General features: G+C 44.6%; 1 protein-coding gene across 1 annotated transcript; it reads left to right on the forward strand.

Annotated features, from left to right (window-relative positions):
• Positions 1 to 3,733: 3,733 nt before the first annotated feature.
• bcap31 (B cell receptor associated protein 31) lies at positions 3,734 to 67,018 on the forward strand. The gene is made up of 8 exons (XM_084332729.1): positions 3,734 to 3,854; positions 18,305 to 18,403; positions 19,213 to 19,313; positions 23,894 to 24,038; positions 30,151 to 30,286; positions 51,211 to 51,340; positions 53,531 to 53,631; positions 65,813 to 67,018. The coding sequence occupies exons 2-8, from the start codon at positions 18,312 to 18,314 to the stop codon at positions 65,846 to 65,848; spliced, it is 741 nt and encodes a 246-aa protein (XP_084188855.1). The 5' UTR covers positions 3,734 to 3,854; positions 18,305 to 18,311; the 3' UTR covers positions 65,849 to 67,018.
• The last annotated feature ends 77,161 nt before the right edge of the window (positions 67,019 to 144,179 follow it).

Here is a 144,179-nt window from a genome sequence, read left to right on the forward strand (position 1 = left end):
AACGGCAAAGCTCCGGGAATTGACGGTATCCCATCAGAAATGTACATTTCTTGCTGGGACATATTTGGACCCTTATTACTAAATATGATCTTATACTCAGTCAAAGAGGGAAGCTTCATTGAACACCAAAATACCGCACTCATTTCAGTTCTTCACAAAAAAGACAAAGACCCCACTGAGTGCGGTAGTTACCGTCCTTTAAGCCTCCTCGGAACCGATGTCAAACTGTACTCTAAGATATTAGCCATCAGATTGCAAAAGCATATGACGTCTTTAGTTCATCCGGACCAAACAGGCTTCATAAAAGGTCGCCTGATCAATGATAACATAAGGCGAATACTGCACGTACTAGATACAGACAAAGAGGACATCACACCTAAGGCGATACTATCCCTGGATGCTATGAAAGCATTTGACAGGTTGGAATGGTCGTTTCTATGGGCAGTATTGGAAAGGATGGGGTTAGGAAAAGGTTTCATTGATATGATTAAAGTACTATACAAGGACCCATCGGCCAGGATTACAACAGGCACATTCATCTCCGATATCTTTCCGGTATCACGCTCAGCCAGACAAGGTTGCCCTCTTAGTCCCGGACTATTCGATCTATCATTAGAACCTTTAGCACAATTTATAAGACAATCCCAACACATAGAACCAATAGTAATCAAGGGCACACATCATAAAATTAGTTTATATGCGGACGACGTAATATTGTTCATGCAAAACCCCAACAACACATTGCCGCTTATACTCAAGTTGATAGAGAACTTTGGTGATTTATCGGGATTTAAAATAAATTGGCCTAAGTCGGCTTTTCTTCCTCTTAACACCAGTGCAAAAAAAGAGACAACCCTCCCAGGTGCGATACCCATGGTCAAACATTTCAGATGCTTGGGTGTGGAAATATTTCCCACCATAAGACAAACGGTGAAGCACAATTACACAAAAATACAGAACAAAATCAAGGACGACCTGGACAGGTGGGCAAAACTTAAAAACTCAGTACAGGCAAGGGTATCAATAGTTAAGATGGATGTATTACCAAGAATCAATTTCTTCAGCTCAATGCTTCCGTTACCTCCTCCAGAGGGCTACTGGAAAAGATTACAAACCTCCACATACAAATTTATTTGGAATAACAAACCACCTCGCATAAAAAGATCCACCGCACAGAGAAATAAAGCAGACGGTGGCATGGCAGTCCCAGATTTTTTACAATATTTTAATGCCTTCACATTAAGACCATTGAAGAAGATATGGTTTGACCCCGAGGCTTTGGTATCTTGGAGAAAATTAGAAGAAAACATAGTAGCCCCACAGAGATTGAAAGACATAGCATACACTAAACTTTCAATCAAGCATTATGAGCGAGAATTTGGCCCAATAATAACCCATGCAATCAGGACATGGCGGGAAACACAAAGGAAATTTCCTAACCCTCAAGTATGGCATAATCACACTCCCATATTCAATAACAATGCTCTCTTAATGGGAAAACGACCTATAAGATTCCCTATATGGGAAGAAAGAGGCATACACTCATTAGGGGATATTTTTAATAACAAGGGCCTCTGTAGTTATGTCGAAATATGCATAAAGTTTAACCTCACCGAGTCCACATGGCTTTTTTACATACAGTTACGACTTTGTATGAGATCTCACGGTGTTCCATTACACATACCAATTGAACACCACAGATACCACAAATTTTTCTATGAAAGAGATACATTGGGAGGTTTTGTATCAGGTTTTTATTATCAATTACTAACGTCCTCGTATGAAACCCTTCAACTAGACAATGTCTGGAGGAGGGATATACCAGACCTGGAAAATGACTTTGATTGGCAAGGAGCCTGGGCAAATGTCCGACTTACATCAAGGAACCCGGATCATCAACAAATCAATCTGAACTATATTCACAGGACATACTTGACTCCTATAAGGCTGTGCAAAATGGGGCTTATACAAGACTCCAAATGCTCCCAATGTACAAATGGGGACGAAGGAACATTTATGCACATGTATTGGGACTGCCCACCAGTTAAGGCATTCTGGAAAGATGTGTCCCAACAATTATCAATACTCGTATTTTGGAATATACCTGTACACCCCGCGGTATTGCTATTGAATGATGTTTTTGAGTTTGCAGTGAATCCACAACTAAAAAGATTGGTTTTATCGGGTATCACAGTAGCTAAAAAACTGATCGCATCACGTTGGTTTCAACCGGAAAAAATGTGCCGGAAAGTGTGGTTTCTTACATATCTCGATGTGATATATCAAGAAATATCTACAGCAAGAATTCTGGGGCTCAATGAATCCAAAATGTCAATGTGGTTAGAAGTGGTGGAGAGAATAAAAGCTAGCCTATAATGGTGATGTCTGGTTAGGAGTGAGGGATAATGGAGGTACTATCCAAGAGGGGGTCCGGGAGGGGGGGGTTTGAGCTGGAGCATATGTGTGTAGGGTTTTAGAAAATAGGTATTAGGGGTATATTATATACTAACATTTATATAATTGTAACTTCGCTGGATATACACTGTATACGGTTAAAATGTTATTATTGACTATTTTTGTTTTATCCTGTTTCTGTACTTGCATATATTTAACCACCTTTACTGAAAGTTTCATTATACATTGTGTGTTGAGTACTGACTTTTAATAAGTTTTGTTTTGCAATAATAAAAAAAAATTAAAAAAAAAAAAGTTAGCAGAGTCCAGAGAAAAAACAATACAGTATCTTCAGTGTTAATCTAACACAAAACTTAGGTGAGTCCAGTACAAACAAAAACGGGATCTCTTCGGTGTTCACCAAACACACAAAAAACTGATAATCCAAAAGACAGTTTCCAAAAACTCACCAGAGCGCAACGCGAGAAGCGGGCAGATTATGAGGCGTAGCTCCGAACGGGGAACCAGGTTCTCCACAGCAGTTCTCCACAAAAGATCCTGGAGAGCATAAAGACAGCAACAGCAACGGGGAGGGCAGGTATATGCAGGTGTAATTCAAAACGACCCAACATCGATAGTAAGGGGGTCTGAGCATATAAAGCCTTCAGGGGCGCTAATTACAAGCTGTGACAGCTGTGGGATGAGATTGATACTTGCTCCAAAAGCGTGTGGCGGGGAAAGCACCAATCAAACACGGCACCTTAAAGGAACGGAGTGCGTGGCGGGGAATGCATTAATCACATAGTACCTTAAAGGAACGGAGCGTGTGGCAGGGAGCGGACCAAAACCTCACAGTCCCCCCCCCCCACCCCACCTACCCAACCCCCCCCCCCCCCCCCCCCCACCTCCTACAATGTACAGTTTCTTCGTCAAATGTATATACTCTTCTTCTTTTTTTTACTATTTTTGTATCACAAACAGTACTGTATTTGTAAATCTGGTATGTCATAAATGTATAGATGTAGCAGTACTGTCTATCTGTATGTCATGTATGTCATGTTATGATGAATTGAAAATGGGGGACCCTGATGTAAACAAGACGAAAGTCTTTCTCTGGTCTGCATACCCTTAACAATTGTGTGTATTGAGCTGTACTGTATTGTACCCATTCTGCAATCTGCTAATACAATTTTCAATCTGCTAATTACAATCAATCAACAGAGACGCTCTAATGATGATGGCAAATACGTCTTTCTCGGCCCCTCCCACTTCCTCCTCCTGCTGTCCAATCATATTATTGGATGAGCTGGCATTAAAGAACGGAAGCCGGTAGCGTTTTGTTACACAACAGGAAGAAGAAGGAGAAGCTAAGCTAAGCTAACTGTTAACCACTAGCAGCCAGTCTCTCGCAACGTCTTTTAACTTCTCCGCCGGGCTCGTCGTCGTGGCTGTTATCACAGGTGAGTCTAACGGACAGATATATCTCAACTGTATAACAACTGTGATATTGTGTGTACCGCGCCCACGAACAAGCTTAATCTAACACGCGCCAACTATCGTAACAGGAATGGAACTTCCAATGTGGGAGGAATCTCTTGTCTGTACAAATAGGACGCGCGGCGAAGTTTAGAGCGCGGCGCGCGTGCATACGAAGTCAATGAGAGACGCGGCGAGGAGGCGGAACAGGCGCCGCTGCGCTCCTCTAGGCGGCGACCAACGCGGTGTTGAAAATATGTTTAACTCTAAGGGAGACATTCGCGTGGAGAGATGGAGCAAATATATAGGTGTATATCTTAACGGTTGTGAAATTACCTGCTCTGTGACGTGTGTGTATATATATATATTCAATATGCTACATTTGGAAATAGTCTGGGTTTAGTCAAATGTCAACAACGCCACTGAGACAAGCTGACTAGCATGTCTTCATACCAGTTTAGCTGGTTATTAACTGTCAAACTGACTCAAGTAAAAGATGTATCTTGTCTGGGCCTTAGTTGGCTAGCGTTAAATGGGCCACACAATCCACACAAACATCCCAAACGGAACTGTTTTGCACACTTTCATTTAGTTTGACAGTTATTGAGAGTAAATGAGTTTGAATTTAGGTCACCAGTTTTGTCATTTTGGACATTGAAGCCCTGTGTTGTGGTAATTACAGCTCCATGACATGATATGGCAGCAGAGTCCCTACAAACATAATTTCATGCAGCTGTAATTAACACAACACAGGGATTCAATGTCCCTGATGATGATGATGACATCACCGGTGGCTGTAATTCAAACTCTTAACTGTCAAACTAAATTAATTTGTGTACAACTGTTCCTTTTTTTGCACGTGTGCGTCGTGAGATAAATGATGTGAATTTGAAATACATATTGTTTTTTGGTGACGTGCCCCTTTAACTAGAACCAGCTGTCAACTGTTTTCTCATTTGCAAGTTTACCTTCTTATCCGAGCCACAATCAGTTCTCATGCAGTAAACCTGTCCTCTGTATGATGGCATGTACAATAATGCTGTATATATGTATATTCTTACCATATCTATCCACCTGCCTATACATATCTGTTTACATATCTGTAGATAGATACTATACATCTGTACATATCCCTTACCTATTCTTACTAGTTATGCTGCTGGCCAGAATGACTACGACCATACTGTCTACTATGCAATGTTAGGCAGGGACTACAGATGAACTAGCTCATTAGCTAACTCTAGCACATTTATACATTGATGTGGAAACTGAAGATGCTGATTAATGTGCACTGTCCCTGGGTAAAATAATAAATGCTACAACCAAAATATGGCATTAGGGGGCGACAGTGGCTCAGGAGGTAGAGTGGTTGTCGGGTACCTTCCATCGGCTCAGCCCAGGGTTAGAAATTAACATTTTTTTTCAAGGCCTTTTTTTGCCCCCTTAATTGATTTTCGGGGGCTTTTTTTTGTATTTCGGGGGCACTGAATTTGTATGATAAACGGTAGGGGTGGGACGGTTCACAAAATGGACGGTTTGGTTCGTATCACGATTTTGGGGTCACGGTTTTCAGTTCGATATACGTAAATTTTTATTACTCAAATCTAAACATGCTTCTCATTTATTAAAAATAAAATAAAAGGTTCACAGTGTTTACAGCCTTAAATAATGTTTGGCACACAAAGACCGAACTGACTGAAAAATATAGGCTACATTTGTCAAAGTATTAATTAACTTAGTGCAAACAAACAATATGCTCAGCCAGCAGCACTAGACTTTCCTTTCTTTAATTAATATAAACATACAAAAACAATGTCAACCATGTTTAAATTCCGTTGTTAATGGAAAGATTAGTTTTCTGCTTGAAATTATTATGTTTCTGTCTACATTTATTTAGACTAACATTATTTAAATATTGAGTGCAACTGTGGTGGATCCAATGTACAGTTTCTACGCCAAATGTATATACACTCTTTTTCTGGACACTTTTGTATCACAAACGGTACTGTATTTGCAAATCTTATATGTCATAAATGTATAGATGTAGCAGTACTTGAAATTGGAGCTTGATGTAAATGTTTTATCTGTATTTTATTGTGATGTTCTTTTTTATGTTGAAACTTTCTGCTGCCTTGCTTGGCCAGATCGCTCTTGAAAAAGATTTTAATCTCAATGATGCTTATCTGGTTAAATAAAGGATTTGATTGATTGATTGAGTACTGTCTATCTGTATGTCATGTATGTCATTATGTTATGATGAATTGAAAATGGGGGACCCTGATGTAAACAAGACGAAAGTCTTTCTCTGGTCTGCATCCCCTTAACAATTGTATGTATTGAGCTGTACTGTACCCATTCTGCAATCTGTTAATAAACTTGTCAATCAATCGATTACGTAATTCTGTGAGTTGGAACTATCTATGGGTTGGCGCTGGGTCCCCACAGACATTTTAGCGTGTGGCACCTTCAGCTCGGTCACGTTAGGACATCAACAAGCAGGAGTTAGTAAAACACAGTTGTATGTTAGTCTTCTTGGATGTTGAATAAACGCCTATCGTTGTCTTTAAACACCCCGCCTCTCCGACACCCATTTCCTCCTATGCTAGCTAGTAGCTACGGTAACATTTCATTGACTGTACAGTAGTAGCTTGCGGGCTGCGTCGGGCTACTATAGTTAAAACGTGCGTTGTGTTTACAAACTGCTAACGATATGGCAAGATGTGTGTAGGCCTATGTAATGTTAATGGCTATGTTTTTAAAGTCGTAATGAAGATTGATTTATATTGTGCGTGCCATTTTTACACAAACTGACTAGCAACGGGCTGCAGTGCTGCTGCTGCTGCTACCTGCAGCCAGTGCAGAACACCGGCTCCCCGGGCTCCGCCAAATTAATTTTTTTATTTGCGCGTCATCTGAACCGTACACAGACGATCCATTACCGGATAAATATATATAATTAGTCAACTGTCGGGGGCATTAAGTGCCCCCCTTAACTGATTTTCGAGGGCATTTTGTCCATTTTCAAGGGCATTATGCCCCAAGCCCCCGTTAATTTCGAACCCTGGCTCAGCCCCTCCCTTCCAGCTGGAGTTGACGTGATATCAAATGCAGTTTCGCTCACTGCAGAGTCCTGGCTCTAGGCAGAATCACGAATAGTGGTTTAAGATAAGTTATTTATATATATATATATAATTTATCAAATTTTTCTCCTGTTTTCTCCCATCCCAATTTAGTCGTGCCAATTCCCCCCTCTCCTGTCTTGATCGTTGCTCGCATGTGCCCCCACTGGTCGGTCGTAGGGAGGGTTGAAGAATCTTATCGCATGTCCCCTCCATTGCATGCAGAGTCAGCCAGCCACTTCTTTTTTCACCTGCCAGGCGCCAGCGCGGACTCTCATTGGCGAGGTGTAACGTGTGGGAGGCTCACACTACCCTCGACATCTCCTGTCCTTGCTGTGCAGTGTGCAGGCGCCCTGACCGACCTGTAGGAGTCGCTGTTAACAACGACCAGATTACCACCCATTGACTCCCCTCCCGCTGACTGCCAATTGAGTCAGTATGACGGCCGGCCCAAGCCGGAGGCAACGCTGACAGCGGATTCGATACCGGTGTCTCACGTGTTGGTGACGAGCGTTTAGACCGCTGCGCCACCCAGCCGCCTAGTTGTTTATATTTTGAAAGTGATTCGTTCCGCACTAGTTAGATAATTTTAGATTACATGTTGCGGCTGGGTAGCGCAGTGGAGAATGCACTCTCCTACCACCGCAGAGACTCTGGGATCGAATCCAGCTGTCAGCGGTACCTCCGGCTTGGTCAGTCGTCCCTACTAACACAATTGGCAGTGTTAGCGGGGTGGGAAGCCGGCGGGGTATGTGTCCTGGTCGTTGTAAACTGCGGTTCCTACTAGGGATGCACCGATATGAAAATTGGCCGCCGATACCGATTGTTCAACTAACACTATCGGCCGATACCGATATTTGTATATAAGTATTTGTAAATTTTTTTTAATTTTTTTTAATGAAACTACTGTATATTTGTATGTGTGTTTGTATTTGTAGGCCTCTTTACTTACTTAAAAAAAGGAAACATCAAGAAATATGTTTATGGTATCACTATCTCTCTCCCAGTATCGTCTTGCGGCCTGCAGAGGGATACTATTTTCTCAACCAGAGCTTTCAACCAATGCGATGGAACCATTCTTGCGGCCTGCAGCGGGATACTATTCTCTCAACCAGAGCTTTCAACCAATGCAATGGAACCATTTTGAGTGACAGTCGATTCGGCCAATTACGCCACACCGCTAGCACCCACCTCCTGCTGTCCTTACCACCAATCGGCAAGCGTTTATAAATTGTTCTACTTCCGGGCATGCCGCCATTGTTCTGTTTGCGAGAGCAGAACACACTTAACGTAGCTACGTTAGCTGCCCGGCCCGCCGACCGGCGCTCCACGCATGACCAAATGAGACATAATGATTTTACTGCAACAAATGTTATAATAAAACAAAGCCTTTCTATACATTTGTCTGGTTGAAAACTTTATTAACAGATTGCAGAATGTGTAGTTGGGTACGGAATGAGCAACGGAATGGAACCGAGCTATGAACGGACTAACGGAGTAATGCCTTGTTTACTGCTATCTTCGGGTAAATAATATGCTTGTTATTGAACGTGTAACACTTCATTTTAACAGCAGATACTTTCTTTAATGCCATCTTCCCGGAGTGTGTTGACGGGGAGTTGTGTTATTAATAGCATTGAACAGCTAACCGAAAGCTAGCGTTAACTATTGTTAAAGGTTTAGCCATAACGTTACCTTGGCTAAAGTTGGGGCTAATAATGCAGCAATAATGGCTGCAGACCTGCAAGCAAAGTACAGCAAGTTGACAAAGGAGTATTCCAACGCAAATCACATTTTCACCAGTAACGTTAGTCTTGCACGGTAGTTCATGAACGGACTCGGAGTAATGCTTTGCTGCTATGTGTAATAATAATATGCTGATGTTATTGTCCGTGTAACACTAACTATATAACGCTAATGCCACAAAACGAATGCCTTGTTAATCATAAGTAGTTACTTTGATGCAATAGCTTGTGTGTGTGGGGGACGGCGGGCGTTGTGCAGGTAGCCAGGTCGCGAGTGAACTTTTTTTTTTTTGCCTTTTGACGCTACACAAATTGATGGGTATTTATCGGCGACTGCTATCGGCACATTTGAGCTTATAGGCCGATAGCCGACCGATATATCGGTGCACCCCTAGTTCCTACTGGTCGGTCGGGGCGCCTGTTCAGCAGGGAGGGGATTGGGGGGAAATGGCGTGAACCTCTGCACACGTTACATTCCCCCAGTGAGAGTCCTCGCTGTCGGGTGAAAAGAAGCGGCTGGCTGACTCCACATGTATCGGAGGAGGCATGTGGTAGTTCTACACCCTCCCTCCCTAGGCCGACAGTGGGGCAATGCGCGCAATGACCAGGAAGTGAATTGGCATAACGACTAAATTGGGATGGGAGCAAAATGCAGAAATATTGAGAAAAAAATAAAAATTACGCGTTGCGCATGTTATGCCTTTGAACGTCTGCCAAATGCCACATACAAGTAACCATACGCTATGTCGATCATGAATATGCAAATCGACAACATTTCATGGATGACTAATTGCAGCCCTACTGTGTACATGCATTTGATTAGCACTCAGTCAGTAGTAGTAATTTATATATTTTATATCTAGTTTAATCACCTATGCATTGTGTATTATCACAATTAGCATTCATCAGCAAGATACTTGAACAAATTGTCTCGATACAAATAAACTCCTTTCTCAAAGAAAACAACATCATGGAGGAATTTCAATCAGGCTTCAGAACGCACCATAGCACTGAAACTGCTCTTACAAAAATAATTAGTGACCTCAGAATAAACTCTGATGCAAACAAAGTGTCAATTCTCATCCTATTAGATCTAAGCGCAGCGTTTAACACGATCGACCATGATATCCTAATAAATCGTCTAGCAAAGTTAGTTGGTCTTTCTGACTGTATTATACTGGTTCAGAACATATATCAAAGGGAGAAAATAATCTCAATTTGGTCAGTATTGTCATTTGGACAAGCAAAGCCATTACTGAAGTTGCAGGCAAGAAAGACAAGTCTGTCCACTGTCTCTGGTTTTAAAACTGCCCTGTTGCAGGTCACACAATTTTTTTTTTTTTTTTTTTATTATCGATCGATATCGATTATTAAAATATATTGCGATTTTTATCGCCCACCCCTAGTCTTGGGTGCTCTCAACTCTGTTGTCGGCGACATATAATGTTACATGCTCGGCCAGTTTGGCTATAGTATTTTTATGATTTACCAGAAGTGCTGAGTCCAATGTAGTCTGGTGAAAATGCACCTTATCATCCATAAGTGTGACCGTTTTGTCTTCATAATAATCTCCAATAGTTCGCTCGCCATTGCATAGGCAGTCCGCAGGCTTAGGCTAGTGGCTACTATTATGCCCAGCAGTGAGTGAGCCCCCCCCCCCCCACAGTAAACTAGCACAGTTCAAAAGGTTCGATCGGGATTCGATTGTCATTTCAATTCGAATTCATTCAGAGCTACCAGGATCACACAAGAAGGTCTTGTTTAGTATAAAAATAAATTTAAAAACCTGCTCCCTAGCATCCTATTCATTCTGTTTGTACCATTTAATTTTGTTCTGTTCTGTTTTTGTAATGTTGTTTCTCAGTTTAGGCCACCATTATTCCCCCCCCCCCCCTTATTGTAAAGCGCCTTGGGTATGTAATAAAAATAATAAACATTTTATTTATAAAGCGTTTTTCAAGAACCCAAAGACGCTGACAATGAGCAAGACAAATTAACAGAAACAAAGAACCACAGGGAATAAGCAACGGTATGAAAACGCAAGACATAAAACCACAGGTAACGAATACAAAGTCCAGTAGGGGAACGGTAAGGAAACCGGGGGGGACAGGATACTGAGAAAGTAGGGGAGGTGGTAGTTTGGAGGAGGGTGGTTATGCGTAGGGAAGGTTGTAGGCTTGGGAGAACAGGTAGCTTTTGAGTCGGGATTTAAAGGTGGAGGGTGTTCCAAAGTCTGGGTGCAGCTCGTGAAAATGCCCAGTCACAAACGTTTGAGTTTGGATGACTGGACAGTGAGGGAAGCAGTGGAAGAGGACCGGGGGTGGGCGGTAAGGGAGAAGGAGGTCTGGTAGCGGGGGGCCAGGCTATGGAGGGCTTTGAAGGTGAGGAGTAGTGGTTTGAAGTTTATGTGTGATGTGCATGTGGTCATGGGACCGGGTGTTGGTGAGGAGGCGGGCAGCTGAATTTTGGACCATCTGAAGTTCATGGAGGGAGCGAGAGGTGATGCCAGTGAGGAGGGAGTTGCAGTAGTCGAGGCGGGAGCAGATGAAGGCGTGTATGAGGGATTAAAAAGGCGCTATATAAATCCAAGCCATTATTATAATTGTGATGAATACAACTTTGCTGTAAACCATGAATAAAGCCAGTTTGTTGTGGAGCTGTTGCACACTGATTGCAGCAGAGCATGACACGGCTGTCTGAGGCTACCAGGCCTGCTCCTCCTCCCTCCATGTGGAGAGGGCAGTCCTGTGAACTCTGTGCTACAGGGACTGTAGAGTCAGGAAGGGGTTGACTTACTATTAAAAAAAATCACTTAATCTGTTCTAATCTTAAAAAAAACTCACCATGGACTAGGGTTGCCAGTGCCACGGTGATGTGAAATTTCTCGTGATTAATACATTCATGACGACACCACCAGTATTACCGGTGACACCAGACATCTTACAAAATGACGCTCAATATTTTTAGAACGCTCACTTTGATCTTTAACGTTATGCGGCTACATTGATCCGCTGTGTCTGTCCGTTTACATCTGTTTTTAATACATTTCCAATGACTAGTATCCATTAGTTTGACAGACGGTTGACGCTATGTTCTAATTTAAAAACAAACCAGCGGACAGGGACAGTAATACCTTCAATAAAATGTCTATCCTTTCATTGGCTGTTCAATGTAGCTGCAGCCTTATTTAATGCATCATGCAAACATACTGTTGCTGGTCCTGACTGGTTCTCAGCTCCTCTCCAGTCGAGCTGCTGCAGGATTTAATCAGAAATATTTCCAAATCCTCTCATCTGTCATCGTTGTATAACCTGTCTCGTCTCTAGAGCCTCCTTCTCTCCTTGATGCAAAGTTAAATCTACTCTCAGTGAAACTTAAGCTACTCTGTACTGCGACTCTGCGCATAAACCTTTACTTTATAATGTTATAATAATATAATTGTTAGATAGAAGTCTTTATTTGTCATGCAGTTTTAAAACACACGCGAGATGGGCGACCCACAGGAACACACACATGCACTGAGTCGCAGATGAAATGACTGCACTTTTCCCATCCCGTTGTCCCCCCCCCCATGGGCAGCCGGGAGCAGATAGGGCGTCAACGCGTGCCGCGCCCCGGGGACCAATCTAAGTGTCCCCCGGAATTTTTTTTTTTGTGTACATTTTAAAGTTAAATCAATCTGGTGCACTTTGAGAGCAAAATAAAGAGTAAGTAAGTAAGAGGCTAGATCTATGATGAACTTTGTGCTCAAAACACAAAATCGACTAGACTAGTGCTTCCCAATGCTCTCCTCGAAGCACCCCGGCCAGCCGTTAATGTATTTACTATTTGTTAAATTCCACCATCAGCACACCTGATTCAACTTAACAAGCCCTTTATTAGTTGAATCAAGGTGTGCTGGTGGTGGAATTTAACAAATGCATGGAACGGCTGGGGTGTCTCGATGAGAGGTTTGGGAACCACTGGACTAGAGCATACATTTGAGCCATCAAAGAAATGGAAGCAAAAGTGGTTACCTGTGTTGAACTGGTTTATTTTTTAGGAAATAAAAATATATAGTGGATTACTATTACTACTACTACCACTGCCAATACTACTGATACATCCCTATTGGCAAACTTTATATTAATTAAAAAAAATGGCCTGTCTCAGACTGACAGCATGGTCCCGATTCCATCAGTCCAAAAACACTGGTATGTAGAGGTACTGGTGTGCCAGCTTTGCCAGCCTGATTCCCTAGGTGCTGAATTTATGACCCCACCAGTAGGTGAAGGGTATTTCCCTGCCCTGGTTGAGTAGAAGGAACAGATTTATTAAGAATAAACAATATGGTGCAGGGTCACAGCTCATTGGCCATAGTTGTCATTTAAGAATATTCACCTGCTATTTGATCACAATGTCTGCTATACAGTAGCCACAATTACCCATGTAAGGCTCACTAGAGCCATTGATTGATTCTTTGATTCTATCTTATCAATGACTTGTAGGCCAGCTCTCATTTCAGACATGATGGTTGCATCATTTATGACCTCTCACCCTGAATACGTCTACAGTGTCCACTCATACTGAAATAGATGGGGAAATATGTTATTGATTCTGTGTACTAGTAGCACATTGGGTTTTCTTCTCTTAGTCTATTAACACTAATCTTGATTTACCGCTTTAATGCCGACCATCCACTTCAATGTTAGCGTTAATAACGCCTAATCTATGTTTTAAATTATGGCTATGTGTCTAATCTGCCCGTCGCTTATCAATGACTCGTTTTCCAGTCAACATTGTCGAAGCGGATTGTTTTTTTATCTGTTAATTTTCGTTTTATAGCATTTTGAAAAGCCCTCGTTTTCAAGGAAAATATAAATATTCCATGATCGCCCTTTACCGGAATATTCTAGAATATACAAAAACGTTTTTGGCCTATTTATGAATCGTTTTCAAATAAACGCTAGATTATCGATAGTATATGTGCACGCTATATAGGCGATGTGAAAAATCGATTCTCTGATTTCCTCAAAGCGATCGCGCACAAACAGCCACATCACACATAGGGCGAACACTGAGATCTCAGCGAATACAACTCTGATTATCCCAAGACTTGTAAAATAGATTCCTTACCTCAGATCAGATGTTATTCCATGCAAATGTCAACCTCACCATGAAAAAATTCAAATAACATGATCATAACCAAACTAATTTCAAATGTATCATCAAGGTCTATATTTTGAAGTACAAAATAGATTTGATCGTAATATTTATGAGAATGCATGTTTTTTCACACTACAGGAGGAGACACAATGATGTAAACATTTATTTTTCGATTAACCTAATTGTATGACTTTCTCAATGGCCAGAATGGCAAAAAAAATCAACAGATATTTTTCTAACCTCACCTTTGGTCATGAAGGGCTGTTGTATCAATATGTGAATCAATTATGTACTTTGTGTCTTTCCATTGGCAGGTGAAGCATGCTGTTATAATGCCCCTTTATGGGACAGCGAATGTAACATCCATAACGTTTTCCACAAAGTTGTCATAAAACATGCATCTGGAATGCAATGTCAACCAAACTTCCTAAGCAAAGCTAACTTTTATAAAGATGACATATTAGCAACTGTTAAGTACGTGTCATAAGCCTAGGTCAGATTGATTATCCCATAACTCATCGGTCCGCATCACAGCTTCAAGCAGCGTCCTGCGACGTCTGGGGTGTCTAGGACTCAATGCGTCTATGAAAATTCAGGGCTTAAACCCAGCCGACCCAGGCTCACACACATTTGCACCCCCCCGTCCCCCCCAGTCATACGGTTGATTGATTGGAGTTGCGGAGTATATTTACTTTATTCTATTTTGCTTTAATCTACTCGGTTGGCCGTATTACCACTGTATGGCATTACTTGATAATAACAGTTATACGGAACCCACCTTTAGTATACATATACATTTTTCTCCTCAGGCCTCCGTAGGGATAAAGCCACTTATTCTATTTTGCTTTAATCTACTCGGTTGGCCGTATTACCACTGTATGGCATTACTTGATAATAACAGTTATACAGAACCCACCGTTAGTCCTTAATGCATAATCATATTTCTCCTTTTACTCCGTATGGATAAAGCCCCACTTCTAAAGTTTTTTACATCATTAATCAAAACGCAAAGGGTGAAGTTACAATGCAAAACACATTTCAATGCTTACCCGGCCGTCTGGTCAGAAGAAAGGATACAAAGGATATATTTATAAAGAGGTATTTTTAATTAGAAAAGGCAAGTTACAAAAAGAGACTGAATTGGAAAATTTCCAACAGTTAAAATAAGCATAAAACAAAACATCTCATCTGGCACGGCTTGTGCCCGGTGTCTGCAGGCAACATCTTCAAATCTCTCCAAAAAGTCATGCTCTTGAATGGGCAACAGTCCTTTTTATATTGATATTGTACCCTATTTCCGATTGGTCTAAACACAGTGATGTCACAGGGATGTCATTTTCGTTTAGCAAACCAAAATACAATACATAATTCGTATGGACTCCTCCTTCTTTGTACTAGCGTTACTTTTAGTTACCTAGTGGTTCTTTTAAGTAAGAGAAAGTCCCTTATTTCTTCAGAACAGACAACTGCTTTGTCTGTGGTGACCACGTGATATGGTACCAGGCACGAGGCCATCCATAGGATTTCTTATCAAGACTCCTTAAAGATGCCCTCCAGAAAACAGTTTTACACATCATTCTTTAGTATTATTCTTTACTGACAGTTAATTATAAGCATGCCATTTATGAAAACTTTTACTGTACACATTAAACATTTAATTGTTATATAGTTTTTAAGATTCCCTCTATAGTTTCAGGACTCCCTGTTTCTCAACCCTCAACCTTTTAATTCCCTTCCCGTCTGTAAGGGTTAACATTTACAGCTCTCTCTCCTCTGCTGAGGGCCACATTCCCCAGGTTGACTCCCCATTGCGGGCCTGTTCTTCACAGACAACGGGCACCTTTTCTGCAGATATTAAAGGCTCATTTCCATTTTTATAAGTAGAGCCATCATAGAGCTATCCTCCAGAGTTCAGTTTAAAGATTATACTGGTCATATAGGAATGAATCAGGATGTCAATTTCCAAAAGTGTCACTTGTTGTTCTGTGGCACTTCACACCCACTCCGTCATCCTGGGAGGTCATTGTCTATCGTCAATTGAATAATTGAATAATGAAGCATATAATTACATGTGAAAAATAGGTATATACGGCTATATTGGAACGAATCAGGATGTCAATTTCCAAAAGTGTCACTTGTTCTGTGGCACTTCACAGCAACAATTAGTCATTCTGGTCTTATTTTTTGTATTCTTTACAAGTGTTATGGATGTTGCATGTCACATTGCAAGTGATGTTACATTGCGAATGTGTGTAGTTAAGTCCGATTATGACCCCTTTGTTTGAAGTATAATTTACACTTATTGAGATAAAGATGAGCCTGCAATAAGAAATGTTTTGACCTTTTGGATTTTGAGATGGGTGACAAAATACACGGCGTTATGGATGTTAGGAAATTGACAAGCTTTTCGGACTCACTGAACACATGATGAAACTCTGTGAATATCTTTTTCAAAGAATAACATGTTTACTATCACTTTGTAGGGAAGGGTTTGAGGTACCCAAAAAGCACATTCAGGAAAACCTGGCATTTCCTCTCAAGGAATGAATCACTAAAAAGTGCTGTTATGGATGTTACACGTCTGAAATAGACAAACACTATCAAAAATGTGTGTAAGTCCGATTATGACCCCTTTGTTTGATTTAAAATCGGAAGTATTTTATGACTCCTTGTTTGATTAAAATCCAACATATTTCCAGACACAACTTTTTCACACTGTTCGTCTAGGCAGAGCAGTGTCCACGTTAGCCTACTGCTAATCGGCTGCTGTCGGCCATTTCCCCCTCGCGTCTGCTCAGCCTACATGTGTATTTGTTATTGTTTTGCCGAGTATCGTGACAAGAAACTCACCCCAAAAAACACAGAAACCCCAAAACAGAAAGTAAATGAGTATTATTCCAGGGACGACATTTCAAGACGGTCCCCAGGAATGAAGGATGCAGTGACCATAAGAGGAGTCAAGCAGAGGGTTCAGAAACGCCACATGTCTATGTCCCTTATGGAGGCTTACCACTGCACTTCCAACCAAAGAGGACAAGTCCTGGGTCAGTTTTGATCAGATTCGTGAACACCTCAATCCTCACATGGATAACAGAGGGAGATACCATTTATCTGAACCAGTCCAGGCAGAGTGAATTGGACTTGATTTTTTTTATAACTTTCTTTTTCATGGTGAGGTTGACATTTTCATGGAATTGCTCAAACTCATTTTCTGATTTAACCGATATTAATATTGCTGTACTCTGTATAGAAATAAAGAGCTATTTTCCAAAAACGTTTTGTAATTTATTTTCAGAAGTGACTGATATTCTGAAACTATTTAAGACTAAAAAAAGGAGGATTTTTTTTTGTGATGTCACAATAGTACATTCTAGAACATTTGTGATGTCACAGTATGATGTCATAATCGAACATTCTAGAACATTTGTGTTCTATATATTTTCAACAATTCTCTCAGCATTTCCTGGCATTTCTTCAGACTAAAACATAAATCCAGACTGGTTTGACCCTCAAAATGGTCTACCGAAGTCAAACACATGTGGGTAAAGCCCTATTTTTCATAGTTTTTTGTCTATTTCGGACGTAACATCCATAATGCAAAATTTTGACATCCATAACGGCACTTTTTTTTCATTCCTTGAGAGGAAATGCCAGGTTTTCCTGAATGTGCTTTTTGCGTACCTCAAAGCCTTCCCTACAAAGTGATAGTAAACATGTTATTCTTTGAAAAAGATATTCACAGAGTTTTCATCATGTGTTCAGTGAGTCCGAAAAGCTTGTCAATTTCCGTAACATCCATAACGCTGTGTATTTTGTCAACAATCTCAAAATCCAAAAGGTCAAAACATTTCTTACTGCAGGCTCATCTTTATCTCAAGTAACTAAAATGTGTAAATTATACTTCCAATTCAAATCGATGCCTTGTCAATGTTAAGTTTCTAATGTTCTCTTTGAATGTAACATCCATAACGCTGGAATTGCCCTCTAGATCCAAAAAGATCATTCCAATTCCTGATCGCCATTCCAAAAATCGATCGATTTTAATGATCCAACGCTACATACTGTACATATGTATTCCACGCTGTTCTGAGGCTCCACAATGAATCTGATCGGCTCGGGTTACATGCCTGAGAAGTAAAATGTGGATTCCGGATTTTTCTTTTCTCATCCATTTTCATTGAGTCTATTCCAAAAGGGTGCATTACCATCTGGGAGACGATAGGGGGTGGTTTTTTCACATCTGAGCTCCTACAGGGGCTGCATACCAACGGGAGACTCGGTTGATGAAATATGAATTCAGATCGCTAATAAAAAAATAAAACGCTAATTGTCGTCGTGGGCATTCAGGCATTGGGCTGATAAAAGTCTTATCACGTTTTGGGCATTGAAAGTGTTAACTAGTAGAACATTATCTTTTCTTCTCAGAGTCGTCATGAGTCTTCAGTGGACGGCCGTAGCCACCTTCCTCTATGCCGAGGTCTTCTGTGTTTTACTGCTCTGCATTCCCTTCATCTCTCCTAAGAGGTCAGTATCATTCCCTTCATCGATTAGATAGATCTGCGTTTATTCAGGATGAGGGTAACCTGTCAACATTTAGAATAGACTATGGTGACTGAGGACTTTTAGGTAAACGGCAGGGTGCAGGAGAGTTATAGTACAGAGCTCCAAACCAACTTTCACCACCTTCTCAACACTGTCCCCAAGCATTTTGTTGTAGAGGTGACAACAATGTGATGAAATGGAGATTCTGTCCTGCGACTCCACCATCTCCTGACACATGCAGAGGGAGAGAGACAAACGAGCACATGATTACATAAACATGTTGGCTAGAAGCCCATAAACTGTTTGTTGGCAAGTTGACAAACACACAATCAATACACGTATAGTAAGAGCAGACACACACCAATGGGAGAGGTTGGTTTGTAAACACTGAGGTGTTTGTAATGTTAAGGTTATTAATGCTTTTTAAGATGTCTTAAGTGAAGGGAATTTTAAGTGCTTTTATTGATGGGACAGATGGAAATTGGGAGAGAGATGGGGAGGACCTGCAACACATGTCCCTGGCCCGGATTCGAACCTAGGACGTTGCGATTACACTGCAAGCGTAGTTACGTGGTGTGCCACTGGGGCGCCCAGGTTATTCATTCTAATGTGACTCTGTTCTGTTGCTGTACTTTGTGTGTTTTGCCACTAGATGGAGTCAGAGCTCTAGTGTGTCTGCACAGAACTCTACTGTGTTTTTAATGAGATTGTAATATGTGTTGTGTTTAATCCGTAAATGGGAGTAAATCGGTCATATTTGTGTCTGTTGTGTTCTACTGTTTGACCACTAGGTGGAGTAAGTTCTTCAAGTCTCGTCTGGTCCAGACCATCGCGCTCTATGGAAATACCTGGTTCATGGTGGCTCTCGCTATACTAGTCTTCCTGCTCATTGGTCAGTATGTGTGTCAATCTGTGTTGGGTGAGAGAGGAGGAAAAACAGGAAGATTTCAATGGGAGAAATTCCAGTCAAATATGATCAGTTTATTGAGCTTATTCTAATGGCATTATACCTAATGCTTAATGTTGCTTATTGTAATAACATTATACCCAATGCTTAATGTTGCTTATTGTAATAATTTTATACCCAATGCTTAACTTAATGTTGCTTATTGTCAGTTACCATTTGGAATAATCAATGTTACATGACTAACTTTGGCTACGTTCAGACTGCAGACAAAAGTGACCCAAATCAGATTTCTTTGCTCATATCTGACTCGATCAGATTTTTTTTCAGTGTGAACAGCACAAATCACATTTGGGGTGTTTTTGTATGTGATCCTAAATCGGATACAGGTCTGCTTTTTTGCAATGCAACCTCAGTCTGAACAGTCATGTGACTTTCATGCAACTTTTGCGACCTTTTTTACATCAATCTTTTGCACATGCAGGTCAGTTCAGGAGCGTGACCAGTTCACACTGGAATCTGATATTGGCCACACTTAAATAAATAAAAAAAATAATAATAATAAAGAGAATGAACAGCCAAATAAAATCAGAATTGAGCACTATGGTTTGCAGTGTGAATGTAGCCTCTGTCTGCACTGCAGCAGCTCTCTCCACTCATGGAACGGCAGATTTCTTGACAAAAGTGTTTCGGTAAAGCCATGAGTGTTGGGGTCCATCAGCGTGTCCGTCTGTATCAAGTCGGTGACGTTGTTGGCACAATTTGGAAATGTACAAACGCAAATCATTGTTTCCTGTACAGGAATAGATCTAGTTTCCCAATGATGTGTAGAAAGAGGGTTATTGAAGCACTCTTTCTATTTGTCTTGGATTATGGAGATGTGATTTACAGAAATGCTGCCCCCTTGACTGTTAAACCACTAGATTCTGCTGATCATTCTGCTCTTAGATTTATCACTGGTGACCGATACACACCACTGCATCTTATATGAGAAAGTGGGTTAGTCTTCTCTGGCAGATAGGCGAAATCAACACTGGTATTTATTTAAGCATTACATCACGCGCAGGAGTCGTTTGTGAACAATAAACCATGCCTAGGGGTGGTCGTTAGGCCCGAGGCGTAGCCGAGGGTGGTTAGACCCCCCCTAGGCATGGTTTATTGTTCACAAATCACGACTGCAAGTGGTGTAATGCTTTTATACAACTGCCACATTCATCCAACCTTATTGCTATACAATAAACACACATTAATCGAAGATTTATTGAGAACCATCCGCCAGAAAAAGTAGTTCCCACAACAACAAAAAAGACAATTTGCCTCCATGTGGAAGCAGCTCGGAAGTGCATCCAACCAACTAACACATCCAACTGTGTTATTGGAATGATTGAGAGAAGTTGCCTCATGTGGAAGCAGCTCGGAAGTGCATCCAACGGATCCAACAAACTCGTCAAACTGTGTGTTATTGGAAGGATTGATTGAACATTTTATTACCAGATGCAGAATGGGTACAATACAGTACGGCTCAATACCCACAATTGTTAAGGGTATGCAGACCTACTTTCTATAGAACTTCATTCTTAAATGCTTCTATAGAAAGTAGGCAAATTAAAAAGTTTTTTGCCCAATTTTTTTTTTTTTTAAACCAGGCGTACAGTAATAAAATTAGCAATCAACTAATCAATTCAATAGACCATGCTCACTTAAAACAGCGCAGCACTCAGCTGCTTCTCTGTCAGTCTGACTCTCCCCCGCCGTTTCAGACAGGAGTGTTTGTGGGTGGGTACGCCAGCGTCGGACAGTGAGAGTGAGTGCTCAGCGCTGCAGTCAGGGGGAAGGAAGAAGAAATTTATTTGCAAATAATCAATCAATCAATCCGCGATTTTTCTTTTGTTCCACAATGATTCATGACCCATAGATTACACAATCCAACATTGTGTAAGAGACTAAGACATTCGCCGTGACAGAATCTGTTTATATTTAGTCGTTATGATGCTATCAACATATCCATTTGTAGAGATTATTGTCCCCTCTCGTCTCCTCTGTCCTCCCCTCTCCGCTCCGAACAGCGGGAGTGATGTGATTCGGTTGTGGGCGGGTCCTGGGACCAGGAGCGTGGAATTGTAAAGAAATATATAGATTCCGTGATAAAAGGCATTTACTGGAATATTCTAGCATACACAAACACGTTGTAATTTTTTCGGCCTATTTATGAATCAGTTTCAAATAAACGCTAGATTATCGATAGTATATGTGTACTTATGCACGCTATAGAGGTGGGCTGAAAACTCATTTCCTCATCAGCGATCACAGCCACACACACGCATAGGGCAAACGCTGAGATATAGGTGAAAACAGCTCTGATTATCCTAAGACTGGTAAAATAAATTCCTTACCTGAGATCAAATGTTATCCAAAAAGATTATTCCAATTCCTGATCGCCATTCCAAATATTGATCACGCTTATTGATTACAGTGTTGGGTCCTGTAAATACATAATCCACGCGTTTTTTGGGCCGGCGAGCACAATCGATCCTTCAGTTGGCTTGATGGAAAAGTAAAATGAGCAAACTGGCCCGCCTCAAGTGCGTATTGAACCATAGATGGCGTACCATATGGTACAACATTATATTGAGAATCGTAGCATCCCTAACGCACAGGATTTCAGAGATACTTTTGTTTTGAGTAAGATTTCCGTTTCAGTGGCAAAAACAAGCACTTTTAGTGGGCATACCTGTGCATTACTTGGTGGTAATAATAATACACTAATTATTTCATAAAAGTCCAGCCCAAAGTGCTTCGCGGCAGTAAAATGGACATACAAATGAGTTGACAGAACAAAAGCAATGCAGAGGCAGAGACTAAAAAATGGTAAAAGCAATGCAGGTAATAACAATGTCTGGTTCATTTATTAACGGAATATCATTACACCTGTGTACTAGAGTAGCCGATCTTCAATAAAATAAGAGGGAATTATGAGATTTAAATATCTGGGACTTCAACAGATTATCTTTAACTCATTGAGATACAACATGTAAATACATTTGTAAGAAACGATGAGAGTAGAATTAAAATCGTTAAGACAACAATCCATATAAAGCACAGGGAAATGAGTGCGGACATTCTTCCTGCATGGCAACACTGTTTTTAAACTCCTGGAGAGAAGGTAATATGTCTCGTTTAATGAGGTCTTGTGAAGCATTCCAGGCTCAGGGTGCCTGATGGAAGGTCTGTGTAAACCCTGACGTTAGGACAAGGAGACATTTTCTCTTTGTCAACACGGCCTACCAAAAGACCAAAGCCAACAATGCATTTCGTCTCCTTTTACAAGTCCAACGCCAGAGCATGGCTCATATCCAGAAGTCGTAGAACTCCATTGTTGTCCAAAAACGTTAAAACAAGTCACTGAGCCGTTCTGTTTAGTACTGAGCCGTTCTGCTTGGTACAAGTTGTCTAAACCACAAACTAAATGTGTGGTTTTTGGTAATCGAAAAGAAATGGAGGGGAATATTGAGTTAAAAATATTTGATGTAAAAAAACTAAAAATAGAAAGTTTCTGAGATAAAATGTTTAGGGGTACTGGGTAGTTATTGACCAGAAATTAACATGGTAACAACATGTTAACTATATTCAAGGGAAAATATCTGTCTGTAGCAATATTGTATAAATGTAAGGATATATTAAACTACAAAGCTTTGTACATCATTTACTGCTCACTTATACTTCCTTACATATCTTACTGTGTGGAAGTATGGGGTCAACTGGATTTACAAATACTGTAAATCCAATAGTCTTACTGCAAAAGCGGGCCATTCGGAACCTTTTTAAGGCTGGTTACTATGACTACACAAATCCATTGTTTATAAAGTCTCATGTTATGAAATGTAATGATTTGCTTTATTATAAAATTATGCAAATGTATGAGCTAAAGCAAAGTTACTCCTGGACGGGGTGCAAAGGTTTTTTTTCAATACATGAAAGAAAATATTATTTGAGATTTGTAAATGTACTGTTCAAAAAGCTAAGAAAGGGATTAAAAGGTGTATTTCTATTATTGGGGTTAACTTGTGGAACAATGCTGATACAGTTAAGAATGAGTAATTTGCTTTTGGTTTTTAAGTGTTTGTAAAGCTATTTTTGAAAACGACAAAGGTGAATAATACTGTTTTTTGCTATTTTCTTTTAGAATACTGTTTTGGAGTCTTAATTTTGTTAAGAATATAGAACGGGCATGTATAAGCATTATGCTTCAGTCTGTACCTTTTCAGTCACTGTAAAATCAAATATTGTCAAATGATTGTGCATATTGTATTGTGAGATGATGACTGAATAAACGATTACGATGTTAAAACAAGTCACAGAGCTGCTCTGTTTAGTCATCATTGAGCATCGTAGTTTTCCCCTAGAACTACTTTATCAAGTGATGGCGCTCATCTTGGAATTAGTTCTGGTTCATGCACACCGGAGGAGAGTGCCGTCACTTAAAGAGTTCTGGGAGAAAAACTTAATCTCTACTGTGTCTTCTCTTTGTATCTGTTTTTGTTTATACATGCATCTCTGTCTGTGTGTAGATGCATTCCGTGAGGTGCGCAAGTACAGCGTAACAGACAAGGTAGACGTGTCCAGCAACCCGGTGGCCATCGAACACATTCACATGAAGCTGTTCAGAGCTCAGAGGAACGAGTACATCGCTGGCTTCGCCCTGCTGCTGTGTCTGTAAGTCACACACACACTACATACTCTACACACACACACACACATTCCATATGTAAGTTAACGCACACATTCCATAATATGCAAGTCACACTACACACACATACACATTCCATATGCAAGTCACACTACACACACATACACATTCCATGAGTTGCTTATATATTGTCTTGGTCTTATATTCATGATCCAGAATAGGAAAATAAAGTCTTATATTCATGATCTAGAATCAGAAAATGGGCCATATATTCATTATCTAGAATCAAGCTCTTCCCTGGAACAGAGCAACTTGAAGAAAGAGCTGGTTTTCTCTGACTTGTTACATTTGGATTCAGCTGGATCTATATAGAGGAGACAGTTACTGAAGGAATGCAGAGCTGGACAGCTGGCTGGGAGGGAGGTGTGTGTGTGTGTTGGCCATGGAGGGTTTATACATGTTTGTGTGACCATGTAAGAGCGTGTTTTTGTATACGAAGACATTTTCCAACAAATGCCTGTCATTTACAAGTCCTCTGGCGATTGAACGTGATTGGGCCGACGTTGAAAGGTGAGTCCATCTCATCTGTGATTGGCTGAGCTTTTTTTAGGGGGCCAGACTCTGGAATGAAGATGTGATTGGCTGAGAATGCTCTAGCCTGGCATCTTTATCCATAAGTCAGCGTCTAGCCATGGGTATTTAGGTCTGTGATGTCATCAGGCTGCTAGGAGAGACTGCCCCTCCGCTATGAGGGTTGGGGAGCTGGTTGGTGGTTCCGTTTCATGTTGAGGTTATTGGATGAGAAGCGGCATCTATATGACAAGCAATGTCACTAACTCTCTTTCAGTAACTCATGGTGAGCCGCTCTAGTGGTGGCTCATAGGAAATGCACCGTGTTCTTGTTGTAGTACGTCTAGGAGGAGACACTAGTCTGGAGACTGTGGGCATTGGCCGACTATTTCAGGTGGAATTATCTTCCCCTTCCGCTATCTGCAACACTACTTATTTGTGAGCTTTCTGTATTTTTCACCCATCCCAATTTAGTCGTTATGCCAATTCCCTTCCTGGTCGTTGCGTGCATTGCCCCACTGTCGGCCTGGGCAGGGTGTATAACTATCACATCCCTCCTCCAATACATGTGGAGTCGCCAGCCGCTTCTTTTCACCTGACAGCGAGGAGTTTCACTGGGGCAACTTAACGCATGGGGAGGTTCACGCTATTTCCCCCAGATCCCCTCTCTGCTAAACGGGCAGGAGTCGCAGTTTACAACGACCAGGACTCATACCCCACCGGCTTCCCACTCGCTAACACTGCCATTGCGTTAGTAGGGACGACTAACCAAGCCGGAGGTACCGCTGACAGCTGGATTCGATCCCAGAGTCTCTGCGGTGGTAGGCGAGTGCTTAGTCCATGGCGCTACCTAGCCGCCCACTATTTTACACTATGGATGGGTTCAGCCACACCTCTCTGGGTGGCACAGTGCTAACATTGGATGAAGAGGGGGATGGCTACTGTACGTGAGACCAAGTAAGATGCTGCTCTTCAGAGTGACTTAGTTAGATTAAATTAAGATGTGCATGTTAATATTATGAAACAATATTTTATATATACAGAGAGACTGTCAAGGGAGGCAGATTGCAAGCGTCTCTGCACTCTGGTTAGATGCTAACCGCTGAGATGGAGAACAGCGAGAGGACTGAGATGTGAACATCTTGGTTGAGATGGAGAGAACAGTCAGGCTGAGATGGAGAACATGGGGAGAATGGAGAGAACGGTGAGGGAACAGCCAGCTGAGATGGAGATCGGAGGGAGAGAAAGAACGGAGCTAACATTATGAGAGTCTACGTTCTGACCCTGTATATAACATTACCTCATGTAGCCTACGTTCTGACCCTGTATATAACATTACCTCATGTAGCCTACGTTCTGACCCTGTATATAACATTACCTCATGTAGCCTACGTTCTGACCCTGTATATAACATTACCTCATGTAGTCTACGTTCTGACCCTGTATATAACATTACCTCATGTAGTCTATGTTCTGACCCTGTATATAACATTACCTCATGTAGTCTACGTTCTGACCCTGTATATAACATTACCTCATGTAGCCTACGTTCTGACCCTGTATATAACATTACCTCATGTAGTCTACGTTCTGACCCTGTATATAACATTACCTCATGTAGCCTACGTTCTGACCCTGTATATAACATTACCTCATGTAGCCTACGTTCTGACCCTGTATATAACATTACCTCATGTAGTCTACGTTCTGACCCTGTATATAACATTACCTCATGTAGTCTACGTTCTGACCCTGTATATAACATTACCTCATGTAGCCTATGTTCTGACCCTGTATATAACATTACCTCATGTAGTCTAAAATATATATAAAAAATCTAACCCTAACTAACCTTACACTGCACTTGTCCTAATAAACTAACCTACACTGTAGCACTCAACACTTTGATGAACATTGTTACTCAGCTGATAGAGTTGTACCCTTCCTGATGACTTGTCGTACAGAACTTTTAAGTCTCTTTGGATAAAAGCATCGGCTAAATGTATTGAGATTCCCACAAATAGCCGTGTCCAGTTAGCACACATGGATACGTGTAGCACTCCAGCAATTGAACAGCTAGCTTAATTTAACAGAAAAAAATCAAATAAACATAAGGCCAGCTTAGCCTGTCACGACTCACGATAGCACAGTGTCACTCCACTCACTTGTTGTCTATTCGTTCATATGTCCAGTTAGCTTGAATGTGCACGTGTAGCAATTGTCCAGCTAGCTTGGCTAAACAAACCAAGGTTAACCTGTTACGATAACTGTCATTCCACGTATTTGTGAGTACATGTCAGCTAGTCACACGAGCATGAGTCCAGTTTGTTAGAGTGGTAATCCAGGCAAATGTTAAATTAGTTTGAAGGACCTCGAGCAGCAGTCACTCTGTGCCATTTCCAGGGTCAATCCCCTCTTTTTTCACATACTCCTCCGCCCTTATTAGCGACCATACCTGCCTGTTCTTCTCCCTTCATTTCACTGAAAGTCTGGCTGGAAATGGCAAAGTTGGGCGGAGGTCCATCTTCCACAGAAGGGACATGACCTCTCGATATTTCCCTCTGAGCTAGAACATCGGGCGTGAAGTCCTCAAAGATGGCCACTTTACAGTCACCCAAGCGCAATTGCCCCCTCCTGGAGCGGGCCGCCCGCATGATCAGCTCTTTTGTGCGCAGACTGTGGAGCCTCGCAATGATTAGTCTAGGCGCCCGCCTCCCGTCGGACCTTGCCGGTACTGTAGGCCGTCTCTCACACTGGAGGGGTGGTAAGAACTTCGAGGCCCAAAATCTGCGAGGCCTCTGCCTATGATGTCAGTATAATGGAGGCAGACATCTTGTGAATTTGACCCTTGCTGACCTCTGATCCCGGCCCGGCCTGGCATCTAACCGGGCACTGACCTCCCTGCTGGTGCTGCCAAATACATCTTGTAGGCACTTCTGAAATGTCCGGGCTAACTATGGGTGGGCGCGTGTGTGTCTGCGCTTCATTCTATATTTGGCTGTGAATGGAAGTGTTGAATGCTGGCTTCCATAAAGGCATGACATGATATAGGCTAGAGCCTGTGTATTATATAACCAAGTTAGTATAAATCTACATTATCACTCATGCAGATTGTGTGCTTGTGTGGTATCTACAATAGCAGCTGCATTTAGCCATGCATGTTTGTGGCTGATTTCTCAAAGGCAAGGATACTAAATTGTATTCTCAGGAGGGCCAAATGTATTGTATGTCGGGGGGGCCAGAGCATGGTGACGCAGGGGTATGTATGTTAAGAGCCAGAGAATAGTGACACGGAGGTCTGTATACATGCTTGTTTATGTGCAGAAAAATTATTTTAGACTCAAATTGTGACTTATGTTGATTCTGTGGTTCAGACATGATAAATTATAAATATAATATAATTTATCACACTGTATATATAATATATCATTCACTGTAATAATTCACTAATATATAAATTATAATAAGTAATAATTCACTAACATACTATTAAAGTAATACATAGTGCTTTTCTAGATTTTGCATGAGAATACAACTACAGAGTTTTATAAGATTACCGGTATTATAAAATCATCATTCAAATTATAAAAGCTGCAATGTTATCGGACATGCAAATATTAAAACACGAATACTAAGAGAAACGATAGGATAAAATAAGGAAAGACTAGAATTACAAGGGACATAATACAAAATTTAAAAAACGATTACTAGGTATACTATTACTTATGTAATACTGTATTTTCTTCCGTTTCTGATTGTTCAATGTCCCCCAGTTAAAGGCGGGGGGATTCAACTTCAGACGGTTAATAACTTAGTTTAGAGAGCGAGCACAAGTACATGAAAATGACTGTACATGAGGTCAGCTGTCAGTCAATTAAATAGTTGGAATCGGGAGGCTTCTGTAAGACGAGTGACGAGTTAATATTAGCTAGATGCCATGTTGGAAGTAATATCAGCCAGTATTGGAAGCCAAACTGTGGCATGAAACTGCTGTCAGTTTCCTGGAAGTGCTGTCTTTGTCTAAATCAAAGGGTTAATATACCCATGCTGGAGCCTGATTTATTAAAGGCGACATATTCTATATATTTTCAAAAATGTTATGCAACTTCCTTGAATCTTTGCAATGGTTATCTTTTGGTTATCTTATTTCCCAGCAACTTTCTTCCATTTTACTGAACAGTTTTTGGTGGGTGTAGCAACGTGCCACATTTTGTACATTCCTTCCCTGCCTGGTTACCCCACACCCAAGAGTAAACAACTCTTACAAATGGCAGTACATTAGGTAAGCAGCGTTGGCTCCAAAAAGCACAGCTAACTGATTAATCAAAGCTAATTCATTGCTTGTGAAATCACAAAGGGCAAAAAAATTATTCTGAACCAATGGCATGAGAGTACCTAAATAACATTAGACTGCCAAATCCATAGAAAAACCAGCCATTTTCCATAATATGTCCCCTAGTTGTCATCTATACCGCCACGGTATTAGTGTAGTTGTAGCGTTGGTCAACAGTTAAAGTGAATTCTGTCGTTTCCTAGAAGTCCCATTAGGACCACTGACGTATATATATTTCTGTTGGGACTTCCAGTTAATATTAGCTGTGTTGTGGTATTTGCCACCACAGCCTAGTTAATGGTCTCCATGGTGCAACTCGATCGGTTGAATTGATGCCAATATGTATTCTAATATATATTCTAATAAGTGTAGTAGCAGCTTTTATGGACGGATCTCAGACCAGCAACCTTTTTTAACCTTTCGTAATAAAGTACTAGAACAAGATTTATCCTGCACCTGGTCTTCTGTAGTACTTTATCCCGCACCTGGTCTCCTGTAGGGCTGTCAAAATTGGCCAAAAATGACATTTGAATATTTTTTCAAAAAAAGAAAAAGGGATGATATTCGAATATCTATTGTTGTGCATATTTATAAAAATAATTTGTATTTTTTTGTGTTATTTCCATTGTCATTATTGTTGTTACTATGTCGTGTTTATTGTTATGACTGTATTGTGTTTTGTTTAATGAAGAGTACATTTTTACAATCTAATGTGTGTTTTAACAATTAGAATATTCGTTGACCCCTATGTCTCCTGTAGTACTTTAACTTGCACATACTCACAAACGGGGCTTATAGTATATTGTTGATCTTCTCTGCTCCTGAATTGCAATGGGCATTAGCAACATTTTAAATACTTAACCTGCACACACTTCCCCTGCTTAGTTTAGGCATTAGCTACATTTTAAATACTTAACCTGCACACACTTCCCCTGCTTAGTTTAGGCATTAGCTACATTTTAAATACTTAACCTGCACACACTTCCCCTGCTTAGTTTAAACAATATTGTAGTAACTAACATTTGCATGAGAAATATATTTTTGTGCATAGATCACTAGATTTATGAGCTTATAATATGCATTTCACATTTCCTAGTTGAAAGCTGATGACACTGGCGAAATGGATGTTAAATGTCGGTGGAAATGGGAGTTCCTCAAAAGGTCCCTCGTTCCCGTGTTGGAAAAGGGTCATATGTGTCTGTTTATGCATTATCGTCTGTCTGTCTTTCTGTCAGTTTGCTGCGTCGCCTGGCCACTCTCCTCTCCCAGCAGGCCACTCTGATGGCGTCCAACGAGGCCTTTAAGAAGCAGGCTGAGGGAGCCAGCGACGCTGCCAGGAAATACATGGAGGCAAATGAGGAACTGCAGCAGGTACACACTAGGGTTGCCACAGTGATGCACAATTTCCCATGACTAATAAACTCAGCAAAATTTCTGTAGAGCTTACTTTTGCCTTATGCAGCTACATTGATCCGCTCCGTCTAAATCTCTTTAATTCATTTTTAATGATTAGTATCCATTTGTTGGACAGACTGAGTTGACATTAGGTTCTAATTAAAAATCTAATTAACTGACAGTAATGCCTTCCGTCACTTTTCTATCTGTTCCTTTGCAGACGGACCTATGTAGCTGCAGCCTTATTTAGTGCATCGTGCAAGCATACTTCTGCTGCTCTAGACTGGTCCTCTGATCTCCTCCAGTCTTGGCTTTCGCTGGGTTTAATCCAAAATATTCTGCATCCTCCGCTATTGTTCTAATAACATGTCTTGTCGCCTCTAGAGCCTCCTTTCTCTCCTTCACGTGAAGTTAAAGCCAAGTGAAAATTAAACCTAAAAATAGCTGCTGTCCGCACGTTCAGTTTATAATGTTGTCTGGTGATTTACACGCTTGATAAACACGTTTAGCACCATTGGTTGTGCCACTGAAACGGTAAAGGAAAGGGGGATAATGGAGGTTTATGAAGTACTTGGAAAGAAGAAAGGGAGCAGAGAATGTGTTGTGTGTGTCAGTCGATGACCGAGCCGCAGTGTGGACACTGATATGTGAGAATTTACTAAATGGTTTTTATTTCTAATTAAAGGGGGGGGGGGGGGGGGGGCATACACCGGTGGGCAAGTAATGTACCTGGTGGATGACTTAACACTGGTATCGAACTACTGTGGCAAGCCTACTACTACACACAAATATATATATATACACTAATGCACAAAGGTTATATCCACTCAAAATGCAATGTGATGACAAAATGTGATCGACAGTCATTGTTTATTGATTAACAGTTTTGTGATTCCAGAAACAAAGACTGACATGTGTCTGAGGCTCTCGAATATAGTGAACAGAGGCTCCATATAGTCTACAGCGCTGTGGTATGAGGTGCAGATGCATGTCTACAGGGCTGTGGGGACTGGGGTAGGAGGCACAGGTAGACATTTGACTTGTAGTTCAGTGTCAGTTATTTGAAATAGCCATGCTGTACCTCTGGCAGCCACAGGAGGGCATTGCTCCCTTGTTTTCCTCCTCCAGTATGGCCACCCACACACGCGCACAGTCCGCACACACATTATGACCTGGAGACACGGAGGCTGTTTCCAGGTTTTTTTTCTGTGGTGGATGTGCTTAATTTCCATGTGCTGTTTAGAATATGTTTACTATTTATTATATTAGAGATTAGATTAAAATGTATTGTCATTATGTAACGGTTGTGACATCGTCGCCTTAAACTTCAATGCCCCGAGGGAGTTTTGAACCCGGGTCTCCCATGCCGCGGGCAACGGCACAGAACTCACTTCTTTGTAACGTGTCTGTCTTTTGAGGATGAAAGTGAGTTTTTTTTTATTCAACAAATATGACCATGTTCACGTCATACTGAGGCCTTAGTTTTGGTTTTAAATTGCATATCATTTATTTATTGTCACGCAGAGCAGAAGAATTTTGCCAAAACAAACCAATAGTATCCAGCTGCAGAACGGCAGACCAGCCACACTCTCAGACCCAAACGCATTTCCTTTGATTTAATTATACATTATATCAAAGCAGGGTAGCCGGACCAGCACTCACAGGTTCAATGTTTTTTATTGGCAGCCTGAATCAAAAGCAGACATGTTTCGGACAATGTCCTTCATCAGTGGTATGGCTAGCACTGGAAATGCATTCAAGGTGATGGTTAAATACACCTGGCAGGTAAATGACACGGCAGGAAATGACATCACAACGCAGGTGTGCCTATGCAATATGACTAAATGAATGACCTATCAAATAGAGTCCAATCATAATTTATACATATGTATAGATATATCTATCATCAATACATATTTATAAACAATACAAAACAAAATTACCAGAAACTTGATAACATATAGCATGCCCTTTAATTTATAGGGCTAATTGAGCCACTTTACTTAATTGAATTAATTAATTTCAAATTATCCATTGGGCATCTTTGTGAATCATGCCTCTAGTTTGGCAACAAACAACATCTTTAATCAGACCAGAAACCAGCAGCTTGTGTCTGTCTCCACCTCGCGCTGGCCTGAGTACTAACTCTAGTCCCATATATTTGAGGTCGTTGACGGTATGCTTACACTTGACATCTAAATTCCTCACAGCACATTTGTGTTCACTTATTCTTGATTTAAAGGCTCTCGTTGTTTTGCCCACATAGGAAAAATTACAAGGACATTTTAGCAAATGCACCAGATTGGACGAATTACACGTAATCCGTCCTTTGACTGGGATATTTTTCCCCGTTTTTGGATGTGCGAAAAATTTATCTTTAATCATACCCTGGCACTGAACACAGGATTGGCAGGGAAAATTTCCATCTGGGATGTTGGACATAAAATGAGAAGGTTTCTTTAAGGGCAAATCAGTTTTGACTAGGAGATTAGATAAATTCGCTTGTCTCTTGTAAAAATAGTTAGGCGAATGCTGAAACGCTGTCCCTATGAGAGGGTCGGACTGCAGAATATGCCATGTTTATTGACAATACTCCGTGTGTGAGTGCTGGTCCGGCTACCCTGCTTTGATATACTGAACTTTATGGGATTACAGCACCCAGTGTGAGAACTTGTGAGCGCGGTCTAACTTTACTATATTTAATTATACATCAAATGATTTATGTCAAGGATTGCAATGCCTCGCGTGAATGAAGTTAACTTTTCACCTGGATAACGTCAACATTCAGGGTGAATGTAATGTGAGAAATTGGGATAAAAAATAAATATATATATAATTTATTTTTATTTGTTTGTGATCAGATCGGGAAATATCGGTATCTGTAGATACTAAAAATCACATGATCGGGAGCAAAAAAAAAATTATCGGGACATCCCTAACGGTAACCTGTTGCGTGTGACGTTACCAAGAGAAGCCCCGCTTTCAGTGCTTTGTGGGCAGCGCTACTGCACGCTCACAGACACGCACAACTGATGAGGAAGTGGACAGATCCAACCAGCATTGCTGGCTCCTCACAATGCAAACGCGAAAATGTAGATTAACTGCAGAGAGAATTTCCAATTTATCATCCCGGTCGAGACTAATTGGAAGCGGAGTGCAACGCGTGCAAAGCTTGACCATATGTTTTATGTGTCTAATAAAGGTGCTGGCGATCTCAAAGCTCACATGGACACAGCAAAACATTACAAACAAGCAGTGCGAGGCGAGAGTTTGATGGCAAAGTTGACTGAATTGATTGAAGAATGCAGCTATACAGAGGGAGAAAGAAAATAATTAAACTATTTTGATGCCTCAAAATGATGTTTTGGTTTGATAAGATGCTTATTAAATGGATTATGTGTGTAATTTAGTTTAGTACACTAATTGCAACATCTGAAACTGCATAGTGCACTTTTTAATTAGTATCTTTGAGGTTACTGTTTTATAATTTACATTACATTGAAAAGATAAAGATATATTTTTTAAAGCTGGATTTTCTAATACAGAAGAGGTATTATTTAGAACATTACATCATATTTTTCTTATTTATTTTGTCCAGTAAGACTTGAAAATATATATTTGTCTTAGGTTGATTTAGTTATTTTCTTGAGATTTGTCAGATTACTTTAGGCATAATACAGCATGTTGAGTAACTTTGGTTATAGAGAGATATTATTTTGTTATATAAAATAATATAAACTAATTTTATATCTATACAGAGGAGGTATAATTTAAATATATTATAATGATAAGGCATCTTTGAGTAAACTTTGATTAAGTATCTTGAGGCTGAAGGCAGAGTGTCCTCTTTAAAAAAAATCACTAGTCACCCTTGAAGTCTCATTATAATTCACTTAATAAAATAATGACTAGTCAGCCTCCTAAAAAGATAAAATTGACACGACTGACGCCACCAACCCAGCCAAAGTAAGGACTATGCTCTGTATCGTCAATCAATGGTCAAATAAATATTTGATTAAGGAATATAATATGCCTTTTTGTATTATTTCTCTGTATCAGCAAAATGTATATATTATGTTAGACATTAAGGGAAATTAAGATTCTCAGATTTTTTTACGAACCGCCGCTTATCAACTAACCGGTTAATCGGCAATTGCCATATGTTGCTCGGTAGTTGCTGATGTCTGCTCAGGAGGTTTCTGTTTTCTCAGACCAAAAATTAATTAGAGGGAACATTGGAGGGAGTTTCGAACCCGGGTTTCGACTCTCACGCTGCGGGCAACAATGCAGACCGCTATACCATGAGAAGTGAACTCACTTCTTTGTAATGTGTCTTTTGAGGATGAGAGTGAGTTTAACCCATAGTACCGCTACTCACCCCAGTCACTTCACACCATAAGGGCAAATGTTACAGCATGCGTCTCCAATGTTAAGTTACGGTATGTGGCCTGGGGCACGGCTAGCATATGTGTGCATCTTGCCTACAAGGTCAGCCACGTACGCCTGGATAAGGTCAAGGAGTGAACACATAGCTGCGCTTGCAGCGTACTCTCAACGTCCTGGGTTCGAATCCGGCCCAGGACTTGTGTTGCATCTTCTCCCCATCTCTTCACCCAACTTTCCTCTCCGACTGTCCTATCCACAATAAAGTGCCGAAATGCCAAAAACATATCTCAAAAAAGAAAATGGGAAAAAAAAGTGAACACATGGCTCTCGTACCCGCCCTGCTGGAATAAACGGTTAGCTCTCAGTCTGATGGTAATCTAGCCACCCACCTACAGCCACAACACCCTGGTCCAGATCTCATCACAAGAGTAAAAAAAAAACTTGTTTGTCTCCTGTGGAGACTGCTTGCTCGACCCCGTTTTATTAGGAAAAGGGATGTCCTTAGGCTAAGAGTAGTTGGTCAAGAGTAGTTATGCAGTAGGCTAGGGACAATGGTAGATATGCAGAAGGCTATGGGGATCCTTAACACTTTCCGTGCCGGCCGTGCCAGTCCTATATACCCCGTTGAGTGCCAACGCTCTATTGAACGCATAAACTATATCTTAAATTATGGCTGTCTAATACGACCGTCGCTTATCAATGACTTGTTTGCAGTCAACATTGTCGAAACGGATTGTTTTTTAATCTGTTAATTTCCGTTTTATACCATTTTGAAAAACCCTCGTTTTTTGAAACTTTCAGAAAAAAAAAGATTTTGCAGGAATCGCGCTTTACTGTAATACACAAAACATGTTGTAATTTTTCTGCCTATTTATGAATCGTTTTCAAATAAACGCTAGATTATCGATAGTATATGTGTACTTATGCACGCTATAGAAGCGTGCTGAAAATAAATGTATCTTATTTCCTGATCAGCTACACACACTCACAGCACATATGGGACACGTTGATATATAGGTGAAAACGGCTCTGATTATCCCAATACTGGTAAAATAGATTCCTTACCTCAGATCAGATGTTCTCCAAAAAGATTATTCCAATTCCTGATCGCGATCGCGTTTATTGATCCAACGCTGGGTGGTCGAAAGACACGCTGTTCTGATGGTGGGCGATGACTGGGATCGTCTCCGGTTACTTGCCTGACAAGTAAAATGTGGATTCCGGACAATTCCCCCTGCAAAGTGTGGGATTTATCAATATGAACGTGTGCTTGAGATTGTCCGTACATCTACGCACAGTTCCGATCGTGCGTACATGGCACCAATCGGTAGAATAGGAAAACTGCAACAGACGGAATAAGCTTTCATGCATTAGAGCAGGGGTCTCAAACTCGTGGGCCAATTGCGGCCCGCTGGATGATATTTTGCGGCCCCCTACTTGAAATATTTTTTTAATTTATGTTGTGGGACTTGTACAGCACTTTGTTCAACCTTGTCAGTGCTGTAAAGTTTAAATCTTAGACAAACAACACTTTGCTTTCATCAAATATTGTAAGCCGTCATTTGAAGCTTTATAAAAGGAGCACAATGAACACAATTCTGTCTGTGCCGAGTCTTGCCTCATCTCAAACGGCATTGCTTGTTGTAGTTAACAAAGAGGCAGAGTTTATTTTGCAAAAATAAAAATCATATATATAATATTTGATGCGGCCCAGACTCCACCTCCAGCGGCCCCCAGGTAAATTGAGTTTGAGACCCCTGCATTAGAGTTTCAAAACCGACATGTTCGGTATGACTCATGTCTATTTTACAATTAACTGAGTGTAATTATTGTCAAACCCTATAAATAGCATTTGGAGTAGGTCTTTCCAAATTAATGCACCATGGTTTATCTTATCGGAAGACTTGTCACAAGGTGTGCTCCGCAGGGAGCGTGTTTTCAGAGATCAGATGGGGCAGTCTATTCTGCCCAGATCTCTTCTCCATGCAATGGAACACCCTCCCCTAAGACATTAGAGACTGTCCCCCTCAGTTTTCTAATCCTGCTTACAAACCAGTCTTCTCCACTGCCTTCTCTTAGCCCCGCCATCCATCCTTGTGTTTGTTACGCTCGTCTGTTGTTTTTCTCACTACCTCTGCCCCTTAGTGTAAAGCCACTTTGATGGAATTCTTTATTTTTTTATAATATTTTCATAGATGTAATATGAAAGTACCCCTTTCTTCACATTTTAAAAGGAAATGCTCTTTCTCATTGGATTGAGATGAAAGTGACTTTAACCCATCCAGCCTGGCTACTGATATTGATGTGTAATGTCTGATTTATTTATTATGGGCTAGTGCAGGGGTAGGCAATTAAGTTTGGCCTCGGACCAAATTTTGTCCAAGCCATTGTATGGTGGGCCAGAACCAAAAACGATGGCTAATTTATTGATAGTGAAAATGTTTTAACTCTGACGGACCACCTTATAACTAAGACATTTGTGGCGGAGGCAGAGAATGGATAAAAATAAACGAGCTGCATAGGTGGCATAATAAAACCAGAGACGAGCGCCTCTCTATCTGTCTATCCTACATTATGTGCAACCAATGCGTCTATCTGACGGCCCGTTCTGTGGAGCGCACTGGACTTGAGACATTTATTTTTATTTTCAATTGGCTATAGTGACAGACATAGATATATGATAAATGGATAGATACAGCGGCTTAGATGCAGTCCAGAGAAAACAACCAATCTAGATATTTCAAGATTCTATGCTTTACATCCGCGCAATCTCGGGAGAGATGCACAACATTTTGAGATGACAATCGATACAATAAAGCGACTGCGATTCTTTATCACAAACGGATCCAACTATATTTAATGTTTTACAAAACATGTCTAGTGTTGTGCCCGGCTTTAGAGGGTTAAAAACCAAATTGTATTTAGTTAATGAATGTCTTGTTGTAATTCCTTATACCTAATGTAGTGCATCTTCTTGAAGCGGATTCAGCTTTTTTGCTCAGATTTGACGTCAGTTTAATTGCATTGTTACTGTTCACATGTGTGGTGCCGTCAGTCATATACAAGTAAAGATAAAGTTTGAATGACTTACTGAACTGGTGTTTTAATTTCACACCACACTGCTCGTTTGTTATTTCAGCACCGTCACTGTCCACCGACTTTTTTTATGTTGCGCAAGCGCTACATTGCACCTCGCTGCCTACCTGTTATTCACTCTCAACATGGATAAAACAAAGTATAATAAGCATTCTTTAGGTGGTGGTGGTTTCTGTTTGGACATTATAGCTTAATGTATAGCCCTAGCCTAGTCGTCTGATTTAAAAAAAAAAAATTATTTTTTTATAATCAAAATAATCGGACTGGCCAGGTATTATTGCTGGCGGGCCAATTTCCTATTGCCGACCACTGGGCTAGTGTAATGTCATGTATTGATTATGGGCTAGTGTAATATCTGATATATTGATTATGGTCTAGTCAGTGTGTCCATTGTGGCCCTGTACAGATATTTATTGTATCTTAACCTCTGACTCCCGGCCTCACTACAGCAATGACCTAATAGAGGGACAATTGAACCTACATTTAAAACATGCTACCCTGGCTGCCTGTACTGTATGATGTGCACATTATAAAACATGGTTTTATGCTGTAGTTTGTCAAAGTCTAGCTGGTTTCTATGGAATAGGTTGGTGCAATGTTTAAGGAACACCTACGGCTACAGGTGACTTCCTTTTGTGTTGTGTGTGTGTGTGTTAATGTCCTCTTAACCCAGGGCTTTACGCTAACCTTTTTCCCAAGGAGCACATGTGCTCCTGAATGAAAAAATTTAGGAGCACACAAAGAAATTTAGGAGCGCAGTGAAAAAAGTACCAGAGTTTATTAACAAACTTTTATTACATGCATATTATACTGTGTGTGCATACTAAGGGACAAACATCTGTGCAATAGCGCCACCAAAATCACACATTGGTCCATGCCTACTAGACAAAGGATATAGGTTGTCCAGCTGATTTTGTATGTTGTAGTGTTGTCACGATACCAACATTTTGACTTCGATACAGATAGGAAAGGTAATTGAATATATTATTAGATGACAGACATGGAAAGTTCTTTATACAATTCATTATAATTTAAATTAATATTTTGACACTGTTGAAATGTAAATAATTAAATGATTGTTACAGCTGCTGAGCTATATATACTATAGCTAATGTCCATCAATATATTTTTGAATGAAATAGGATGAGGAATCAGGAGAGGGGATGCAAAGCTTGCAGAGTTTTCGAGAGACAGACGGAGAGTTTTACCGCGACGAGGTGCGTTTAGACCATTGCTCGCGGACTTTTCCTTACACATAGAAACTGCGGCGGGAGAGGTTTTTACCGCCAAGAGGTGCGTTTAGACCATTGCTCGCAGAGTTTTCCTTACACATAACAGCGTAACTCGTGAGAAGTTGTCACAGAGCTGTCAAACGCAGGGCTGAATAGTTAGATGTCATACCTGTAGCTTCTAAAATTGAAGGTCCGCACTGCTCGGTGTATATTATGTAATGACAATTCCGCTTTGACACGCCCACTACCCAAAACCATTACTCGCACACCGTGCTCCTAAATGATTTGTCCGGTTCGCACAAATCTATTTTTTAAGGGGCAAATGCGAGTGAAATGCTCGCACTGTAGAGCCCTGTCTTAACCTCTTAAGCCCTAGCCCTATTTTCATACCTAAGTAAATGGAAGATTGCTCCACTTCTACAAGGACCATTTGCATATTCTTGGTATCTAGGAACATCTATGGATCTCAGGGAATGTATTCCCAGTGTCAGAAATAGGCTTGAGTAAATTGTGATGAAACAAAGGAGAATATAAATTATGATTTATTTGACTGTGAATAACACCATGCTACAAATGACCAGACATGAAAACCTGCCACTGAGCTCGTTGAGCACCTTCTTGAGATCACTTGTACAAAAAATCTAAGCAAATGAATAAAGGGAAATTAATAAACGGAAGGTTTTGTAGATACAGTACTGAATTCTGCCATCCGGACACATGCAATTTGAAATATTATTATAGAATATCAGGCCTATAAATTACCTTTATTATAGCAGTCACAAATCTATGGATCGGGCCAAATCTTCTCTTTCCAATGGCAGAGTTCAATTAGGATTTACCATCACCAGGCGTGCAGCAAGAACCGTGAATGAAATCTACTGTTCTACAGTTTTTATTATGGAAACTGCTCTGCCATTTTGAATTGGATTGCAACAGAGATTTTTGCTAAATGTTCACAGAAAGGTAGATAAACTAACTGCGTTCTAATTTATGCCAATAACGTTCAGTGTTGTGGTAGATAATCCCGAAAAGTAATTTGATTGATGGCAGCTGGCTTGGGCTGGGTAGTGTCATTTTTCAAAATTTCAACGCTCATTGAAAGCCCCTTCTGTCCTTCATCATAATGACTACAAACAAAATGGCGGCTCGCATTTATTTAGATATTTGCTCGTTTATCAATGCATTTCCTAAACTGATATTTCACTAATAACACTTTAACCTACCGGTATGTATTGGTAAACAAACGTATTGTTGAAAATATACACTATGACTGCTGTTTTGACAGGATTAGGGTCTTTACTATTAAAAAAAAAAAAAAAACATTAATCCATACAGTCTGGAGAGATGGATTTATGGCTTGGGTCCGGTACCGGACCCGTCAGGCTTGAGGTTACAGGAACACTCATTATGTGCAACATTATGTGATATGCGCTTACCGGCTTCTCCAGAGTCAGACAAAAAGATGGATACCTATTTCCTCTTTGTGCGTTCAGTAGAAAGCTATCTGGCTGCTAGCTAGCCTAGCCACTCCCAGAGTTTTAAGCTAGGCTAGTGTCGGCCATGTTTGAGCCAGTCATGGCGGTGTATCTACTCTGGTGTGTCTGCCATCATAGGATGGAACAATACAGTTGATGATTGCCATCTGACATTGTTCAGATGCTGCTGCTGCTATGACTCAGGGGGTCATAATGACCTAGATTGGCTAGATCAGCTCTCCAGGGGATAACCACACCCTGCTTAGATATAATGGACTCACTTCCACACGCACACGGTCCTTGTGTCTGTCTCTGTGAATCGGTGTCTCAGCTGTTCCTCCATCCAGCCTCATGTAAGATGAGCCGTCGGCTGTCCTTGAAATGCCTGAAAACCCCTTCATACTTAATCTATATGACCCCTACAGTCTGTAGAGTCCAGGGTTTGTCCAGGCCAGTAGGGCCTAAAAGAAGAGAAATTGTTTCCGGTTGCCGACCGACTCTGCCGATTTACGTGCGACCCAATTTATTTGATGTTTAAAAATATATATATATATATACATTTTTACAATAAAGTTTCATAGAAATCTTAGTCGAACCTTTAATATTATGGATATTAAACATGCTGGCAGAGTACATGCATCCATGTTGTTGTGAACATTTTAATTAAATAAAGAAATTCCCTATCCATAGTCGCTGTGGGAAAGAATAAAATAAAATAAATTCCCTACCTACCCATGGCCTTAACTGACATTATGCCTAGGTAGAGTCCAGGGTTTCCCCAGGCCAGTAGGTAGGGTCCAGGGTTTGTCCCAGGTCAGTAGGTATAGTCCAGGGTTTGTCCCAGGTCAGTGGGTAGAGTCCTAGATTCAGCTCTCCAGGGGATAACGACACCCTGCTTAGACAACATGCAGACGGACTGTCCTGGTGTCTCAGCTGTTCCTCCATCCAGCCTCATGTAACATGAGCCATCAGCTGCCCTGGATATGCCTGGAAACCCCCTTTATACTTCATCTATACGACCCCTTCTGCTTTTCTAGTCTGTAGAATCCAGGGTTTGTCCAGGTCCCAGGTCAGTGGGTAGAGTCCAGGGTTCTCCCAGGTCAGTAGGTTGAGTCTAGATATTCTACTGTACAAGTGTCTGATAGATATAATCTACTGTACATATGTATGACAGGTATATATTTTACTGTTAATGTGTCGGATAGAAAGATATATTCTACTGTATGAGGCTGGAGATTAGTTCACCTCTACTACCTGTGTGATGGTAGTGGGCACTGTGGCTTACCTTAAGCCCCCCAGTCTAGCCATATGGACAGGTGCTTATTGCTAAGCTGAACTATATCTACTGTCCGTCTATTTAAGTCTCTAGCCTTGTGTTCTATTAGATTAGATTCAATGTATTGTCACTTCACAAGTACACATACAGAGTACAACTAAATGTAGTTGGCATCCAACAAGAGTGCAGAGGAGCAGTAAAGTGCATTGTAGTATTCAGTATAACAAGTATAGATGGAGTATATATGCTAAGCTAGTCAAGTCAAGTCAAGAGTTATTTGTCACGGCATACAAGTATACAATGAAATGCAGGTGGTCTTGCCCTCAACGATGTGCAATTCAGTAGTACAACATATAATAGAATCCAATAAAACAACATTGTGCAATAAACAGGTAACATAGTGGGGCATCTCTGTATTTGTACATAAGTTATTTACAGAGCATGGAGGACATGCTAGGTCCTTTGGTAGTGCAATACACTGTTACTGTTGCTATACTATTTTTAAAGTGACCTTTCCTTTGTGGCCATAAGTGTGGGCGTGTGCAGCATGAGTGTGTGCTTGCTCATGTTAAAGTGGCTGCTAGTGTGCGAGCGTGTACAGCGTGCGTGTCGTGTGTGCTTGTGTGTGGAGAGTTCAGTGTTCTGTGGCACTCGGTGTTCAAGGCTCTGATGGCCTGGGGGAAGAAGCTGAGCCGATGCCTCTCTGTCCTAGTAGCTGGAACAGGCTGTTATTGGGTTGGTGAGGGTCTTTCATTATTATGCAGGCTCTGGATTTGCACCTCTTGTTGTATAGAACCTGCAGGGGAGGTAGTGCAATACCCGTTGTACGCTCGGCTGAGTGCACCACTCTCTGTAGGGCCTTCTTGCGCCAAGATGCTCTCTACAGCTCCGGAGTAGAAGGACTGGAGTATCTTCCCAGATACTCTGAACTTCCTTAACTGTCTCAGGTGGTAGAGGCGCTGCTTCGCCTTTTTTACGACTGTCTGTGTGTTGACCATGTCAGATCCTCTGAGATGTGGACCCCCAGGTACTTAAAGCTGCTCACCCTGTCCACGGTAGCCCCGTTTATCCTCTGTGGTGTGTGTCTCCTGCTGTCCTCTCCTATAATCCACGATCAGCTCCTTGGTTTTACCAATGTTCAGGAGCAGGCTGTTGTCCTGGCACCAGTGTTCCAGTACCTCAACCTCCTCCCGGTAGGCCTTCTCGTCGCCCGAGATCAGCCCCACCACCGTGTCGTCTGCAAACTTCACTATGGAGTTGGAGCTGAACTTGGCCACACAATCGTGTGTGTAGAGTGAGTACAGCAGGGGGCTCGGAACACAGCCCTGGGGGGACCCGATGCTCAGGGTGATGGTGTTGGAGGTCTGACCCCCCACCCTGACCGCCTGGGGTTTTTCACTCAAAGTCCAGTACCCAGGCGCTCGGACCCAGCTCGATCAGCTTGTCCACCAGTCTGGTGGGGACTATGGTGTTGAACGCTGAGCTGTAGTCAATTAACAACAGTCTCACATAGCCCCCCTTCTGGCTGTCAAGGTGAGAGAGGGTGCTGTGCAGTACCTGGGAGACCGCGTCGTCAGTGGACCTGTTTGTCCTGTATGCAAATTGCATAGGGTCCATATCACTGGGGAGGGAGGCACAAATGTGATCCTTGACCAGCCTCTCGAAACATTTCATGACCACAGAGGTGAGTGCCACCGGTCTGTAGTCATTGAGACATGTTGGGGAGGGTTTCTTCGGTACAGGGATGATGGTAGACATCTTGAAGCAGGCAGTGACCACTGACTCCGCCAGGGATTGATTAAATATGGCGGTGAACACCGGGGCTAGCTGGTTGGCACAGGACTTAAGTATGCGTCCTGTTATACCATCTGGGCCAGCCGCTTTCCTGGTGGCGTAATTATTTAAGGTAACCAACTTGCGTCTAGCCACGCCCCCGCAGCGACGCGGAGCGGCGGCAGCATTATGTAGCAGTAATTCCCCCACTTTTAACATCGACGGCTAGCTCAACTGGTTCGCCGCCTTGCTGTGGATCCTGCGGTGCGTTGGTAACAAGTTCGAATCCCTTAAATTTTTTTTTTTTAACATGCATTCTTTCGCCGGTTAAGTTTAGGCATTGTTTCGGAGTTGGTTAAGGTTAGAAGGGTTAAGTTTAGGCGCTGTTTCGGAGTTGGTTAGAGTTTGTCGCAGAGAAGGGCAATATTCTTTCGGAGTTGGTTATGGTTAAGTTTAGGCATTGTTTCGGAGTTGGTTAAGGTTAGGCATTGTTTCGGAGTTGGTTAAGGTTAGAGTTTGTCGCAGAGAATGGCAATAGAATGCAGCCTACTTCCGCACTGCCGCTCTCTCGCGCTGCCGCGGTCACATGGGCGTAGTGGCCAATCAGAGAAACGCTGAACACAAGTTGGTTGCCTAAAATATTCACGCTTCCTGGTGTTCACCTGCATAAATGCTCTCTCACACTGTGTTCCGACGAGAGAGCGCCCCCCCCCCCTCCACAACAGCCGGCGCGCCAGTGATCTCACTAGCCGTTGAGCCAGCGGCGCCACCATCTACACCAAACCGAGCGTAGAAAGAGTTGAGTTTGTCCGCGAGAGGCGTCGTCGCTCCCCATTGAGGGGGCGCTGACTTTGTCGGTTATTGTCCTCAGTCCCCGCCATAAGCCTCTTGTGTCGTTTTGTGCCATTTGTGTTTCCAGTTTATCAGCATATGTCCGTTTTACAGCCTTGCGCAGAGTATAGACTGAAGCCTTGTACTCCATGTTTCCTGACTCTCTGCCCAGGTTGTAAGCAGTGGTGCGAGAGTTCAGAGCTGCTCTGATAGTACTGTCCACCCACGGTTTCTGGTTTGGGAAAACCTGCACCTTTTTCACTGGGACAATACTGTCAGCGATTGTTGTTATGAAGCTCACAACGGTGTCCGCGAACTCTCTGACGCTTCCTTGAAACATATTCCAATCCGTGTCTGCGAGCGCGTCCTGAAGCGTGGCCTCTGATTGGTTGGTCAATTTTTTTGTAAGCAGGAAATAACAAGATGGAGTCGTGGTCGGATGAGCTTGTAGCACCCGTCAATGGTGGAGCCGCTACAGCCTTGTAGCCGGCTCTGAACGGGGTGTAACAGTGGTCGAGTGTTTCCTCCTCTTGTGGAGCAGGCGATGTGTTGAAAAAAGTACGGCATCACTTTTTTTCAAATTCGCCTGGTTGAAATCACCAGCTACGATCGTCGCCGCGTCTGGATGTTTGATTTGATGTTTATTGAGGTGGTCGTGTAGCTCAGTCAGCGCTTTGCCAGTGTTAAACTCACAGGGGAGGTGGAACGGACGGCACAAAATTGAAAGATGTTCCATGTCTGGGGAGCATGAGCGTGAGAGAACATGCACCTCTTATGCTAATGTATATACAGTGTGTATACACATGGTGATACGAGAATGAATACACTATGATAATAAACCAGTCTAGCCAGTGGTTTGACTAATGTATATACAGTGTGATATAGGTTGGATATAGTGGCATAATGAAAGTAGGTATGAGTACAATGTAAGACTGTTGTAGGCATTGGATTAATATGGATTGAGTAGGTTTCAGAGTTCTGGAGTAGGTTGAATGGCAGATGGTCATGGTCATAGTTAAGTGAGGTGACTGCTGAGGGGAAGAAGCTGTTCCTGAGCCTGCTGGTCCTGGAACTGAGATTCCTATAGAGCCTCCCAGAGGGTAGGAGGGCAAACGGTCTGTGATTTAGGGGAGGGGTGTCCTTGACAATGATGCATGCCTACTAGGGGTGGGGGGGGGGGGGAAATCGATGCGTAGTAGTATCGCGATACTTTGTGTGGCGATACTGTATCGATACAGGGACGCCAAGTATCGATATTTAATTATTCACAAAAAAGGAAGTTGCATTGTTCATTTCAATACCTGTAATAGTACATTTCATCAGCGACCATTTACCAGTTTTTACAGTTTATGACCACAACTACACAGAAAACAAGCGGGACAATAAACTACAATTTAAACGAATAAGGACTGAAGAATCGATGAACGCTTTCAAAAATGATTTGCTACTACAAAATTGGGAGATAGTATATAAAGAGGATGACACTGATACAGCATATGAAACATTCTTATCTATATTTAACTTACTATATCACAAACATTGTCCAATAAAAGAATATAGCAGTAAACATAAACACTCAGACAGCCCATGGATCACAAGGGGATTACAGAATGCATGTAAAAAGAAAAATACACTATATAGAGAATTTATAAAACATAGAACTAAAGAGGCAGAAAATAAATATAAAAACAAGTTGACTAATATTATGAGAAGATGTAAGAAGGATCATTATAGTAGAATATTAGATAACAACAAATATAATATTAAAGGTGTTTGGAAGATATTAAATTGTATTATCAGGAATGATCAAGACAAATAAACTATCCTCAGTATTTTATGGAAAAGGATCAAACTATTAGCAATATGGATGATGTGGTTAACAACTTTAATACGTTTTTTGTAAATATTGGACCAGAATTAGCGGGAAAAATGAAGACATAAAAGACAATTACATTGAAAGAAATCCTAGTTCAATGTTTCTGGAAGCGGTAGATGAAAATGAAATTATAGAAACTACTAATAAATGTAAAAACAAGACATCTACAGACGGTAATGAAATAGATATGAAAATAGTAAAAAATGTCATTAGTGGGATTTCAAAACCACTCACGCACATCTGCAATTTTATCATTCAAAACTGGTCGATTTCCGAATAAAATGAAAATAGCAAAAGTCATACCTCTGTTCAAGACTGGAGATAAACACCACTTCACAAATTATAGGCCTGTTTCTCTACTTCCTCAGTTTTCAAAAATATTAGAAAAACTCTTCAACAGATTAGATAAATTCATTGATAAACATAATTTACTCACCGATAGCCAGTATGGATTCAGAACACACCGGTCAACATCACTAGCGTTAATAGAACTCATTGAAAAAATCACAAATTCCATAGATAAAAAAAAAACATGTAGCTGGAGTATTCATTGACCTAAAAAAAAGCATTTGATACTATTAATCATGATATATTAATCAGGAAATTGGAGAGATATGGGATCAGGGGGGTAGTATTGGACTGGGTGAGAAGCTATCTAAATAAAAGACAACAATTTGTGACAATGAGAGATTATAAATCTGAATGTTTGGACATTGCTTGTGGTGTCCCCCAGGGGTCAGTGTTGGGTCCAAAACTGTTAGATATTTAAATGTATTTTATTTGCGGATGACACTAATCTTTTTTTTTCTGGTGAGAATGTCCAGCAGCTTTTAGAGGTCATCACATCTGAAATGAAGAAATTGAAGGAATGGTTTGATAGAAACAAATTATCATTGAACTTGAGCAAAACTAAAATTATGTTGTTTGGAAACTGTAGATTGGATACTCGGGTACAAGTTAATATAAATGATGTGATTATTGAAAGTTTATGAAAATAAATTCCTAGGTGTAATAATAGACCATAAAACATGTCTAATCTAAACTCTCACGAAGCATTTCAGTCATGAGTAAAAGTAAAGCACATTCTGGATAGAAAATCACTCTACATTCTCTACTGTTCACTAGTTTTACCATATTTAAATTACTGTGCTGAAGTCTGGGGAAACAATTATAAGTCTACACTACAACCACTTTTTATACTCTAAAAAAGGGCCATAAGGATAGTTCACATTGCAGGTTATCGTGATCACACTAACATATTGTTTTTGGAGTCAAAGACATTGAAGTTAAATGATATTGTGGAATTTAAAACGGCACAATTAATGTATAAAGCAAAAAGTCATGCACTTCCAAGAAACATTCAAGAATTGTTCTTTGATAGGGAGGGGGGTTATAATCTGAGGGGAGAACACAATTTAAAGGTGCTAAACGTACGCACTACCATGAGAAAACACTGCATCTCTATGTGGAGTGAAACTGTGGAACAGTCTAAATGTGGTGCTAAAGCAATGTCCAAACATGAGACAATTCAAACTGATGTATAAGGAAATTATGTTCACAAGGTACAGGGATGAGGAAGGGACTTGATATTCACGGGTGTTACATTTTTATTTTCTTCTATTTTATTTTATTTTATACATATATAGTTTTTGTTTTGCATATATATATATATTTTTTTTCTTCTTTTTCATGTTTAAAATAGTACTCATTTGAGTAGTGGAAAAGGGGTAGGATTAAATAAGTGTATACTTCTTCCTACTTCTTTTCGAACATGCAGATTGAGTTGTTTTGTTGTTTTTTTCATTGCATGTTCGAAATAAAGACTTCAAATAAAAAAAATCAATACCTGTAATAGTACACACACACACACATTCAGTTTGTCAGGTACATGCAACACAGATTACAAGTTTCAAGTTTTTTTAATAGTAGTCATACAGAAGTACAGAATACTTTTATACAAAATGCTTCTTACTGTTACGCTCCAGAGACTGTGCAAGACAAGATAAGTATGAAATAAAATATAGCATAGCATGTAAATTAGAAGTAAAAAAAAAAACGAGTCACAGTGTTCAGTATAGACATATGTACAATGTTCGATGCAGAATAGACGTAACTGAGTTACCATATAATATACAATACTATGCAGTGTACTAATATACAATACTATATAGTGCAAGGCAGAAATGGGATGAGGTGCAATTTAGGTACAATTTACAGTAGGTGTACGAGTTGTAGTGCAAATCCTTTATCAATAAATATAAAGTGTGTTTGTGTGGTTTAAGTGAGTGTGTGCGTGTGGGTGTGTGTGCTATGTGCATTTGATGGTTGTTGCATAGTGTTTATTGTTCGTTTAGCAGCCTGATGGCCTGGGGATAGAAGCTTCTTCTGAGTCTTTCTGTGCTCGCCTTAAGACTCCGGTATCGCTTGCCTGACCGCAGCAGTTCAAAGAGGCAGTTCGGGTGGCTGGAGTCCTTGATGATTCTCTTCTCTTACAGTGTTTACATCTGTCTGCTTGAGAAAATACCATGTTCTGCCATAAAAATGATTGAAGTGAGATGAACAGACTGAACTTTATTTTATTAGATAAAACATGTTGACAGTTCTACTTTGCAGTTGAAAAAGATAATAAATAAAAAAAATAAAAATTAAAAGAAGAAGAAAAATCTCGATATATTTAGTATCGCAATACTATCGTATCGTGAGGTCTCTGGCGATTCCCACCCCTAATGCCTACCTTAGACACCGTTTGTGATGAATAGTCTCAATTGCAGGGGGTGATCACCCTCTGCAGTGCTTTCCAGTCTGAGTCAGTGCAGTTGCCATACCACAGTGACTCGATTGGAGAGTATGCTTTCTATGGTGCACCGGTAAAAGTTCACCAGAATCTGAGGAGACGTACAGTATGTGCTCTATAGGTGTTAAGGCCCCAAAAGAGGTCCTGTGAGATGTGGATACTCTCAACCTCCATCCTGTTGATTTGTGTGCTTGCTTTGGTTTTTCTGAAGTCTATGATGAGCTCCTTGGTTTTCTTGGTGTTGAGGGCCAGGTTGTTGTCTGTGCATTTTTTTTTTATTTTTTTTTTAATCAAATCAAAAACAAATAAGTCGACTGAAGGCTTCTTGTCCTCTGCAAAAGCATGCAATTGGTCCACTGATGGATACATCTTGATATTTGTCTAGTCTAGTGTGTTCATTAGATGGGTGAAATCCTCTTTCAGTGCCTCTGTGCCTGTTTTCGTAGGCAGTTAGCCTCTGGTATGCGTGCCATTAGCGTTAGCCATGCTTCTAGGCCTCTTTTCTTTTGGAAAGAATGATAAAAAAAAGGTTGGTTAGTCGACTACGGCTCCTTTCGACCTATTAGTCGATTAATCAACTAATGGGGGTCAGCCCTAGAATGAATGAATGATTATTACATTTATATAGCTCTAGACTCAAAGACTTTGGCCAGGAACGTCGGAACTCCCTACTCTTCGTGATAGGCGCCCTGGGTTCTTTAACACATTGGACGCCAGACCCGAGATAAGTCGGGTTAACTCGCCGAACGTTGGGTGCCAAACCAGAGAAAAGTCGGGTTTTCATCGTTATTTCTTTTATTCAATATTTCCATCCAGCCTGATGTTATCATTGGGAATGGGTCTGAGATCGCAAACGTCCAATACCGCCGCCTAACGCCTTGCGGCCGGTATTGCACATCCTTGGAAACCCTCTGTCTCAGCCTGTACGTCGGTCTAAAAAGTCCGGTCCGGGTTTTCCTACTCGGGCAGGAGTAACGTTTATAACGCATGGATTGGGGAGACTCGAGCACCGCCGGTTCATGTGTTTTGGTGGATTATCTTGGCAACACGATCGACATCAATACTTGGAATGGCGATCAGATAATTGGAATATTCTTTTTGCAGTACATCCTAGTCAGGGTAAGGGTTATATGCTATCAATCTTGCATTGATCCAATAATTCCTTCCCCGCGATCGGAGCGTGTCTGTAATGTGTAACGTATTCCGTTGGTGACTTTCGAAGCATAGAAATCCCCCCACACCCACCCTTTCATGCATGCATGATGAAACATAATACCGATAATCTAGCGTTGATTTCACATTGATTGTTGATCCAAGCGAGGAATGACACGGTTCCTAGTGAAATGCACAAACACTGTTTAGCGGCGTTTCCTGGGATTACACAGAATTACTCTAAAACTATACTCATATTCACCACGGTATAAAACGGTAATGTATGGATGAGAATTATCTGTTTTTTTGCATCTTGACCGGAAGAAACTCGATGACAATCGACTATTAGATCCATAGCTATAATATTTAATATAGTTTTAGCACTGCAAACACCGGCATGTATCCCCACCATTACATCGCTGGCACACACGGCCATACGCCCACAGCGACCTCTGGCGCTGAACTAGTTAGTGACCAAATTCAGTCGGGACCTCGATTTTAGCGTCTCATCCAAAGGACTGCATGGCATTCGCAGCTTTACAGTGTCCCTATCACAGGGCATTGTTACTGACTAGTCCAGAGGACTGAGTGCTCCCTGCTGGACAATACTACTTTCCGGCAACGGCATTGACCGGGGTTTGAACCGGTTACCTTCTGATCATGAGTCCGGGGCTCTAATCATGTAGCCACACTGCCAGACAGTGTAATAATAATAATAATTTAGGACCTGCTCAGAGGTCATTAATCGGCATGCATGCATTAATCGGCATGCGATTAACCCATCATGTAGCCACACTGCCAGACAGTGTTTAGGTAGGCTGGCTAGTGTATAGGTAGGCTGCTATTTAGGTAGGCTGGCTAGTGTGTCTAGATAGGGTGGTATTTAACAATATAATATACAGTAAACTCCTTCCCCTCTGTTTCAGTGATATTATAGTGATTAGTAAACTATTCCTGTGTTTTAATAGTATACTGGGATAGAACTCTGAAACCACTCTTCTCTCTCTAGAAACTGCGTGATGTGGGCATCGCTCTGCCAGAGGGTGGGAAGAAGGAGGCTACAGGAGTAGAGGAGGAGAACGATGCTCTGAAGAAGGAGGTGGAGACTCTGAAAGAGGAGCTGGGCACCACCAAGAAAGGTATGGAGGAGTAAGAAAGAGGAGCTGGGCACCACCAAGAAAGGTATGGAGGAGTAAGAAAGCAATCAGTTGGCTTTGATTAATCAATTAGCTGTTTTCTGGAGCCATGAACCTACCTAATGTACTGCCCAGTTTGTAAGTGTTTTACTCTTGGGTGGGGTGTAGCCAGACAGTGGAGGCTATACAGTACCAAACACAAATGGCATGTTTAAGACTAGGGAAGAACATGGTACTAGAAAATTAATAACTAACATTAGATTATTAATAAAAAAAATATATATACAAAAACAGGATGGGATACGCGCTCAATGAAGAAACCAAAGGAGAATCTAAAAGACCTGTAAACGGTTCTCTTTTTTTTCCTTTCCGCTTTTCTCCCCTCCCAATGTTAGTCGTTATGCCAATTCTCAATCCCCTTCCTGGTCGTTGCGCACTCTAGCCCCTACCGTCCGTCCGGGAGGGCGGAGACTATCACATGCTTCCTCCGACACATGTGTACCCAGCCCACCACTTCTTTTCACCTGGCAGCGCGGACTCTCAGAGTGTAACGTGTGGAACGTCACACTACCTCTCTTAGATCCTTCCCTCGCTGTGCAGGCGCCCCGACCTAACTGTAGGAGTCGCTGTCCACAACGACCCAGACCCACCCACCGGCTCCCCTCCCGCTGACTCTGCCAATCGAGCCAGTATGACGGCCGGCCAAGCCGGAAGCAACGCTGACTCTGGATTCGATACCAGTGTCTCTTGCGTTGGTGACGAGCGCCTTGTACGCTGCGCCACCCAGCCGCCTTTGTAAACAGTTCTATGATTAGATTAGTAATTATGCACCACAAGTACAGTACAACAAAAATAAGTTTGGCATTCAACCAGAGTGCAAATGTAACGGTAAAGTGCAATAGTAATATACAGGTGATTCAACTTGGTTTCAGATTCCTTTATTAAGCCATTTGTGTAAAAACACATTGGTAATTATTGCGGCATTACAGTGCACATTGGTAATTATTGCGGCATTACAGTGTATGCATTTTTTTCATTTTTGTTCACAGTAACAACACAGACACAGGACAAAAACAGTGCAGTGGACTGGAGGATTAATAATTTAAATGCACATATATATATATATATATAAGTGCAGAGTTCCAGTAAAGACCAGTGCAGTGTCATTGTGCCAGTGTCACTTGGGGGCGGGGGGACCTGAGGCATTGATCAGCCTGGCGGCTGAGGGGAAGAAGCTCAGTGACGAGCTTTCACAGCCTTTGGGATCCTCAGCCTTCTCCGAGAGGGGAGCAGGGTGAAGAGGCTGTGTCCGGGGTGGGAGGGGTCGGACATGATCTTTCTTGCCCTCTTCAGCACCCTGGAGTCGTGCAGGGACCTGAGGGAGGGCAGGGGACAGCCGATCACCCTCTCCGCGGAGAGAATCACCCGCTGCAGCTTGGCGAGATCTTTTGCCGCTGCAGTGGGGAACCAGGAGATGATGGAGTGGGTGAGGATGGACTCAATGATGGCCGTGTAAAATTGGTCCATCATGGTCCTCTGCAGTTTGTATTTTTTCAACTGCCGGAGGAAGAACATCCTCCCCTGGGCCTTTTTAAGCAGGCCTGTGATGTTAAGCTCCCATTTCAAGTCCCGGGAGATTGTCATGCCTAGGAGGCCTGACTCCACGGAGGCCACCTGGGTGCCTCCCAGTATGATGGGAGGGGGCAGGGCTGCTTTCCTCCTGAAGTCCACTACCATCTGCACGGTCTTTTGAGCATTGAGCTCAATGTTGTTGCAGCTGCACCAGCTCTGCAGCCTCTCGATCTCCCTCCTGTAGGCCGACTCATCCCCCCCCTGGAGATGAGACCCACCAGGGTGGTGTCGTCAGCGAATTTCAGGAGTTTGACCGAGGGGTGGAGAGAGGCACAGCTGTTGGTGTACAGAGAGAACAGTAGTGGGGACAGGACGCAGCTCTGTGGGGAACCGGTGCTGGTGGACCTGGAGCTGGAAATGCTCTTCCCCAGCTTCAAATGCATAAATGTATTAGTACTACTGTTTATTTATTTAGCACATTATTAAAAAAAAAACAGTGCTAGGAGAGAAAGAAGCCCAAAGGGCTTGTGCAAAGTTCCACTCCCATCCCATTGTTCATAAACGAAATACATAAGCTGTGTTGAGTTTGTTTCAGCTCTGCTGTACTGTGTTGTGTTTCAGCTCTGCAGAAGTCAGACAGTGACAAGCAGGCCATGAAGTCCCAGGCTGAGAACCTGACCGTTGAATACGACCGACTACTGGAGGAACACAGCAAGCTACAGGTAAACGCAAGTCTCTCGTCCCTCTCCAGTGACTTGAGTCAAAACATCCTCCCGTCTTGTCCCCATTTTCAAGTGGTTGGGTTGCTGGTTCCCTGCTGTATATGTATCACTACACTTTGCTTGCTTCATATCACATCTGGCAAATTAACATAAACTGAGATCTCCTGGCCGACAGTGTCATGTAATTTTATTTAACTTACTCGGAAGCATTTTATATTGCCTAAACATAAAATACATGCCACTTATTTGTCAAACACTTAATGGATACTTCTCAAAATATCAATCCGTTTGTGTCCGTTTACTGGTCGCTGCCATGACTAATGCAGTGAATATAATTAATTCTATTCTGTCAGCCCCCAGTAAACTGATTCTCCATTGAATTTTTTTTTAAAGTTTGACCATTTCAACAACTTTGGGGTAAGTGTTTGATAAAAGAAAATTGCCCAGATTTTATGTTTAGGTAATATAAAATGACTTACTGTTGCCTGGGAGATCATGCTTTGTTTCAATCTGTTCATTTGCCTGGCTTTGAGGCAAGCAAATCACACATATACACCTGGGAACCAGCAGGGGGTAGACTACTTATTATGCAATACAACCATTTTGAATTGGAAACAGAGAATGGAGAAAACATTGCATATAATGGGAGACTGTGTCTCAGGAGGTAGAGCGGCCATCTGGTAATCTGAATGTTCCCGGTTTGATTCCAGCTTCTCCCGGCATCATGTCGAAGTGTCATTGACACTTAAATCTCACTTAAATCTCATCCCGATGAGCAGATGTGGGTGAATGTGAGGCATAGGTTGTATAGGCAAGTGCTTTGGATTAAAGTACTATATAAATGCATTTTTCATTTAATTTCAAACCTTTATTTCAACTTGTGAGACATTGATGTTACTCTAATTTACAGTGAAGGTGCGCTTAGAAAACAAGACATGGTTAACAGTAGCCATACATATAGGCAAAATGAATAAGTTATTTTATTAAATAAATAAAAAAGCAGTTTTTCCTAGTTCAGAGTAAACTAGAGCAACCCTAAGAACCAACCAGACATTTGAACATGTAGAATAGGTTCCAAGATTCCATTGACCAATTTCATAGGAATACAGTATATGGAGAAATTCCCTCCTTCTCACTTGCATGGATCTTTTTCTCGTCCTTATCACAGTATTAATAGTGAAATAACTCTCGGATTCAAATGTCTAACACGCACACATCAGATGCCATTTTAATGTTTAATAACTGACTCATTCCACGCTCACATTCCTGGGGAAATAGTTTCAATGGCCTGTCATAATCCTTATAATCCGTTTTGTGGTACATGCAGAGCTCATCTCCGTCTCTCACACACGGCCCTGGTTCAGTTTCGGAGGTCCGAGGTCGCAAGCCTGGAATATATGCAGAGGAAGTGTGACTGTACACAGCGGGTGTTTTGGATTGTGTTTTTTTGTGTCAATGAACTAGAGTAGCTAGACGTCTAGTTGATGAGTAGAGGAGGAACTAAACATCTAGTTGATGAGTAGAGGAGCTAAACGTCTAGTTGAGTAGAGGAGCTAAACGTCTAGTTGATGAGTAGAGGAGGAGCTAAACATCTAGTTGAGTAGAGGAGGAGCTAAATGTCTAGTTGATGAGTAGAGGTGGAGCTAAACGTCTAGTTGATGAGTAGAGGAGGAGCTAAACGTCTAGTTGAGTAGAGGAAGCGCTAAACGTCTAGTTTAAACTTGGTGAGACAGTCTCTAGTTTAAACTTGGTGAGACAGTCCCCAGTATGTCCTGACAGACCCTTACCTCTACCCCTCATTCAGTTCCCAAAACGTCTCTCACTACAAACGACTACAGCGTTCAGTGTGTTTGTGATGGGAGGGGGGAGGGGTTCCTATATATATGTGGGTGTCTGTGCGAGAGAGAGCCAGTTTCATTGCCAGCCGTAATGTCAACAGGTGTCTTGGTGCAGCTGTTGTATGCGTCATCAGTCTGTGTGCACGAGTCTGGGCCGTGTGTGGTGGATTTAGACCCCTGTTGCCTCCCTGAACCCCCACCCCAACCAGCTGTAGAGAACTTTGTCTTAGAGGGACACCAGACAGCCAGGACTCTAACCTGCCACCCGGCTGACTAGTACAACAGACCATGAAACCATATAGTCTAGTACAGGCATTCTTGATGTGCGGCCCGTGGGCCTATGCATGGTGGCCCATGATGAGTTGTTAAGGTGTTAATGCATGTTATATTTGGTATGATTCCAATACAGTTTTTTTTTTTTTTTTTTTTTTTTTTTTTTTAATCTTTCTCTGATTTTTCTCTGTTTTCTCCACGTCCCAATTTAGTCGTTGTGCCAATTCCCCCCCACTCCCCTACCTGGTTGTTGTGCGCATGTTCTCCTACTGGTCGGTACAAGGGAACCCTGAAGTCATCCGCACGCTTCCTCCAACACACGCGGCGACAGCCAGTGACTCTTTTTTCACCTGGCAGCGAGGACTCTCATTGGTGAAGTGTAACGCGTGGGAGGTCACTCTGCCTTCATCAAGTCCTGCCTCCGCTGAGCAAGCGCCCAGACCTGACCTGTAGGCGTCGCTGTCCACAACGCCAGATTCCCACCCATGACTTGCCCTCCCCCTAACCCAGCCAAACGGGTTAGTATAGCGCAATCTCCGCTACGCCACCTGACCGCCTCCCCAATACAGTTTTAAACCAACCTACAACATCACACAGTACTCTGCTTTTAACACTTTGGCTGCCATGGGTTAAATTAATGATATACCATAGATTGCCAGCGCTATTTGTCTATGGAGAACGTCCCCTTCTTTGCAGGGCTATAACTTTTTAAATTCTATTGCTACATTGCCATTATTAGGGCCCATTCAAAGTCCTATATGTATTGTTCATTGTGTAGCAACGTTAAACTTTTTCATTCACATATTCATAGTAAAGTATGGTCTAATGTATAAGTATGTTTTCATCTCTTTCTGCAACTTTCTCCAGAACGTGATATATAGCCCCAAATGCATTATATTGATGATGAAATACAGTTTGATGGCAATCAGCGCGATATAAAAATTCCAACTAGACGTACTTCTAGAAGTTACTACACGTCATCTGATGTTGACCGGATGGGCGAGGGGGCGTTTATAATTCCGTGGGCAGCGTTATACCAATCATCTAATGTGGGTCAAATGTTGATAAAAGCAGTTAGTATCGAAGATGGTAACGTTACACGCTGAAACTCACCCCAGTCTCCGCGCGCCGTTGGGCGATCATCGTCGAGTAGAAATTTTATCATTATGGGATATATTATTACCCGGTCCATCTCCAGCTTGTATAATGGTATATACGTCCAAATCATGTTGTTTATCGAGTTATTGGCAATCGATCGCTATGTAGAGTGACGAGCTAGAGTGCCGGAACCTATCCCGAGTGGCCGGAAGCAATAGGGCCGACCAGCAAAACCTCTACTGCGCTTCCTGTTAAGCAGTTGCGCCGATCGGCCACCAGATGGCGCTCCTGAACCGCCAGAGAGCTCAGTGGGTCCTGCTGGTGAATCTCAGGCCAGCGGAGGGGGAATATGAATCCGATTCCAGATTTTTGAAATATTGATATAAGGACGCTGTACAGCGTCCCCCGGCAACTTTAGCATCGCCAGCAAAGACGTTGTAAATCGTTTTTAGGCAGTCAAAGTGTTAAGAAGGTAAAACTGCCCCCTTGGCTAAACTGTCAAATTAGTAATGACTGCATGACTCCTATAGTAATGACTCCTATAGCTCTATACATTATATAGTCTAACCTGGCCCTCCTATAACTCTACATATTATATAGTCTAACCTGGCCCTCCTATAGCTCTATATACATTATATAGTCTAACCTGGCCCTCCTATAGCTCTATATACATTATATAGTCTAACCTGGCCCTCCTATAGCTCTATATACATTATATAGTCTAACCTGGCCCTCCTATAGCTCTATACATTATATAGTCTAACCTGGCCCTCCTATAGCTATACAGATTATATAGTCTAACCTGGTCCTCCTATAGCTCTACAGATTATAGTCTAACCTGGCCCTCCTATAGCTCTATACATTATATAGTCTAACCTGGCCCTCATATAGCTCTACAGATTATATAGTCTAACCTGGTCCTCCTATAGCTCTACAGATTATATAGTCTAACCTGGTCCTCCTATAGCTCTATACATTATATAGTCTAACCTGTCCTCCTATAGCTCTATACATTATATAGTCTAACCTGGCCCTCATATAGCTCTACAGATTATATAGTCTAACCTGGCCCTCATATAGCTCTACAGATTATATAGTCTAACCTGGCCTCCTATAGCTCTATACATTATATAGTCTAACCTGGCCCTCATATAGCTCTACAGATTATATAGTCTAACCTGGCCCTCGTATAGCTCTACAGATTATATAGTCTAACCTGGCCTCCTATAGCTCTACAGATTATATAGTCTAACCTGGCCCTCATATAGCTCTATACATTATATAGTCTAACCTGGCCCTCCTATAGCTCTACAGATTATATAGTCTAACCTGGCCCTCATATAGCTCTACAGATTATATAGTCTAACCTGTCCTCATAGCTCTACAGATTATATAGTCTAACCTGGCCCTCATATAGCTCTACAGATTATATAGTCTAACCTGGCCTCCTATAGCTCTACAGATTATATAGTCTAACCTGTCCTCCTATAGCTCTACAGATTATATAGTCTAACCTGGTCCTCCTATAGCTCTACAGATTATATAGTCTAACCTGGTCCTCCTATAGCTCTACAGATTATATAGTCTAACCTGGCCCTCCTATAGCTCTACAGATTATATAGTCTAACCTGGCCCTCCTATAGCTCTATACATTATATAGTCTAACCTTGTCCTCCTATAGCTCTACAGATTATAGTCTAGTCTAACCTGGCCCTCGTATAGCTCTACAGATTATATAGTCTAGTCTAACCTGGCCCTCATATAGCTCTACAGATTATATAGTCTAACCTGGCCCTCATATAGCTCTACAGATTATATAGGCTAGTCTAACCTGGCCCACCTGTACCTCTATAGATCATAATACCGTAGTCTAGTCCAGTGGTTCCCAACCTTTTTTGAGTACTGTACCCCCAAAGCATTTCAAGCCAACCTAAAGTACCCCCTACTACGCAATCAATCGTGGTGATCCCCAGGATATATAATTAATAGTCTATATATTGTGGCAGACCGGCTGTGTGTGTGGATGACCTGGATAAAGTCACATGGTCACACAGGTTGGCAGTTTATTGAAGTAAAGTTTTAGTTCTGAGGTCTGACATCATCACCTCATTCCCATTGTAACATTAAGTTTAACAAAGCACTGAAGACGCTGCTACAAAACTAAGATAACATAAGAGATGAGATAGTTAAGAAGTTTTGTTCTTGACTTATTGTGATGTTTCTTGACTTGCTTAAAGAAGACGTGTCCGGCCCATGGGGACATTAAAGTGTGTTGTCGGGCCTTACAAATAAATTTGATTTATGAGATACGATGCGCTACGATATGATGCAATCGGATGAGATATTCCTTTATTGATCCCCTTGGGTAAATGTGGGCCTCATAGCAGCATGGGGGAGGTATAGGTATTGGCAGGGTAATAGCAAAAATACATAAATATAGGCAATAGAATTTAGATCGGAATATAAAAAGATGTAAATGGGATGGTTTCATGTTGTTACTGTATTCGAAAGCACATCGCCACAGAGGAAACTCACTGGCTGCGGTCGCTCTGTAGTTGTGACAGTAAATCCAGAGAGCACATAATGTTCACCAAACTGACTATTCTTCACCTTCTCCGTTTTCTTTTTCTTCTGAACGGGTTCTCCTGATACAGCAGTATCACCTGTGCTGTTGTTGCTGGATGAAACCGCTTGACTCAGCCATTGATCCATAATGTTAACAGAAATGTTAGAAGAGGCTTAATATTTTGCTAGCTAGCAAGAAAACCAGCTACAATGATGACACCCGACAGTCCGGCGGGAAGCTGAACGTTGTGCGATAGAACAAGTATAGCCAATAATAATATTATAGCCAGAAAATTATTACTTAATTTGAATTCCCCCAATTTTGGCATGAATTATTCATTATTTTGGTATCGATGTATCCCCTGGGGACCACCCACGTACCACTAGACTAGGGGTACGTGTACCCCCGGTTGGGAAACACTAGTCTAGTCTAGTCTGGGCCCTGTTCTTCGTACCTGGCTAACTGAGTTAGCCGGATAATTTTCAGGATAACTTGACATAAGCTAGACCTTTCGGTTCCTATGGCAACGATCAGAATGTTTGAACCTGCTCCAGAGCGCAGGGTTTAGTTCAGTTAGCTTGATAAACTGGCCATGCCCTCGCAAATAAATGCCAGCTCTCCTCACAGATCCCATTATACCATTCTGAATTATGTTTTTGTGCTTCGTTTTTCTACAGGGGGCTTTTGAAATGTAAAATAAAAAATAATAGACTTAAAATGCTGATAATACATCACATTCAGCCTATGGATTTACTTTGTCCTAAATAATGCACGTCATAGTATACGGATACGCGCTCGCGAGTCGCGACACACACTATGTGGTTATTTTAATAACGGAGCATTGCGAATGTGAATCCCGTGGGGATATTTTTAATGAATGAAACCGATCGGGCGTTTGGCTCTGATTAGTTTCATATTCTCCGCTGTGGATGTATTTGCTTAACGGAGCGCCCGGTTTGTGTTTCATTCAAGCATAAATTGAAGCGTCTTTATGCATGGATTGTGGATATGAATTACGACTAATCTGGATTGTTTAATTGTGTCACTTGCACGTTATTGTGATATTGTAACTGGGATTAAAATGTCTGAGGAGATGCGCTGTTTGACCGATTTGATGACGTGGACGTGACTTGAGAAAAGAGTGAGCAATTGCAAGCCTTTGACGTTTTGATGAATGCATTTGAGAAAATGCATTTATCTATTAAAGCATTTGAGAAAATGCATTTATCTGTTAAAGCACTGTTATCTGATGATGAACAAGGTATAAACCAAATGTTAATCAAATTCAATGCATGTATGGATTATGTCCGAAACAGATTAAAACCTGATTAATAGTGAAACTGTAGCCTCCAAGCCCTCTCTGACACGTTATTTCGGGGGTCGAGCCTTGAAAACTTTGGGAACCATGTATTTATATAGTACATGATACCTAGGCACATACAGTACAGATATCCTCATACGTATCTATTAATTCGTATCAATTGGATACTCTTTGGGCTTGTTTTTATCTGCTTATTCTGAAAGAGTTGAACTAATTCCATTAAGCCTACTGCCAGCAGGCACATTTAAAGAAATATAATCTGATTGATTGGGCTAATGAGGGACTTAAAATTAGCCTATAGATTATGCATTTAACTTGTCGGCGAGGCTATTGGGCCGTACTGTATTGTGCCCATTCTGCAATCTGCTAATAAAGTTTTCAATCAATGCCATTAGAAAATCAGAATTTCTGCGATCGACACCTGCTGTCTTTTCAGGTGAGGCTGCCGCGCTCAATTATCCTGAGTATCAAGTCTGGTTCGAATTAACGAGAGTGAATCAGCGTTCGAGGAACAGGGAAGGCCTGGATTCAAACATCGGCTTAATTGAATCTGGCTAATGGGACTTTTGATCGACTTAGTTGAACCAGGTACGGGGAATAGGGCCCTGGCCCCCCTATAGCTTTACAGATGATAGCGATATAGGCTAGTCTAACCTGGCCCTTCTATAGCTCTACAGATTGTATAGGCTAGTCTAACCTGGCCCACCTGTAGCTTTATAAATCATATAGTCTAGTCTAACCTGGCCCTCGCATAGCTTTACAGATTATAAATACTAGTCTAACCTGGCTCTCCTATAGCTCTACAGATTTTAGTCTAGTTTTACCAGGCCCACCTGTAGCTCTACAGATTATATGCTGTCTAGTCTAACATGGCCATGTGAAGTCAAAGCATTAATGCTAGCCTGCTCCATTAGCTCATAGCATTAGCCAACAGCACCCCTTCCCCACACTAAGCTGTGATCTTATCGTGTTAGCCAACAGAGCTAGCCACTTGTGCTAACATTCCTGGTAGCTTTCTCTTGCCCAGAGTGCTAGGCTATTATTACATGACATTAGCTCATAGCCTTAGCAGACCTTTCACCTGACAGCGTTGCTAAGCTAGGAGACTGTGATGCCTTATATTACAGTGTTGTCTGGTTATATTTAACTGTTTCTCATAAATACTTGCTGCCAGCAGCTGGCTACTAGTCAACCTGCACCACACACACTCAATAATATCTCACTCATACATAGTACTATTACTCTCAAAACACAATCAATATACAAACAGACATCAACATGGTCTCTTTTTCGCTCTCACAAACACCATCAACATGGTCTCTCTCACACATCAACATAGTCTCTCTCCCAAACACACATCAACATAGTCTCTCTCTTTCCCTCTCTCGCTCTCTCAAACACGCATCAACATAGTCTCCCTTTCCCTCTCTCTCTCTCTCTAACACCATCAACATAGTCTCTCTCACAAACACACATCAGTCTCTCTCTCTCAGTCACCAAAGGTCACAGTGACTCATTTGTAGAATCAATCTATCATGTTGTATATCTAAACCTTGATATGATAAACAAACACACACCCAGTCAAGGTGACTCACTGTCACAGCTTAGCTACAGGGGTGTGACAGCAGTGAGTTGGTTGTAGTATTGTAACGTTTCAATTTCAGTTTTTTTTTGTTTTTTTAAAGGGCCTATGCACTGCTATTCCTAGCACTATTTGGGCAACTTTACACAATTCCTGTTAGTCTATTGAAGACATTTGTAATTTTTTTTTCAAAAAAATTCATTGTTTTATATTTCTAATCAAGTACTCGAAACCATCATTTTTCAGCCTCGAGAAATCAGGCTGTTATGGCCTGGCTCCGCCCATAAGCACTTTGAGTGACAGTCAGACCACAGTCTGCACTGGTAGAGGGAGGGAGGGAGGGGGGGGAAGAGAGAGAGAGTTCAGTTCAGTTCAGAGTTTTTATTTGCCACATGGAATAATACAATCATAGTTTCTTCATTAAAAAATCATAAATAGTCATTCCATGGACAAAAGGAGCAGGAAGAAGAATAAATCTTATAGTTATATAGTTACCTGCCCCTTATTCCTAAACTAACATGTATTTTCTTAATGGTCGGCGTATAACCTTATTTACACAAATAATCATTTATACCATGAGAGAGAGAGAGAGGCCCCTCTCTCTTCCTTTTTTTCTTTCTATCACTCTCCCGTTCGGAGGCGTGTGTCGCGCGGACCTCCGTGCGGCAGGTCTCCCCCCCCCAAGTGCCCCCTCTCTCTCCCTCCCTCCCTCTCTCTTCCTTTTTTTCTTTCTATCACTCTCCCGTTCAGAGGTGTGTGTCGCGCGGACCTCCGTGCGGCAGGTCCCCCCCCCCCAAGTGCCCCCTCTCCCTCCCTCCCTCCCTCTTCCTTTTTTTCTTTCTATCACACTCCCGTTCGGAGGTGTGTGTCGCGCGGACCTCCGTGCGGCAGGTCCCCCCCCCCCCCCAAGTGCCCCCTCTCTCTCCCTCCCTCCCTCTCTCTTCCTTTCTCTCGGCTCCCTCTCTTCCTCTCGGCCCCGCAGCCCCACTCGCTGTCTAGGTAGAATGGGGGCTGGCATTAGCTCCAACCACAGAGCCAATCGCATCACTGTGTATCCACAGCGCCCAGTGACGTGCTCAGGGACTTCAAATCAAAATGACCCGATTTACTAGAGGCACAGAGGGGGTGGGCTGAAACGGAGCAATTCGCCAATATGGTATTTAGACCCTAAAACACATTGATACGAACTCCTATTACTATAATACAATGCTAGAGACTGAAAAATGACTTTATAATGCATGGGACCTTTAAGGACGGTACACATTGATAAACATTTCTGTAAATGTGTCAGTTTTAGCCAGCTGGCTAATTCGCAACTGTAGTCCTTTTGGCAAGATGTTATGAGACCGACAATATATGAGTTACGGAACACCCTGCTTGCCACGCGTATCGCCTATCTTTACCGCTAGAATGCCAGCTTTATAGTAGTTTCCGCGGTCGTTTCACTATGTTTGCGAAGCTGTGTGTTCTGTATTATAGCTGTGGAGACATGGTGTGGCTCATTTTGACTAACATTACTTGTAGTGCAACATGGGAATAATTTGTTTCCACACGCTGTAGTTTGTAGTTTATTACACGCTAAACATCGCATTTCCTAGATAATCCAGTATTTTTTTTCATAGATAAGATCAAACGATCCAAAAATGTAATATCTCATTTTTGGCACTCAACGCTTGTCGAGCAAACACGTAATTTTCCATTTTTGGCACAGACTGTTAATACCTGTACGCTACTTAACACTTTGAGTGCCGCGCTGTTTTCAGGCCCCATCTAATCAGTGCCACGCTTTAAAAGATAGGAGTCCGTCACCTTGTTTGTAGAGCTATAACTATATTCTATATTCTAGCTATGGATACAATACTATGGTCATTTGCCAGTGACTTTCTTCCGGCAAAAAGAGATAATCTTTCCATGCATACATTCGCGCCTTGTACCGTGGTGAATATAAGTGTTTTTATCTGTCTGGGGTAATTCCTGAAATGCTGAGGAATAGCCTTATAGCCGTATTATACTATAACCGTTGCCGTTTCTTGCCTGGACCGTGGACCCGCTATTATTCTCAAATCGAATTATATCATGGGTATTATGTTTCATCATGAAAGGGGGGGGGGGGGGGGTCGTTTTTTGATGCTTTGATCGCCACCAACGGCATATGTTGTGGACTAATGTTACACACACACGTTCGGATCGAGGTGAAGACATGCTTGGATCAACGCAAGATTGATATCCTATAGCCCTTACCTTGACTAGGATGTAGCCCAAAAAGAATATTCCAATTATCTGATCGCGATTCCAAGAATTGATGTCCATCGTGTCGCCAACATAACCCACCACACATCATGCATCGGCAGCATTTGATTATTCTCAATCAGACCGTTATAACCGCTCAGCTTGAGCGGGGAAGAAAAAAACGACCCGGACCCATTAGATCGACGCACAGGCCAAGATGCAAGGTTTCAAAGGGTGCTCGATACCGCTGTCTAGCTGGATGCGGCCGGTATTGCACTTTGGCAACCTCAGACTCATTCCCTATGGTAACAGGCTCCCTGGATAAATAATGAATAAAAATATCGGGGGGGGAAAAGGAAACTCGACGGTCGGGGCCCAGAAACGACTTAAGTCGTTTTTTGCACCCAAGTGTTAAAGGAACACGCCAACTTTTTGGGAAATGAACTTATTTGCCACCATGATACCTGAATTTCCCCAAGGGGATTAATAAAGGATCATCTTATCTTATCTTAGTTAGACAAGCAGATGCATACCCTTTTCTTCTGTGCATGCATTAGGCTTAGGGAACAGCCGCGCCTAGCTTAGTGTCATGTGTGCCAGTGTAGCCTAGTTCCCAACAGTCACGAAATACACTCCAAATACAACTAAAACTTTCCTGTAAACATGTGACCTGTGTATTTACCACATGGAGAAATTAAAAGAAATAGTTTTCTAGCAGATATATACTCGGAACAATTTTTTGCCGAACCACTGCTGCCTGGGCGCAGTGATTTCATCTTTCAAAAAGCTTGATTTTTGAAAAACTGGGCTTTTGAGGTGATATCAGCAGTGGTTTGGCAAAAGATTGAGTATATATCTGCTTAGAAAACGAAAATGTTGTGTTTTTTCCGTGGTAAATACACAGGTCACAGCGTGGCAGCCAATGAATTAATAATAGCTACATTTTAAAGACTAACCCTGACTAACCTTACTGTCATGCACTTGTCCTAATAAACTAACCTACACTGTAACACGCAACACTTGATGAACATTGTTACTCAGCTGATAGAGTTGTACCCTTCTTGCTGTCTTGTCGTACAGAACTTGTAAGTCGCTTTGGATAAAAGCGTCAGCTAAATGACTAAATGTAAATGTAAAGATTTGTTTCTCTTTCAAATTAACCAGATTCAGAGCTAAACCAGATTCAGAGCTAGTTTATCGGGTCAGATTCAGACTACTCATCGCTTCAAACATTTTGTTTTTCTTTCTTTCTCTCCACCTGTCTCTTTCTCTAGGAGAGCGGCGACTGTCGCGACAAGAAATCCGACTGAAGATAAAGAGCGTCGACGTCACTCCATTGTCATAAATGGCCTCTAGCGCTTCTACCTCCACTGCTTGCTCTCTGACCTCACTTCCTGCTTTGTGATGTCACTTCTGGGTCCAGTGACATCACTGGGTTGTGATTGGTTAATGACCGGTGGGAGGTTCTAGTTCATCACTTTGCACCATTGAGGAGCTTTATCTGTGAAACCTTTTTCTATGTTTACATGTAAAATGAGCGCATGGCACTATTTCATCCAGTTTGACCCAGTAATGTCTGTCCATTCCCTGTTTACTATTGCTGGTAACTTGCTTTTATATGCAGGTTTTCTTCCCCAAATACAGTAATTTTGAACTTTATTTTAGTTTCTTTGTATATTTTAATATCAAAGGACCGAATTCCACACTGCAACAGATTGTTTCCCAGCGACTGTTTCAGTTTGAGTTAGACATTCCCCTTTTTGATATTGACTAACAACACAATTCTCCATGTAAACACGTTTCTGGATGAAATGCCAGCGTTGCAACACAGTTAACAGTCGGTTACAACCTTGTTTAGATCAGCCATTCCCTTCTGCCCTTCTGCTTATATCTGTTCTTGTGCTTGTGACATCATTTGTCATTTCTGTCTTTCACAGTTTCACTTTTGTTGGGAGATTTCCCTGCTTCTCTGTAGTTTTATAAGTGACAGGTTGGCTGGTATGTTTTTGATTAAAGAGTTAATGTAACGTTTCGTGACCATTGAATATGTCTTGAATGGACCAAAGGTTAGTTTTACAATGTGATCATGATCAACGGTGATGTTGACTTTGAAAGAGGCACAACTATAGTGTTGATAGAAGCCGGTTGGAGACTGTTAAAGGGATAAGTCTGATTTTTTTTTTTGGAACCCTTTTTCTTACTCACCACTAGGGATGCACCGATACTCGTATTTGATATCTGTCTGATAACAGGCTAAAACAGTGAATGGTAAAATTTCGGTTTCTGAGAATACTAAAAGCTGATGCAAAGAATGTGCCAGAACGTGCCATCTAACATGCCTGAAATAAAAGTGAAGTGACTTGATTTACATTTGACACATTATTTCTCTCAATTGGGGGAAAAGTGTATTATGATCAATCATTTTTGTTCAATGACTGTCCGAGTCTCTACTGTTCATTAAAAGTAATTTCCGACGTTGATGGATGGAGTCCTGCATATTCTTCACACAATACAAAGTCAATGGGGTCGAGCTCCTGTCTGTAAAAGTTGACTGCAGCTCACTGAAATTTACTTTATGAGCAATGTCAAAAACCTAGATGAACCTGAGCTTAAATCTATCTCCTGGTTAGGGTTAGTTAAACTTCGGACCATACTAGTATGATGATGAACCTAGCTTAAATATGCCAGCACTAGCTAATTGAAGAGTTTCTGAATGTAAACAAGGAAGTACACTCACAACAGGGATATGTATTTGTTAGCACGACCAGGATATATAATTATATGATTCATCACCATAATGTAGCAATTAAAAAAAAAATAATTAACAAGGCAAATATGTAAAAACAATAAAAAGCGATGCTCGGGAGGGTCGGGGGTTAACTATGTGTGGTGATTAGTAAATGAGCTGACCCATATGGTCCTTTAATTCAACTGTTAGGAATTAGCATTTACTATAAGGTTGTTACTTGCTGTGGTGAATATTGTAGCGAATGTAGCGCCCTTCGCTAGCAGGGAGAGGATTGTCCACACGGGAAGTTAGCTACGCTACAAGTTAGCTATGCTAAGCTACCGGGTATGACTCTATGCTAACAGTTGGCTACGCTAAGTTACATGTGCTTCGTTGGTTACCGGTTGCTCCGCTCTCTGTCAGGCACCAAGACTCCGTTGGTTACAGGTTGCTCCGCTTTCGTCTGGCACCAAGCGACGCCAACCACCATACAGCCGTGTTGCTCCGTTCACAGTCCGACACCGAGCGACGCCATTCCCGCCAAGAGACTTCTTGCTTCCCATACACCAAGAGGCCGCGCTCTCTGGTGTACCACCCTCTTATACCCTTAGCTGCCCCTCAGCCATGAACCCACCAACCCCAGGGCACCTTCATCAAACACACAAGGAGCCCCATGCTTAGTGGGCCATGAATGAGTGACAGCTAAACACCCCTCTCAGTACCCACATGAACAGTTGGTCCCAATCAGGGATGCTACAATTTTGTCCAATTCAACCCATTGAGAAGGCACTCTTACCATTAACACATTTGAGTTTTTATTTCTGAATGGCTCCCAGCTCTGGTGGTTTGTCCCCTGCTGTGTTTGCTGGTCACCATGTTGGCTCAATGGCTCCACAGTCCTGCTCCATGGCTGTTGCTATAGTAACCGTTTAAATGTTGGTAATTTCACCATGGTGATGCTATGGAGGACAGTGTTCTAGTGTGGTGCCAAGCCCATGATACTAACATGATAAACTAATAATAGAGATGACTTTAGATTCATCTTTATTGTCATTACACAGTACAAGCACTAACCACTAGTACTGAACAGTGCAACCAAGTGTAGGTGTAACAGACCTACATATGAATGTAACATCACTAAGTGCTTCAGTGCTGTATAAAGTTCATATTTGCAGCATTCTCCTACGAGAATTGGATGACGTTCCACTGTCCAACATCTCTGCCCAAACAGGAAGTAAACTAACCAGAGCTGCTACATTTACTACCTACAAAATTATATGATAGTATTGTCTTTTATACATAGAATCTTTATACATAGAATCAAACGAGGTTAACGCATTTGAGTTCATGGTGTCTGTGTAGCCTTGTTTATTCACTGTCCATGGACATTTTGAAAAAATTGTCTACTTTTCTGATAACTACATCACTGCATAACTTATAAATGTTCAGACAAGCTTATTCTTTGGTTATTAGTGCTACTCTGTATGTAGACCTATACATCCAATTCATGGGTGTCCCAATTTGGTCCACATTTTGTCTCTTGGTCAGAGGTGTTTAGCAACAGAGCATAGAGACGGCTCTGTGTAGGAATGTGTGATGTCTATTTGATGTACAATCATTTTCACTGCATATTGTTTCAGTTTGTCAGCTGCCTTGATATGACATTAGCTTAGCATTGTACATGGCTTGCTTGTTAGCTAGCTGACGTTAGCTTCTCTATGAAGACTGTACATTTACATTTTGAAATACAGTGGAAACTGACTGTACAATACAACAACAAATTTGCATTATAATTTAGAAATGTTTAACTTAATATATTTTGTATCATGTTTGTTTTTCAACCCAGGAATTATAAGATTTACTTCACAGTAGAGAAGAGGCACGTGGTCCATAGTCCCATAGATATATATAGAACACTAGATAGCTTACCCGCGCTGCCAGCCAATGGAGAGCGACGTCGTCGTAGGGCCGCCATCTTGCTCGAGTCAGCCTTGAGTGAGGGTGAGTGATCTGCACAGACAAAAATACTCATAACTCGCTGAAATATTGACGGATTTACAAACGAGTTGGTTTGCTATAAACATCAAAGATGTAGTTATGATACTGCATACTTATTTTTTTACAAACCGCTTGAATCATAGCCACGTTAATAATGCTTGTAATAAACCAAACCGTTTGTAAATCCGTCAATATTTCAGCGAGTTATGAGTATTTCTGTCTGTGCAGCTCACTCACTCTTTTCAGCTCACTGTGAGGGGGGGGGGGGGGTATGGTACCGTTTACCTCCACCATCTGTTCTCTTCCCTCCAGGTAGGATTGCATCCAGCTCACTGATAGACTATCATTCAAAACCAATTGCTTTTAGCTTGTCAATCAGAATGGAGTGATTGACAGTGTCGAAGGCCTTTTGTAGGTCCAGCATGACCATGCCGCAGTATTTGCCCGCGTCCACCTCTTGTTTGATGTGGTCGTTCAAATAGAGAAGGCATGTGTCAGTGGAGTGGGATGTCTGCCCCAGGATGAAGGTTGACATTGGGGGTTGGGTCAAGACCTGCATGGCATGCCAACGTGCGAAGGTCCATCGGCATGTTAAGGCCCCGTTGGAGCGGTTCAATGTCCCTGCGAGGCGTTTTGACCACATCAACGTGGATCTGGTGGGACCCCTTCCTCCCAGGGGTACACTCACCTTCTGACGATGGTAGCAGGGCCACCCGTTGGCCGGAGGCTGTCCAACTCACTGCGACTACTACAGCTGACGTGGCCCGCGCATTCATCAGTACCTGGGTCGCCCGGTTCGGTGTTTCCTCTGATCTTTCCTCTGACCGAGGGGCCCAATTCACTTCCGTGTTATGGACTTCCATTACCCAGCAGTTGGGTGTCTCCCTCCACCGCACTACGGCCTATCATCCACAGGCCAACGGTCGATGAAAGTTGCTCTTAAGGCCAATCTCCGGGGCGACAGCTGGGTCGACAGACTTCCTTGGGTGATGCTGGGACTCCGTACTGCACCTAAGGAGGACCTTCTTTCATCTTCGGCTGAGCTGGTGTCCCAGGGGATTTTCTTCCCTGTGTTACGTTCTCCTGGTCAGCACTGGAACAGCGGGATGCTCTGCTGGACAAGGCCAAGTCTTTCTTGCCCATCCCTACCTCATGCCACAGCGTTCCGAAGGTGCGTGTCCCGCCTGATCTGCAAGCAGCGGGGTATGTGTTTATCCGCTGCGACGCCCATCGAGGCCCCCTACAGCCACCCTACGATGGTCCTTACCGGGTTGTGAAGGCAGGCAATAAGACCTTTGTCATTGACATGGGGGGGAGTGAAGAACGGATCTCGGTGGATTGCCTGAAGCCTGCTCACCTGGATTTGGACCGCCCCATTGAGTTGGCCCAACCGCCCCGCCGCGGTCGCCCCCCTGGTAGGGCCTGTTAAGTGTCAGCCTACTGCTTTACCACTGCCTCGGTCTCCTGTGCCTGCCCAGGGGTACCGGAGTCGTTTTGGGCGGGTCGTCAGAGCCCCTGGCCGTTTTTTGGGGCCAGTTCTTGTTAATTCCAATTGTGCGTTCGGCTGAACGTGTCACTCTTTGTAGTCTGCTTCGGTCTTGTGCAGTGCTATTCCCAAACCAGGAGGTGATGTTGCCAGTCAGGATGCTCTCTATTGTACATGAGTAGAAGTTCTTAAGGATCTTCTGACTGACTTGGAACTTCCTTAGGCGCCTGAGGAAGTAGAGGCGTTGTCGTGCCTTCTTCACAACACTGTCAATGTGTGTGGTCCATGTCAAGTCCTCGGATATGTGGGCTCCGAGGTACTTGAAACTGTTCACTCTCTCAACCGGTGCCCCGTCGATGCTGAGGGGGCTGTAGTCCTTGGAAGGTTAAAGGTTAGAGAAGCATGCTTGTGACTGGAAGGTTAAAGGTTAGAGAAGTAGGCGTGTGACTGGAAGGTTAAAGGTTAGAGAAGCAGGCTTGTGACTGGAAGGTTAAAGGTTAGAGAAGCAGGCTTGTGACTGGAAGGTTAAAGGTTAGAGAAGCAGGCTTGTGACTGGAAGGTTAAAGGTTAGAGAAGCAGGCGTGTGACTGGAAGGTTAAAGGTTAGAGAAGCAGGCGTGTGACTGGAAGGTTAGAGAAGCAGGCTTGTAACTGGAAGGTTAAAGGTTAGAGAAGCAGGCTTGTGACTGGAAGGTTAAAGGTTAGACTGGCAGGGGAAGTGATAGATAGATAGTGTGTGTGTGTGTGTGTGTGTGTGTGTGTGTGTGTGTGTGTGTGTGTGTGTGTGCGGGATACAGTATCAGATCAGCTGCTGCATCGTTAATGAACTATAGATTTATATGGAATTCGTTAATCTATCTAGCGATTGGGTTAACTGAGAGCCAGATTGCTTAGAGGAGTACTGTATAGAGCGGTAATGCTCAGATTGCTCATTGAGTCATGACTATAAATGCAAAACGGAGATGGGACGTGCGCTCGCACACGCACGCACACAGCCACTTTACGTTTATAGCTGATTTTGTTGCGCACTCCTGGCCACCGCAGCGTGCACGCACACACAACACACATAATTCTGTTTTGCATCAATATATATATACAGTATTGAGGCAAAACAGACGACGTGTGTGTGTGCGTGTGTGTGTGTGCATGCGCGTGTGTGTTTGTGTGCATGCGTGTATGCGCGTGTGTGTTTGTGTGCGTGTGTGGTATGTGCGTGTTTGTGTGGTGTGTGTGTGTGTGTGTGTGTGTGGGAAGTAGGGCGTAGCTGGATAAGAGCCTATAGTGCTCAGACCTGCCCTGGGTAAATAAAGGTTATAGAAGGTTAAGGGTGAAGTAAGGTCATGGCTTTATAAGCAATGTGGATCCTTGTCAACAATCACATGAAACATTATGTGTGGCATTATAAATAATAAACAGCTCAGTCTACCCTTTGAGAATAGCAAACCGCCTGCTCTAAAAGCTCTTTATGAAACTATATTACTACTGTTGTCATGTGACCCAGAGTCATTGAGACATATATTACCACTGTTGTCATGTGACCCAGAGTCATTGAGACATATTACTACTGTTGTCATGTGACCCAGAGTCATTGAGACGAAAGTGATGGTTTTATCCAGATTATTTGATTATTGCCACTTCCACTTAGTTTATCAATCTAGCTACTAATTGTGGAGACGGATAAATGACAGATAAAGGAATATAGCAGGACAATCGGTTACGATAGTTAACCTCATGTTGAATGGGGATTCCCAGTTAAACTGTCACAGCCGCTCAATCTCCAAAAACGGTGGAGCAAATTTCCAAACAGCCGTTATTTGGACGAACTGATCACCTATTAGGAATCTAAATGGTTACATTCTCACCTGAAAAAATAAATATTAGAACTGGTCCTACTGTAGGTCATACATTAAAACAGTGTTTAGCCTTGGTACAGTAAATAGTCTGCATATCTGCCCATTGGTGTGAAATGCATTCTGGGTTACTTGGCTTTCTCAGAGGATCCATCTGATGGAATTCAGAATTCAGGAAAAGAAGGCTGCATTTCTCGACTGCATTTGAAGGAACCTTCGAATTGGGACAGCCTTGGTTGCACCGCTGTGATGCATGCAGTCTTCAAATGCAGCCTGAATATATATATCTACAGTATCTCTCTATCTCTCACTGTCTCTCTAGCTCTCTCTTTTTCTTTATCTCTCACACTGTGAGGGCTGGGTGAACACTGCACGCTTCCCAACGAGGGGCGTGCCGAACAATCGGCTTCACGCACCTGAGGGTGGTTGGCAATCAGCTCGTCGGGAGAGTATTCCGACTGCCTTCCACTCGTTGCCAGGTCGTCTTGTTGCTTCCATCTACTGTCGCGTCTCCGGTGTGAGACGTCGTGCCATCTGTACACTACCACCTACTGTCGCGTCTCCGGTGTGAGACGTCGCGTCACTCCCTATTTTCCCCGGGAGGATTACTGTGCGTGTGCGTTTCTCTCTCTCTCTGTGGCTCCTCGTTGTTGGTGTGAGATGTCGTTGTAGTTCTAGTGTATTTCGCCCTTAACACTTTGGGTGCCGGGAAACGTCTTTTCACGTCTTTCCCGGCCATGCTCAAGGTGCCGAAGACGCTGTACAGCGTCTTTGATCTGTTTACATCTTTTTTCGATTTTCCCCGTCTGAACTTCACCGCCGAGCTTTTGGAAGAAAATGTTAACCGGAAACTGCATTTCCTCTCAAATTTCACTAGGTGGCAGTGTCCCCCTATTTTCTAACACTATCACAATAGGGGGAATATTGTACCCCACAATGAATCTGGCATTTGATTGGCCAGCATACCTGGCCAATGTAACCACAGGTATAAAACGTTAGCGCGATCCCAGAATCGATGAGGTTTTGGAGGAGAGAGAGAGATAGATAGAGCGATAGAGAGAGAGAGAGAGATATTTGAATTGAGATCAGCCTATAGTCTATATTTATAGTGTTATACAGTATAGTGGTAGTATCAGACTAATTGTAAGGTTTCAGCTGTGCTTTAGAAAGTACTTAGTCGTGCTAAGTAGTAGTACTATTCGAGGGATTAGTGTGTAGTCTAGGTAGTATATTTCAGTAGTAGTAATAGTAGTTTGATCAGTTAGTAGTTTCATTTAGATTATTAGATGTATTAAGTATGAAGAGACGTAGTGTAGGTAAGCGAGGGGACAATCCGGCGGCGGGTCGCTTTGTTCAGACGAAGCTGGCGTTTGGACCCGCGGTTGTTCGAGCAGCAGCAGCACCAACGACTTTGGTAGCTCCGATCGGAGAGAGCCGTGAGACCGTCGCTGGGCCCAGTAACGCGTCTCGCCCCGGGACCGGGAGCGGCTCTCCCCGACGCAGTTCGAGGAAGAGGAAGGCTGCCGCTGTGGTCATAGCTTCTTCATGCGAGTCAGGGGACAGCGATTCGACCGCCCACGAATCTGATGGGAGCGCCGATTGGGAACCACCAGGTAATTACACGGTCTTATATATATATATATATATATGTGTGTGTGTGAAACGTGTATTTGATGATTTACATACTGTGACTATGTAACGTTAGTTCGCCAAACCAACGCCGATATGCATGTGATTGTGTGTGTGTGTGAAACGTGTATTTGATGATTTACATACTGTGACTATGTAACGTTAGTTCGCCAAACCAACGCCGATATGCATGTGATTGTGTGTGTGTGTGAAACGTGTATTTGATGATTTACCTAACGCTTATTCTGTGACTATGTAACGTTAGTTCGCCAAACCAACGCTGATATGCATTTATTATATTCTAGCTCCGGAATCATCTGACGATGATCTCGGCTTGGGTCGGAGGTGTTATGAGTCTGATTCATCGCACGATTCAGACGTGGGACGCGGTGGTGGTCGACGGGGGAACGGTACGTCATGTTTACTAATGCAATGTGAATATTGTTTTACGTGCATGTTCAAATCGATAGTTGAATGATATAGGATATAGGCATGTACAGGCCACCATGTTAGGTTGCAATGGTCTTGTGTGTGTGTGTGTGTGTGCATGTGCACGCCCTTTGAAGTGGCCCTTTGAAGTGTGTAGCTATCAATGTAAGTGATAATAATTGCATGCTGGTGGTGGTCGACGTGGTATCATGTTGCAATGTGAATATTGTTTTATGTTCAAATCGATATAGTTGATTGGTTGCATGGATGTGTGTGTGTGTGTGTGTGTGTAGATGCCAGCCCTTTGAAGTTGTCTACCTTTAGGTTACATGGATGTGTGTGTGTGTGTAGATGCAGGCCTCACCCCATGCCATTTGATGTGTGTGTGTGTGTGTGTGTGTGTGTGTGTGTGTGTGTGTGTGCATGTGCACGCCCTTTGAAGTGGCCCTTTGAAGTGTGTAGCTATCAATGTAAGTGATAATAGTTGCATGCTGGTGGTGGTCGACGTGGTATCATGTTGCAATGTGAATATTGTTTTATGTTCAAATCGATATAGTTGATGGGTTGCATGGATGTGTGTGTGTGTGTAGATGCCAGCCCTTTGAAGTTGTCTACCTTTAGGTTACATGGATGTGTGTGTGTGTGTAGATGCAGGCCTCACCCCATGCCATTTGATGTGTGTGTGTGTGTGTGTGTGTGTGTGTGTGTGTGTGTGTGTGTGTGTGCATGTGCACGCCATTTGAAGTGTGTAGCTATCAATGTAAGTGATAATAGTTGCATGCTGGTGGTGGTCGACGTGGTATCATGTTGCAATGTGAATATTGTTTTATGTTCAAATCGATATAGTTGATGGCCATGTGCTGCTACCCGTTGGGTTGCATGGATGTGTGTGTGTGTGTGTGTAGATGCCAGCCCTTTGAAGTTGTCTACCTTTAGGTTACATGGATGTGTGTGTGTGTGTGTAGATGCAGGCCTCACCATGTGCCCATGCCATTTGATGTGTGTGTGTGTATGTGTGTGTGTGTGTGCAGTGTGTGTACACACACACACACAAGATCAAAAGGCATGAATCCTCACCAACACATTTGAACTTCGCAGTACATGGTGAGGCCTCTATAGGCCTATATTTAAATGCATGGTTTAAGTTGCATGGATGTGTGTGTGTGTGTGTGTGTAGATGCCAGCCCTTTGAAGTTGTCTACATTTAGGTTACATGGATGTGTGTGTGTGTGTGTGTAGATGCAGGCCTCACCATGTGTCCATGCCCTTTGATGTGTGTGTATGTGTGTGTGTGTGTGTGTGTGCAGTGTGTGTACACACACACACAAGATCAAAAGGCATGAATCCTCTCCAACACCTTTGAACTTCGCAGTACATGGTGAGGCCTCTATATGCAAATTCCATTGATTACAGCACACACATACACACACACAATGGCATGGGCACATGGTGAGGCCTATATTTAAATGCAGGTTGTGTAGCATATGTAAAATTCCATTGATTACAACACACACACATGTACATGCTTTGATGTACAATGGCCGCTGATTTATTTTGTGTTCATACAGGCTCCGAAACCGAATCCGGGGCCAATACACCAACATGCTTGGGTATGTACTAACTACATTTATGTATGTGTAAATGTATTACTATTGTGTTTTATGAGACTTACTTACTGAATGAATTTAATCCAATTCAGATTCTGGCGCAGACCCTGCCGATAGTGACGCTGAGACTGGCAACGACATGGGATCACATTCTACTCCTGCAGGTAATTGTACATGGTGGTGACTGGCTGCTGCTAGAGCCTGGGCCTGGTGGTAGCTGGCTGCTGCTAGAGCCTGGGCCTGGTGGTGACTGGCTGCTGCTAGAGCCTGGGCCTGGTGGTGACTGGCTGCTGCAGGGCCTGGGCCTGGTGGTGACTGGCTGCTGCAGGGCCTGGGCCTGGTGGTGACTGGCTGCTGCAGGGCCTGGTCTGGTGGTGATGGTGGTAAATACAATGACAATACGTTGCCCTAGTGTAATGTATTACATCATGTGATTCTAGAACTGGATGCTAGTCTGGACATGCCGGAACCCGTTGCAGGGCGGAAACGCACATCTAAGAGCGGTAAGTTGGCCTCACTCTGCACACCACTTCCAGCTCTGACCTCCGACCCCCACACCACGTCCAGCTCTGACATCTGAACCCCACACACACTCACTCATTCACTCACACAGTTTGTAACTACGTGGCATATGAATGTCTACAGTAGGGGTGTTATAGTATATTTGTATAATTGACAGGTCGTGGAGGAGCGAAGAGCAGGGCTGCGATCCGCCAGGAAGAGGAGAATGCCTGGTCTCGTGAGGGCTGGGTGCCTCAAAGGATCCCCTTCACAGCCCAACCGGGGTTGCTCCAGGACGCCAAGGCACTCAGATCTTACCGGCCTGCGAAATGGATGGATCTGTTCCTGACAGATGCTTTTCTGAACTCTATTGTTGCCCAGTCCAACCTCTACGCTGAGCAGTCCATTGCCCGGCTGGACCCCACGCTAACCAGTAGCAGGGCACTGCTTTGGAAGCCCCTCACATTGAAGGAGCTGAAGAAGTTCCTCGGACTCAATTTCCTTAGCAGTGTCCTGCGGAAGCCTCGCGTGGACCAGATGTGGACCACTGACGACATGATGCACACACCGTACTACTCTGAGACCATGCCACGCAACAGGTTTCAATTGATCTGGCGATTCCTCCACTTTGCGGACAATACTTCCCTGGAAGTTAGAGACAAATTGTGCAAAGTACGCCCTGTAGTCGACCATGTAAACGCGAGGTGCAAGGAGCTGTACCAGCCTGAACGCGAGCTCGCCATTGACGAGGGGGTGATGGCATGGCGAGGCCGCCTGACCTTCCGGGTCTACAACCCAAACAAGCCCACCCGCTATGGTATCAAGTCTTACTTCCTGTGCGAATCTCGCACAGGATATTGCTTTTCATTTAAGCCATATTGTCGGGAAGGCTCGCTCCTGGGGGACACGGTCGTCGGTCTGCTTGGACGTCTGTCTGGGGCCGGCTATACACTCTTTATGGACAACTTCTACAACTCCGTACGTATGTCCGCCAGGCTCCGACAGTTGAGGACCGACGTCTGTGGTACCCTCAGGAAGCACCGGGGCGAGCCAGCCATCATCAAGAACATGACCAAACGTGACATCGGTGTGGGGGAGCGCATTGCGGTCAACAACAAGGAGGTCATGATCGTGGCATGGCACGATAAAAGAATCGTGAAGACCATCAGCAGCTTCCACAAGGACACCATGGAAAAGGCGATGGTGTGGCAGAAGCAGAAGAAGGGCAAAGCGCTGAGGGTGGAGATGCTCAAGCCATCATCAATCATGGAGTACAATAAATTCATGAACGGCGTCGATCAGCTGGATCAGAATATATCGTACTATCCGGTTACACGTAAGACTGGAAAGTGGACCAAAAAGTTTGTGATGTATCTGATCCAAATATGTATGTTCAACGCTTTTGTCTTGTACAAAAAAAAGCACCCACAAGGGCATTACTCCAACCTCTTCCGGTTCACCAGGGCTGTGGCGCGGACCTACACAGACGGTAAGGAGAAGAAGATTCCTGGGGTGACAGCGGAGATGGAGGCGGAGGCGGAGGCAGGGGAGGAGGCAGGGGAGGAGGCAGGGGAGGAGGCAGGGGGTGGGGATGAGGAGGAGGCAGGGGCTGAGCAGGTGGGGCGTGTCGACCCTAGGGCCCCACTGGGGGACCCGCAGAGCAGATTAGTGGGTGGCTTTGTGAAGCATGTAATGGTTGCATACAAAGCCACCCCGAAGAAAAAGCTACCGTGGAGGAAATGTCGTGTCTGCAGTAGGCGTGGCATCAGGAGTGAGACCAGATATTTTTGCACATCGTGCAAAGTCCCCCTGCATCGTGACAAATGCTTCACTCTGTACCACACAAAGAGGGATTTCTCTAAATAGTTTCTTTATTAGTTGTCATACAGAAGTACAGACTACTTCTAAATAATCCGGCACACAGAAGTACAGATTACTTCTAAATAATCCATCATTGTGTGATACAGACAGAACCATGTGTACCGGTACATAGTATAGCTAGCTGAGTGTAGTATAGTATAGTGTAGTATATTATAGTATAGTATATTGTAGTATAGTATAGTATAGTATAGTGTATGGGTAGTTGCACTGTTTTCTGTACAAGACAAATGCGTTGAACACATGTATTTGGGCCACGGTTGTCGATATTGCATAGGCATGTTTGGACCACTTGCAGATGAGACGTTATGTTAGCGATCTAGCTGTATCGACTCCATTCATAATTTGCATTGTGTGTGTATATAGTTTTTTTTTTATTTATCTTTTTCCCCCCTCATTTTTACCGTTTGCACAGAACCAATGGTTGCTGACAGTCACCCAGTTTATAAAAGTATATACTGTAGGTAACATACCACACTTTTCTAATGCAGTCCATTGGCCTATTATTTATATACTTTGGAAGCATGTATTGGATATTTTTTGGTCCACAGATCATCTGGCGCTTCATCCATTTATCAATGGACAATGCAGTCATCGATGCGAGAGACCAAGTAAGATATGCCCTGTAGTTCATGTGACGTGAATGTTACCAGCAGTGCCTCTGCTGTACAGGGTAAGAGACCCTCCTGTAGTGCCCACAGTGCCTCTGCTGTACAGGGTAAGAGACCCTCCTGTAGTGCCCACAGTGCCTCTGCTGTACAGGGTAAGAGACCCTCCTGTAGTGCCCACAGTGCCTCTGCTGTACAGGGTAAGAGACCCTCCTGTAGTGCCCACAGTGCCTCTGCTGTACAGGGTAAGAGACCCCCCTGTAGTGCCCACAGTGCCTCTGCTGTACAGGGTAAGAGACCCTCCTGTAGTGCCCACAGTGCCTCTGCTGTACAGGGTAAGAGACCCTCCTGTAGTGCCCACAGTGCCTCTGCTGTACAGGGTAAGAGACCCCCCTGTAGTGCCCACAGTGCCTCTGCTGTACAGGGTAAGAGACCCTCCTGTAGTGCCCACAGTGCCTCTGCTGTACAGGGTAAGAGACCCCCCTGTAGTGCCCACAGTGCCTCTGCTGTACAGGGTAAGATACCCTCCTGTAGTGCCCACAGTGCCTCTGCTGTACAGGGTAAGAGACCCTCCTGTAGTGCCCACAGTGCCTCTGCTGTACAGGGTAAGCATTGTGTATGTATATAGTTTTTTTTTAATTTATCTTTTTCCCCCCTCATTTTTACCGTTTGCACAGAACCAATGGTTGCTGACAGTCACCCAGTTTATAAAAGTATATACTGTAGGTAACATACCACACTTTTCTAATGCAGTCCATTGGCCTATTATTTATATACTTTGGAAGCATGTATTGGATATTTTTTGGTCCACAGATCATCTGGCGCTTCATCCATTTATCAATGGACAATGCAGTCATCGATGCGAGAGACCAAGTAAGATATGCCCTGTAGTTCATGTGACGTGAATGTTACCAGCAAACTTCTAAATGCACTGAAACAATGGTTGGTTATCCTCCAGTGTTCACTTTTTATAAGGTATTGTCTTGGTAAATTACCATAATCCTATACTGTGAATGTTACCAACAAACTCCTAAATGCACTGACACAATGGTTGGTTATCATCAGCCAGTGTTCACTTTTTATAAGGTATTGTCTTGGTAAATTACCATAATCCTATACTGTGAATGTTACCAACAAACTCCTAAATGCACTGAAACAATGGTTGGTTATCATCACAGTGTTCACTTTTTATAAGGTATTGTCTTGGTAAATTACCATAATCCTATACTGTGAATGTTACCAGCATATAATGCACAGCAACAATGGTTGGTACTGATGACTTGTCACCCAGTTTATTGAACATATTTTACAATAAAAATGTTCATGGCATCAAAGTTTCAAGTTTTCTGCATTGTAAAGTATTCTGTATTTTATAATAATGTTGTCTGGACCTACACCAGTAGTTATAACTTACTTGTTCATTAGCGCCAGGCATGGTGGTTGATGAGGTAGTAGTATTTCCAGGTGAAACTAATTGATATATTATCAATACAAGATATTATTACTTTATGAATGTGTTTATCATGTATGGACGAATAAATTGGAAAACGGGTAGGTACAGAGCAACACAGTGTCTACAACACAGGAGCAGATTATGCACAGTACATGAATGAGAAACAGTCAAAATGTTTTTTTGTTTAGTTTATTGCATGCACATGATCTATAATACCTGATCGGTACAATATCTACTAACCTGATCAATACAATATATTCTCACCTGATCGATATAATAGTATTACTGCATTTCAAGTTTGTCAGTCAGTCGGACTGTCAATCAATCAATCAAACAATCTATGAATCAAACAATCAATAAAACAATCAAACATTCTATCAATCAAACGACCAACAAAGTAATCAATCAATCAAACAAATCAATCTATGAATCAAACGATCAACAAAACAATCAAACATTCTATCAAGCAAATTACCAACAAAACAATCAAACATTCTATCAATCAAACGACCAACAAAGTAATCAATCAATCAAACAAATCAATCTATGAATCAAACGATCAACAAAACAATCAAACATTCTATCAATCAAACGACCAACAAAGTAATCAATCAATCAAACAAATCAATCTATGAATCAAACGATCAACAAAACAATCAAACATTCTATCAATCAAACGACCAACAAAGTAATCAATCAATCAAACAAATCAATCTATGAATCAAACGATCAACAAAACAATCAAACATTCTATCAATCAAATGACCAACAAAGTAATCAATCAATCAAACAAATCAATCTATGAATCAAACGATCAACAAAACAATCAAACATTCTATCAAGCAAATTACCAACAAAACAATCAAACATTCTATCAATCAAACGACCAACAAAGTAATCAATCAATCAAACAAATCAATCTATGAATCAAACGATCAACAAAACAATCAAACATTCTATCAATCAAACGACCAACAAAGTAATCAATCAATCAAACAAATCAATCTATGAATCAAACGATCAACAAAACAATCAAACATTCTATCAATCAAACGACCAACAAAGTAATCAATCAATCAAACAAATCAATCTATGAATCAAACGATCAACAAAACAATCAAACATTCTATCAAGCAAATTACCAACAAAGTAATCAATCAATCAAACAAATCAATCTATGAATCAAACAATCAACAAAACAATCAAACATTCTATCAATCAAACGACCAACAAAGTAATCAATCAATCAAACAAATCAATCTATGAATCAAACGATCAACAAAACAATCAAACATTCTATCAATCAAATGACCAACAAAGTAATCAATCAATCAAACAAATCAATCTACGAATCAAACGATCAACAAAACAATCAAACATTCTATCAAGCAAATTACCAACAAAACAATCAAACATTCTATCAATCAAACGACCAACAAAGTAATCAATCAATCAAACAAATCAATCTATGAATCAAACGATCAACAAAACAATCAAACATTCTATCAATCAATCAAACAAATCAATCTATGAATCAAACGATCAACAAAACAATCAAACATTCTATCAATCAAACGACCAACAAAGTAATCAATCAATCAAACAAATCAATCTATGAATCAAACGATCAACAAAACAATAAAACATTCTATCAATCAAACCAATAAAACAATCTGTCAAACAATCAATCAATCAAACCATCCATCCATCCATCCCAGTCTAAATTGCTTTATAACACGTTCAGTACTGTAACTGAGGGGTACAATTCCCTGACTGTATTGTTAGATATGATATTTAATACCACTACCTCTTGTACTTTAACTTCTGGCCATCCAGTACATGATATAAGTATGATGAACACTTTCCCACCTGATGAAACGAATCCACACAAATGTACCAAATCGAAGGTTTAATATAGCAAAAGGTATATACAACGTTCACTTAATTACATTTATGATTTGAAATATGAAATATGCACTTTTATGGCAAATGAGTATTCGTAGGTAAATCAACATTGAATGTCCAATCTCTGGTTACGCAGGGAGTAAGTATACAACCTGGAATATTTAGGAAACGATAGCGATGGCACTTAAATGATTATAGCTGGATACACTAAGGGGGGGGGGGGGGGGTCCCGCTGGTTGTAAGACAGTAGGAGGGGGGGGGTTAGAGAAGCCGCTGGCGGTATCCCATCTGGCCGACGGTGTCTTGGGAGAATCCAAAGTCTTGGACACGGTGCCCACAGAACCTCGGTCCGCAGACGAATACAGCTGGACCCTCTGTGGACGGTGGCTGCCGGTCCACAACGGAGAGACGTGAGGCGACCTCACTGGTGTAGAGCGCCGTCTCACCTGGAGTCCTCTCCGGGGGGTAATTCCAACACTCCGCAGTGTTGGCCTTTATCCATGGAATAATCAAAGCACCCAAAGCATAATCCAAGCCGTGGAAGGCTCGCCGTCGTCTGGGTAGAGTAATCCAATATACAGGTCCAGTCGCTCTTGGCCCGGAGCTCCTCGGATGCAAGCACCACTAGGGGTCTGCTCAGCCTGGTTAAGCGTCCAGATAACGTCAGGAACGATGGGGGTACTGATAACTTTAGAACTCTAACCGAACGATGCACCATACATAAATAGACTATTATTAGCTTAATAGAATACGTCCAACTCGACGGTATAGTGCCAAACTATGACTATTCAACTATTAATCTACACGATATCTCAATGCCTATTCTGGGCCAAGTAGGCCTTACTACACCACACGTGCGTCGTGGGGAGGCTTTGCGTCTGTCACTCTGTTGGAGGGTAAAGAACTGGACTAAAAGAAAGTTCTACTTTACTTGCGCCATATATATATGCGCTATGAACAAATAGTACCATTCGTATTTCGCCCGACATATTCCTGCGCGGAACCGGGGCTTGCCACGACATGTTAGGCGGCACGATTGAACTTGGACCTAGGGGTATGGCAACCTGGCGCCAGGTTCTCGTCCAATGGTAGAATGAAACTATTATGGGCTGTTTAGTAGACTAAAGGGATATTCCGTGCATATTGTACAAGGAATATACAGGGGATATCAAACGATATACAAATACAATTAAATATATATATAAATAAATATATACATTCGGTTTAATCTGATCCTTCACAACAGCCGCCCCCTAATTAGTCCCACCTAATTAGCTAAACAGAGACAGATTAACCGCACTGTCTACCACTCAAGGTCCGCTGTAAGGGTCAGTCAACTCACAAAGTCATAGGGTCATGGTCATCATCGATAGTATCTGGGAATCGGGGCAGTTCTATGAGCCTCGCCACGGGACGTGTGTAGGTGCGCCCTTGGACGAGTACTTCAGCTGCTCGGACCTTGCCATCGGCACCGGTGATCACTTTGCTTACGCGGCCAGCCGGCCACATAGCTCTGGGTAGTGACTGGTCAATAATCATGACGACTGTTATTTCTGTCAAATTGTCTCTCTCTTTTACCCACTTCTGGCGGGTCTGTAGAGACGGTAGGTAGTGCAGTAGGAAGCTGCTCCAAAACTTGTCAGCTAGTACTTGGCTGTACCTCCACATTCTTCGGCCGTTCGCTTCTTCAGGCCTGTACATTGTCTGGGGTAGCGCGGGGTCCAGCCGCACCATTAGGAGTGTGTTGGGGGTGACTGGGTCGACATCTGCTACATCACTGGAGACGTAACCGAGGGGCTTTGAGTTCAATACTCCCTCGATCTCCGTGAGGACTGTCATTAGGACTTCCTCCGCCACAGTCTGGGCCCCAAGTACTGCGTACAGGGCTGTCTTTATAGAACGTACTTCTCGTTCCCAGGTGCCACCGAAGTGGGGTGCGTTCGGGGGATTAAACTGGAAGTCAATCTGGGCTGGAGCGAGGTGGGTCTTAAGTTCTGGGCCCATAGCTTGGAAGCTCTCTCTCAGCTCTCTTTCTCCGCCTTTAAAGTTTGTCCCGTGATCAGACAACAATGTAGACGGTTTTCCTTTCCGTGATGTGAATCTTCGGAAGGCCATAAGGAATGAGTCTGTGCTCATGGTCGGAAGGAGCTCGATATGTATCGCTCTGGTGGTCATGCATTTGAATACAATACCCCACCGCTTCTCGGTGCCTCTTCCTCTCTTTATATACAACGGGCCAAAGCAGTCCATGCCTGTGGAGTGGAATGGCTTGTCGCCGATTCGGAGGCGACAGGGGGGTAAGTCAGCCATCCGTGGTATGCTGGGCTGCGCGCGCCACTTACGGCAGTCTAGACAGGTTCGCTGGAAGCGCCGTACTGCTTCTCTCCCTTGCAATATCCAATAACGACGTCTGATCTCCGCGAAGACTCTCTCTGCTCCTGCGTGGTGTACATCCTCGTCGTATTTCTTTATGATCAGCTCTGTGACCTTGTGTCGGCTGTTCAAGACGATCGGGTACTTAATGTCATCTGGTAGATCGGGGGCTCTCCGCAGGCGACCACCCACTCTGATGAGATTATGGGCGTCACTCTCTGGTGCCAGGTGAATCAGTCTGCTGTCTGATGGGACGGGGTTTCCTCCCTGTAGACAGTCTAGCTCATCGGGGAACGAGTCTCTCTGGGCTCGTTGTAGTAGAAGTTCTGCTTCTTCGTAGTCAGCTGCTGACATGTCAGTGGTGGACTGAATCTCTGGGTGGTGCCGCAGGAATGTTCTTTGCTGCGCACTCTCTAGGGTAATGCAGTCATCTATGTTGGGGTCTGTGGAGGCGACAGTGCTCAGTCCACAGAACATAGGTTTCTTGTTCTCAGCCTCCTCGTTACTTGCTTCCCGCGGGGTGGGCGTAGGCCAATCTCCTTCCGGGAGCTTGAGGAATGCTGGTCCGTCACTGTAGATGTTGCGACGGGTTAGGTCATCCAGAGACATTCCCCGGGTGATGACGTCAGCTGGGTTGTGTTTGGTGTCCACATACCGCCAGCTTGCTTCTTCTGTTAACTCTTGAATCTCGGTGACTCTGACTCCCACGAAGACTTTGTATCTGCATGAATCAGACTTGATCCATGTGAGTACTGTCGTGGAATCTGACCACAAGATTGTTCTGTGCACCGGAATGGTGAGTTCACGTTGGATTAACGTGGCTAGATGCGCTCCTGCGAGGGCTGCGCAGAGCTCTAGACGTGGGATAGATTGTTGCTTACGTGGGGCTATTCTTGAGCGGGCCAGGATGAAAGCAGTGTGTATCTTTCCTCCCTTCTCTTGGGCACGCAGGTAGGCCACCGATCCGTAGGCTACTTCGGAGGCGTCGCTGAAGACGTGTAGATCAATCTCGCATGTCTCTGGCCTCACTGCGGATGGGAAGTAGCTGCGGCGTATATTGACGCCTGGGAGTGAGCGGAGTTCCGTCTCCCACTCTCTCCATGTTGAGGCAAGGTGTTTTTTATTGGGTCGTCCCAGCCCTGGTCCTTGTCCCATAGTGCTCGTACAATCATCTTTGCCCTGGTGGTGTAAGGTAGAATACATCCCAACGGGTCATATTGTCTGGCGAGTGTTCTGTACACACTCCGTCTGGTGGTCGGTATCGCCGTCGACCTTCCCTGCTCTGGAGCCAAGGGTTTGTGTCTATAGTGGAGCGAGTCTGTTTTGAAGCGCCAGACTAGTCCTAGTGTCATTTCTTGGGCTTCTCCTGGGATTGTCGCCATCCAGGTCTCGCTGCTGGCGGCCTTGTCCGCGGAGGAGAGGCTGCGCAATACGTGCAGGTCACTGCTGGCCCACTGCCTGAGATCAAAGCCGCCTTTGATCAGGGAGGCGCGTAACTTGATTTGGAGAGCCTCGGCTTCTTCTTGAGTCGAAACGCTTTGTAAACAGTTGTCCACGTAGAAACTGTTCTTCACACTGTGTTGGACCTCTTCATCTGCTGCTGGGTCCTCTGTGACGTGTTTCTGTAGTGCAAATGTAGCACAGCACGGGCTGCATGTGGTTCCAAAGGGGAGTACTTCCCTCTGGTAGATGGCTGGGTTCTCATCTCCGATCTTCTCTCTCCATAGGAACCGCAGCAGAGGCTTGTCCTCCTCTACTAGTCTCACCTGCAAGAACATCCCTTTGATATCCCCGCTGATAGCCACCTTGTCCTGGCGGAAGCGCAGTAACACGCCTAGTAGGGAGGGGCCGAGTGTGGGGCCGGGCAAGAGCTCTTTATTCAGATTTTGGGATCCGATCTGGTAGCTGCAGTTAAACACAATGCGATCCTTGCCGTTGTGATGGACCTTGTGATGCGGCACGTACCATGATTCGGTCGTCTGATCGGCCTCTTTAATGTCAATCTTTGTTACGTGTCCCGCTGTGATTAGCTTCTCAATCTCAGCGCGGTACACACTCTCTTGAGCGGGGTCTTTGGCTAGGCGCCGCTCCGTGTTCAATAGATAGCGCTCCGTGGCATCTTTCTTTGCGTGAAAGGTGGGCATTCCCTCTCGCCTCAGGAGTGGAGTTGCGTATCTCATCACTCCGCCGACTGTGACTCTCTTTGTCCCCTGCTCGAGTAGGTTGATGGCGTAAATGTCTTCTTTAGAGCGAATATCTTTCTTTTCGTTCTTAAAGGGCATTGTCTCTAGGGTCCATAGCCTCTCGACATGCTGCAGGAGAGTGGTGTCTTCTTCTGTCGTTCTGGAGTGGAAGCAGCTAGTGGCTGCTGTTCGGTTGAGAGATTTAGCGAGGGGGCCTTGTAGGGTCCACCCTAGGCGGGTCTCGACTGCTGCAGGACAGCCTCGGGGGCCTGTATGGACCCGGTCAATCGGGACTATGAGTTCTGCATGGTCGGAGCCTATCAGCAGGGTCGGGGTAGCGCCGTCTATGAGCGGGATAGGTAATTGGCGCAGGTGCACATATTTATCCATCAACTTGGTGACAGGGTAGGTGTACTGCGATAGTCCTATTTCTTGGCTGGTGAAAGCATTTGTGATCTTGTACCGTCGCTCTGGCTGCCCGTTTGCTGCGATGGTGAAGGAGACATTCTCGCCCTTTATCGTCTTTAAATCTCTTCTTATTGTCCGAATCGTCATTTCGTTCTTGCTCCCCCGCAGTCCCAGCTGGGTCGCAGCGGAGTCTTCTCTGACCCGTCATCAAGGACGGCGTAAGTGTCCATGACTTTATCTTGGTAGCTCAATGTCACACGGACTACCTTTAAGAGCACTTGGGCTCCGCTGCTGCTGGCGGGGTCAATGTACATGACACTTGCCTTGGTGCCGCTTCGTGGTGCAGGGGTAGGCCGTCTTCCGTTACTATCGTGTAGTATGTCTAGATGGGCTCCATCGCACCGGCTGCACCTTTTCCTTAGGCGGCATTCGGCTGCCATGTGGGGCCGCGCACATCGATAACAGCGCCGGTTGGACTTTATCCATTGACTCACTTCCTCTGCATTCATCTTTGTGAATAGGTCACATTGTGACAGCCAGTGTTCTTTCTCACAGTAGGGACACGCTATCTTCCACTTCTCTTTTCTCGAGGGGGTGCTGTGGCTCTTACTGCTCGGTACTGACTCTGATTGGTGCATGACAGTCACCGATCTTCTTCCATCATTTATTCTCCTGGGTCCCTCTCTGGAGCTTGGCGTGCTCCGCCCGAAGGTATCCAGTCGTAAGCTGCTGACTTCTCTCGCCAGGAAGTCGGCTAGATCAAGGAGGGATGGCTCGGGGCCGTTGGGATCCCGGTAATCCCTCTGCCGCCTAAAGCGCTCCTGTCTTGCGGGTGGCAGCTTCTCCAAAATCCTCTCGACGTTAGAGTTGGCGTATAGCTCATGCATGCCCTTCTCCCGTTGCGCTCCCAGCATCCCTACCAGGGACTGCACTTTGATTGACAGGTCGTCTAGTGAGCGATTGTCTGTGGCTGGGGGTAGGCGATCAATATGCCTTATCTCTTGGATTACGTAATCCCATATACGTCCATATCTCTGATCCAGCGCTGCAAGGGCCGCTGTGTATGGGGTCGAAGAGGTAGCATAGGCTAGCGCTATATTGTGCGCTCGCGGTACTTTCAGGTGCTTCAGTAGTATTGCATACTTGTGGTGTTCATCAGTGACATCCACCATCATTGTCTCTAAGCACATCCGGAGCTCCGTGTACTGTGCTCGACTCTCATAGGCGAAGTCTGGGAATGACGGCGTGGCATTGTATGACGCCGTGGATGGCTGATACATCGGCGAGCGTTGGGGGAGAGACCTCCTGGGCGAGTCCCCTCTTGCGCCTCGCTGTGGGCTGGTACTGGCAGGGTACCATGGCCCGCTGGTCCAGGTGCTATTCCTCGGGGCTGGTCGTGCGTCGTGCTCACCCGTGAATAGAGTCGGGGGTCTGTAGCGCAGCGCCGCGGGGGTATAGCCTGGACTGTATGGGACCTCCTGGTCCGGTGGAGTACTGTGCTGTCGTCGGGCTTGGTTCTCCTCCTCTCCCTCTTCTTCCTCTATCAGATCTTCCAGATCCTGTAATCGTTTATTTAGCTTCTCCGCAGTGTATGCCGCTCCTTCCTTGTAGCTGGGTCTCGCTTGGACCGGTCTGTGAAGGGGGTCTGCGGGGGGTATAGGCTCTGTCTGTTGGTCAAGTTCAGGGTCGCTTGCTCGTTGAGGAGACGCTGCCCTTGACTGTTGTCTCGACGAGTTCCTTGAACCCCTGGCGGAGGGAGAGGGTGTTGTCCTTTTGATCAGCTGCTCTATTAGTTGCGCTTGTAGTCTGTCGCGCTCTGCGTCTCTTTGGGCGCCGGCAGCGGCGCGCTGGGCGTCGGCCCGGTCTCTTGCCATATTCTCTTCTGTCTGGAGGCGTCTCATCTCCAGGCGTGTGCGCTCTTCTTCGCTCCGTTGCTGCGCTTGGAGGCGTTCTCTTTCAATAGTAAAATGTTTGCGCTCGCTAAGCGCCTGCGCTTGGAGTCGATCGCGTTCGGTAGAGGCTGTCAGGCTGACGAGGAACGCCTGTTGTAGTATCCTCTCCGCTTCGCTGGGGGAAGGCGGTTGTGGAGGTGAGCCGCTCCTGCGTGAGCCGCTCCTGGGGGTACTCGTTGGGGAGTCCTGGAGCTCTAGTTCCTCGGCGCTCTCCTCCTCTTCTTCCGTGCAGAGTTCTCTCTCTGTAGGGTTGTCTTCCTCCCGGGGCTGGTCGGGGGCTACTTCTTGGGTAGTGGCGGGGGGTAAAGGCATGTCAATTCCCTCCTGGTCCCCACGTGAGCTTGGTCAGTTACATTAGGACCTACTAGGGCCTCTGTGGTCGGGGAAACCTGGTCGTTAAGGTCAGACATAATTTTACTTTCTACTTTTACCGCGTTTACCGTTTGTCGAAGGCTAGGTAGTTGACTGACAGTGTAAGCCTCTAAGTACTGAGGTGTCTGTCGTCTGCGCCGCGGGCGTTCTAGGTTAGGAGGATCGTTTCGTGGAGTGTTCATCATAGGCCATTTCGATATTAATAACACTATATTAATATTACACTAGTTACCCTCCGGCTCGAAGGACCAATTGTAACTGAGGGGTACAATTCCCTGACTGTATTGTTAGATATGATATTTAATACCACTACCTCTTGTACTTTAACTTCTGGCCATCCAGTACATGATATAAGTATGATGAACACTTTCCCACCTGATGAAACGAATCCACACAAATGTACCAAATCGAAGGTTTAATATAGCAAAAGGTATATACAACGTTCACTTAATTACATTTATGATTTGAAATATGAAATATGCACTTTTATGGCAAATGAGTATTCGTAGGTAAATCAACATTGAATGTCCAATCTCTGGTTACGCAGGGAGTAAGTATACAACCTGGAATATTTAGGAAACGATAGCGATGGCACTTAAATGATTATAGCTGGATACACTAAGGGGGGGGGGGGTCCCGCTGGTTGTAAGACAGTAGGAGGGGGGGGTTAGAGAAGCCGCTGGCGGTATCCCATCTGGCCGACGGTGTCTTGGGAGAATCCAAAGTCTTGGACACGGTGCCCACAGAACCTCGGTCCGCAGACGAATACAGCTGGACCCTCTGTGGATGGTGGCTGCCGGTCCACAACGGAGAGACGTGAGGCGACCTCACTGGTGTAGAGCGCCGTCTCACCTGGAGTCCTCTCCGGGGGGTAATTCCAACACTCCGCAGTGTTGGCCTTTATCCATGGAATAATCAAAGCACCCAAAGCATAATCCAAGCCGTGGAAGGCTCGCCGTCGTCTGGGTAGAGTAATCCAATATACAGGTCCAGTCGCTCTTGGCCCGGAGCTCCTCGGATGCAAGCACCACTAGGGGTCTGCTCAGCCTGGTTAAGCGTCCAGATAACGTCAGGAACGATGGGGGTACTGATAACTTTAGAACTCTAACCGAACGATGCACCATACATAAATAGACTATTATTAGCTTAATAGAATACGTCCAACTCGACGGTATAGTGCCAAACTATGACTATTCAACTATTAATCTACACGATATCTCAATGCCTATTCTGGGCCAAGTAGGCCTTACTACACCACACGTGCGTCGTGGGGAGGCTTTGCGTCTGTCACTCTGTTGGAGGGTAAAGAACTGGACTAAAAGAAAGTTCTACTTTACTTGCGCCATATATATATGCGCTATGAACAAATAGTACCATTCGTATTTCGCCCGACATATTCCTGCGCGGAACCGGGGCTTGCCACGACATGTTAGGCGGCACGATTGAACTTGGACCTAGGGGTATGGCAACCTGGCGCCAGGTTCTCGTCCAATGGTAGAATGAAACTATTATGGGCTGTTTAGTAGACTAAAGGGATATTCCGTGCATATTGTACAAGGAATATACAGGGGATATCAAACGATATACAAATACAATTACATATATATATATAAATAAATATATACATTCGGTTTAATCTGATCCTTCACAACAAGTACCTATTATCACCCCGCCGGCACACCTTTCATAAAAGTGCCTGTAACTCCTGTTCTAAAGAATTTACCTCCACTTTTATCTTTTGTTGACGTTTTTTAACTTGTAATTGTGAACGAACGAAGACATGCAGAAACAAACGGTTTTTTGCATTGTGTACATCAACTTGTCGTCTTCAAATGAGCCCAACCATTTCCCCATAGTTATAATATAAAATATAGAAATAGCTCCGCTAAGATCATGAGATATGCTAGAATCGTCCAGGAATCCTGGCAACCCACAGTCATTTTCCGGATTTTTGGCCGGCACCCAAAGTGTTAAAGGGACAGTGCTGCTTTTTCCCCTGTGAAATAAATAATGCCCTGTTTTTGGCTAACTCTGATCACTGTCTTGTGTTGTGCTATTGGGGTCGCTTACAAACCGTAACAGTACGACCTGGCCACGTCGACGACCCCAGCCGGCACAGACAGTGTATGAGAGAGCCCCTGCAGCTTGCCAGGCCTCTACTGCCAGAATGGCCCCGGCAGCTAGCACAGCCTCTATGTAATGTAGCCTTACAGCTAGCATAGGCCCTGTAGCTAGCCATGCCCAGGCAGCTAACTTTGTCCCTCTGCTAGCCCCACTAGACGTGTAGCTTCCCCAGCTAGCATGGCCTCCACTTTATGTGTAGCTTCCCCTCAGCTAGTACTACCCATTCAGCTAGTTTGTTCTCCTCAGCTAGTCCAGCCCCGTCTGCTAGCTTAGCTCCGGCAGCTAGCACAGCCTCTATACTACAGCCTTACAGCTAGCAATGCCCAGGCAGCTAACCCTGTCCCTCTGCTAGCCCCACTCAATGTGTAGCTCCCCCAGCTAGCACGGCATCTGTGTATGTGTAGCTTCCCCATAGCTAAGACTGCCCTTTCAGCTAGCTTGTGCCCAGGCAGCTAGCCCTGCCTCTTCTTCTGGTCCGGCTCCGACACCTGGCCCAGCCGCTACGCCCGGCCTGGCCTCCACGCCTTGTCTGGCTTCCACACCTGGCACCACCGCTATGCCCTGTCCGGCTTCTACACCCGGCCCTGCCTCTTCGCCTGGTCCGGCTCCTATGGCTAGCCCACCCGTCCTATGCCGGATCCCGCTTCCGGGGGGACCCCAGCCCCAGGTCCTACTCCTGGGCAGTCGCCTTTCCATCATGACCCCTGCCCCGCTCTCTGTTTTTCAGCGTTCCCACCCCGACGGGCCGGGCTGGTTGCCAGGTGGCTCCCGTGGAGGGGGGGTACTATGAGGGCTGGGTGAACACTGCGCGCTTTTCAACGAGGGGCGTGCCAAACAATCTGCTTCACGCACCTGAGGGTGGTTGACAATCAGCTTGTCGGGAGAGTATAAGTGTTCCGACTGCCTTCCACTTGTTGCCAGGTCGTCTTGTTGCTTCCATCTACTGTTGCGTCTCCGGTGTGAGACGTTGTGCCATCTGTACACTACCACCTACTGTCGCGTCTCCGGTGTGAGACGTTGTGCCATCTGTACACTACCACCTACTGTTGCGTCTCCGGTGTGAGATGTCGTGCCATCTGTACACTACCACCTACTGTCGTGTCTCCGGTGTGAGACGTCGTGCCATCTGTACACTACCACCTACTGCCGCGTCTCCGGTGTGAGACGTTGTGTCGCTCCCTATTTTCCCCGGGAGGATTCCTGTGCGTGTGCGTTTCTCTCTCTCTCCGTGGCTCCTCGTTGTTGGTGTGAGACGTCGTTGTCGCTCCCTATTTCCCCCCGGGAGGATTCCTGTGTACTCGCTCTTTTTTCGTGGACCCTTGATTGTTGAGTTGCCCATCGGCAGTGCTCTGGTGACTCTTGTACAGACCAGACTCAGAACTTTCACTTTATTCCGGGACTCTAGTGTATTCACCTTCGGGTTGTGTTTTTTCTCATTCGCCCTTAAAGGGACAGTGCTGCATTTTTTGTTGTTCATGGACTCTAGTGTATTTCGCCCTTAAAGGGACAGTGCTGCTTTTTTCCCTGTGAAATAAAGCCCTGTTTTTGGCTAACTCTGATCACTGTCTTGTGTTGTGCTATTGGGGTTGCTTACAAACCGTAACACACACTCTATATATATCTCACTCTCTATCTCCCTCTCACTCACTCTCTCTCTTGCACTCTCTCTCTTTTTTCTCTCTCTCAGTCTCTCTCTCAGTTTCTCTCAGTCTCTCTCTATTTCTCTCTCTCTCTCTCACACACACTCACTTTCGCTCAGTCTTTCTCTCAGTCTTTCTCTCTCTCTCTCTCTCTCTCTCTCTCTCTCTCTCACACAGTGTCTCTCTCACTTTCTCTCTCACTTTCTTGCTCAGTCTTTCTCTCTCTCAGTCTCTCTTTCTCACACACAGTGTCTCGCTCTCTCACTTTCTCTATCAATGTATCTCTCTCTCTCTCTCTCCCTCTCTCTCTCTCTCATGTGTGATTCATATTTACTGGGTGGTTTCTGTGTTTGATTGGTTGGGGTCCCGGTGTCGTCTCGGACCGTCCCGGTGCCTGGTGTCTTCTAATTTGACCGCTGTTGTGTCTGTTTGTGTAACCCAGGTTTCAGATTCATGAGAACATAAATAGTTAATGCCATTGAATAAGAACATAAATAGTTATTGCTATTATGAAAGAACATAAGTAGTTAATATTATTGGGTACCAAGTCCTTTGAATTACAGCACTGCCCTTTAATTTACTTCATGACGCGAGATAGATATCACGACAGCCACGCCTTGCTTTACAGCAGGTGAATCTGCACTACGCGCAGATGAGACACATGGCATCCACGGAGATGACGCAGTTGAACGTTGCTGCTGCCGAGATGAAATAGCATGATAAAAACAGTTATCAAACAGTTATAAAAGATTCCCCCAGTTGCAAAACTGAAGCGCTTTGGTGAGTTTCATCAACATTGTGCTGTTCATTGTCGAATACGCAAAATGGTTAGCTCCATGCTACAAGCTAATAATGCTACAAGCTAAATAACGTAGCTCATTCTTAAATGAAAACTAGGAAGGAACCATTTCAGAAGTACTTATAATTGTATTGATATGCTGTACGATAAGAACATGGTCTATATACATTTTGACTGTTTTGAGAGTTTAATATGGAACGTGAGGAATGTCCCATATGCTAGCGCACTTTAGCCTAACTTAGCATGGGACAGATGGACATTCCCACGTGCTGTGATAAGATAGCCTACTTTAGCTTAGCATAGCTAAAAGTAGCCTGATTGATTATTCATTCCGAAAGCAATGAAAGGATGATGAAGCGATAAAAGATGGTAAATAGCTTTTATTTTCTGAATGCCTGCTTGCAAGCAGGCCAGGTTTTTAGGTTTCCCCAGCACCCCGTTCCACCCTGGGAGCAGTTCCAGACCACCCATCACCACGTGTACCCACGCGGGGACGAGGCCGTGTGCCGGACGATACAAGATGGCGAGCCAACCCACTGAACCTCTGATATAGCTCAAGGCTAATGCCAGCCTGATTCAAATACCCCTGTTGCTCAACTCCTGTTACCTCAACAGGCCGGTAGGATTGAACTGATTGAACTTGAATCATAAGAACTTCTACGGATTGAACTGACCTATATCCTTTTCTGATACACAAACTGATTGAATGAGAATTGTTGTGAAGGGCCAGATTAAAGCTGAGAATCTACATTTATTGTTTTATATACATTGTATATTATTTATATATACACGGTATATCCCTTTAAGCCTGCGTTCGAATCATAGTAATATTCGCTCTCCTTATTGGATAACGCCCTCGGCGCCAACCGCAAGCCCCCAAAGTCAGGTTCAAAGACGAGCAGCACGTCGAGAGACTATGGATATTAGACTCGATGCCCTTTAAGAACGAAAAGAAACTAGTTCGTTCAAAGGAAGACACGTATGCCATAGCTCTCCTCGAGCAGAAGACAAAGAGGGCGCAACATGCCCGGAGACAGCGTATTGATTCGAGACGAGAACTGAGGTTCGGGACTAGATAACCACTTAAGTATATATGCTGCGGCAGGTGCGAACAGTAGCTGTTCATCGCTGTTCATCCCGATTCAACGTGTAGTGAAGTGAGCAGCAGTGCGTCTAACAGAGCGTTGAGAACCATGTGCGAATTGAATAGTAAAGTGTCAGATTAATGCAGTAACGTCAAGTTCGACTTAGTTTAATGTGAAGTAAATAGTCGTTAATTTATTGTATATCGTGCCAACCACAGTTCGTTCGTGTGTAGCATTACCCAGCGGTTCGTTCGTTTTAGCTAGTGGACCTTAGCCAGTGCACGTGGACTAAATACATTGGTGCCAGCACACGAGGAGGCCTAGTCGGAGAACCTGCTGGACATGTGCACAGGAGAACCGGCGGCGGCGATTGCAGAACCATTACTGGTTGGATTATATTGATTGTGGAACGTATTACCCGGAGAAGAGCATCGTTAATCTCCACTGTCGTTTGGGATTTAACCTCGTGAGGATCTACATTCGGGCTGGCCTCATGGACCGAGGCTAGCTGGCTATCATCGTTGCTATCATGCAATTGGATTACAGTTATTGCTTTTGTTGCTGAGCTTTGGATTACAAGGACTGGCTTCTGTACGTGAATCCCCTTCTTCTTCAATTGATCAGACTGAGTATCCGAACATTCCTCTATCCTCCAGACCTTACAACTCTGGGAGGAACCCATTGTCTCCAGGCGGTACCAGCGTTGCCCTCTATAATTGCTATTATACGCCAGGTGGCGTCAGCCTAGTACCCATCGTAGGAATCATTCTATTCCCAGTGACTTATGCTACTGACTGACTTTATGCCTATTCTTCGCCATACAAGCGCGACCCTAATTCTCATTCTGTAACCAATTATTGCATAATAATAAATACCCTCAAATACTATTTCTTTGTCAATGCCGTGTTATTATGAGTGTCCACCATATATTCGATGTACTGTCTGGCCAGTAATTAAAGTACATACCTAGCAGTGGTTTAATCTATCACAATCTTTAATACAGTCAGGGTTTTGTAACCCCTCAGTTACAATTGGTCCTTCGAGCCGGAGGGTATCAGTAATCTTTAATATCATATTAATATTGATATGGCCAGCGGTGGACACTCTCCAGACGGCTCTCCCAAATTAGAGCGCCCTCGGCCTGGAGGACTACGCTTTCGTTTTACCTCCTAGCTTACCTAAAAAGACGTTAAGTAAGGATAAAACTGATAGTTTAAGCATGCCCAATCCTATCGACTTGTCGGCCCCACCAGTAGAGACCCCAGTGGGTTCAAACGAAACTGACTCACGGGGGGACCAAGCGGGACATGACGTGACTATACCTCAAGACAGCGCCACCGGGATAGACCCCGGAGCGCCCCAGGATAAAGAAAGCGCCACCGGGATAGACCCCGGAGCGCAAGAGACCCAAGAGCGCGCACCCGAGACAGACCTCGGCGCGCAACCAAGAGAAGAGTACCGCGCTCAAGAGATAGACCTCGGAGCGCGCCAAGAGAACAGGTCTCCACCAAGCCCTGTCAGCGCCCGATCACCTCCATCAGTGTCATCCCCCAGCGAGGCTGACCAGAGACTGGCGCAAGCCTTAATCGCCACGCTGACAGCTTCAACCGAAAGAGACCGTATCCAGGGTGAGCACGACCGTCTTCAAGCACAGACGCTTAGTGAGCGCGAACACTCTGCAGCGGAACGAGAGCGCCTCCAGGCACAGACGCTTAGTGAGCGCGAACACTCTGCAGCGGAACGAGAGCGCCTCCACGCGCAACTCCAAGCACAAGCACTTAGTGAGCGCGAACACTCTGCAGCGGAACGAGAGCGCCTCCAAGCGCAACAACAGAGTGAGCACGAACGCATCAGACTGGAGGAGAGGCGCCTCCAGACTGAAGAGAACATCCAGCGAGAACACGCCAATGCACAGCGCGAAGCGGAGCGCGACCGTCTGCAGGCGCAGATGATAGAACAATTGATCGCGAGGGCGACCCCCCCCCCCCCTCCACACGGAGCTCCCGGAGATCATCACGACACGGGTCTAGGGCACCTTCCCCTACCCGACAAATCTACACGGGACCCGGCCAACAGGAAGAACCTGCCTACGTCGCCGAGCCCCCTCCCCGACCGGTCTATACGGGACCCAGCCAACGGGAAGAACCGGCCTACGTCGCTGAGAGACTAACTAGAAGACTCCAAGACCTAGCGGAGGAAGAGGAGGGACATCAAGCCCACCAGCACGAACCTACTTTGGACCAGGAGGCCCAGTACAGCCCCGACCTCAGCCCCGAGTCACTGCGCTACAAACCCCCGACCCAACTCAAGGGTGAGTTTGATGTACAGTCAGCACCGAGGAGCAGCACCTGGGGGCCCGGCCTCTGGTACCCACCCAGCACTAACCCACGACCACCCGTACGGGGAGACTCGCCCAGGAGGCCTCTCCCCCTACGCTCATCAGTGTCCCAGCCATCCATGGCGTCTTACCTTGGAACACCGACGTTCCCAGACTTTACGCGCGAGGACAGAGCACAGTACACAGAATTACGCATGTGTTTAGAGACTATAATGTCCGATGTCCACGACGAGTCCTATAAATATGCCATCCTCCTCAAGCATCTCAAGGTGCCCAGAGCGCATAACATAGCGCTGGCATATTCTAACTCAAGAACCCCCTACTCAGATGCTCTGGTGGCCCTCGACGCGCGCTATGGACGCATATGGGATTACGTGATCCAAGAAATACGAGATATCGACCGACTCCCCCCAGCCAAAGACAATAGAGCACTAGATGACCTCTCTATCAAGGTACAATCCCTCGTGGGGATGCTGGGGTCCCAAAAGGAGAAGGGGAGATATGAACTGTATGCAAATTCTAACGTGTAGCGGATACTGGAGAAGCTCCCTCCAGCCCGTCAAGAGCGTTTTCGGCGGCAGAAAGACCACCGTGACCCCAACGGCCCAGAACCATCCCTCCTAGACCTGGCTGATTTCCTCGCCAGGGAGGTCAGCAGTCTACGATTGGACACATTCGTGTGGAGTGGCTCTAGCCCTAGAGATGGACCGCGGAGGTTCAATGACAACCGCCGGTCAGTGACAGTTATGCACCAGGCCGAGTCAGTGCCGCAGCACAAGAACCACCACACCCCCCACATGAAGGGAAAGTGGAAGATTGCCTGCCAGTACTGTGAGAATGAACATTGGCTGTCTCAATGTGACACCTTCAAGAAGCTGACTGCTGACGAAGTGAGTCAGTGGATCAAAGCGAACCGCCGCTGCTTCCGCTGCGCGCGCAGCCATATGGCAGCTGAGTGCCGCTTGAAGAAAAGATGCAGCAAGTGCGACGGCGCCCACCTGGAGGTCCTACACGACAGCAACAGGAGGAGACCCGTACCACAAAGCAGCTCGAGAGTAAATGTCATGTATATAGACCCTGCGAAGAGCGGGAGCTCCCGAGTGCTCTTGAATGTGGTCCGAGTGCTCCTAAGCTACGAGGACAAGGTCATGGACACTTACGCCGTCCTAGATGATGGGTCGGAAAAGACTCTCCTCCTCGCTTCCGCCGCAGCCCAGTTGGGCCTGCGGGGAACCGAAGAAACAATGACGATCCGTACCATTAGGCGAGACCTAAAGACCATAAAGGGTGAAAACGTCTCATTCACAATAGCAACGTTCGAGCAGCCCGAGAAGCGGTATAGCATCACTAACGCCTTCACAAGCCACGACATAGGTCTGTCACGTTATACCTACCCCATCACACAGCTGACGGAGAAATACGTGCACCTACGTCAACTACCTATACCGCCCATCGACGGCGCCACCCCGACCCTGCTCATAGGATCCGACCACGCACACCTCATCGTCCCAACGGACCAGGTCCACATCGGGCCCAGAGGCTGTCCAGCAGCGGTCAAGACCCGCCTGGGTTGGACACTACAAGGCCCCCTCTCCGGGTCTTCCAACCGACCGACAGCCACCCGCTGCCTCTACACAAGGATAAGCGAAGACGACACCACCCTCTTGCAGCACGTCGAGAGACTATGGATATTAGACTCGATGCCCTTTAAGAACGAAAAGAAACTAGTTCGTTCAAAGGAAGACACGTATGCCATAGCTCTCCTCGAGCAGAAGACAAAGAGGGTCGAGGTCGACGGAGTGATGAGATACGCAACTCCACTCTTGAGGCGAGAGGGGATGCCCACCCTCCACGCCTCAAAAGAAGTGACAGAACGCTATCTACTGAACACCGAGCGGCGTCTAGCAAAGGACCCCACTCAAGCCACTGTATACCCCGCTGAGATCGACAAACTGATCACAGCGGGACATATCAAGAAAATTGACAATCAAGAGGCAGACCAGACGACTGAATCCTGGTACGTGCCCCACCACAAGGTCCACCACAACGGCAAGAACCGCATTGTATTCAACTGCAGCTACCAGATCGGACTACAGAACCTGAATAAACTGCTCTTGCCCGGCCCGACACTCGGCCCCTCCCTCCTCGGCGTACTACTACGTTTCCGCCAAGACGAGGTGGCCATCAGCGGCGACATCAAAGGGATGTTCCTGCAGGTGCGACTGATGGAGGAGGACAAGCCCCTGCTGCGGTTCCTATGGAGAGAGAGGATCAACGATGAGCAACCCTCCATCTATCAATGGGAGGTCCTCCCCTTCGGCACCACATGCAGCCCATGCTGTGCTACGTTCGCACTACAAAAACACGTGACAGAAGACCCTGAAGCTGACGAGGAGGTCAGACAAAGCGTAGAGAGGAGTTTCTACGTGGACAACTGTCTACAAAGCGTCTCGACGCCAGAAGAAGCCGAAGCCATCCTACTTAAGCTCCGAGCCTCCCTGATCAAAGGCGGCTTCGACCTTAGGCAGTGGGCCAGCAGTGACCCTCAAGTACTTCGCAGCCTCTCCCCAGAGACAAAGGCAGCAAGCAGCGAGACCTGGATGGCGACCACCCCAGGTGAAGCACAGGAAATGACATTGGGCCTCGTCTGGCGCTTCAAAACAGACTCGCTCCATTACAAGCACACACCCCTGACCCAGGAGCAGGGAAGGTCGACCCCTCTACCGACCACTCGACGGAGCGTATACAGAACACTCGCAAGCCAATACGACCCGCTGGGGTGTATCCTACCTTACACCACTCGGGCGAAGATGCTCGTGCGAGAACTGTGGGACAAGGAACAGGGCTGGGACGACCCCATACCCGACCACCTAGCTTCCACCTGGAGAGAGTGGGAGAGGGAACTCAGCTCGCTCCGAAATGTGAACATTCGCCGGAGCTACTTCCCACCCACAGTGCGGCTAGAGACGTGCCAGATGGACCTGCACGTCTTCAGTGACGCCTCGGAAGTAGCCTACGGTTCGGAGGAGAAGTACACACAGCTTTCGTCCTGGCTCGCTCAAGAATAGCCCCCCGCAAGCAACAATCGATCCCGCGTCTAGAGCTCTGTGCAGCTCTGGTAGGCGCGCAACTCGCCACGCTGATACAACGTGAACTCACCATAACGGTGCAAAAGACAATCTTGTGGTCAGACTCCATGACTGTACTCACATGGATCCAGTCCGATTCTTGCAGATACAAAGTCTTCGTGGGAGTCAGAGTCACCGAGATTCAAGATTTGGTAGGATCAGCGTGCTGGAGGTACGTTGACACCAAACAGAACCCAGCCGATGTCATCACACGGGGGATGTCCCTAGATGACCTCACACGTCCCAATATTTACAGTGACGGTCCTGAGTTCCTCAAGCTCCCGGAGGAGGAGTGGCCTACCCCCACACCACGGGAGGCTAGTCAAGAGGAGGCAGAGATCAAGAAATATATGTTCTGTGGGCTGACGCACGTCCCAGCCCCCACGGACCCTAACATAGACGACTGCTTAACCTTTGAGAGTGCGCAGATAAAGACATTCTTGTGGCACCACCCTGAGGTTCCCCCCACTACAGACATTGACGCATCGAACTACGCAGAGGCAGAACTCCTTCTGCTACAGCGAGCCCAAAGAGACTCATTCCCAGATGAGCTAGACTGCCTGCAGGGAACAAAGCCAATCCCTTCAGACAGCCGACTGCTCCCCTTGGCCCCCGAGCTCGACACCCATAACCTCATCAGGGTGGGTGGTCGTCTGCGACGGGCCCCGGACCTAACGGATGACGTCAAGTATCCTATCGTCCTCAACAGTCGACACAAGGTCACCGAGCTTATCATAAAGAAGTACGACGAGGATGTGCACCACGCTGGGGCAGAGAGAGTCTTCGCTGAGATCCGACGCCGTTACTGGATACTGCAAGGAAGAGAAGCAGTACGTCGCTTCCAACGGACTTGTCTAGACTGTCGCAAGTGGCGAGCACAGCCCAGTATACCTATGATGGCCGACCTGCCTCCCTGCCGCCTCCGACTCGGCGAGAAGGCCTTCCACTCCACAGGCGTGGACTGCTTCGGCCCGCTCTACGTCAAGAAAGGAAGAGGGACAGAGAAGAGGTGGGGCATTGTATACAAGTGCATGACCACCCGAGCAGTGCATATAGAACTCCTTCAGACCATGAGTACGGATTCATTCCTTATGTCCCTCCGGAGATTTATAGCAAGAAAAGGGAAACCGTCTGCATTGTTGTCTGATCAAGGGACAAACTTCAAAGGCGGAGAAAGAGAACTGAGAGAGAGCTTCCAGGCCATGGGCCCAGAACTTAAGACCCGCCTCGCTCCCTCTCAGATCGAATTCCAGTTCAACCCCCCGAACGCCCCTCATTTCGGGGGAACCTGGGAAAGAGAAGTCCGTTCTATAAAGACAGCTCTGTACGCCGTGCTTGGGGCCCAGACCGTGGCGGAAGAAGTCCTCACGGAGATCGAGGGCGTATTGAACTCAAAGCCCCTCGGGTATGTCTCAAGTGATGTAGCAGACGTCGACCCAGTCACCCCAAACACTCTCTTGATGGGGCGGCTGGACCCTGCCCTTCCACAGGCGGTGTACAGACCTGAAGAAGCGAACGGCCGAAGAATGTGGAGATACAGTCAAGTATTGGCTGACCAGTTTTGGAACAGTTTCCTCCTCCACTACCTACCGTCCCTCCAAGCCCGTCAGAAGTGGGTAAAGGACAGGGACAACTTAAAAGTGGACACAGTTGTTATGATCATAGACCAGTCACTACCCCGAGCTATGTGGCCGGCTGGCCGCGTAAGCAAAGTGATCACTGGTGCCGACGGGAAGGTCAGAGCGGCAGAAGTTATTGTCCATGGGCGGACTTACACCCGACCCGTGGCGAGGCTGATAGAGTTGCCGGAGATCCCTGACTCCCCTGATGACGATCATGACCCACGGACTTTGTAGATTGCCCTACTCCTCACAACAGATATTGAGCAGTTGACTGGACTATTAATCTGTCTCCCTTAACTAATTAGGTGCGGACTAATTAGGAGGCGGCTGTTGTGAAGGGCCAGATTAAAGCTGAGAATCTACATTTATTGTTTTATATACATTGTATATTATTTATATATACACGGTATATCCCTTTAAGCCTGCGTTCGAATCATAGTAATATTCGCTCTCCTTATTGGATAACGCCCTCGGCGCCAGACCGCAAGCCCCCAAAGTCAGGTTCAAAGACGAGCAGCACGTCGAGAGACTATGGATATTAGACTCGATGCCCTTTAAGAACGAAAAGAAACTAGTTCGTTCAAAGGAAGACACGTATGCCATAGCTCTCCTCGAGCAGAAGACAAAGAGGGCGCAACATGCCCGGAGACAGCGTATTGATTCGAGACGAGAACTGAGGTTCGGGACTAGATAACCACTTAAGTATATATGCTGCGGCAGGTGCGAACAGTAGCTGTTCATCGCTGTTCATCCCGATTCAACGTGTAGTGAAGTGAGCAGCAGTGCGTCTAACAGAGCGTTGAGAACCATGTGCGAATTGAATAGTAAAGTGTCAGATTAATGCAGTAACGTCAAGTTCGACTTAGTTTAATGTGAAGTAAATAGTCGTTAATTTATTGTATATCGTGCCAACCACAGTTCGTTCGTGTGTAGCATTACCCAGCGGTTCGTTCGTTTTAGCTAGTGGACCTTAGCCAGTGCGCGTGTACTAAATACATTGGTGCCAGCACACGAGGAGGCCTAGTCGGAGAACCTGCTGGACATGTGCACAGGAGAACCGGCGGCGGCGATTGCAGAACCATTACTGGTTGGATTATATTGATTGTGGAACGTATTACCCGGAGAAGAGCATCGTTAATCTCCACTGTCGTTTGGGATTTAACCTCGTGAGGATCTACATTCGGGCTGGCCTCATGGACCGAGGCTAGCTGGCTATCATCGTTGCTATCGTGCAATTGGATTACAGTTATTGCTTTTGTTGCTGAGCTTTGGATTACAGGGACTGGCTTCTGTACGTGAATCCCCTTCTTCTTCAATTGATCAGACTGAGTATCCGAACATTCCTCTATCCTCCAGACCTTACAACTCTGGGAGGAACCCATTGTCTCCAGGCGGTACCAGCGTTGCCCTCTATAATTGCTATTATACGCCAGGTGGCGTCAGCCTAGTACCCATCGTAGGAATCATTCTATTCCCAGTGACTTATGCTACTGACTGACTTTATGCCTATTCTTCGCCATACAAGCGCGACCCTAATTCTCATTCTGTAACCAATTATTGCATAATAATAAATACCCTCAAATACTATTTCTTTGTCAATGCCGTGTTATTATGAGTGTCCACCATATATTCGATGTACTGTCTGGCCAGTAATTAAAGTACATACCTAGCAGTGGTTTAATCTATCACAATCTTTAATACAGTCAGGGTTTTGTAACCCCTCAGTTACAAGAATACAAGGACATTCCAAGGGTTTCGACCCCGTTCACCTTTTGTTATTTTGATATTGTATTTTGTATTTGATTTGATTTAATTTGATATATGGGCACTGTTGTGAAGGATCAGATTAAACCGAATATGTATATTTATTTATATATATATATGTAATTGTATTTGTATATCGTTTGATATCCCCTGTATATTCCTTGTACAATATGCATGGTATATCCCTTTAGTCTACTAAACAGCCCATAATAGTTTCATTCTACCATTGGACGAGAACCTGGCGCCAGGTTGCCATACCCCTAGGTCCAAGTTCAATCGTGCCGCCTAACATGTCATGGCAAGCCCCGGTTCCGCGCAGGAATATGTCGGGCGAAATACGAATGGTACTATTTGTTCATAGCGCATATATATATGGCGCAAGTAAAGTAGAACTTTCTTTTAGTCCAGTTCTTTACCCTCCAACAGAGTGACAGACGCAAAGCCTCCCCACGACGCACGTGCGGTGTAGTAAGGCCTACTTGGCCCAGAATAGGCATTGAGATATCGTGTAGATTAATAGTTGAATAGTCATAGTTTGGCACTATACCGTCGAGTTGGACGTATTCTATTAAGCTAATAATAGTCTATTTATGTATGGTGCATCGTTCGGTTAGAGTTCTAAAGTTATCAGTACCCCCATCGTTCCTGACGTTATCTGGACGCTTAACCAGGCTGGTCAGACCCCTAGTGGTGATTGCATCCGAGGAGCTCCGGGCCAAGAGCGACTGGACCTGTATATTGGATTACTCTACCCGGACGACGGCGAGCCTTCTACGGCTTGTGTTGTGAAGGGCCAGATTAAACCGAATATATATATTTATTTGTATATATATATTTAATTGTATTTGTATATTCTCTAATATTCCCTGATATCCCTTGTATATTCCTTGTACAATATGCATTGAATATCCATTCTAGCCTACTGAACATCCCATAATAGTCTCCATTCTACTATTGGTCGAGACCTTGGTGCCAGGCTGCCATACCCCCCAGACCCAGTTCAAACGTACCGCTCAACATGTACGAACAAGTCCTAGTTCCGCGTAGGAATCTGGCTACCGCACCACTAACGGTACTATTTGTTCATAGTGCGTATATATACTGCGCTACTAAAGTAGGACTTCCTTTTCAGTCCAGTTTCTTACCCTCCAATAGAGTGACAGACGTAAAGCCTCCCCGCGACGCCACGTGTGGGAGTAAGGCCAAGTTCGGCCTACCATCGGTATTGAGACATCGTGTATATTAATATTTGAATAGTCATATTTGGCACTATATCGTCGAGTTGGACGTAGTCTATTAAGCTAATAATAGTCTGTTAATATATAGTGCTTCGTGCGGTGAGAATACTACCGTAGTCAGTACCCCATCGTTTCGGGCAGAGAACTGGCTGCTTACCCAGGATGGTCGACCCCATGTGAGACTGCATCCGAGGAGCCCCAGAGCCGACGAGCGAGTGGACCTGTATACCGGATTATTCTACCGACGACAGCCCGCCTTCCCAGGCACGGATTATGCTTTGTGTACAGTGATTATTCCATGGATAAAGACCCCCGACACTGCCGTGTGTTGGAACCCCCCCCCCTGGAGAGGACGCAAGGTGAGGAGACGCTCTGCAAGACGAGGTCGCTTCACGTCTCTCCCCCGTGGACCGGAGAGAGCCGGCTCACAGAGAGTCCACCTGCTTTCATCTGTGGTCCAAGGATCGCTGGCGCACCGAGCTGCACAACTGTGGGTTCACCCAGGATACCCTTGGCCGGACGAGGCAGCCAGACTCTACCCCCCCCCCCCCTCCTACTCCTGTTGTCTTACAAGCGACCGGATTACCCCCCTTAGTGTATCCAGTCTTATAATCATTAAAGTATCATTGCTGTTATTCCTTAACTATTCCAGGTCGTATATTTACCACCTGCGCCTTCAGAGATTGGACATTCTCTATTGATATACCGACGAATACTCTTTGCCATAAAAGTGCATACTATTTCAATTCATAAATGTAATTAAGTGATTAAGTGCTTGCTCTACACACCATTGCTGTGTAGGAATAAATACATACTTCGACTTCGTACATTTGTGTTGGATCCGTTTCATCTATGTGAGAGTGTTTATCATAATATATTTATGCCGAGTACTGGGTGGCCGAATATTAAGTACAAAGGTAGTGGTAGTAAGTATCATATCTAGTAATACAGTCAGGGAATTGTACCCCTCAGTTACAATTGGTCCTTCGAGCCGGAGGGTAATTAGTGTAATATTAATATAGTGTTATTAATATTGAAATGGCCTATGATGAACACTCCACGAAACGATCCTCCTAACCAACGCCCGCAGCGCGAACGACGGCTCCCTCAGTACTTAGAGGCTTACGCTGTCAGTCAACAACCTAGTCTTCTACTAACAGTAAACGCGGTAAAACTAGAAAGTAAAAGTATGTCTAACCCCAACGCCCAGACTACCCCGACCATAGAGGCCCCTACGGGTTCTAATGTAACTGACCAAGTTCACGGTGGGGACCAGTGGGAACCAGACATGACTTCACACCCCGCCAGTACTGAAGAAGTAGTCCCCGATGAGTCCCGGGAGGAATACAACGCTACCGAGAGAGAACTCGGCACGGAAGAAGACGGGGAGAGCACCGTGGAGATAGAGCTCCAAGGCTCCGCAAGGAGTACCCCGAGGGAAGGCTCCCCTATACAACCGCCTTCCCCCAGCGAGGCAGAGAGGACCCTACAGCAGGCCTTCCTCATCAGCCTGAACGCCGCTGCTGAACGCGACCGACTGCAGATCCAGCAGCGGAGCGAAGAAGAGCATATACGTCTAGAAATAAGACGCATTCAGAGGGAAGAGAATGTGGCCCGAGACCGAGCAGACAGCCAGCGAGCAGCTGCTGGTGCTCTACGGGACGCAGAGCGCGACAGACAGCAAGCGCAACTAATAGAACAGCTGATCAGACGGACAACACCCTCTCCCTCCGCCAGAGGCTCCAGGAACTCGTCTAGACACACCTCCAGGGCGGCATCCCCTAGCCGAGTAAACAACCCTGAACTTGACCAACAGACGAGGTCTATACCCCCCACAGACCACCTCCCCCCACCGGTCCAAGCGAGACCTAGCAACCGGGAAGGAGCAGCATATCCTGTGGAGAGGCTAAACCAGAGACTACAAGCACTGGATGACCTAACTGAAGACGAAGAGGAAGAGGAGGAGAACCACGCCCGACGACAGCACAGTACTCTACCGGACCAGGAGGTCCAGTACAGCCCAGGCTATACTCCCGCGGAGCTGCGCTACAGACCCCCGACTCTATACACGGGTGAGCACGACGCACGACCCGCACCGAGGAACAGCACCTGGACAAGCGGGCCATGGTACACTGCCGGTACCAGCCCATACCAAGGAGCGGGAGGAGACTCGCCTAGGAGGCCTCTCCCCCAACGCTCGCCGATGTATCCACAGTCAGCGTCATACATTGGCCCGCCTATGGTACCCGACTTCGCCCAGGAGAACCGGGCCCAGTATACAGAACTCCGCATGTGTCTGGAGACCATGTTGATGGATGTATTTGATGAACGCCATAAATACGCCATCCTACTGAAGCACTTAAAGGTACCCCGCGCACATAATATAGCGCTCGCCTACGCGACTTCCACCACCCCATACACAGCAGCGCTGGTAGCATTGGACCAGAGGTATGGGCGCATATGGGATTACGTGATCCAGGAGATCCGACACATCGACCGCTTACCCCCAGCAATAGACAATCGAGCACTGGACGACCTGTCCATCAGAGTGCAGTCCCTGGTAGGGATGTTGGGAGCGCAGAGAGAGAAGGGGAGGCATGAACTTTACGCCAACTCAAATGTGGAAAGGATCTTGGAGAAGCTGCCGCCCGCTCGACAGGAGCGTTTTAGGCGGCAGAGAGACCACCGAGACCCGAATGGCCCCGAACCGAACCTCCTCGATCTAGCAGACTTCCTGGCGAGAGAAGTCAGCAGCCTACGGCTAGATACATTCGGACGGAGCACCCCTGGCTCCAGAGAAGGAACCAGACGACTAAATGATGGAAGAAGATCGGTGACTGTGATGCACCAATCGGAGTCAGTACCGAGCAGCAGGAGCCACAGTACCCCCTCCAGAACGAAGAAGTGGAAGATAGTGTGCCCCTACTGTGAGAAAGAACACTGGCTAGCGCAATGTGACTCCTTCCCCAAGCTGAACGCGGAGGAAGCAAGTCAATGGATAAAGTCCAACAAGCGCTGTTTTCGCTGTGCGCGCTCACACATGGCAGCCGAATGCCGCTTAAAGAAAAGGTGCACCAAGTGCGATGGAGCCCATCTGGACATACTTCACGACAGTAACAGACGGCGCCCTTCACCCGCACCATCCAGCAGCAAAGCGAGCGTCATGTACATCGATCCCGCCAGCAGCAGTGGAGCCCGAGTACTCCTAAAAGTAGTGCGTGTGACACTAAGCTACCAGAATAAAGTCCTGGACACTTACGCCGTCCTCGATGACGGGTCAGAGAAGACCCTTCTGCTCGCCTCCGCTGCGGCCCAGCTAGGGCTGCGGGGAAGCGAAACCCAAATGACAATTCGGACAATAAGACGAGATTTGAAGACGATAAAGGGCGAGAATGTCTCATTCTCTATCGCAGCAAGCGGCCAGCCTGAGCGACGGTACCAGATTACAGACGCTTTCACCAGCCAAGAAATAGGACTGTCGCGGTACACATACCCCGTCGCCAAGCTGATGGAGAAATATGCACATCTGCGCAAGTTACCGATCCCGCTCATAGACAATGCTATGCCGACCCTGTTGATAGGCTCCGACCATGCAGACCTCATTGTCCCGATAGACCGGGTTCATACCGGACCCCGAGGCTGTCCTGCAGCAGTCGAGACCCGTTTGGGATGGACTCTCCAAGGCCCGCTCGCCAAATCTCTCAACCGAAGTACAGCCACTAGATGTCTCCACTCCCGAGTCACAGAGGGAGAAACCGCACTCCTGCAACACGTAGAGCGGTTATGGACCTTGGAACAAATGCCCTTTAAGAACGGAAAGAAAGACATTCGCTCTAAAGATGACATTTACGCCATTCACCTCCTCGAGACAGGGACCAAGAGAGTCCCGGTCAACGGCGTGTTGAGATACGCCACGCCACTCCTGCGGCGAGAAGGAATGCCTACTTTCCACGCCAAGACAGACGCCACAGAACGGTACCTGCTGAACACGGAGCGGCGCTTAGCCAAGAACCCCGCCCAAGAGAGTGTATACCACGCTGAGATTGAGAAGCTCATCACAGCGGTAACACGTCACAAAGATGGACATTAAAGAGGCTGACCAGACCACTGAATCGTGGTACGTGCCTCACCACAAGGTCCATCACAACGGTAAAGACCGCATAGTATTTAACTGCAGCTACCAGATCGGATCCCAAAATCTGAATAAAGAGTCACTGCCCGGTCCCACACTCGGCCCCTCCCTACTCGGCGTTCTACTCCGCTTCCGCCAGGAAAAGGTGGCCATCAGCGGGGACATTAAAGGAATGTTCCTGCAGGTGAGATTAGTAGAGGAGGACAAGCCCCTGTTACGGTTCCTATGGAGAGAGAAGCCAGGAGATGAGCACCCAGCCATCTACCAATGGAAAGTCCTCCCCTTCGGAACGACGTGCAGCCCCTGCTGTGCTACATTTGCACTACAGAAACATGTAGCAGAGGACCCAGCAGCGGACGAAGAGGTCCGACACAGCGTAAAGAACAGCTTCTACGTAGACAACTGTCTACAAAGCCTTTCAACCCAGGAAGAAGCCGAGGCTCTCCTGATTAAACTCCGCGCCTCATTGATCAAAGGCGGCTTTGATCTCAGGCAGTGGGCCAGCAGCGATCCGCAAGTACTGCGCAGCCTCTCCTCCGAGGACAAGGCAGCCAGCAGTGAGACCTGGATGGCTACAATCACGGGAGAAGCCCAGGAGATGACCCTGGGATTGGTGTGGCGATTCAAAACAGATTCGCTTCACTACAGACACAAGCCCCTGACTACGGAGCAGGGAAGGCCGGCGGCGGCGCCGACCACCAGACGGAGTGTGTACACAACACTCGCCCGACAATATGACCCGCTAGGATGTATACTACCGTACACCACCAGGGCAAAAATGATTGTACGAGCATTGTGGGACAAGGACCAGGGCTGGGACGACCCCATTCCCGCACACCTTGCATCCACCTGGAGAGAGTGGGAGATGGAGCTCCACTCACTCCCAGGCGTTAATATGCGCCGAAGCTACTTCCCACCCACGGTGAGGCCAGAGACATGTAAAATGGACTTACACGTCTTCAGTGACGCCTCAGAGGTCGCATACGGATCAGTAGCCTACTTGCGGGCCCAAGAAGAGGGGGGAGAGATCTACACAGCATTTGTCCTCGCCCGCTCGAGAATAGCCCCACGCAAGCAACAATCTATCCCACGCCTAGAGCTCTGCGCAGCCCTAGTTGGAGCGCACCTAGCCACGCTCATCCAACGTGAGCTCACCATACCGGTGTCTAGAACAATCCTGTGGTCAGATTCCACGACAGTACTCGCCTGGATCAAATCGGACTCATGCAAGTACAAAGTCTTCGTGGGAGTCAGAGTCACCGAGATTCAAGACTTAACCGAAGAGTTAACCGGAGAAACAGAGTGGCGCTACGTTGATACAAAACAGAACCCAGCTGACGTCATCACCCGGGGAATGCCCCTAGATGACCTCACCCGTCGCAATGTCTACAGTGACGGCCCAGCATTCCTAAAGCTCCCGGAAGGAGAGTGGCCCACGCCTATCCCGAGGGAAGCCAGTCAGGAGGAGGCTGAGAATAAGAAGCCGGTGTTCTGTGGATTGAGCACTGTTATCTCCGCAGACCCCAACATAGATGATTGCACTACCATAGAGAGTGCACAACAAAGGACATTCCTGCGGCACCACCCGGAGTGTAAGTCCCCCGCTGAAATGTCAGCAGCTAACTACGAGGAAGCAGAATTGCTTCTACTGCAGCGAGCCCAGAGAGACTCGTTCCCCGATGAATTGGCCTGTCTACAGGGAGGAAAGCCCGTCCCATCCGACAGCAGATTAATTCATCTGGCCCCCGAGAGCGACGCTCATACCCTCATCAGAGTGGGTGGTCGCCTACGCAGAGCCCCCAATCTACCGGATGACATTAAATACCCGATCGTATTGAACAGCCGACACAAGGTCACAGAGCTGATTATAAAGAAATACGATGAGGATGTACATCACGCAGGAGCAGAAAGAGTCTTCGCGGAAATCAGACGTCGTTACTGGATCCTACAAGGAAGAGAGGCGGTACGACGCTTCCAGCGAACATGTCTAGACTGCCGCAAGTGGCGCGCGCAGCCCAGCATACCAAGGATGGCTGACCTTCCTCCATGTCGCCTCCGAATCGGTGACAAGCCATTCCACTCAACGGGTATGGACTGCTTTGGCCCGCTGCACATAAAGAAAGGAAGAGGAACCGAGAAGCGGTGGGGTATTGTATTCAAATGCATGACCACCAGAGCGATACACATTGAGCTTCTCCCGACCATGAGCACAGACTCATTCCTTATGGCCTTCCGTAGATTCACATCACGGAAAGGAAGACCGTCTACACTATTGTCCGATCATGGGACAAACTTCAAAGGCGGCGAAAGAGAGCTGAGAGAGAGCTTCCAAGCTATGGGCCCAGAACTTAAGACCCACCTCGCTCCAGCACAGATTGACTTCCAATTCAACCCCCCAAACGCACCCCACTTCGGTGGTACTTGGGAACGGGAAGTGCGTTCCATAAAGACAGCCCTGTACGCAGTACTTGGGGCCCAGACTGTGGCGGAAGAAGTCCTAATGACAGTCCTCACGGAGATTGAGGGAGTATTGAACTCTAAGCCCCTCGGCTACGTCTCCAGCGATGTGGCGGATATCGACCCAGTTACCCCCAACACACTCCTAATGGGGCGGCTAGATCCCGCGTTACCCCAGACAATGTACCGGCCTGAAGAAGCGAACGGCCGACGAATGTGGAGGTACAGCCAAGTATTAGCCGACAAGTTTTGGAGCAGTTTCCTACTACACTACCTACCGTCTCTACAGACCCGCCAGAAGTGGGTAAAGGAGAGAGACAATTTGACAGAAGGAACAGTCGTCATGATTATTGATCAATCACTGCCCAGAGCTATGTGGCCGGCCGGCCGCGTAAGCAAAGTGATCACCGGTGCCGACGGCAAGGTCCGAGCAGCTGAAGTGCTTGTCCAGGGTCGCACTTACACCCGTCCCGTGGCGAGGCTCATAGAACTGCCCCGACTCCCAGACACAATCGATGATGACCATGACCCTATAACCCTATGACTTTGTGAAGTTGACTGACCCCTACAGCAAACCCTTATGTGTAAATAGACAACGCGATTAATCTGTCTCTGCTTAACTGATTAGGTCTGGGACCAATCAGGGGGTGGCTGTTGTGAAGGGCCAGATTAAACCGAATATATATATTTATTTGTATATATATATTTAATTGTATTTGTATATTCTCTAATATTCCCTGATATCCCTTGTATATTCCTTGTACAATATGCATTGAATATCCATTCTAGCCTACTGAACATCCCATAATAGTCTCCATTCTACTATTGGTCGAGACCTTGGTGCCAGGCTGCCATACCCCCCAGACCCAGTTCAAACGTACCGCTCAACATGTACGAACAAGTCCTAGTTCCGCGTAGGAATCTGGCTACCGCACCACTAACGGTACTATTTGTTCATAGTGCGTATATATACTGCGCTACTAAAGTAGGACTTCCTTTTCAGTCCAGTTTCTTACCCTCCAATAGAGTGACAGACGTAAAGCCTCCCCGCGACGCCACGTGTGGGAGTAAGGCCAAGTTCGGCCTACCATCGGTATTGAGACATCGTGTATATTAATATTTGAATAGTCATATTTGGCACTATATCGTCGAGTTGGACGTAGTCTATTAAGCTAATAATAGTCTGTTAATATATAGTGCTTCGTGCGGTGAGAATACTACCGTAGTCAGTACCCCATCGTTTCGGGCAGAGAACTGGCTGCTTACCCAGGATGGTCGACCCCATGTGAGACTGCATCCGAGGAGCCCCAGAGCCGACGAGCGAGTGGACCTGTATACCGGATTATTCTACCGACGACAGCCCGCCTTCCCAGGCACGGATTATGCTTTGTGTACAGTGATTATTCCATGGATAAAGACCCCCGACACTGCCGTGTGTTGGAACCCCCCCCCCTGGAGAGGACGCAAGGTGAGGAGACGCTCTGCAAGACGAGGTCGCTTCACGTCTCTCCCCCGTGGACCGGAGAGAGCCGGCTCACAGAGAGTCCACCTGCTTTCATCTGTGGTCCAAGGATCGCTGGCGCACCGAGCTGCACAACTGTGGGTTCACCCAGGATACCCTTGGCCGGACGAGGCAGCCAGACTCTACCCCCCCCCCCCCTCCTACTCCTGTTGTCTTACAAGCGACCGGATTACCCCCCTTAGTGTATCCAGTCTTATAATCATTAAAGTATCATTGCTGTTATTCCTTAACTATTCCAGGTCGTATATTTACCACCTGTGCCTTCAGAGATTGGACATTCTCTATTGATATACCGACGAATACTCTTTGCCATAAAAGTGCATACTATTTCAATTCATAAATGTAATTAAGTGATTAAGTGCTTGCTCTACACACCATTGCTGTGTAGGAATAAATACATACTTCGACTTCGTACATTTGTGTTGGATCCGTTTCATCTACGTGAGAGTGTTTATCATAATATATTTATGCCGAGTACTGGGTGGCCGAATATTAAGTACAAAGGTAGTGGTAGTAAGTATCATATCTAGTAATACAGTCAGGGAATTGTACCCCTCAGTTACAGCTTGGATTATGCTTTGTGTGCTTTGATTATTCCATGGATAAAGGCCAACACTGCGGAGTGTTGGAACTACCCCCCGGAGAGGACTCCAGGTGAGACGGCGCTCGACACCAGTGAGGTCGCCTCACGTCTCTCCGTTGTGGACCGGCAGCTACCGTCCACAGAGGGTCCAGCTGTATTCGTCTGCGGTCCGAGGTTCTGTGGGCACCGTGTCCAAGACTTTGGATTCTCCCAAGACACCGTCGGCCAGATGGGATACCGCCAGCGGCTTCTCTAACCCCCCCCTCCTACTGTCTTACAACCAGCGGGACCCCCCCCCCCCCTTAGTGTATCCAGCTATAATCATTTAAGTACCATCGCTATCGTTTTCCTAAATATTCCAGGTTGTATACTTACTCCCTGCGTAACCAGAGATTGGACATTCAATGTTGATTTACCTACGAATACTCATTTTCCATAAAAGTGCATATTTCATATTTCAAATCATAAATGTAATTAAGTGATCGTTGTATACACCTTTTGCTGTATTAAACCTTCGATTTGGTACATTTGTGTGGATTCGTTTCATCAGGTGGGAAAGTGTTCATCATACTTATATCTTGTACTGGATGGCCAGAAGTTAAAGTACATGAGGTAGTGGTATTAAATATCATATCTAACAATACAGTCAGGGAATTGTACCCCTCAGTTACAATTGGTCCTTCGAGCCGGAGGGTAACTAGTGTAATATTAATATAGTGTTATTAATATCGAAATGGCCTATGATGAACACTCCACGAAACGATCCTCCTAACCTAGAACGCCCGCGGCGCAGACGACAGACACCTCAGTACTTAGAGGCTTACACTGTCAGTCAACTACCTAGCCTTCGACAAACGGTAAACGCGGTAAAAGTAGAAAGTAAAATTATGTCTGACCTTAACGACCAGGTTTCCCCGACCACAGAGGCCCTAGTAGGTCCTAATGTAACTGACCAAGCTCACGGTGGGGACCAGGAGGGAATTGACATGCCTTTACCCCCCGCCACTACCCAAGAAGTAGTCCCCGACCAGCCCCGGGAGGAAGACAACCCTACAGAGAGAGAACTCTGCACGGAAGAAGAGGAGGAGAGCGCCGAGGAACTAGAGCTCCAGGACTCCCCAACGAGTACCCCCAGGAGCGGCTCACGCAGGAGCGGCTCACCTCCACTACCGCCTTCCCCCAACGAAGCGGAGAGGATACTACAACAGGCGTTCCTCGTCAGCCTGACAGCCTCTACCGAACGCGATCGTCTCCAAGCACAGACGCTTAGCGAGCGTGAACAACTCCAAGCACAGACGCTTAGCGAGCGCGAACAACTCCAAGCGCAACAACGGAGCGAAGAAGAGCGCATACGCCTGGAGATGAGACGCCTTCAGATGGAAGAGAATATGGCAAGAGACCGAGCAGACACCCAGCGTGCCGCTGCCAGTGCCCAAAGAGACGCAGAGCGCGAACTCGCTCTCATCCAGCGCGAAGCCGAGCGCGACAGGATACAAGCCGAGCGCGACAAGCTACAAGCGCAGCTAATGGAGCAGCTGATCAAAAGGACAACTCCCTCTCCCTCCGCCAGGGGTTCAAGGAACTCGTCGAGACAACAGTCAAGGGCAGCGTCACCACAACGAGCAAGCGACCCTGAACTTGACCAACAGACCGAGTCTAGACCCCCCGCAGACCCCCTTCCCAAACCGGTCCAAGCGAGACCCAGCTACAAGGAAGGAGCGGCATACACTGCGGAGAAGCTAAATAAACGATTACAGGATCTGGAGGATCTGATAGAGGAAGAAGAGGGAGAGGAGGAGAACCAAGCCCGACGACAGCACAGTACTCCACCGGACCAGGAGGTCCCATACAGTCCAGGCTATACCCCCGCGGCGCTGCGCTACAGACCCCCCGACTCTATTCACGGGTGAGCACGACGCACGACCAGTCCCGAGGAACAGCACCTGGACCAGCGGGCCATGGTACCCTGCCAGTACCAGCCCACAGCGAGGCGCAAGAGGGGACTCGCCCAGGAGGTCTCTCCCCCAACGCTCGCCGATGTATCAGCCATCCACGGCGTCATACAATGCCACACCGTCATTCCCAGACTTCGCCTATGAGAGTCGAGCACAGTACACGGAGCTCCGGATGTGCTTAGAGACAATGATGGTGGATGTCGCTGATGAACGCCACAAGTATGCACTATTACTGAAGCACCTGAAAGTACCGCGAGCGCACAATATAGCGCTAGCCTATGCTACCTCTTCGACTCCATACACAGCGGCCCTTGCAGCGCTGGATCAGAGATATGGACGTATATGGGATTACGTAATCCAAGAGATAAGGCATATTGACCGCCTACCCCCAGCCACAGACAATCGCTCACTAGACGACCTGTCAATCAAAGTGCAGTCCCTGGTAGGGATGCTGGGAGCGCAACGGGAGAAGGGCATGCATGAGCTATACGCCAACTCTAACGTCGAGAGGATTTTGGAGAAGCTGCCACCCGCAAGACAGGAGCGCTTTAGGCGGCAGAGGGATTACCGAGACCCCAACGGCCCCGAGCCATCCCTCCTTGATCTAGCCGACTTCCTGGCGAGAGAAGTCAGCAGCTTACGACTGGACACCTTCGGGCGGAGCACGCCAAGCTCCAGAGAGGGACCCAGGAGAATAAATGATGGAAGAAGATCGGTGACTGTCATGCACCAATCCGAGTCAGTACCGAGCAGTAAGAGTCACAGCACCCCCTCGAGAAAAGAGAAGTGGAAGATAGCGTGTCCCTACTGTGAGAAAGAACACTGGCTGTCACAATGTGACCTATTCACAAAGATGAATGCAGAAGAAGTGAGTCAATGGATAAAGTCCAACCGGCGCTGTTATCGATGTGCGCGGCCCCACATGGCAGCCGAATGCCGCCTAAAGAAAAGGTGCAACCGGTGCGATGGAGTCAGAGAAGACCCTTCTGCTCGCCTCCGCTGCGACCCAGCTGGGACTGCGGGGGAGCAAGAACGAAATGACGATTCGGACAATAAGAAGAGATTTAAAGACGATAAAGGGCGAGAATGTCTCCTTCACCATCGCAGCCAACGGGCAGCCAGAGCGACGGTACAAGATCACAAATGCTTTCACCAGCCAAGAAATAGGACTATCGCAGTACACCTACCCTGTCACCAAGTTGATGGATAAATATGTGCACCTGCGCCAATTACCTATCCCGCTCATAGACGGCGCTACCCCGACCCTGTTGATAGGCTCCGACCATGCAGAACTCATAGTCCCGATTGACCGGGTCCATACAGGCCCCCGAGGCTGTCCTGCAGCAGTCGAGACCCGCCTAGGGTGGACCCTACAAGGCCCCCTCGCTAAATCTCTCAACCGAACAGCAGCCACTAGCTGCTTCCACTCCAGAATGACAGAAGAAGACACCACTCTCCTGCAGCATGTCGAGAGGCTATGGACCCTAGAGACAATGCCCTTTAAGAACGAAAAGAAAGATATTCGCTCTAAAGAAGACATTTACGCCATCAACCTACTCGAGCAGGGGACAAAGAGAGTCACAGTCGGCGGAGTGATGAGATACGCAACTCCACTCCTGAGGCGAGAGGGAATGCCCACCTTTCACGCAAAGAAAGACGCCACGGAGCGCTATCTACTGAACACAGAGCGGCGCCTAGCCAAAGACCCCGCTCAAGAGAGTGTGTACCGAGCTGAGATTGAGAAGCTAATCACAGCGGGACACGTAACAAAGATTGACATTAAAGAGGCCGATCAGACGACCGAATCATGGTACGTGCCGCATCACAAGGTCCATCACAACGGCAAGGATCGCATTGTGTTTAACTGCAGCTACCAGATCGGATCCCAAAATCTGAATAAAGAGCTCTTGCCCGGCCCCACACTCGGCCCCTCCCTACTAGGCGTGCTACTGCGCTTCCGCCAGGACAAGGTGGCTATAAGCGGGGATATCAAAGGGATGTTCTTGCAGGTGAGACTAGTAGAGGAGGACAAGCCTCTGCTACGGTTCCTATGGAGAGAGAAGATCGGAGATGAGAACCCATCCATCTACCAGTGGGAAGTACTCCCCTTTGGAACCACATGCAGCCCGTGCTGTGCTACATTTGCACTACAGAAACACGTCACAGAGGACCCAGCAGCAGATGAAGAGGTCCAACACAGTGTGAAGAACAGTTTCTACGTGGACAACTGTTTACAAAGCGTCTCGACTCAAGAAGAAGCCGAGGCTCTCCTAATCAAGTTACGCGCCTCCCTGATCAAAGGCGGCTTTGATCTCAGGCAGTGGGCCAGCAGTGACCCGCACGTATTGCGCAGCCTCTCCTCCGCGGACAAGACTGCCAGCAGCGAGACCTGGATGGCGACAATCCCAGGAGAAGCCCAAGAAATGACACTAGGACTAGTCTGGCGCTTCAAAACAGACTCGCTCCACTATAGACACAAACCCTTGGCTCCAGAGCAGGGAAGGTCGGCGGCGATACCGACCACCAGACGGAGTGTGTACAGAACACTCGCCAGACAATATGACCCGTTGGGATGTATTCTACCTTACACCACCAGGGCAAAGATGATTGTACGAGCACTATGGGACAAGGACCAGGGCTGGGACGACCCAATACCCGCACACCTTGCCTCAACATGGAGAGAGTGGGAGACGGAACTCCGCTCACTCCCAGGTGTCAATATACGCCGCAGCTACTTCCCATCCACAGTGAGGCCAGAGACATGCGAGATTGAGCTACACGTCTTCAGCGACGCCTCCGAAGTAGCCTACGGATCGGTGGCCTACTTGCGTGCCCAAGAGATGGGAGGAAAGATACACACTGCTTTCATCCTGGCCCGCTCAAGAATAGCCCCACGTAAGCAACAATCTATCCCACGTCTAGAGCTCTGTGCAGCCCTCGCAGGAGCGCATCTAGCCACGTTAATCCAACGTGAACTCACCATTCCGGTGCATAGAACAATCTTGTGGTCAGATTCCACGACAGTACTCACATGGATCAAGTCTGATTCATGCAGATACAAAGTCTTCGTGGGAGTCAGAGTCACCGAGATTCAAGAGTTAACAGAAGAAGCAAGCTGGCGGTATGTGGACACCAAACACAACCCAGCTGACGTCATCACCCGGGGAATGTCTCTGGATGACCTAACCCGTCGCAACATCTACAGTGACGGACCAGCATTCCTCAAGCTCCCGGAAGGAGATTGGCCCACGCCCACCCCGAGGGAAGCAAGTAACGAGGAGGCTGAGAACAAGAAACCTATGTTCTGTGGACTGAGCACTGTCGCCTCCACAGACCCCAACATAGATGACTGCATTACCCTAGAGAGTGCGCAACAAAGAACATTCCTGCGGCACCACCCAGAGATTCAGTCCACCACTGACATGTCAGCAGCTGACTACGAAGAAGCAGAACTTCTTCTACTACAACGAGCCCAGAGAGACTCGTTCCCCGATGAGCTAGACTGTCTACAGGGAGGAAACCCCGTCCCATCAGACAGCAGACTGATTCACCTGGCACCAGAGAGTGACGCCCATAATCTCATCAGAGTGGGTGGCCGCCTGCGGAGAGCCCCCGATCTACCAGATGACATTAAGCACCCGATCGTCTTGAACAGCCGACACAAGGTCACAGAGCTGATCATAAAGAAATACGACGAGGATGTACACCACGCAGGAGCAGAGAGAGTCTTCGCGGAGATCAGACGTCGTTATTGGATATTGCAAGGGAGAGAAGCAGTACGGCGCTTCCAGCGAACCTGTCTAGACTGCCGTAAGTGGCGCGCGCAGCCCAGCATACCACGGATGGCTGACTTACCCCCCTGTCGCCTCCGAATCGGCGACAAGCCATTCCACTCCACAGGCATGGACTGCTTTGGCCCGTTGTATATAAAGAGAGGAAGAGGCACCGAGAAGCGGTGGGGTATTGTATTCAAATGCATGACCACCAGAGCGATACATATCGAGCTCCTTCCGACCATGAGCACAGACTCATTCCTTATGGCCTTCCGGAGATTCGCATCACGGAAAGGAAAACCGTCTACATTGTTGTCTGATCACGGGACCAACTTCAAAGGCGGAGAAAGAGAGCTGAGAGAGAGCTTCCAAGCTATGGGCCCAGAACTTAAGACCCACCTCGCTCCAGCCCAGATTGACTTCCAGTTTAATCCCCCGAACGCACCCCACTTCGGTGGAACCTGGGAACGAGAAGTACGTTCTATAAAGACAGCCCTGTACGCCGTACTCGGAGCCCAGACTGTGGCGGAGGAAGTCCTAATGACAGTCCTCACGGAGATCGAGGGAGTATTGAACTCAAAGCCCCTCGGTTACGTCTCCAGTGATGTAGCAGAGGTCGACCCAGTCACCCCCAACACACTCCTAATGGGGCGGCTGGACCCCGCGCTACCCCAGACAATGTACAGGCCTGAAGAAGCGAACGGCCGAAGAATGTGGAGGTACAGCCAAGTACTAGCTGACAAGTTTTGGAGCAGCTTCCTACTTCACTACCTACCGTCTCTACAGACACGCCAGAAGTGGGTAAAAGAGAGAGACAATTTGACAGAAGGAACAGTCGTCATGATTATTGACCAGTCACTACCCAGAGCTATGCGGCCGGCTGGCCGCGTAAGCAAAGTGATCACCGGTGCCGATGGCAAGGTCCGAGCAGCTGAAGTACTCGTCCAAGGGCGCACCTACACACGTCCCGTGGCGAGGCTCATAGAACTGCCCCGACTCCCAGATACTATCGATGATGACCATGACCCTATGACTTTGTGAGTTGACTGACCCTTACAGCGGACCTTGAGTGGTAGACAGTGCGGTTAATCTGTCTCTGCTTAGCTAATTAGGTGGGACTAATTAGGGGGCGGCTGTTGTGAAGGATCAGATTAAACCGAATATGTATATTTATTTATATATATATATGTAATTGTATTTGTATATCGTTTGATATCCCCTGTATATTCCTTGTACAATATGCATGGAATATCCCTTTAGTCTACTAAACAGCCCATAATAGTTTCATTCTACCATTGGACGAGAACCTGGCGCCAGGTTGCCATACCCCTAGGTCCAAGTTCAATCGTGCCGCCTAACATGTCGTGGCAAGCCCCGGTTCCGCGCAGGAATATGTCGGGCGAAATACGAATGGTACTATTTGTTCATAGCGCATATATATATGGCGCAAGTAAAGTAGAACTTTCTTTTAGTCCAGTTCTTTACCCTCCAACAGAGTGACAGACGCAAAGCCTCCCCACGACGCACGTGCGGTGTAGTAAGGCCTACTTGGCCCAGAATAGGCATTGAGATATCGTGTAGATTAATAGTTGAATAGTCATAGTTTGGCACTATACCGTCGAGTTGGACGTATTCTATTAAGCTAATAATAGTCTATTTATGTATGGTGCATCGTTCGGTTAGAGTTCTAAAGTTATCAGTACCCCCATCGTTCCTGACGTTATCTGGACGCTTAACCAGGCTGGTCAGACCCCTAGTGGTGATTGCATCCGAGGAGCTCCGGGCCAAGAGCGACTGGACCTGTATATTGGATTACTCTACCCGGACGACGGCGAGCCTTCTACGGCTTGGATTATGCTTTGTGTGCTTTGATTATTCCATGGATAAAGGCCAACACTGCGGAGTGTTGGAACTACCCCCCGGAGAGGACTCCAGATGAGACGGCGCTCGACACCAGTGAGGTCGCCTCACGTCTCTCCGTTGTGGACCGGCAGCTACCGTCCACAGAGGGTCCAGCTGTATTCGTCTGCGGTCCGAGGTTCTGTGGGCACCGTGTCCAAGACTTTGGATTCTCCCAAGACACCGTCGGCCAGATGGGATACCGCCAGCGGCTTCTCTAACCCCCCCCTCCTACTGTCTTACAACCAGCGGGACCCCCCCCCCCCCCCCTTAGTGTATCCAGCTATAATCATTTAAGTACCATCGCTATCGTTTTCCTAAATATTCCAGGTTGTATACTTACTCCCTGCGTAACCAGTGATTGGACATTCAATGTTGATTTACCTACGAATACTCATTTGCCATAAAAGTGCATATTTCATATTTCAAATCATAAATGTAATTAAGTGATCGTTGTATACACCTTTTGCTGTATTAAACCTTCGATTTGGTACATTTGTGTGGATTCGTTTCATCAGGTGGGAAAGTGTTCATCATACTTATATCTTGTACTGGATGGCCAGAAGTTAAAGTACATGAGGTAGTGGTATTAAATATCATATCTAACAATACAGTCAGGGAATTGTACCCCTCAGTTACAGGCACTGATATTTCTCCTATAAGAAGGGAGACTTAAAGGGTAAATACGCCCAGTAAGATACCTGAACTACTGATGTTCTCTTGTAAAGAGGACAAGTTAAAGGGTCAATGTACCCAATAAGATACTTGAATCCCATTGATAACATTGATTATAGTTGAATCACTGATGGTTCTCCTGTAAAGAAAGAAGGTTTAAAGGGTAATTTCACCTAATAAGGTATTTGCATTCCCATAACCTAGAATATTCCATTTGGTACTTTTGTTGTGTTACACCTTCAAAGGAAGAGTTTAAAGGAGCATTTCACCTAATAAGGTATTTGCGTTCCCTGCACATTTAAAGGTTTAAATTAATATGTTTGAACATTTACCTGTTGAAATGATAAACTGATATAGTGTTTACTGACGATAAAGGGATACATCCAATATCCAACCTTGAACCTAGCTTTTAGCTAGAGATAACCTCAGAGACGTCTGAACCAAACCTAATGTGTTGATCCAATCAATCTAGGACTTGATATCGAACTAACCCTCCTTAGAGGGGAGGTTACTGAAAGAACCTAAAAGGGATACTTCAAACAACTACTACTTTGTACTATATGTCTATATGTCTGTATGTCTAGCTAGCGTGCTTATTAATAAACCGGTCATTATTATAATTCTGTCTCTGGTCCACTATTCTTTTAATTGTGCATATTACTCCTCTCCTCATTCGAACCTAGAACTGTGCCCGTGGCGAACAGCTGTTATAGTAAGTGCTACATCTGCTTGAGTGTTTGAAGTCATGGCTCCTTTGGCATGGCTGCAGGTCCTGGGGCGCGTGACCTGTCATTTCATCCGTGGAGCGCGTGGGATTTGCTGGTTTCCTCGTGGTGGCAAGGTCACCGGGACCTGGGAGATGGGGCGGCCCACGGGGGTGCCATTCCCGTTGCCGTGCATGTCGCCGTGCACATCGCCTTCAGTCATGACGTGCTTTATCAGGGGGTGTGTCTTGGATGGGGGTGTGGTGGGGATTGATGTTTGGGGTGTTTGGGGGACTGGCTGTTCCAGGGGGGTTCACATGCCTTCGAACAACACTGTACTTATTGTACTTATTTTATGCCTATTCTTATGTCTGCACATTTATGTTCAACGACATTGAAAATGAGGGTGACCTCAATTGTCCTTTTCGAGAATAAATAAAGGTTTGAATGAATGAATGAATTGGTTGTGTAACATCTTAGTGTTTATACAGTATTGAGGCAAAACAGACGACGTGTGTGTGTGTGTGTGTGTGTGTGTGTGTGTGTGTGTGTAGGTGTGTGTGTTCTCCTATCCATGTAGGAAAACAATATTAAAAACATGTCCATCCTTGGTTGGACCCCACAAGGACATGGGTCTATTTTAGGATAAGGGGTTAGGTTAAGGTTATGGTTAGGGTAAGGGTGTTGCCAGTCCCGGCGGCGGCCAAGGAGCCTCCTGGCAGAGCATGGAACTGGGCGTCAGGCCACGCAGCAACACAAGCGCTGTGATTGGTCCACTGGCCTTGAGCCAAGTGCTTTGATTGGTCCACTGGCCTTGAGCTGCGGATTTCTGTGTTTACGCTACTCTCGTGATGAGGGTAATGATCAGAAAGGTTGCGTGGAACTATAGACGCTGGAACCTTTGCAACCTATCTGGAAGTGTAATTCAGTGTTAAAGGGACACTTCACCAAATGCTGATTTATTTTGCACATAATCTCACACACATCCAAAAATAAATCAGTTTTCCACACATCCATTTAGTTTGACAGTTATTTGTAAGTTTTGAGTTAGAAGTATGGCCACCAGTGATTGGGGACATTGAATCCTTGTGTTGTGTTAATTACAGCTCCATGAATTACTGTAGATGAAAACTACTATACTCTCAATAACTGTCAGACTAAATTAATGTGCGCAAAACTGTTTAGAGATTTTGGATGTGTGTGAGATTATGTGCAAAATAAATCCCCTTTAAGTGCCCTGTTAACTCATTCAGCGCCAACCACGTAATAATACATGTTTGCTCACCAGCGGTTGAGCGGCAATCACGTAATATTACACTTTTAGATCGTTTTTCGATTTTAATATTCTATACACTCTCATGGACTTCGGTGTTATCATTGGAACTCATTCTGAGACCTCGAGAGTGCAATGCCGGCCGAATCCTGCTAGGTGGCAGTATCGCCTACCCTTTGAAACCTTATTTCACACTGTGTGTTACATTTTATATGGTCCGGGCGGAGAATTTGGACCCGGGCAAGTGAAACGCTTCATTCGAGCAACTTGGAACGTGTCCAGCACACTTGATGCATATTTTGTCCCATTTCATGTCAGGGACCCGATGGACATCAATACTGGAAATCGCGATCAGACAATTGGAATATTCATTTTGGAATACCTCCTAGTAAAGGTAAGGACTATATGACGTCAATCCTACTTTGATCCTACAATGATTTCACATCGATCTCAACGATCAACTGTATGTAGTATTCAAAATGTATGCCGTTGCTGACGATCAGAGCATCACAAAACGACCCCCCCCCCCCCCTTTGATGCCTTCATGATGAACATAATACCTATTATATACCTTTGATTTGGAAATAGTAACGTGTCCAGGCGAGCAACGCGAACGACTATTGCAAAATGCACATAGCGCTCCATAACTCAGCTTCCAGGAATTAGCCTGGATCACTCTGAACCTATACAATATTCACCACGGGATAACATGCGAGCGTATACATGAAAATGTTTACTCTTTTTTACATATTGGACTACAAATAGTGTCTGTCAAATGAGCCAGACTATTTTCTCCATAGCTATAATATAGAATATACAGTAGATCCGCAAAGATTGTGAAATGTCGTGAAAATAGGCAATGGAAAGCGGGCCCTAGAGAGTAGAGATGGGCGCTGGCTATGGCGCTGTGTGTGTGGGTGTGTGTGTGTGTGTGTGTGTGTGTGTGTGTGTGTGTGTGTGTGTGTGTGTGTGTGTGTGTTAACGTACTGTAGATATGAACAGGAGTGTGATTAGCTTAGCTTAGCTCCTGTTCTTCCTCCACACACCTCACTTCACTATTTCTATAGTTTCAGATCTGTTTTCTTTTAATGATTCTGTGATTCTATTGTGATTCTGTGTTTTATATGAATATAATGAAAATCGAATCTATCTATCTCTGTCTGTCTGTCTGTCTGTCTGTCTGTCTGTCTGTCTGTCTGTCTGTCTGTCTGTCTGTCTGTCTTGTCTGTCTTGTCTGTCTGTCTGTCTGTCTGTCTGTCTGTCTGTTTGTCTATCTATCTATCTATCTATCTATCTATCTATCTATCTATCTATCTATCTATCTATCTATCTATCTATCTATCTATCTATCTAGATCTGTATGTCTGTCTGTCTTTAAGCCATATAATATAAAACAAGAGCTACTGTCTGGTTTTGATTGGGTATAGTTTCAAGTTCAAGTTTCTTTATTAGTTGTCATACAGAATACAGAATACTTTGCATGAAATGTTTCTTTCTGTGTTGCTCCTGAGAGTGTGCTAGATAATAACAAGATAGTATAAAATAAGTAGGGGTGCACGATATAGATTTTTTGACCCCGATACCGATAACTTTATGCGCCTCAAGGCCGATACCGATACCGATAACCGATATTTATTGTATTATACAATTTTTTTTTAAATGTATATTCCTGTAGTTTTGACCTAACCAGATTTATCATGACATGAGCGTTACTACTATGAACAAAACAAAGCCAAGACAACAGTTTTGACTGATAAAGTGACCATATTCATTTTTCCAAATAAATATAATTTGAATCAGAAAATTCACAATCCGTCAATAACTTATAATACATCCAACCTAACAAGTCACCTGCAACATCACCACCGCTACGATGGTGGTAAAAGCCTATGACGAGGCGCGAACAGCTAAAGCTGCTGTGAATCCAAAGCCAGCTACAAAGGAACCCGCAGCGCTTGTAATAATAATAATAATAATAATGCAGGACCTGTTGCAGAGGTCTTTATTCGGCATGCAATGACACTCAATGTTTTAGTGGTACACACACCGGAACACACACACATGCATTGTCTCTTTAGGATCGCAGATGCGATTTGTCTCTGCGATTAACCCATCCCGTCGTCCTTCCCCCCCAAGGGCAGCTGGGAGCAGACAGGCGTCAACGTGAGCCGCGCCAGGGGACCAATCCAAGTGCTCCTGTCCGTCTTCGTCAAGGAAGATCTGTTGTTGTGCATGTTTTTCCATTGGGTTTATCTTATCGGGGGGGAAACCCTTGCGAGCACGGGGAGAACATGCAAACTCCACACAGAAAGGCCTGGGAGATACCCCACCTGGGTACCTGGCATCATGGAAACCTGGTCCCCAAGCGGGAATCGAACCCTGGACCTTCTTGCTGTGAGGCGACAGTGTTAACCACTACACCACCGTGCCGCTTGTACCTATTGACGAGGCGTTTGCTAAATTAAAGAAGTTTGACAGAAATGACCCAAGGACTCAAGCCGCTAGCTTTAAAAAAAAAAATTGACCCTTCAACTAGACACTGTCTGGAGGAGGGATATACCAGACCTGGAAAATGACTTTGATTGGCAAGGAGCCTGGGCAAATGTCCGACTTACATCAAGGAACCCGGATCATCAACAAATCAATCTGAACTATATTCACAGGACATACTTGACTCCTATAAGGCTGTGCAAAATGGGGCTTAAACAAGACTCCAAATGCTCCCAATGTACAAATGGGGACGAAGGAACATTTATGCACATGTATTGGGACTGCCCACCAGTTAAGGCATTCTGGAAAGATGTGTCCCAACAATTATCAATACTCGTATCTTGGAATATACCTGTACACCCCTCGGTATTACTATTGAATGATGTTTTTGAGTTTGCAGTGAATCCACAACTAAAGAGATTGGTTTTATCGGGTATCACAGTAGCTAAAAAACTGATCGCATCACGTTGGTTTCAACCGGAAAAAATGTGCCGAAAAGTGTGGTTTCTTACATATCTCGATGTGATATATCAAGAAATATCTACAGCAAGAATTCTGGGTCTCAATGAATCCAAAATGTCAATGTGGTTAGAAGTGGTGGAGAGAATAAAAGCTAGCTTATAATGGTAGTGTCTTGTTAGGAGTGAGGGATAATGGAGGTACTATCCAAGAGGGGGTCCGGGAGGGGGGGGTTCGAGCTGGAGCATATGTGTGTAGGGTTTTAGAAAATAGGTATTAGGGGTATATTATATACTAACATTTATATAATTGTAATTTCGCTGGATATACACTGTATACGGTTAAAATGTTATTATAGACTAATTTTGTTTTATCTTGTTTCTGTACTTGCATATATTTTAACCACCTTTACTGAAAGTTTCATTATGCATTGTGTGTTGAGTACTGACTTTTAATAATTTTTGTTTTGCAATAATAAAAAAAATATATATAAAAAAAAAAAAAAAAAAATGATATTTTTTCCCCTCCTTTTTCCTCTGATTTTTCTCCCATCCCAATGTTAGTTGTTATGCCAATTCCCAATCGCCTTCCTGGTCGCTGCGCACTTACCCCCCACAGTCGGTCTGGGAGAGTGGAGGCTATCACATGCTTCCTCCGACACACGTCTAGTCAATCAACCGCTTCTTTTCACCTGGCAGCGCGGACTCTCACGTGTGGAGCAGGCGCCCCGACCGAGCAGGCGCCCCGACCGAACTGTAGGAGTCGCTGTTTACAACGACCCGGACCCACCCCGCCAGCTTTCCCACCCTCTAATACAGCCAATTGTATTAGTGTGAACGGCCAGCCAAGCTGGTGACAACGCCAGAGCTGTGAGCTGGATTCGAACAGGCGAATCCAGCGTCTCCGGTGTTGGTGACGAAAGCAATCTCCGCTACGCCACCTGACCGCCCCGAGCCGCTAGCTTTTAAGCAGTGCTTGGTGGTGCAAATTAACCTGGCTACTACGGAGCAATAAGTGACTGCGTATTCAACCAAGGGTTGTGTGTGTGTGTGTGTGTGTGTGTGTGTGTGTGTGTGTGTGTGTGTGTGTGTGTGTGTGTGTGTGTGTGCGGGATACAGTATCAGATCAGCTGCTGCATCGTTAATGAACTATAGATTTATATGGAATTCGTTAATCTATCTAGTGATTGGGTTAACTGAGAGCCAGATTGCTTAGAGGAGTACTGTATAGAGCGGTAATGCTCAGATTGCTCATTGAGTCATGACTATAAATGCAAAACGGAGATGGGACGTGCGCTCGCACACGCACGCACGCACACAGCCACTTTACGTTTATAGCTGATTTTGTTGCGCGCTCATGGCCACCGCAGCGCGCACGCACACACAACACACATAATTCTGTTTTGCATCAATATATATATACAGTATTGAGGCAAAACAGACGACGTGTGTGTGTGTGTGTGTGTGTGTGTGTGTGTGTGTGTGCGTGTGTGTGTGTGTGTGTGTGTGTTCTCCTATCCATGTAGGAAAACAATATTAAAAACATGTCCATCCTTGGTTGGACCCCACAAGGACATGGGTCTATTTTAGGATAAGGGGTTAGGTTAAGGTTATGGTGTGAGTGTGAGTGTGTGTGTGTGTGTGTGTGTGTGTTTATCTTCACATTTACCTCAGATGCCAAAGCTCAATAATATTTATGACCATCAGACATTTCAGCAAGTGTCCACATACAGTTGGGGTTAGGGTTAAATTATCTTTCGGGAATCGGGAGCAGTCTGTGTGTTCCGCAGGTTTGGGTTAAGGTTAAAGTATTGTTCTAGATTAGTTTGTGTATTCTGCAGGGTTAGGGTTATGGTTAAGGTATTTTTCTGAAACAGTCTGTGTGTTCTGCAGGGTTAGGGTTAAGGTTAAAGTATTGTTTGATTGATTGATTGGTTGATTGATTGATTGATTGTTTGATTGATTGATTGATTGATTGATTGATTGATTGATTAACAGATTGCAGAATCGGTACAATACAGTACGGCTCAATACAAAACAACTGCTAAGAGGATGCAGACCAGAAAAAGACTTGTCTTGTTTACATCGGGGTCCCCCATTTTCAATTCATCAGGACATTTACTGTATAACATACAAGACATACAGATATAGAACTGTGTAGTAAAAAGAGATCATAAAAAAAAATGTCTAGCTTAGAAAAAGTTCTAGCTTAGTTTGTGTATTCTGCAGGGTATTCTTAATTCTTAAAGTATTTTTCTAGAGCATTGTGTGTGTTCTGCAAGGTTAGGATCAGCTGTTCCACATCATCATCCTTGCCATAAAAGACATGGTCACAACTATTCCTTTTTGCCAGATCGTAGACTTACATACCTCTCGGCCTGAATACCCTGCCTGGTGATTCTCCTGCCTGTCCCCTTTTGTTGGTCCTGGATACTATTTTGATTTGCCCTGTGAGTTTTTGTATATTTTGTGTTCCCAGGCAATTGGACTTTGATTGTGGTTTATTTTGCTACTTTGTTTATTTGTTTTTTGGACAAGCACAACAGTCCGATGGGCAATTAGAGTAGTCGGATAACAGTCCAGAGTCAAAACACGTATCAGGCTCTCGTACAAAAAGGGAATGTTCAATACTCAGGGTTTGTCTTCCGGTCCAGGGTCAGTTTCACAAGGGGGTTTCTCAGCCAGTCTAGGGTCCAGTACCACGAACACCTTCTCGCATTCTCCTCTCCTTACAACTACCTCTCACCTCACAAACTCTGTATATCATTCTCTCTCTCTCCACTCTGCTCCTTCCTCACCTCCACTCAACTCTACTCTGTCTTTCCTAGGGTTTTATGTTGTGTGTGTGTGTGTGGGATGTGGGTGATCACGTGGTGCACAGGTGTGTTCAGTCCTAATCAGCTCCCTAATTTACTCTCCTTTTTTTACATTGTGTTCTGCAGGGTTATGGTTAAAGTAACTTTTTAGAACAGTGTGTTCTGCAGTGTTAAGGTTACGTATCTTTCTAGAACAGTGTGTTCTGCAGAGTTAAGGTTACATATATTTCTAGAAGAGTGTGTTCTGCAGGGTTAATGTTAAGTATATTTCTAGAACAGTGTGTTCTGCAGGGTTAAGGTTAAGTATCTTTCTAGAACAGTGTGTTCTGCAGAGTTAATGTTAAGTATCTTTCTAGAACAGTGTGTTCTGCAGGGTTAAGGTTAAGTATATTTCTAGAACAGTGTGTTCTGCAGGGTTAAGGTTAAATATATTTCTAGAACAGTGTGTTCTGCAGAGTTAATGTTAAGTATCTTTCTAGAACAGTGTGTTCTGCAGGGTTAAGGTTAAGTATCTTTCTAGAACAGTGTGTTCTGCAGAGTTAAGGTTAAGGGGAGACACTGCAGGTGAATAGGCAAATATACTTTTTTTTGTTGATTTAGAGATTTTGTTATATTTTGCTTCCTAAACATGTCTTCTATGAAACTAGTGACAATAAAACGTCAATAACACACATTTAGTTGTTTATTTTACCTCATTTTGCCTTATTGCATCCATAAATGTGCACATATTTAATGGGGAAGTGCCTCATTTGCATATATAAACATACAATTCTGAAAACTTGCAATATATTTTTTCTTAGTTTATATGTACATAACAAACTGGGAAAGTTTCATAGTGATATCTATTCAAATATTTTTTGCCTATTAGGGGGTACTACACTGTACTACACTGTTTGTAGCCTGTGTGTAGTTCTGTTCAGTTCAATAACATCATTATTATTCAGTTATCAGGCATGTGTTTAGGTTTAGGTATTACTAATGGTTTGATTAGGTATTGTGTTTGTAAATATCTGTTTAAAAAAAAAGTATGGCATTTTACAATACAGAACTTTGAAGGCGTTTTCCCAAAAATGAGTTTTAAGAGTTTTTCCTCATACTCTGAGCCAGAAATCTCCACTTCAGTAGCACTCACATACACCAAACCTTCCAGTTCTATTCATATCTATGTTTTGAAGGTATTTACAGAAGGGTTTGTTGATATCGCATTCATACCCTGATTTATATCACATTTTATTCCTAAAAACATGGCGAAATATGGAATTTTACCATAAGAATTTACTGAATGGAGTATTTTCTGATTTATGGAGTGATAAAAAGAGATATCCAAAATCCCCTCTGTAATAACCTTTGGCTCTAATATGTCAACAAAATGAAACTATAATTTTGAAAATGGCTTTATCCAATGTTCAGATTTCTGTCCTGGAATTATATGCAAAGTATTGCATATTTAAGTAGATGATGCCTCATTTGCATATTTAAACATACAATTTCAGAAAACTTGTAATACAAAAAAGTCTTGTCTTAATATAAGTAATCACCTGGGGAAGTTTCATTGTGATATCTATTAGTTAAATTTTTTACCCTATTCACCTGTAGTGTCTCGCCTTAAGTATCTTTCTAGAACAGTGTGCTCTGCAGAGTTAAGGTTAAGTATCTTTCTAGAACAGACACAACCATTGACCGACTGACTCTCTTCTAACACACTTAAATAGTTCAAGGTCACCGTGTATGTGTGTGTGTATATGTGTGCAGGGGAGTAGCTGGGGGGGGTTAGGATGATTCCAAGGGCCCAGCACTGGGGGGGCCCAGAGAACACTATTATTATCTTTTTATTAATATGGTTTTATTATTATTCATTGAAGATGAACGCAATGCGACATCCTTTACTAGGCTCACCCACCAACTGATCCGAATGTATAGGTAAAAACCATATTATGCGTTTTCATCAATAAATAAATGCCCTAAATTGTTTAAGCTTGCTCGCTATCGTGCGCTCGCATGGATTGGGGGCCCACAAATAGATTCTCTCATGGGGCCCAGAATCTCCAGCTACGCCCCTGTATGTGTGTGTGTGTGTGTGTGTGTGTGTGTGTGTGTGTGTTCACACACGCGTTGTGCATGAGTGTCTGCATGCTGATATGTGTGTGTGTATGTGTGACTGACGGTGTGTGATGGTGTCTATGTGTCTGCTCCCCTGCACTCCAGACTCCAGCTAAACATAGTAGTCTCATCGTCACCCTTCTCTCCTCCCCTCTTCCCTCTCTCTCTCCTTCCTTCTCTCTCTCTCCCTCCTTCCCTCTCTCCTTCCCTCTCTCTCTCCCCTTCCTTCTCTCTCTCTCCCTCCTTCCCTCTCCTCCCCTCTTCCCTCTCTCCTTCCCCTTCTCTCTCCCTCCTTCCCTCTCTTTCTCTCTCTCTCTCCTTCCCTCTCTCTCTCTCCTTCCCTCTATCCTTCCCTCTCTCCTTCCCTTTCTTTCCCTCCTTCCTTCTCTCTTTCTCTCTCTCTCTCCTTCCCTCTCTCTCTCCTTCCCCTCTCCCCTCTCTCTCCTTCCCCTCTCTCTCTTGCCCCCCTCTCTCTCTCTCTCTGTCTTAATATGGCAGTTGGTCAGGGCTCCTGCTAACTGCTCAGTAGGTTCAGCACCTGGTTCAGCGGTATCTCCAGACTGACACTAGATCTTACTGTTATCCAGGTAATTCCCTCAGAACTCAGCAACTTGAGCAACCTGTAGTCCCTAGTTTGGAGATAGCTCTTCTGTAGTCCATAGTCACCCACTAGTCAGACAGTCTAACAGGCTACAGTCTCTAAACCATCAGCTAAATATATGAATATAAAACTAGTTGAAACTACATACTGATTCTACAGACGTCTCATACTGGTTCTACAGACGTCTCATACGGGTTCTACAGACGTCTCATACGGGTTCTACAGATGTCTCATACGGGTTCTACAAACGTCTCATACTGGTTCTATAGACGTCTCATACGGGTTCTACAGACGTCTCATACGGGTTCTACAGACGTCTCATACGGGTTCTACAGACGTCTCATACTGGTTCTACAGACGTCTCATACTGGTTCTACAGATGTCTCATACTGGTTCTACAGACGTCTCATACTGGTTCTATATTGAAATTCTTTATTTGGAATTACCCCTTGAGATGAACCATCTCGTTTTCAAGGGGGTCCACAGCTTACAGAATACATACATTAATATGTATTCAACATAACAAAACAAAGAAGCAAACAAAAACCAAACACGAAACAAAATAGAATTAATAATAAACAGGTTCAAACAACATCAAACAAGAGGAACATAAGACAACCAAACAACAAAACACAGAGCACATATTCAAGTGATTGCTTCAAAGATCTGTTATACTATTATTGGTGGAAACATGAACAAGTAATCTCAAGGTGAGAGGACAGCACAGTTTTAAACAGTTGTGATGATGTTATAGCTCGAATATGAACTGGGAGATTATTCCAGTCAGATGGACCTTTGAACATGAATGCTTTTTTGCCAACTGAGGTAGTAACATTTGTTGGAACTTTAAAAAATAGCTGTGCACAGTGTCTTAGTTGATGTATAGAGGTGAAAGGGTCCATATACTGTTTGAGATATTGCGGATAATTGAAGTGAATACATTTAAAAATGAACTGTAACCAGTGCTGCTGTCGTCTTACTGTGGGAGCTGGCAAATTAAGATTTTCATACATGGTGCAGTGGTGTGTCAAATATGGGCAGCCAAGAGCAAATCTGCATAGACGGTTGAATAGTGTGTTTAGTGGAAGAAGGTTGGTTTTAGATGCAGTTTGGTAAACTACGTCAGCGTAATCCATGATGGGTAAAATTATTAGTTGCTGAACCAGTTTCTTTCTGACAGGGAGTGTGAAACATTTTCTGTTGCGGTAGAGAACACCAGCACTAAAGTTGACTTTTCTAACAATATTATCTATGTGATATTTATATGAGAGTTCTGAATCAAGCCATAGACCAAGGTATTTAATGTGATCAACTCTATGCAGTTGTGTACCGTCCAGACAAGTGATATTAAATGGTTGATTAATGGTTTTGGATGCAAGATTACGGGTGGTCCCAAAGAGCATAGTATTCGTTTTAGTTTTGTTGATTAAAAGTTTATTAGCCGAGAGCCATGATTCGAGTTTATTGAAATTTGATTGCAGTGATAACTGAATTTGAGGTAAGGTAATTAGAGATGTATATATCACTGTGTCGTCGGCATAGAGTTGAGTATTACAACCTGTGAAAATTGAGGGGAGATCATTAATAAATATTGAAAACAAGAGCGGGCCTAATGTTGAGCCTTGTTTGTGGCACCCCACATTCCTGTACTGCCAATTCAGATCTACCATCCTGTATAGCAACACATTGTTTTCTGTTGTGCAGATATGAATTAAACCAAAGCAGGGCATTGCGTGAGAGGCCAATAGCATACAGTTTGTCCAATAGGAGATAATGGTTGACAAAATCAAAGGCTTTTGTTAAATCAATAAATATTGCACCAGTGAGATTACCATTACCAGATGAAGAAAATATATCATTAGTGAGTTTTAATAAAGTAGTAGATGTGGAATGATTGGAGCGAAAACCAGATTGCGAAGGTGATAAAATATTGTTGTTGCTGAGATAATTAGACAGTTGTTTATAAATTAACTTTTCAAAGACTTTTGCTATGGAACAGATAATTGCTATTGGTCTGTAATTATTGGGATCTAGTACATTGCCTACAGACGTCTCATACTGGTTCTACAGACGTCTCATACTGGTTCTACAGATGTCTCATACTGGTTCTACAGACGTCTCATACTGGTTCTACAGACGTCTCATACTGGTTCTACAGATGTCTCATACTGGTTCTACAGATGTCTCATACTGGTTCTACAGACGTCTCATACTGTACTTCACACCAAGTCACCTGACAAACAGAAGTCACTGAATCTCAATGAGGCCCTGAAACAATTTGAAACCTTCAGTCTGTTTTTGTTTCCTGGATCGATGTTTTGTTGCTAGGCGTCGGTGATACACATATATACATACTAGTGTTGCACAATACCCAGCTGTTAAAAACAGTCCAATACTCCATTTTATTAGTATCGATACTTTTAGAATAACAGCCTGATTTGATATTTTCTTCTTTTTTTGTATGGTAAATGGCTGCATTTATATAGCAGCTTTTATCCAAAGCGCTTTACAATTTGTTCCTCACATTTTACCCATTCACTCACACATTCACATTATTATCTTTTTATTAATATGGTTTTATTATTATTCATTGAAGATGAACGCAATGCGACATCCTTTACTAGGCTCACCCACCAACTGATCCGAATGTATAGGTAAAAACCATATTATGCGTTTTCATCAATAAATAAATGCCCTAAATTGTTTAAGCTTGCTCGCTATCGTGCGCTCGCATGGATTGGGGGCCCACAAATAGATTCTCTCATGGGGCCCAGAATCTCCAGCTACGCCCCTGTATGTGTGTGTGTGTGTGTGTGTGTGTGTGTGTGTTCACACACGCGTTGTGCATGAGTGTCTGCATGCTGATATGTGTGTGTGTATGTGTGACTGACGGTGTGTGATGGTGTCTATGTGTCTGCTCCCCTGCACTCCAGACTCCAGCTAAACATAGTAGTCTCATCGTCACCCTTCTCTCCTCCCCTCTTCCCTCTCTCTCTCCTTCCTTCTCTCTCTCTCCCTCCTTCCCTCTCTCCTTCCCTCTCTCTCTCCCCTTCCTTCTCTCTCTCTCCCTCCTTCCCTCTCCTCCCCTCTTCCCTCTCTCCTTCCCCTTCTCTCTCCCTCCTTCCCTCTCTTTCTCTCTCTCTCTCCTTCCCTCTCTCTCTCTCCTTCCCTCTATCCTTCCCTCTCTCCTTCCCTTTCTTTCCCTCCTTCCTTCTCTCTTTCTCTCTCTCTCTCCTTCCCTCTCTCTCTCCTTCCCCTCTCCCCTCTCTCTCCTTCCCCTCTCTCTCTTGCCCCCCTCTCTCTCTCTCTCTGTCTTAATATGGCAGTTGGTCAGGGCTCCTGCTAACTGCTCAGTAGGTTCAGCACCTGGTTCAGCGGTATCTCCAGACTGACACTAGATCTTACTGTTATCCAGGTAATTCCCTCAGAACTCAGCAACTTGAGCAACCTGTAGTCCCTAGTTTGGAGATAGCTCTTCTGTAGTCCATAGTCACCCACTAGTCAGACAGTCTAACAGGCTACAGTCTCTAAACCATCAGCTAAATATATGAATATAAAACTAGTTGAAACTACATACTGATTCTACAGACGTCTCATACTGGTTCTACAGATGTCTCATACGGGTTCTACAGACGTCTCATACGGGTTCTACAGATGTCTCATACGGGTTCTACAAACGTCTCATACTGGTTCTATAGACGTCTCATACGGGTTCTACAGACGTCTCATACGGGTTCTACAGACGTCTCATACGGGTTCTACAGACGTCTCATACTGGTTCTACAGACGTCTCATACTGGTTCTACAGATGTTTCATACTGGTTCTACAGACGTCTCATACTGGTTCTATATTGAAATTCTTTATTTGGAATTACCCCTTGAGATGAACCATCTCGTTTTCAAGGGGGTCCACAGCTTACAGAATACATACATTAATATGTATTCAACATAACAAAACAAAGAAGCAAACAAAAACCAAACACGAAACAAAATAGAATTAATAATAAACAGGTTCAAACAACATCAAACAAGAGGAACATAAGACAACCAAACAACAAAACACAGAGCACATATTCAAGTGATTGCTTCAAAGATCTGTTATACTATTATTGGTGGAAACATGAACAAGTAATCTCAAGGTGAGAGGACAGCACAGTTTTAAACAGTTGTGATGATGTTATAGCTCGAATATGAACTGGGAGATTATTCCAGTCAGATGGACCTTTGAACATGAATGCTTTTTTGCCAACTGAGGTAGTAACATTTGTTGGAACTTTAAAAAATAGCTGTGCACAGTGTCTTAGTTGATGTATAGAGGTGAAAGGGTCCATATACTGTTTGAGATATTGCGGATAATTGAAGTGAATACATTTAAAAATGAACTGTAACCAGTGCTGCTGTCGTCTTACTGTGGGAGCTGGCAAATTAAGATTTTCATACATGGTGCAGTGGTGTGTCAAATATGGGCAGCCAAGAGCAAATCTGCATAGACGGTTGAATAGTGTGTTTAGTGGAAGAAGGTTGGTTTTAGATGCAGTTTGGTAAACTACGTCAGCGTAATCCATGATGGGTAAAATTAGTTGCTGAACCAGTTTCTTTCTGACAGGGAGTGTGAAACATTTTCTGTTGCGGTAGAGAACACCAGCACTAAAGTTGACTTTTCTAACAATATTATCTATGTGATATTTATATGAGAGTTCTGAATCAAGCCATAGACCAAGGTATTTAATGTGATCAACTCTATGCAGTTGTGTACCGTCCAGACAAGTGATATTAAATGGTTGATTAATGGTTTTGGATGCAAGATTACGGGTGGTCCCAAAGAGCATAGTATTAGTTTTAGTTTTGTTGATTAAAAGTTTATTAGCCGAGAGCCATGATTCGAGTTTATTGAAATTTGATTGCAGTGATAACTGAATTTGAGGTAAGGTAATTAGAGATGTATATATCACTGTGTCGTCGGCATAGAGTTGAGTATTACAACCTGTGAAAATTGAGGGGAGATCATTAATAAATATTGAAAACAAGAGCGGGCCTAATGTTGAGCCTTGTTTGTGGCACCCCACATTCCTGTACTGCCAATTCAGATCTACCATCCTGTATAGCAACACATTGTTTTCTGTTGTGCAGATATGAATTAAACCAAAGCAGGGCATTGCGTGAGAGGCCAATAGCATACAGTTTGTCCAATAGGAGATAATGGTTGACAAAATCAAAGGCTTTTGTTAAATCAATAAATATTGCACCAGTGAGATTACCATTACCAGATGAAGAAAATATATCATTAGTGAGTTTTAATAAAGTAGTAGATGTGGAATGATTGGAGCGAAAACCAGATTGCGAAGGTGATAAAATATTGTTGTTGCTGAGATAATTAGACAGTTGTTTATAAATTAACTTTTCAAAGACTTTTGCTATGGAACAGATAATTGCTATTGGTCTGTAATTATTGGGATCTAGTACATTGCCTACAGACGTCTCATACTGGTTCTACAGACGTCTCATACTGGTTCTACAGATGTCTCATACTGGTTCTACAGACGTCTCATACTGGTTCTACAGACGTCTCATACTGGTTCTACAGATGTCTCATACTGGTTCTACAAACGTCTCATACTGTACTTCACACCAAGTCACCTGACAAACAGAAGTCACTGAATCTCAATGAGGCCCTGAAACAATTTGAAACCTTCAGTCTGTTTTTGTTTCCTGGATCGATGTTTTGTTGCTAGGCGTCGGTGATACACATATATACATACTAGTGTTGCACAATACCCAGCTGTTAAAAACAGTCCAATACTCCATTTTATTAGTATCGATACTTTTAGAATAACAGCCTGATTTGATATTTTCTTCTTTTTTTGTATGGTAAATGGCTGCATTTATATAGCAGCTTTTGTCTAAAGCGCTTTACAATTTGTTCCTCACATTTTACCCATTCACTCACACATTCACATTATTATCTTTTTATTAATATGGTTTTATTATTATTCGTTGAAGATGAACGCAATGCGACATCATCCTTTACTAGGCTCACCCACCAACTGATCCGAATGTATAGGTAAAAACCATATTATGCGTTTTCATCAATAAATAAATGCCCTAAATTGTTTAAGCTTGCTCGCTATCGTGCGCTCGCATGGATTGGGGGCCCACAAATAGATTCTCTCATGGGGCCCAGAATCTCCAGCTACGCCCCTGTATGTGTGTGTGTGTGTGTGTGTGTGTGTGTGACTGACGGTGTGTGATGGTGTCTATGTGTCTGCTCCCCTGCACTCCAGACTCCAGCTAAACATAGTAGTCTCATCGTCACCCTTCTCTCCTCCCCTCTTCCCTCTCTCTCTCCTTCCTTCTCTCTCTCTCCCTCCTTCCCTCTCTCCTTCCCTCTCTCTCTCCCCTTCCTTCTCTCTCTCTCCCTCCTTCCCTCTCCTCCCCTCTTCCCTCTCTCCTTCCCCTTCTCTCTCCCTCCTTCCCTCTCTTTCTCTCTCTCTCTCCTTCCCTCTCTCTCTCCTTCCCTCTATCCTTCCCTGTCTCCTTCCCTTTCTTTCCCTCCTTCCTTCTCTCTTTCTCTCTCTCTCTCCTTCCCTCTCTCTCTCCTTCCCCTCTCCCCTCTCTCTCCTTCCCCTCTCTCTCTTGCCCCCCCCCTCTCTCTCTCTCTGTCTTAATATGGCAGTTGGTCAGGGCTCCTGCTAACTGCTCAGTAGGTTCAGCACCTGGTTCAGCGGTATCTCCAGACTGACACTAGATCTTACTGTTATCCAGGTAATTCCCTCAGAACTCAGCAACTTGAGCAACCTGTAGTCCCTAGTTTGGAGATAGCTCTTCTGTAGTCCATAGTCACCCACTAGTCAGACAGTCTAACAGGCTACAGTCTATAAACCATCAGCTAAATATATGAATATAAAACTAGTTGAAACTACATACTGATTCTACAGACGTCTCATACTGGTTCTACAGACGTCCCATACGGGTTCTACAGACGTCTCATACGGGTTCTACAGATGTCTCATACGGGTTCTACAGACGTCTCATACTGGTTCTATAGACGTCTCATACGGGTTCTACAGACGTCTCATACGGGTTCTACAGACGTCTCATACGGGTTCTACAGACGTCTCATACTGGTTCTACAGACGTCTCATACTGGTTCTACAGATGTCTCATACTGGTTCTACAGACGTCTCATACTGGTTCTATATTGAAATTCTTTATTTGGAATTACCCCTTGAGATGAACCATCTCGTTTTCAAGGGGGTCCACAGCTTACAGAATACATACATTAATATGTATTCAACATAACAAAACAAAGAAGCAAACAAAAACCAAACACGAAACAAAATAGAATTAATAATAAACAGGTTCAAACAACATCAAACAAGAGGAACATAAGACAACCAAACAACAAAACACAGAGCACATATTCAAGTGATTGCTTCAAAGATCTGTTATACTATTATTGGTGGAAACATGAACAAGTAATCTCAAGGTGAGAGGACAGCACAGTTTTAAACAGTTGTGATGATGTTATAGCTCGAATATGAACTGGGAGATTATTCCAGTCAGATGGACCTTTGAACATGAATGCTTTTTTGCCAACTGAGGTAGTAACATTTGTTGGAACTTTAAAAAATAGCTGTGCACAGTGTCTTAGTTGATGTATAGAGGTGAAAGGGTCCATATACTGTTTGAGATATTGCGGATAATTGAAGTGAATACATTTAAAAATGAACTGTAACCAGTGCTGCTGTCGTCTTACTGTGGGAGCTGGCAAATTAAGATTTTCATACATGGTGCAGTGGTGTGTCAAATATGGGCAGCCAAGAGCAAATCTGCATAGACGGTTGAATAGTGTGTTTAGTGGAAGAAGGTTGGTTTTAGATGCAGTTTGGTAAACTACGTCAGCGTAATCCATGATGGGTAAAATTATTAGTTGCTGAACCAGTTTCTTTCTGACAGGGAGTGTGAAACATTTTCTGTTGCGGTAGAGAACACCAGCACTAAAGTTGACTTTTCTAACAATATTATCTATGTGATATTTATATGAGAGTTCTGAATCAAGCCATAGACCAAGGTATTTAATGTGATCAACTCTATGCAGTTGTGTACCGTCCAGACAAGTGATATTAAATGGTTGATTAATGGTTTTGGATGCAAGATTACGGGTGGTCCCAAAGAGCATAGTATTAGTTTTAGTTTTGTTGATTAAAAGTTTATTAGCCGAGAGCCATGATTCGAGTTTATTGAAATTTGATTGCAGTGATAACTGAATTTGAGGTAAGGTAATTAGAGATGTATATATCACTGTGTCGTCGGCATAGAGTTGAGTATTACAACCTGTGAAAATTGAGGGGAGATCATTAATAAATATTGAAAACAAGAGCGGGCCTAATGTTGAGCCTTGTTTGTGGCACCCCACATTCCTGTACTGCCAATTCAGATCTACCATCCTGTATAGCAACACATTGTTTTCTGTTGTGCAGATATGAATTAAACCAAAGCAGGGCATTGCGTGAGAGGCCAATAGCATACAGTTTGTCCAATAGGAGATAATGGTTGACCAAATCAAAGGCTTTTGTTAAATCAATAAATATTGCACCAGTGAGATTACCATTACCAGATGAAGAAAATATATCATTAGTGAGTTTTAATAAAGTAGTAGATGTGGAATGATTGGAGCGAAAACCAGATTGCGAAGGTGATAAAATATTGTTGTTGCTGAGATAATTAGACAGTTGTTTATAAAGTAACTTTTCAAAGACTTTTGCTATGGAACAGATAATTGCTATTGGTCTGTAATTATTGGGATCTAGTACATTGCCTACAGACGTCTCATACTGGTTCTACAGACGTCTCATACTGGTTCTACAGACGTCTCATACTGGTTCTACAGACGTCTCATACTGGTTCTACAGATGTCTCATACTGGTTCTACAGACGTCTCATACTGGTTCTACAGACGTCTCATACTGGTTCTACAGACGTCTCATACTGTACTTCACACCAAGTCACCTGACAAACAGAAGTCACTGAATCTCAATGAGGCCCTGAAACAATTTGAAACCTTCAGTCTGTTTTTGTTTCCTGGATCGATGTTTTGTTGCTAGACGTCGGTGATACACATATATACATACTAGTGTTGCACAATACCCAGCTGTTAAAAACAGTCCAATACTCCATTTTATTAGTATATCGATACTTTTAGAATAACAGCCTGATTTGATATTTTCTTCTTTTTTTGTATGGTAAATGGCTGCATTTATATAGCAGCTTTTATCCAAAGCGCTTTACAATTTGTTCCTCACATTTTACCCATTCACTCACACATTCACTCACCGATGGCAGAGGCAACCATGCAAGGTGCCAACCTGCACATCTGGAGCAATTAGGGGTTAAGTGTCTTGCTCAAGGACATTTCAACACGCTGCCCGAGAGGAGCGGGAATCGAACCGGGAACCTCCATATTCCCAGACGACTGCTCTACCTACTGAGCCACTGTCGCCCCCTGATGCCATATTTTCTATAAGTTGAGTGGAGTTGAGTTAAAAAAAAATTATTTATTACTTTGCTTAGTGTGCACATTGTGAGAGCCAGTGGAGAAACATTCCTTACTGTTCACAAGTTGAACCCACGGAAATGACAACAGACACAAAGAATAAGTTTAACGAATTCCATATAAATCTATAGCATATAGCTATAGCTTATTAACATCACAATGCAGCAGCTTGATGCAAGCGGCTTGGTGAGGATAAATACGGAGCTGCATGCTCCTGGCCACCTGCGCGCACACACACACACACACACACACAGACACACAGACACACACACACAGACACACACGTCAAACGTGCGTAATGAATCATACATAACATAATACACATAATAACACATGGAGATTAACTACAGTATATAGTTCAGTAACTGTAACAGAATCATTTCATTATTTTTGATAGTTTTCCATAGGCCTAGGCTGGTATCGGTATACCAAAGTCACATTTTTGGTATTGTGACAACACTAATACATATATATGTGCAGGCTGTGTGTCTTTTATACTAAAAACACACTTTCACTAGATTGTCAGTAGCAGGATCTGAACCAAGGACCACTCTGTACACAGTTCCTATGTGTGTATATTGTTTAGTGTGTGTGTGTGTGTGTATTGTTTAGAGTGCTCAGTCACACAAAGCAGGGGCTCAGAGACGTGTTGATCTTGACGTTAGTTTTATTGCCATAGTTACTGTAGGTTCAAGTCAGTGTGTTGGTGAGGAGGCCTTAGAACAGTGATCACAGTGGTTTCAGAATTACACTGGTGATGTCATTAATATCACTAATTCATTAATAGTCATTAATTATCCTAATCGTCTCCTAATCAATGGTCTAATCTATGGTTATGCATGGAAGACTGGTGATTACATGAAGTCACATTGATACAAAGTTACGAGAGAGAGAGATGTATGATCTTTATGAGGTCAGCAGTGGTAGAACAGAACCTTCTGATAACACATACGTCTAATAGATTAGAATACTTCATCATTAGTTGTCTCAACTTGTTTTTAAGTAACCCTGCTGCATTGTCTTCATTTGTTGTCGAATCAACTAAATAGTGATGTAAATTTCATATTTCATATCCAGCCCCCTACTTAGTCGACTCCACTTGGAAAGGTTTGATGCAGCAAAGCTACTTGATAAAAATAAGTTGAAATTACTTTTCTGTCCTGTATCGACCTGTCAGAGCTGCTTATAGACAGTATCCTTCTCCAAACCCTCTGTGGATGGTCAGACAGACACACGGTCACAGACAGACGGTCAGACAGAGAGACAGACGGACAGACAGACAGGTCCCACTCAGCTCCTAATTAAAGCCAGTTCAGTTAAAGAGGCTTTTAATGTGTGTTTAATTATTCATTAAGCAAGTTTGCTCTTTTGATTTAAGGGAGCAAATCAAAACAGCAATTTGTGAATGGAATTAAATATTATAGTTGTATTCCATGTTCAGATTTGATATTTGTTTTATTTTATATTCCAGTTGTTTGGTTTGAATATCTTTTGCTTTCATTCTATATCACGTCTCATATGTATTCTGTGGCAGCCAAACCCTGACCCTAACC

Source organism: Notolepis coatsorum, assembly GCF_963971535.1.
Source record: "Notolepis coatsorum genome assembly, chromosome: 17".
NCBI classification, from domain to species: domain Eukaryota; kingdom Metazoa; phylum Chordata; class Actinopteri; order Aulopiformes; family Paralepididae; genus Notolepis; species Notolepis coatsorum.

What these genes read in the sequence shown, in the direction of transcription:
- bcap31 (XM_084332729.1), top strand. Translation starts at nt 18,312, where the DNA reads ATGAGTCTTCAGTGGACGGCCGTAGCCACCTTCCTCTATGCCGAGGTC. An exon ending in CAAATGAGGAACTGCAGCAG is followed by an intron (nt 30,287 to 51,210) that starts GTACACACTAGG and finishes TTCTCTCTCTAG; the next exon opens with AAACTGCGTGATGTGGGCAT. An exon ending in AGGAACACAGCAAGCTACAG is followed by an intron (nt 53,632 to 65,812) that starts GTAAACGCAAGT and finishes CTCTTTCTCTAG; the next exon opens with GAGAGCGGCGACTGTCGCGA.